This window comes from Dendropsophus ebraccatus, chromosome 4, assembly GCF_027789765.1.
Source record: "Dendropsophus ebraccatus isolate aDenEbr1 chromosome 4, aDenEbr1.pat, whole genome shotgun sequence".
Taxonomy (NCBI): Eukaryota; Metazoa; Chordata; class Amphibia; order Anura; family Hylidae; genus Dendropsophus; species Dendropsophus ebraccatus.
Window position 1 is genome coordinate 9,313,523 of NC_091457.1, and position 106,185 is coordinate 9,419,707.

Consider the following 106,185-nt stretch of genomic DNA (forward strand, 5'->3'; position numbering starts at 1 on the left):
CAGTAATGTCATGTATGTACACAGTGACCGCACCAGCAGAATAGTGATTACAGCTCTGGAGTATGCTTTGCCTTTAAGGTTCCTTAGCCTGCGTCTCCTCTCCTGGTGGTGGGCTGATGCTGGCACATTAGTCTTTTGTTTTGTGCTGTAGCGGTATAGGAATATAGGGCTTGCAGGTGCTGAACTTGGGCTTTCGGGTTGTGTGTGGGGCTGAGAAGCCCCACTATGGTTTGCTGTGTATATTTGTGTATATTATTAGTGTGTATATTATTAGTGTGTTTATTTGTGTATATAATTTGCATATTTTGTCTCCACCTGGGGTTGGGGTTTAGTGTTAGGTTGGGTGGTGGGTTATATGGGGGGAGGGGGTTTCTGGGGACTTTAGTATAAACAGAAAATCCTGGGCTGATTCATGGACGTCTGTTATCATGTACTGGGGGCATGGGATGCCGGACCAGCTCAGGGCCCCCAAAAAAAAAAAAAAATATTATAAAAATGTTTTGTTGTTTGGTGTAGGGATCTATGTATATATTCATTTATGTATTTATTTGTGCATTTATTTAATTTTGTGGAACGCAACCGGACCAGGGGGTTAGTGTATAGTTATGTTAGTTATTGTTAGTTAAGTTAAGTTTTATAGTGTTATTATTGTGGTGTTTGTGGGAAAGTCTAGTTTGCACGTGTGGGGGATAATACAGCGGTGCGTTTGGGGAGTGTGAGGCTGGACCAGCCAATACGCTTATGGACTTGTATATATTGTACAGTTATGTTATTTATATTATTGGTTTGTTGTTATGTTTTATATTTTTAAATAAAAGATCTACAGGATCAGTAATGTATGTACACAGTGACCCCACCAGCAGAATAGTGAGTGCAGCTCTGGGGTATAATACAGGATGTAACTCAGGATCAGTTATGTAATGTATGTACACAGTGACCCCACCAGCAGAATAGTGAGTGCAGCTCTGGAGTATAATACAGGATGTAACTCAGGATCAGTTATGTAATGTATGTACACAGTGACCCCACCAGCAGAATAGTGAGTGCAGCTCTGGAGTATAATACAGGATGTAACTCAGGATCAGTAATGTATGTACACAGTGACCCCACCAGCAGAATAGTAAGTGCAGCTCTGGGGTATAATACATGATGTAATTCAGGATCAGTAATGTATGTACACAGTGACCCCACCAGCAGAATAGTGAGTGCAGCTCTGGGGTATAATACAGGATGTAACTCAGGATCAGTAATGTAATGTAATGTATGTACACAGTGACCCCACCAGCAGAATAGTGAGTGCAGCTCTGGGGTATAATACAGGATGTAACTCAGGATCAGTAATGTAATGTATGTACACCGTGACCCCACTGGCAGAATAGTGAGTGCAGCTCTGGAGTAAGAGATATATATATATAGAGAGAGAGAGAGAGTAATAAATACTACTAGTGTTGACCACTGGATACATTGTGATCTTTCAGCTGTAAATTGGTTTTATTCATCATTCTTCCCTCTCTCGGCTGACTCCCCCTTGGCAGCTTTATTCCTCGGTTCGGGGTGAAGGTTACGCTCGCTGCGCACTGGCTTTCTAATTGGGATCCTGAGTGACAGCTTGTTCTGACCCCGGACAAGTCCCCGAGCCCCAGGTGCTAAAATATGAGTTGGCATTCATTTCACAGGGTGGATTCTGGGAAACTTTAATCCATATTATTTACAGCCGTCCAGACACCTGATTTATTCCACCAGGAGGAAACCCCCTCGCTGCGGCCGAAGCTTCACAAGGAAAATATCACAGCGTTTATTAATTTATGGCCAGAACTTGTCACGTCGCACGACGCGAGGAATATTGAGAAGTGCAAAAAATGTCAAATATTGAGAATTGTTCATTTTTTATTTTTTTTTTTGCTTTTTTAAGGTCAAAATGTAACAATGCTTAAAATGGTTAAAAAAAGGATAAAAAAAATTAGAAAAAAAAAAAATTCCCTTTTTGACCCAAAATATAATGTGCACGACCAATATCACTAAGATGTTCATTCTGAAATCACTGGTTTCGTAAAGTTATATAGATTCGTAATTATAGGGGTATTCCACTCCAACGTAACGTCTGATATGATGCCCCCCATGATGAGACTAACAATTCCTTCCATACTTGTTATTATCTATTCAGTCTCCTTCCCCCAGTTCTGAGCTGCTTCTTTCTGCTGAAGACACAAAAATCTGTGTGAGCTTTTCTCCCTGTCTCCTCCTCCTCCCCCTTCCTTCTGAGACAGTTGATGAAAACAAGTCCCTGGCATACTTTATCTGCAACTTTGTAGCTTCTTTGTAGTTCTTGGAGGGTTATTCTAAGTTGCTAATGAACTCACTGTGATTAACCCTCCCAGCATTACAAAGAGGCTACAATGTTGCAGATACAGCCAGTCAGGGACTTGTTTACATCATCCGTCTCAGAAGGGAGGGGGGAGGAGGAGGAGGAGAGAAAAGCTCACACACAGATTTTTGTGTCTTCAGCATTAAGCAGCAGCCGAGAACTGGGAGAAGGAGACTGAATAGATAATAACAGGTATGGAAGCAATTGTTAGTCTCACCATGGGCAGCATCATATCAAAATTTATGTTTGAGTGGAATATCCTTTTAATTTCTATTTAAAAATCTCCAGTATTCCAGTACTTACCAGCTGCTGTATGTTCTGCAGAAAGTGCTGTATTCTTTCCATTCTGACACAGTGCTCTTTGCTTCCAGATCTATCCAGAGCAAGAGATGTTTTCTATGGGGATTTGCTACTGCTCTGATCTTTTTCAATGGGAGGTTCCTCGTGGGCGTGGTGCAGAGCAGGTACCTGCCCCGCCCCCCATTTATGGCATCAATTAAAGCAAATGTAGTAAATTCATTGTTTCTTGTGTATCTAAAAAATAGGATCCATTGTATTATGACTACAATGATTTATAGTCAATAGAATCTACATTATGGATCTGTATTTTCTACATAGAAGCCAAAGATAATTCAGGATGTGGGATAGGCTGAGATCCCGCCCAGGAGGTTCTCACTGCAACCCCGTTCCAGACTTCATATACTTGTGGAATAATATGTATATATACTGCACTGGACAGAGTTAAATAACGTCGAGTTCCGCTCATTGTCAAAAATTGCAACACTTTTGATGTATATGGAAAAAATTTTCGCCTCTATAAAGTAAGGAAGAATCTCTGTGACCTTTATACAGATAACGTATTGATTTTTATCTTTGTCTCTCTATTGCATCGTAACCAAGATACCCAGCTGCGTATTCTCACTGGACTCATTGTGCGAGTATCTGAGTATACGTGTTCTGTTGCCATAGAAACTAACATTAAGAAGTCCAAGAAGATATATCGGGGTTAGACCTACAGGAGCCAATCAGGCCCACTGTTTATTTTGTTATATTCTAATATTGAAGGAATCACATCTATAGACTCGGCTGTCGTGGTGAGAAGATGAGTAAAGGTAACAGACTATATATATATATCTGTGTGTGTGTGTGTGGCCCATCATGTTATAACGGACCTCTGACAATCATTGGGATCAGCTAGGAGATCAATAAACATCCTCCATGTTGGCCCTGCTCTTTGGGGGTTTGCCCTGCTCTTTGGGGGTTGGCCCTCAGGAGCATCACTAGGGGGTGGGGCCAGATAAGCAAGTTTATATTCAAATCTATGGCAACAAACTGTATCTTCGTCTGGAGTAAAGGAAACGTATGGGTCAACCCTCTTAAAGGTGATATAAAACCTATTCGTAATGTTCAAGCATTTCTTTTAATGTCCTGTATGAGAGATATAGCCTCACTAATCCCCCATGTGTCTGGATTGTTGCCCTTGGTTACGACCTACTAAGGTGGTCACACATGCTCAGTTCAACTGCAATCTCCAGGAAGTACTGGCACTTGGTTTCTTTTAAGCCTGGAAGCAAGGGGGGATTGTGGGAAGGCATCTGTACTGTTGCATGGCAACAGTAGGCTTACAGTTCAGAGTGGAAAACCAGGAATGGATTAGATCCATGGGGGAGAAAAACAGTATAGGGATGTGACTATGATTATACCCATCCCCCATGTTCTACAGGCCTGCGTCACAGACTCAATGAGTTTTTTCCGGTTTGGGGTGTCATTATGACTTGGCGGGACGGGCCCGCTCAGCCCGTCAGTGACTCCAGAGGTGCCCCGCCCCAGTCACTGATTGGCTGAGTGGGCATTCCTGAGCCAGGAGCTTCAGGAGGCTGGCGGAGGACCATGAGCGGTGATAAAGTGCTGTGGGGACACAGGGACAAGTATAGATTATTATGTATAGATTATTATGTATCCCTCACCCCCCCCCCCTCCTTCCCCCGCCTGCATTGGATTTTTACATTTGGTCGGACCCTTGAACACAAAGAGTCATTGGGGTGTGTCCCTAATGACTTCTCCCCACCCACCTTCCTTGATTGATAGATCTTTCTGTATACTTAATCTATTATTTAGGGCTGGTGGGGCAAGTAGAAGCCACCAGGACCGACCCAATGACTTCTGGTTCAAGCAGCATTAAAGTAATTATAAGTGCTGGCACAGAATAGTGGTCATGGCCTATGTCCGTCCATGTTTTCTAGGACTCCCTAGTGCTGCATCCATCTTCTTCAGCCATACTATGAGATGATGGAAGTAGTAGTAGTGTCTATCTGTCCCACTGCACCAAGCAGGGAGGAAGGAGGTAGTTAGATGCACCGGCTCCTCTATCCCTCCCTGCTCGGTGCCCTCCATTTGGGGAGCAAGTGTCCTTGCTCCCCAAATTATTCCATAAACATAGTCCATCAATAAAGGGTAGTTTTTACATTACATCTTCCATATACTTAAATACAGTCCATAGACTTCTACATATACTGCGCCCCCTGCCGGACACTCCATAGGAATTACACCTGATTCGTGACGTCACGGTTTTTGAGAGAATCTGAAGTCTCCCTGATCTACTAAATTAAGGGAAAAAGCCCTATATGTGCATTTCCCATAATTAATGTACATTAGGAACTTGTCCAACTTTCCATAAGTAATAACATATTAAAAAATACTTTTGGCCGGAGTTGTCCTTTAAGTTTTAGGTGTCCTATCACTGATTACCCAGTAGATGAGCTTAGAGAAAGCTCCACCCACTGTAGGGAGAACGTGAAGTCTATGCTCTGTACTGAGGCATGATGGGAGTGATATTCACGACAGAAAATAAGCTAATTAATAAATTATTTTCTATAAAATATTTTTGACATTTAACATAGAGATGATGGCTGATCCCTCTGATAGTAATAGGGACTGTGAGCAGAATATCCCTTTAAGAATTTAAGGAAGCGCTCTGCATTACAATACAGGAGGCTGTATAGCAGAATAGATATCACATCTTAGAATGAAGGTTTTGTTTTTCCTCCGTTTTTTTCATTTCACGCTGGTTTCATCCCAAGAATAAATGTATTTACTTTACCGCCAGATCCCTAATTCCATAAATTGATGTGGAATCATGCACAGCTGCTTAGAGACCGGCCGGGGGAAGACTGGCATTTTAATTGATCTCTGGGTATCCTGCAGTCTTATTGCATTTTAACCTGCGACGGCGGCGGAGGAGACTGGTTGCCTAGCAGCCACCTGAACCCCGGCTAATGGAGGAACAATACCAGGCAGAGCTAAACAGAAATCCCTGGCTGCAGGGCTGGATGAAAACAATAATTATTGGTGGTGGATATAGGAGAGGGATCCCGCGTGCAGCCATCTCGGAGTCTGGAAAATCCGCAATTTGTAGGACTGTCATCTGCATATTAAGAGAGAAAAGAGAATCACAGTCTGAAGATCAGCGTCAAAGTGTCAGCAAATACCCACCGGGGCAGAGAGACCTTAAAGGGGTATTCCAGCACTACAGGAGGTCCAATCTCTGGGACCACAGGATAGAAGGGTCAGGGTGCACATCATTTAATCTCTATGGAGTCCATAGGAGTAGAAAGACCTTAAAGGGGTATTCCAGTAACTAACTTATCCCAAACCATACGACAAGTGTCTGATCTCACTTGTCCCATCTCTGGGACCCCAGGATAGAAGGGTCAACATGCACATCATTTCAACCCTATGGAGTCCCCAGAGGTATCTCCATAGGGGTAGAAAGACCTTAAAGGGGTATTCCAGCACTACAGGGGGTCCAATCTCTGGGACCACAGGATAGAAGGGTGGGTATGCACATCATTTCATCTCTATGGGGTCTCGGAGATATCTATATAGGGGTAGAAAGAACTTAAAGGGGAATTCCAGCACTACAGGGAGTCCAATCTCTAGGATGACATGATAGAAGGGTCGGTATGTACACCATTTAAACTCAATGGAGTCCACATAGATATCTCCATAGGGGTAGAAAGACTTTAAAGGGATATTCCAACAACTGAAATCCTATCCGCGATCCATAAGATAAGTGTCTGATCTCAGGGGTCCGCTGTCTGGCACCGCAGGATAGTAGGGTCACCAGGTATATAATTTTTTCTCTATGCAGTCCAGGAGATATCTCTGTAGAGGTAGAAAGACCTTAAAGGGGTATTCCAGCAACTAAAATCCTATCCCTGATCCGTAAGACAAGTTTCTGATCTCTGGGACCACAGAGTAAGGTCCCAGAGGTCGGACCACACATTATCATGAGAATGGCGACCTGACTCTCTCTGCTCAATGGAGCAAAGATTTGGCATGACATCTATTAAATGTCTATGGAGTCCATGACAGTATCTCCATAAGGTTATGCAGACCTTAAAGGGGTATTCCAGCGACTAAAAATGTATCCCCATGTAAAGGACAAGGGATGAGTGTCTGAACTCAGGGGTCCAATCTCTGGGACCACAGAATATTATCCTAAAAGTTGGATCCACCATCATCTCGAAAACAAGGAGTTGACTCTCCCGGGTCCACAGAGGTAAAAAATTCTTAACGGGGTTATTGCAGTGACTCTACACTTATCCCCCATCCATAGAATATAGGAAAAGTGTATCATTGCAGGGGATCCCATCTCTGGGACCACAGGGTAGGGTCTCCATCTTTTCTTGAGAACAGGGACCTGACTCAGATGAGTGGAGCGAAGGGTCGGAACATACACTGGAGATGTCTCCACAGTGGTATATAGACCTTAAAGGGATATTTCAGCAAAGTGTCTGACTGCAGGGGGTCCAATCTCTGGGACCTTGGATTATCTTGAGAACAAGGACCTGACTCCTCCGGCTCTGTTGGAATGAAGGGTCGGCACATGCACCAATCATTCTCTACTCATTCTCCATTCAATGGGAGCTCTACAAAATGTGGAGTGGGGGTTCTGACCTTTGGAACGTTATCCTGAGATAGAGGATACATTTTTAGTCACTGAAAACCCCTTTAGTCATTCTAGTCTCTGAGTTCTATAACAGTGTGGATGGACTATGTTCCTCAGAGGAGGAGTTATTCTATATACTCTCTACTAATAGATGCTCCAAATAGGCGACCTTCTCTACTGGCTTGATATACAAAATCTGTAAGAGGACCTCATCCACCATGTGGCGAACCTGTTGCGGCAAACCAATCTCTGACCGTATGGGTGAAACAAGTTCCTCAGAGGAGGAGCTACTCTTCTAACTCTCTACTCCAATGGGAATATCCCGAATAGGGGCTTACTATGTATCATCTCCAATGCAAAATCTGTAACCCGGTTCCACCTACCAGGAGTCAAACCAGTTGCGGCATTGGCGTTCCAGTCTCTGAGCTCTGTAACAGCATAGATGGCTCAAGTTCCTCGGAGGAGGAGCCACTCTACATACCCTCTTTACTAATATGGGGGACCCTCAGAAAGTCAGAGTCAGAAATTGCCCCCACAGAATTCTGAACTACAATCGATTCAAAGGAACAAACCAGAGCCAGACCCTCTTGTGTTTGGATGTGGTAGGAGTTTAGCTATAGATGGTGCCAAGAAAGTTGCACTCGGCCCTGATGTATTGAATCCCAGAAGTTTTGAGTTACACCTCTACCAATGTGTTTTTATGCTATATCCATCCCCTATATATACGTATAGCTCCCAGTCCCTTATATAGCAATGTTTTACTACTTCTAAACCCTGCAGACTATCTCACCTTCTCTTATACACCGAATTTCATTAAGACCTTGGCAGCCACCACCAGACTGAGACAGTTAAATATTTCGCACCTAATTCAGCTTTCTACTATAAATCCACCAGGTTTTAAAAATATCTGGGAACATTTCCAGATCCCTCCGAGATGAATTCAGTAATGCGATGCCTTTCGGCACAGGAATCGTACCTCACCGGTGCTGGGAATACGGTGAGTTTTACTCTATGTAGTGGGGGGGGGGGGGGCGCTCGGAGAAGGGTGCAGGGGGCGCATTAGACAGGTTTTCTAGACTCGCATTATCTATTTGCTTTCTAAACAGGACAACAATGATCTCGACCTGGAGGTGAAGAGAAACCGGAGCTCTACATCATGGACGTTCCAGGAGAGTTCCAGCTTTGTGTCATTGGAAATTATTAAATGGTTCCTGGACATGAATACTTTTCCGCTCGTAGTGGATATAAAAAGTTAATGTAATATGAAAATTTATGTAGGTCGTAGCTATTGTATTGGAGATCTGACGATAGTTAGGTCTAAAGATGAGCAGAAGTCATTACTCCCGAGTACTACAAGTCTACACTGTGCATTGCCAGCAGGTATGGCGTCAATGGTACCATAGCTCCTTCTATATCTGTATATCAGCTAGATATGCCATGAAAATAATGAACTGGAGGCCATTCCTAAACTTGGTGTCCATTACGTCCAAATGTGGGAGTTAAGCATGGGTCCTGGGTGGTTTTAGGGGCGCTCTTGGACAGTGTCAGGTTTGACTCTTATAATGGTGGTAACTTTGAACTGGAGATATTCTCAAATCTTTGCCCAAGTTTGAAAAAAAACGATATAAAATAATAGTAGAGTTGGCTTTAAGGGTCTTACACCATAACGTACCCAGAGAAGCACAATCCAACTGTATAGGTAAGTAATGTTGAGTGGACTTTCAAAACTGGTCAGATTCGGCAACGTTCTCCAAACCCAAACGCTATGCTTTTGACTCTTGGCAGCTGGAGAAGTTGGATGGTGCCCTAGAGAGTCCATCGATGTATGGATAAGCAGCATCCATCTTCTTCAGCTGCTGGGAGTCAAATGCTGAGTGTTCAGGTTCCAAGAACATTGCCAAGACTGGGTTTGTGATATGTCTACGGCATGCACCCTTGAGAGCATCTGTGGCAATCTAAGGGACATCAATGGTTTGGTATGGGGGCATGTGTATGGCAGGCACTCCAGGGAGGCACCTATGGTAGGCACTCTACCAGGCATCTTTGTGGCAATCCCTTTGGTAGGCATCGTGGACCTTTATGGGATATTTTTGTCTGCATGTGATATATGGCAATCTATAGGGCATCCATGGTACTGTATGGGGGCATCTCTATGGCAGGCACTCTACGGAGGCATCTATGGGGGCAGTCTTCTAGATATGTTTGTGGCAACTACTTTGGAAGACATATGTGGCTCTGTAGCCATGGTACAGTTTTGGGCCAATTTGTAATGGGGATTCCATGAATAGCGAATCCATGGTGTTGTATGGGGGCATCTCTATGGCAGGCATGTATGGTAGGTACTCTACAGGGCATCTTTGTGGTAATCACTCTTGAGACCATGTGTAGCCCTATATTGGGGCATCTCTCTGAAATCTCTAAAGGCACACTAGGGAGCATCTCCAGCAATCTTCGGGGCCTCATGGCACTGTATGGTGGTGGCTCTCACAATCTATGAGACCTACATCACTCTGTTTGGAGGCAGATCTATAGAATTGTATTTGTGTGGGAAACTCTGTAACAAATGTTTTGGGGCACATGAGGCTCCAAATTTCAAGGGTATCTGGAGTAGGCACTACGCGAGGCCATCTGTACTTATGTGGCCACTGGTAAACATTTCAATGGAATCCTTTCAAATACACACACTTCGGGCAACAGGAAAGACCACACCCAGTTGTCAATTTAGTCATACATTTCCAGAAGGGGTAACATAGGAACGACACAATGCATCATGAGAGATAGATAATAGACAGTGGGAGATCCACTTTAAGAGCTCAGTCTCTGGTATCCCTACTGATCCACTGAGCTTTTTCCGATGATTTTCCTCTTGGAAAGTAAGAGTCGTATTGATTGCATTACCATAACCCGCTAAAGGAAGCAACGCATTGAGCACTGGCTATCCAGGTAGAATGGGAATTCCAGACTTAGTAGCCGTCTTATAAATGAGCGAAAATATACGTTAAGCTGTCATTTCTGAAATCTCCTTTGCACATTGCGACCGTCTGGCAAATCTCAAGCACCGACAACATTTGCCAGCGTTCCTCTCGTCAGACTTTTATTGCAGGCCAATAGCTGTGTCTGCTAGCATAAACATTTAATATATGAAGACAGATGGCTGATCCAGACATGCAACAACGGCGCAAAAAGAGCTGACGGCGGCCGACGCGTCCCACATGGTATACGGCAAGAGATCATAATGGCTACAGTAACAGGACGCGGGCAGTGCCCCCATGTACCAAGCCCAGCAGCTGAAGGGTTAAAGTCATAGACGTCTCTAAAAATGTATTCATTTGGAGTGGAAAATTTTGGGAATTTAGTTTTTAAAAACTGGATGGAATCCAAAAATCCCATATCATTTATGCCATGGTCCCAAATGAATCAAATACTAGAAAATCTGATGTCATATGTCAGTTCACTAATGGTCAGTGACTTAATTTACATTTTTTTCCCCCCAGAAATTACTTACCATCTAATGTTCTGTAAAATGTTCTATATCAATTTTTAAATTAAGATTTTTTTTTTTGAAAAATACAATTTTGTTTTTCAAGGACATTAAAAAAAAAACTGACAAAGACAAAGCTACAGATATATAGTTTTCAGACATGAAGAAATATTATAGGGATATACAAATAATCCTTAGTAGTTCTGGGGATCATTGGTTCTCATTGTGGCGATTTACAAGCAATGCTCCATGGGGAAAATAATATGCAAATTAGATACCCTTGAATATTAAGGAAACTGTCTCTCTAGTTCCACCTACAGGTATCTACAGAGACAACAGAGAAAGGAAGAGGAAGAAGAAGAAGAAGAAAAGAGAGAAGAGAAGGAGGCAGCGGGGGAAAAAGGAGGAAAAGTAGGATTAGGAAGAGGTGGAGGAGGAACAAGAGGAAGATGAGAAGGAGGGAGAAGAGGACATGGAAAAAGAAAAGTAGGATTAGGAAAAGAATGAAGAGGAAGAAGAGGGGAATGAGGAGGATGAATAGGAGAAAGAAGAGTTAGATACAGTGAAGGAGGAGGAGGACATGGAAAAAGAGAAAGACTAGGATTGGGAGAAAGAGAAGCAAGAGCAGGAGAAGGAAGTGGGGGGGGGAGAAATGGGAGGAAGAAGAGGAGGAGAATAAGGAAAAGGAAAAAGAGGAAGATGAGAAGGAGGGAGAAGAGGACACAAAAAAATATAAGGACAAGGATCGGGAGGAAGAGAAGCAAGAGGAGGAGGAGAAGAAATAGGAGGAAGAAGAGGAGGAGGGAGAGATGGAAAAAAGAGAAAGAAGAAGGGTAAGGTTAGGAAAATAATGAAGAGGTTAAGAGGAAGAAGAGGGGAATGAGGAGGATGAATAGGAGGAAGAAAAGTAGGGAACAGTAAAGGAGGAGGAGAAGGAAAACGAGGAATAGAAATAGGAAAACGAAGAAGAGATTGAGAAAAAAGAAAGAGAAGAAAGAAGAAGGGAATGAGGAGGATGAATAGGAGGAAGAAGAGGACGAGGGAGAAAAGGAAAGGGATAGAGGAAGAAGAAGAGGAGGCGAAGATGAGAATAAGGAATTAGAGGAGATTGAGGAGAAGAAGGAGGAAAGGAAAAAAGAAGAGACGGAAGAGGAGGAGGTTAAGTCAACTGATGGGATTTATCGATTTTGTGCCATAACTAGAGATGAGTTGTCCGTTGAAGTGCGGCAGCGCAAAACAGGCTGTAACCATTACCTGCCTGGCATCTGCCCTTTGTATGTCCAGACTGTGTCTCTATATGTTTTGTTATGGAAGACAAAAAAAAGGAAAGCATCGGTTGCTGAGTGCTGCTCTCCTACTTTCTCTGCAGGTACTTTGTTCGGCATTTGATAACCAGTTGCTGAAGAAGTTGGATGCCGCCCTAGGGTGTCCTGGAAAACATGGATACAGCCTATGGCCTAAGGCTGTAGGCTTCTTCAGTTGCCGAATTATTGGACTCAAACATGCTCAAGTTGCGCTCATCTCTAGTCAAATTAGTTTTTACTGAGTGGGTCCTCAGAGTAACTTTGCTCTATCTAATAGTAGCTAGTATGATACACTATACTATATACTATTGTGGCACTCGACCGGTGGCTACAGCATTTGGGTAGAATCTGGGTAAAGACTGAAGCTACAACTCCTCCTACCAAGTAACTTCTTCCTACAGGGGTAGGTTATCTACCCTGTGAGTGGTGGAAAGGAGTGTGTGCAAGAGAAAGAAGAAAGATCATAGGTTAGGAAACAGCACCTCCTATAGGCTAGCACTGAACACATGGGGGGGGGGGAATTTATGAAGCATACGCCAGAGGCGTACACCAGGGAGAAGGTGCAGATTCGGCGGGCGGGCTGGCGGAGCTTGTGGGGGCTGATTAGGGCGGGGAGGAGGTGTAGCCTCCTCCCGCACCTCATTTATCATTATTTACGCCTGCTCACACGCATAAATCATGATCAAAATCTACACCTGCTGGATTTTGTATGCCGGGCGCCCAGCCGTCCGGATTCACTAAGAGGCGTGCGCCTCTTAATGTATCTTGCCAGGGAAAAGGGGGCGGTGCCTAATATAAGACCTTCGTAAACATTAATCGATTTCTAACTTCAGCTGTGCAATACATCAGATATACATATAAAAAAAACACTGACATCTAGTGGTGAAACTTTAAAGTGCACTTCATCACCACTTAACCTGAAGTAAGAAGCTTTTTTGAGAGGTGCCAAGGAGAGACACAAAACACCAGTGGTGGGACACCACACTATTATGCTGCTTATTGTAACTAATCTGTAGATTGAAAACCTATTGTGTATATAGTTATATTGTAATGCACCATCCCCGCCTATAGATGGAGCGGTGTGAAAAAAACCAGTAACACTGCAGACCAAAATTCTAATTGAAATGATCATGAAATTGGCGACAGTTTACTCAAATTAAGTAAATTACGCAGTTCAATTCCGCGGAATGTAATTTTGCAGGACGTATTAAGAATCAGGTGTTTAGTTGGCGTCCCTTCACGGCTTATATGCTCAGTTATTAGAGGGAAGGAGATGGAGAGCGCGTCAGGTGGAGCATTTCCATTTAACATCCTGTCCCTGATCAGCCCCGGTCCCCGGAGGTAAGCTGATATAATTACTAGGAAATAACACACACTTCATCACATACAAATTAGATTTTTCGCCATTGTCCGCTTTATTTTCAGGGTAATCTCATTACGGTGTCACGATTTTCTGCTTCCCCCTCTATTCTCATAAATTACAGACTATTCTGATGCGCTGATTCATCTCCTCCGTGCTCTGCAGCCTGGTAGCAATTGTGGGCGAGAAAGGGACATGATGGCAAATCCAGGTCCATAAGACGGACTATGCACGGACACTGTATTGTCTATTATATAAGTCCCAGGAGGAGGATTCAGGGGTGACACAGCATTGCCTGAACCAAAGGCAGAGCTTATACAACATTAGAGTCCTAGATGGATGACCTAGGACAGTCCACTTCCTATGCCGTGTAATATTCTGGTGGTCCGAGTGATGGTTACATGAACACAATGAGATGTATGTATGCAGCTGAGCTGGGATGAATAAGATGGCACTGTAGGAATAGAGGTGGTGAGTGTGATTTATATAGGGAAAGAAGGACAAGCCACAAAGACAATTTAGGCCATAGGTGTAATTATAGGGGTGCAAAGGTAACAGCCACATCAGTTGCTCCATGGGGGGGGGGGGGTATGCAAATTAGATCCCCTCCAATGTTAAGGAAGATGTATCTCTAGTTCATCTAGCTGCATGGAACCTATCTATGGGTGGGGATAGAGAGAAGAAGAGAAAGAGGAGGAGAAGGGAGAAGAGGAGAAGGAAAAAGAGGAGGAGGAGGAGGATTAGGAAGAGGAGGAGAAGGAAGAAGAGAAGGATGAGGAACTAAAGGAGGAAGAGGATGAAGATGAGAAGGGGGAGGAGGATATAGAAGAGGAGAAGGAGAAGCAAGAGGCGGAGAAGGAAGAGAAGTAGGATGGGAATGGAGAAAAAGACATTGAGAGGAGGCAGGGAAGGAAGAAGAGGAGAATGAAGATAATGGATAGAAGGAAACACCGGAGAAGGGGAAGAAGGAGAAAGAAGGAGTAAAATTAGGAAAAGGAGAAAAAGAAGAGAGAGGTAGGGGCAGAGGAAAAGGGGAATGAGGAGGAGGAGGAGCAGGATTAGTTAGAGGAGAAAGAAGGGCAAAAGGCGTAGGATTAGGAAGAGAAGGAAAAGAAAGATGAGGAGAAGGGAGAAGATGGCACAGAAAAGGAGAGGGACTAGAATTGGGAGGAGAAGGAAGAGGTGAATGCAATGCCCGGGCCCCTAGGGGCCACTCTGCTGAGAGGTGTTGTTGCGGGCAGGAACCGTGGCAGCTGCTAGCTAGAGGGTTGTCACGGTGAAGGCACGAGGGGTCACAGCTGGAAACCTGGCTTCTGACCGAGCGGAGACTAGGCATGTGATTCTTCGTTGTCCTTAGTCAGGGCCAGGGGTGATTCTAGCCTCTCTGCTGCTCGAGGCGAACTATAGGATGACGCCCCCCCCCCGTCAATCCGCCCACATTATAATCCACTACTGCCCCCCCCCCCCCCACTGCTGTCCCCAATAAACATAATGTTTGGTCCCTTGCTACACAGAGGATGTCAGGAGAGGAGGGTGCTGATCTTATAGGAGAGGTCACAGCAGCACAGAGGATGTCAGGAGAGGAGGGTGCTAATCCTATAGGAGAAGTCCCAGCAGCACAGAGGATGTCAGGAGAGGAGGGTGCTGATCTTTTAGGAGATGGTCCCCCTCTTCCCCCCTTATAGATGGTCCCCCTCTTCCCCCCCTTATAGATGGTCCCCCTCTTCCCCCCCTTATAGATGGTCCCCTCTCCCTTATAGATGGTCCCCCTCTCCCCCCCCCCTTATAGATGGTCCCCCTCTCCCCCCTCCCTTATAGATGGTCCCCCTCTTTCCCCTCCCTTATAGATGGTCCCCTCTTCCCCCCTTATAGATGGTACCCCTCTTCCCTCTCCCCCCCCTTATAGATGTTCCCCCTCTTCCCCCCCCTTATAGATGGTCCCCCTCTCCCCCCTCCCTTATAGATGGTCCCCCTCTCCCCCCTCCCTTATAGATGGTCCCCCTCCCCCCCTCCCTTATAGATGGTCCCCCTCTCGCCCCTCCCTTATAGATGGTCCCCCTCTTTCCCCTCCCTTATAGATGGTACCCCTCTTCCCTCTCCCCCCCCCTTATAGATGTTCCCCCTCTTCCCCCCCCTTATAGATGGTCCCCCTCTCCCCCCCTCCCTTATAGATGGTCCCCCTCTCCCCCTCCCTTATAGATGGTCCCCCTCTCGCCCCTCCCTTATAGATGGTCCCCCTCTCGCCCCTCCCTTATAGATGGTCCCCCTCTCGCCCCTCCCTTATAGATGGTCCCCCTCTTTTCCCTCCCTTATAGATGGTCCCCCCTCTTCCCCTCCCTTATAGATGGTCCCCCTCTCCCCCCTCCCTTATAGATGGTCCTCTCCCTTATAGATGGCCCCCTCTTCCCCCCCCCCCTCTCCCTTATAGATGGTCCCCCTCTCCCCCCTCCCTTATAGATGGTCCCCCTCTCCCCTCTCCCTTATATATGCCCCCCCCCCCCCCCCCCCCCCCGTGCACAGCAGATAAAACAAAAACAAAAAACATCACATAACTCACCTACCCTCCGTTCCCCCATCGAGCCTCTGGTCTGGTCCTGGCTGATGTGCGGCTGCCCAGGGTGTCCCGTCCTGTCCCCGGCAGCGCGCGCATCAGAGAGCTCCCCCGTGCGCCTGTGGCTGTGACTTCCGGCGCACGGGGAGCTCTCTGATGCGCACGCTGCCGGGGACAGGATGGGACACCCCCGGCAGCCGCGCATCAGCCGGGGGACTAAGGCTGCATTTCCACATGGAATGCCGGTACCGGAGACCCCCGCGCCCGGACAGCATCTGTAATTAGATGCTGGGAGCGGGGGAGACTGTATTCATAAGCGCCGCGCTGTAGTAACAGCACCGCACGGCTGATTCATTACAGCGCGGCGCTTATGAATACAGTCTCCCCCGCTCCCAGCATCTAATTACAGATGCTGTCCGGGCGCGGGGGGACTCCGGTACATGGTACAATCAGTGGCGGATTATAATGTGGGCGGCCGCCCGAACTGCCCATATTATAATCTGCCACTGAATATCGCCCCCCTGATGACAGCTGGTGGTCAGGGCACCAATTATCACACCAATGCCAAGGTTCAGAAACAACGGTAGTTGTATATTTATTGTAACGGTGGTAACTAGTAGTAACAGTCTCTCCGGATGCAACCGGGTATAAGGCAGACTTGAATAAAGCAGAGTAATGGGTGATGCTGCAATAGGCTGTAGGTGAGCGTGTCGGATGATGGGAGTAGTAGTGATACTGAGGATAAGATGCTGGGCGGAATGGAACTGAGAGGAATACTTGCTGTTGATGATTAGAGAAGATGATGAGAGGAATGACTGAAGAACGGCACCCAGATCTGGAGAATAGATGAGGATCTTGAGAATAGAACACAGCCAGGAACACTTCTGGTAATGCAGCAGCAGATACCGCAGGGTTGCGGCCTTGTTACACAGGAGCAGCAGCAACACACAACTTATCCCCCTGAAGGTGGACTTGAGACTTGAGGTAGAGAGGAAGTCACATGGTATTCCCCAGCCAAAGCTCGATGACCATTGGAGTTACCATGGAAGCAGAATAGAACTGGTTATAATAAAGGTGCAGAGACAAAGTGACAAATAACTACTCTGTTCTGGGACACTGCATGGAGAAGAAAGAAGAGGAGGAGAATGAAGGTTAATGAATAGACGGAAGAAGAGGAGGAGGATAATGAGGAAAATGAATAGACGGAAGAAGAGGAGGAGGATAATGAGGAAAATGAATAGAAGGAAGAAGAGGAGGAGGAGAATGAATAGAAGGAAGAAGAGGAGGAGAATGAATAGAAGGAAGAAGAAGAGGAGGAGGAGGAGGAGGAGAAGCAGGGAAAGAGAAAGAGGAGGAGTAGGATGAGGAAAAGAAAAAAGGGGTAGAAGAGGAAGAGGAGGTGAAGGAGGAGGAATATTGGGAAGAGGAGAAAAAAGGGGAGGAGAATGAATAGAAAGAGAAGTAGAATGAGGCTGTGGAGGAAGAGAAGGAAGAGACACAGAGAAAGAAGAGGGGGAAGGAGGAGAAGAAGAAGGAAAAAAGGGAATGAGGAGGAGTTGGGTTAGTAAAAGGAGAAAAAGAAAGAAGAGGTAAAGGAGGAAGAAAAAGGGGAGAGAGGAAGAGAAGAAAGAGGCACAGGGGGAAGAAGAGGGGAAGGAGGAAGAGAAGGAAGAGGCACAGGAGGAAGAAGAGGGGAAGGAAAAAGAGAAGGAAGAGGCACAGGAGGAAGAAGAGGGGAAAGGGAAACAGAAGGAAGAGGCACAGGAGGAAGAAGAGGGGAAGGAGGAAGAGAAGAAAGAGGCACAGGAGGAAGAAGAGGGGAAGGAAAAAGAGAAGGAAGAGGCACAGGAGGAAGAAGAGGGGAAAGGGAAACAGAAGGAAGAAGCACAGGAGGAAGAAGAGGGGAAGGAGGAAGAGAAGAAAGAGGCACAGGAGAAAGAGAAGGAAGAGGCACAGGAGGAAACAATGATAAGGAAATGGTGCAAAGGTAACAATCACATGAAGGAGCCCCAGAGGACCCTTGATGTTGAATGCTGAGGTGGTCCTGGCTCACTCCAGGAGCCATCTGTATTGCTCCATATTTGACTGAAGAAACCCTTCATCCCTCATTCCTGTCTCTATTGTTGCCCATTGTTGTTGACTGGAGCCACATGTTGTGTAATTGCGCTTTAAATATCACCCTCCCTTAACTCAGGAGTCACTTAACACATCCGCAGCCCCCGGCCAAACGCCCTCTTTCACTATTTACTGTTGATTAGGTGTTGATCTGGTTACGGAGCCAATGAAGCGGCAGATATTTGTGAGGACACATGGCGGTATGTGGTATCGAGTGAGTGATTCATACATGGGGCTCTGTCTGCACTCACAGAGCACGGCCGCACCGATCATTATCTACGCTCCATAATTGTGAGTGTTTGTGTTTACAACAATGTTATGTGTCTCGTCCCTAAATTACAAGCGTTCTACAACAAAGGATGAGTCACCGCGCTTAGTCGGATGAACGGCTTCAGCTTCGCTTTATCCATCGCCCCTAATTTGCTACTCAATTAAAGGGCGGCATCATCAAACCGCCATCCTCAAATACACCGCATGAAATGAAAGGTAATTGAACTTTGTGATTTGTCTCATTAAAATGAAATTTATCGTCTGATTATATTTATTGTTTTATCACTATAATGTTTATTAATGCACAAACAGATGGCAGGAGAAAATGACCCCACTAATCAATACTCTTATCCATAGTGAGCAGTATTATAGTAGTTATATTCCTGTATATAAGATCAGTATTATAGTAGTTATATTCCTGTATATAGTGAGCAGTATTATAGTAGTTATATTCCTGTATATAGGAGCAGTATTATAGTAGTTATATTCCTGTATATAGGAGCAGTATTATAGTAGTTATATTCTTGTATATAGGAGCAGTATTATAGTAGTTATATTCTTGTATATAGGAGCAGTATTATAGTAGTTATATTCCTGTATATAGGAGCAGTATTATAGTAGTTATATTCCTGTATATAGGAGCAGTATTATAGTAGTTATATCCCTGTATATAGGAGCAGTATTATAGTAGTTATATTCTTGTATATAGGAGCAGTATTATAGTAGTTATATTCCTGTATATAGGAGCAGTATTATAGTAGTTATATTCCTGTATATAGGAGCAGTATTATAGTAGTTATATTCTTGTATATAGGAGCAGTATTATAGTAGTTATATTCCTGTATATAGGAGCAGTATTATAGTAGTTATGGCGCCTGCGGGGTCTGGGGGGGCCCTTTAGGGTCTGGTCCTGTGACAATGGGGTTGCAGGGCCATTCCGTGGCCCCCCTTCTCTGCTTGCGCTTACTTTGCGGGAATTGTGGTCGCTGACCGGCACAGTGATGTTTTTTTGGTTAGGGACTCATGTGTATCAGAAGACCTGCACGTGGTACATAAGGCAATATGGTTTGGCCAAATTATATACTAACTTCTGATGTTGGTTTTAAATGTAGCTGAATAACCTTTCGTGTCAGCCATGGGTGCGATGTGCAGCCATTTCTGTCTTTTTGGCTTGTGCACATATTATAGTAGTTATATCCCTGTATATAGGAGCAGTACTATTGTAGTTTATGGTATTATAGGTTTTAAGTCAGCTGCAACCAGGGGATGTAACAGATTGTGCACTTCTAATACCTCTTTTCCACTCCTGAATTCTCATTATATTAGCCTCCAATTATAAGTGCATTGAGATATACTTTGCATAATACAGATAATCCTTTGAAACAAGTTTTTGTTATTGAAAATGAAGGAGTATATTTGCTGCTCCCTAGTGGCAGACTTTAGAATGCTCCACAATACTGCATTTTTAATTAGGGGTAAGTAAAAGAAAGAAAAAAATGTGTACAGAATTATTAATGCACGTACACAGTGCCAGCAGAATAGTGAGTGCAGCTCTGGAGTATAATACAGGATGTAACTCAGGATCAGTAATGTAATGTATGTACACAGTGACCCCACCAGCAGAATAGTGAGTGCAGCTCTGCAGTATAATACAGGATGTAACTCAGGATCAGTAATGTAATGTATGTACACAGTGACCTCACCAGCAGAATAGGGAGTGCAGCTCTGCAGTATAATACAGGATGTAACTCAGGATCAGTAATGTAATGTATGTACACAGTGACCCCACCGGCAGAATAGTGAGTGCAGCTCTGCAGTATAATACAGGATGTAACTCAGGATCAGTAATGTAATGTATGTACACAGTGACCCCACCAGCAGAATAGGGAGTGCTGCTCTGAAGTAAAGTACAAATTGTATGACAGAATCAGTACAGGATCAGTAATGTAACAAGTAACATAACTTTTTATGTAGATTTGTATAAATTTGTAACAATAATAGACCAGCATTTTTATTAAAATATCACGATATTTCGCTATATTAGTGACTGGTGAAGTAAATCGGGTATAGGATACACAATCCCATCCTAAGTGAGTGCAGAGCTCCAGCGCACAACACCACATAAAATCCGGAACTGCAATAATTTGGAAATAAAATGTAATTGATTTTCGCTTTTCAGCCTTTTTGAACGTTAAGACCTATTTTTTTCACAATTGCTTTTGGCAGCGGCTTCTTGTCCTTGAGAGAAGAAAAAAAAAAGTTTCATTAAGCCAGAAATGGTTTACAAATGTGCGGACTTGGCTCCAATCTCCGTTACCTTCCCGGGCCATAATAATAGCACCTGCAGCATCTTACAGGGACTCTCATTACCAGGACGCAGAACGCATTGTAGGGACTTGGCCTCTCCCCGAGCGACCATAACGCGTCCTCCAAAGCCGTGATGGCTACTAATATCTGTAATGTAATTACACTCCGTTATAACACGGTTACAGGGAACATTAAGATCTATGAGTGCCAGTCATGTACGGAAGGTGACTGAACGCCGACCAGCTCTTCTGCTTAGATACAAATACTTAGATACAAAGAAAACTCTAAGTAGTTGCATCCTAGGCCTGGTGTCCAAAAGCCATTCTAGCACGAGAAGTCACGTTAAGTGGGGACCTTTGTACTGAATTTGCATTCTGATTCTGTAGAGAGAAGTGTGTAGTAATATAGTTACAGCAGCACAGTCCCCTCTATCCCCTCCCTGCACTCATCATAAAGGAAACTGTGTGACCAAATAGTTACAGCTGCACAGTCCTCTCTATCCACCTTCCTCGCACTTATCTCTATGATCATAGAAAGAACTGTGTGGTCATACAGTTACAGCTACACAATCCTCTCTATCCCCTCCTTGCACTCATCTCTATGACCATAGAGGGAACTGTGTGGTCATAAAGTTACAGCTGCACAGTCGTCTCTATCGTCTCCCTGTACTCATCTCTATGATCATAAAGAGAACTGTGTGGTCATACAGTTACACTCCTCTCTATCCCCTCCCTGCACTTATTTCTGTGATGATAGTCACAGCTGCACAGTCCTCTCTATCCCCTCCCTGCACTCATCTCTATGATCATAGAGAGAACTGTGTTGTCATACAGATACAGTTGCACAGTCCTCTCTATTCCCTCCCTGCACTTTCCTCTATGATGATACAGTCACAGCTGCACAGTGCTCTCTATCCCTTCCCTGCACTTATCTCTATTATCTCTATACTCTGGTACTTTGGTCTGGTGTCTGAATATTTTTTTTTATATTTTATTTCATGTCTGAGATAAGGAGTCTGATATAGAGTCTAAATTGATTTGATATGTTACAAAGGTTGGAAATGGCCGTCGAAAAAAAGAAGATGAAGGTGCTTGGCGTTGATTCCTACAGACATCAGGAGAAGTCATCATAGCGTCTCAGCTGGACAGAGAAAAAGGAAAGAGAATCACGTGTAGTCACCGGATTACAGAGAGGCTGTCTCCTCTGACCAGTGTGATTTAGTGGTGTATATAGCTGTATACTATACACAGATATAATACACAAGAAATTCTCTGTGTAGAGAGAGTCTACCGCCACTGATCGGTGCACCTACTAAATGGGCCCCAGTTCAACCAGTTAGGAGGTAGTACTACACAATTGGGTGAAATACCCGTCCTTTACTGCGGGGGGCAGAATTTGTGCAGATAGTGGGGGAGATTTATCAAATATGGTGTAAAGTGAGACTGGCTCAGTTGCCCCCAGCAACCAATCAGATTCCACCTTTCATTTTACAAAGAGTCTGTGAGGAATGAAAGGTGGAATCTGATTGGTTGCTAGGGGCAACTGAGCCCGTTTCACTTTACACCATGTTTTCTAATTCTCCACTAATATGTCTATTCTTATTAAGTGCTATTTTTTGCAAGGGAATTAGCAAAAGCTACCATGGAGGCAGACCACACGACTGCTACAGGACCCGCGCAGCAGCCCCCCCCCACCCCTCCACTGGCAAAGTGTGGTCTGCCTGCATAATGGCAATGGTTCACAGGATTAGAAAGAGCACAGTTACTTTCTGGCAAAAAGAGTGCCACCCCTGTCCTCAGGTTGTGTGTGGTATTACAATTCAGCTTTATTCACTTTAATAAAATTGAGCTGTAAAATCCCCCCACACCCAAACTGAGAACAAGAGTGGTGCTGTTCTACATGAAACATATATATCTCGGATAACCTTTTTAATGTTACTGGACACCATGCAATGCTTCTTTTTCCCTGTGGTGGCGCTGTAGAGACACTTGCTGTCAGGTTCTTCCACAAATCACGGCTGGTTACTGTCAGCCTGGCAGCAGGGAACCTTCTCACTGGACACTTTCGATTGTGTGAGATGGACAGTCCCTTTAGGCACATCAGTTCATTGACGTTTATAAGACGTCAAAGTTCCTGCAGCAGATTCTCTTTAAAGGGGTACTCCGACTAAAACATTTCTCTTTTAAATCAACTGGTGTCAGAAAGTTATATAGATTAGTAATTTAATTCTGTTTAAAAATCTCTAGACTTCCAGTACTTATCAGCTGCTGTATATCCTGCAGGAAGTGGTGTATTCTCTCCAGTCTGACACAGTGCTCTGTGCTGCCACCTCTGTCCATGTCAGGAACTGTCCAGAGCAGGAGAGGTTTTCTATGGGGATACATGGTGTCTCTTCTATGAGGCAGATAGAGATATTATATAGAGGTTGTATAGAATAGGGAGGTTTGAGCCATTAGTCAGGAGAACAGATGGTATCACATTTCTAGCCACAGGCAAAATGCCAAATGACATGACTAAATAGAGACGGCGGTCCCGGCAGAATTGCCTCTTATTCCTCCGGAGCGCAGCAGCCGAGGGCCCGAGCCTTCCTTAATAACCTTTCTTTGACAAGCTCCGAGGTATTGTAATGCTGGAACCTGTCATAGACCCTGAGCTCAGCAGGGGCCCGGGCCTGCCCGCTGCCTCCCCCTGACACAGACACACAGGAGTGACATTCATCCAGATCCAGGAAGACTGCGACAACATACAAAGCTGAGGAGAAGACTGCAACGAAGACAGCAGCTCCATGGAGAACCTGCAGGACAACACAGGGTTAAAGCAAAGGCATCGATTACAAAGCATAATATAGAGCTATGTACCCTAATATCCATTACCCCGTACCCCAAGTGTCACTGTCCTGTACCCCAAGTGTCACTATCCTGTACCCCAAGTGTCACTGTCCTGTACCCCAAGTGTCACTATTCTGTACCCCAAGTGTCACTGTCCTGTACCCCAAGTGTCACTATCCTGTACCCCAAGTGTCACTATGCTGTACCCCAAGTGTCATTATCCTGTACCCCAAGTGTCATTATCCTGTACCCCAAGTGTCATTATCCTATACCCCAAGTGTCATTATCCTGTACCCCAAGTGTCACTATCCTGTACCCCAAGTGTCATTATCCTGTACCGCAAGTGTCACTATGCTGTACCCCAAGTGTCATTATCCTGTACCCCAAGTGTCATTATCCTGTACCCCAAGTGTCACTATCCTGTACCCCAAGTGTCAATATCCTGTACCCCAAGTGTCACTATCCTGTACCCTAAGTGTCAGCATGTCACTATCCTTTACCCCAAGTGTCATTAGCCTATACCCCAAGTGTCACTATCCTGTACCCCAAGTGTCACTATCCTGTACCCCAAGTGTCATTATCCTGTAACGCAAGTGTCACTATGCTGTACCCCAAGTGTCATTATCCTGTACCCCAAGTGTCATTATCCTGTACCCCAGGTGTCACTATCCTGTACCCCAAGTGTCAGCATGTCACTATCCTGTACCCCAAGTTTCACTATCCTGTACCCCAAGTGTCAATATCCTGTACCCCAAGTGTCACTATCCTGTACCCTAAGTGTCAGCATGTCACTCTCCTATACCCCAAGTGTCATTATCCTGTACCCCAAGTGTCACTATCCTGTACCCCAAGTGTCACTATCCTGTACCCCAAGTGTCATTATCCTGTACCCCAAGTGTCACTATCCTGTACCCCAAGTGTTACTATCCTGTACCCCAAGTGTCATTATCCTGTACCCCAAGTGTCACTATCCTGTACCCCAAGTGTTACTATGCTGTACCCCAAGTGTCATTATCTTGTACCTCAAGTGTCATTATCCTGTACCCCAAGTGTCAGCATGTCACTATCCTGTACCCCAAGTGTCACTATCCTGTACCCCAAGTGTCAATATCCTGTGCCCCAAGTGTCACTATCCTGTACCCCAAGTGTCATTATCCTGTACCCCAAGTGTCATTATCTTGTACCCCAAGTGTCATTATCCTATACCCCAAGTGTCAGCATGTAACTATCCTGTACCTCAAGTGTCATTAGCCTATACCCCAAGTGTGATTATCCTGTACCCCAAGTGTCATTATCCTGTACCCCAAGTGTAAGCGTGTCATTATCCTTTACCCCAAGTGTCATTATCCTGTACCCCAAGTGTCATTATCCTGTACCCCAAGTGTCACTATCCTGTACCCCAAGTGTCATTATCTTGTACCCCAAGTGTCATTATCCTATACCCCAAGTGTCAGCATGTCACTATCCTGTACCCCAAGTGTCACTATCCTGTACCCCAAGTGTCATTATCCTGTACCCCAAGTGTAAGCGTGTCATTATCCTATACCCCAAGTGTCATTATCCTGTACCCCAAGTGTCACTATCCTATACCCCAAGTGTCACTATCCTGTACCCCAAGTGTCATTATCCTGTACCCCAAGTGTCACTATCCTGTACCCCAAGTGTCATTATCTTGTACCCCAAGTGTCATTATCCTGTACCCCAAGTGTCAGCATGTCACTATCCTGTACCCCAAGTGTCACTATCCTGTACCCTAAATGTCAGCATGTCACTATCCTGTACCCCAAGTGTCATTAGCCTATGACCTAAGTGTCATTATCCTGTACCCCAAGTGTCACTATCCTGTACCCCAAGTGTCATTATCCCGTACCCCAAGTGTCACTATCCTGTACCCCAAGTGTCACTATCCTGTACCCCAAGTGTCATTATCCTGTACCCCAAGTGTAAGCGTGTCATTATCCTTTACCCCAAGTGTCATTATCCTGTACCCCAAGTGTCACTATCCTATACCCCAAGTGTCACTATCCTGTACCCCAAGTGTCATTATCCTGTACCCCAAGTGTCACTATCCTGTACCCCAAGTGTCATTATCTTGTACCCCAAGTGTCATTATCCTGTACCCCAAGTGTCAGCATGTCACTATCCTGTACCCCAAGTGTCACTATCCTGTACCCCAAGTGTCATTATCCTGTACCCCAAGTGTAAGCGTGTCATTATCCTTTACCCCAAGTGTCATTATCCTGTACCCCAAGTGTCACTATCCTATACCCCAAGTGTCACTATCCTGTACCCCAAGTGTCATTATCCTGTACCCCAAGTGTCATTATCCTGTACCCCAAGTGTCAGTTTTCCCTTTATATGGTGGAAGTGTGTGTAAAGCGCCCCCGGTGGTCACATGGAATACTAATGATTCATTTTGTATGATTTCGATGATGGACGCTGTATTTCATTTCATAGATCGGTCCTAGCTGTAGCTGGAGGGGGCACAGATGCAGTTATCCCTGGTGTCCTGCGTCTCGGGGCCCAAATAATTCCAAATAGCAATGAAGAAAAAGAGTCGAAATGCAATTACCTGTCATATTGATCACTGCATGATAAATAATACCGCCACATCTATGTCATTTCTGTATAATATACCGGCCCTACAATAAAGTGTCTGTATACAGCAACATGTGAACATTAGGCGGGGCCCCTGTTAGATGTCTTTCATGGGGCCCCTGAAGTTTGGATCTCTGCTTCCTCTATAACCCACCATGTCAGATACTTGGCCTCTCGTTACGTGTAATTATCTCTTCAGTATATTTTATGAGCGGACTTGTCACTTTCTGAACAAAGCCACCATTGACTATTAGGCGGCGGTCTCATGACACGGCCCGGCCTGGGTAAACATGTGAACTGGGGAAAAAAATTTCACGGTCAAAAAAGCTTAGAAATTACAGGATTTTGCGCTAATTTGACTACAATGGATTCAGGCTCGAAAAACTACCTCCAATGGGAAAAAATTAACGCCAATGGGGTTTCTATGGCAGCGGTAGGGAACCTTGGCTCTCCAGCTGTTGCAAAACTACAACTCCCATCATGCCTGGACAGCCGAAGGCTGTCCAGGCATGATGGGAGTTGTAGTTTTGTAACAGCTGGAGAGCCAAGGTTCCCTAACCCTGTTCTATAGGGACTCTCTGGGGTCTTTGTTGATATTTAGGAGGGACCCCTGCTTTGCCTGTAGGCCTCTGACTTTGCCTGAGGGAAGACTGACCAATTTCTTTAGTCTCCCATATAGCGGTGTAAAAAAATTATATTTTCAATTGAAACTCTGACTTCACAGCTGAAATAACTATTATCCCCAGATATGAGGAAGCTTAATCACATCATGGCCCCCTCCCTCCCCGCCGCTCATGTGATCTCAGCGCACACAGAGGTACAATACAGATGTAATATGGAGCCACATTCCAGCCAAATGAAATCCAGATGTCTCCTGTACGGCAGCGCCGGCCTGGACCCTCCCAGTAACGCCGTCTGATCGTGACTGGAAGGGGGGGGGGGTAATCCAGGACGCTGCCACAAGCCGGTCTATACAGTAAGGTTACGGCAGGGTAGATGGGGATATAAGTGCACGCTTCACAAATGGCAAAATGGTGGCTGCTAAACCGTCCCCCTCATCTACAGTGATTTGCGCAAAACCTGTCGCTGACCAATCACAGCTCAATCTCATTTTACCAGAGCGATATAAGAAAGTGAAACGAGGAGACGGTTAATATAAGACAGCGCCATAAATCTCCCCAGTCATTTTTGCGCACATCAAAGCAAAACTCATAGGCGATTTACCAAATCGGAGGAGCGCTTACCAATCAGATCCCAGCTTTCATTTTTTAAAAGGCCTCTTAAGAAATGAAAGGTGGAATGTGATTGGTTGCTATGGGCGACTGCTTCGCTGTTACCAAGCACAAGATTTGGACACTTTTCCACAGTGTGACCCTTTATGCACATTGGGGGAGATTTATCAAACATGGCGTATAGTGAAACTGGCTCTGTTGCCCCTAGCAACCAATCAGATTCCACCTTACATTTTCTAAAGAGTCTGTGAGGAATGAAAGGTGGAATCTGATTGGTTGCTAGGGGCAACTGAGCCAGTTTCACTATACGCCATGTTTTATAAATCTCCCCCATAGTTTTATGTGTTTTTATGCATTTTTGGGTAAATTTTTTTGATTATTGTCTAAAATCCCTGGGGGGGATCTATCTATCTATCTATCTATCTATCTATCTATCTATCTATCTATCTCCTATCTATCTATCTATCTATCTATCTATCTATCTATCTATCTATCTCCTATCTATCTATCTATCTATCTATCTATCATCTATCTATCTATCTATCTATCTATCTATCTATCTTTCATCTATCTATCTCCTATCTATCTCTCTATCTCCTATCTATCTCTCTATCTCCTATCTATCTATCTATCTATCTATCTATCTATCTATCTATCTCCTATCTATCTATCTCCTATCTATCTCTCTATCTCCTATCTATCTATCTATCTATCTATCTATCTATCTATCTATCTATCTATCTATTATCTATCTCCTATCTATCTAATATCTATCTATTATCTATCTATCTATCTATCTATCTATCTATCTATCTATCTATCTATCTATCTGCTATCTATCTACCATATATCTATCTCCTATCTATCTATCTATCTATCTATCTATCTATCTATCTATCTATCTCCTATCTATCTATCTCCTATCTATCTATCTATCTATCTATCTATCTATCTATCTATCTATCTACCATCTATCTATCTATCTATCTATCTATCTATCTATCTATCTATCTCCTATCTATCTCTCTATCTCCTATCTATCTATCTATCTATCTATCTATCTATCTATCTATTATCTATCTCCTATCTATCTAATATCTATCTATTATCTATCTATCTATCTATCTATCTATCTATCTATCTATCTATCTGCTATCTATCTACCATATATCTATCTCCTATCTATCTATCTATCTATCTATCTATCTATCTATCTATCTATCCATCTATCTATCTCCTATCTATCTATCTCCTATCTATCTATCTCCTATCTATCTATCTATCTATCTATCTATCTATTGGTGCGTTTACACAGAGAGATTTATCTGACAGATTTTTGAAGCCAAAGCCAGGAACAGACTATAAACAGGGTGCAGGTCATAAAGGAAAGACTGAGATTCCCTGTCTTTTCAAGTCCACTCCTGACTTTGGCTTCCAAAGTTGGTCAGATAAATCTGCCTGTGTAAACGCACCATATCTATCTCCTATCTATCTATCTCCTATCTATCTATCTATCTATCTACCATCTATCTATCTATCTATCTATCTATCTGGAGTGCTGGAGTGCCAAGCAACGGAGATTGGATAAAAATCTCCACTAAATAAATCCAAGAATTTTGCGGCACATCCGTATAGTGAAAAAAGTTGTGGTATTTATTGGTACATCAAAAAGCAAGTGCAACGTTTCAGTCTCATCTCGAGACCTTTTGGTGCGTTTACACAGACAGATTTATCTGACAGATCTTTGAAGCCAAAACCAGGCACAGACTATAAACAGGGATCAGGTCATAACGGAAAGACTGGGATTTCTCCTCTTTTCAAATCCGTTCCTGGCTTTGGCTTCCAAAATCTGTCAGATAAATCTTTCTGTGTAAATGCACCTTTCTCAAGCAAATACAAACAGTGACTCATATCCTCTTATAGTGTGTAGCAAATCATGATTAACAGGTGATTAGAAGTGATAAGGAGTGATACAAATCCGGTGCAAAAAATAGTGATAAATAAGGTTCTGTATACTGAACAAATTATTATGAGATGTGATTACATATGATACACTCAGTGTGTTATACATTCATATGTGTAAAAGTATGATATTTAAAATCCATCCATCCCTCATAGTCAGTAATGACAGTTTAGCTATATATCTGATGATCACAATCGTATATATTATAATTGTTCATCTTCTCATTAGTAATCTGATCCGTAATGGCGGGTCCCTAATTATAAGCGGTTACAGCGAGCGCGGCTAATTAGTATACGGCAGAGGCTGTTACATTGTTCCATGGGAAGAATCATTAGATTTAGTATTGATGGGGCCGAGTCACTTCTACCGCTGATCAATGTGAAATACATTCGATGTGGAGGAGGATTATTACGTAATTGGATGTAATTTCATAGAAAATATAATCCATATATGAGATATATGTGCTGGCCTCCTGTGTGATGTGTCTTAATCTCCTATTCCTTAGGTTCTTATATGGGTAACAGATCATAGGCAATCCCTTAAAGCATTTATCCAGGCTCTGGACAGTTCCTGACATGGACAGAGGTGGCAGCAGAGAGCACAGTGTCAAACTGGAAAGAATACACCACTTCCTGCAGGACATACAGCAGCTGATAAGTACTGGTAGACAAGATTATTATTTTTTTTTAAATAGAAGTAAATTACAAATCTTTGGCTCTTTCTTACTGATTTGAAAGAATTTTGTTTTGTAAACTACCCCTTTAAAGTGAAAGGAGCTGAACTGTAATACCGCACACAATTGGGGGCAGGGATGACGCTGTTTTTGCAAGAAAGTAGCTATTTCTAATTCTGGATATCCCCTTTAATGGTCATGATGTTTTCTCCACTCACATCCAAAGCTGCTTTTAAAAATTAACAGTTTGGCTCCGCCTTCATGTCAGTGTCATGTGACCTAACAGTTGGAACCGTGTCATGTGACCACCCAGTAACAGAGGAATTCAAACATTTGAATGGAGAAGAAATAAAAGTGATTTTATACGTTGAGAATTTACAGCATTTTATGTCGTTTTGTGGGAAAGCTGTAAATGTTTCAGTCAGAACGGAGTTTTCCTTTAATTACCGTCGACGATCTTTTCCTGCCAGAACCGCCCGTGAGATCACAAGTGTCAATATTACGTAAGCGCCGCTCCTAATACCCGGACGCCTCGGCAGCTCCCATAAAACCTTACATTAATACCTCGCACCTCATTAATCCCTAACACTTCTTATTCCTAACACAGAGCGAGGGACTCCCCGCACCTGCCCCCGCTATATGCCCAGCGCTCCCTTTAGCGCCCCCTTATTAGCACTTTGGGGAACACATTGGTGATTGTAATAGGCGCGGGGTTTACGGCAATATTATGCAGCGCGATTATTTCACTGTAGTTACAGTAGATCCCCATCTGTTATTGAGTGTTAATCCTGGTGTAATGACTCTATGGGGGGCGCAGAGGATCGCACTATACAAGCTGCTTCTTGTCTCCGAGTTTCACCATGGCTGGATGTTTGCAAGCGTGATATGACATTTATAGGAAGTCATATATATACATACAGCTTCATATACCCCATAGGAGTCCATAGGAGTCCATTAGATGCAATAACAAGCAATAGCATAGCCGTAAGAGGTGCAGACATTGTAGCTATACCCAGGTCCTGCTGCCTAGGGAGAGTTGTGCTGGTGACTACCCATTTTTTTTGGAGGGGCCTCATGCATCTCTTGACCCCTATCCTGTGGATAGGCGACAAGTTAATTTAGCTTGGAATACCTTTTAGTCAGGCCCTAGACCAAACACTTATATTTATTCAGACGCCAGACCAGATCTTTTAATTAATGAGTCAAACCACAGACTAGGCTCCCAAATTATCAGACCCCAGACCAGCCCCCTTATCTATCAGACCCCAGACCAGCCCCCTAAACTATCAGACCCCAGACCAAACCCCTAAATTATGAAACCCCAGACCAGACCCCTAAATTATGAAACCCCAGACCAGACCCCTAAATTATCTGACCCCAGACCAAACCCCTAAATTATCAGACCCCAGACCAGACCCCTAAACTATCAGACCCCAGACCAGATCCCTAAATTATCAGACCCCAGACCAGAACCCTAAATTATCAGACCCCTAGTTTATTAGACCCAAGATCATATTCCTAAAGGATTAGTCCCCAGACCAGACCCCTAAATTATTAGACCCTAGACCCCCTAAATTATGAAACCCCAGACCAAACCCCTAAATTATAAGATCCCAGACCAGACCCCTAAATTATCTGACCCCAGACCAAACCCCTAAATTATGAAACCCCAGACCAAACCCCTAAATTATCAGACCCCAGACCAGAACCCTAAATTATTTGACCCCAGACCACACCCCTAAACTATCAGACCTCAGACCAAACCCCTAAACTATCAGACCCCAGACCAAACCCCTAAATTATTAGACCTCAGACCAGACCCCTAAACTATCAGACCCCAGACCAAACACCTAAAATAATTATAGACCAATTTATTCAAAACCCAATTCAGACCCCAGATGAAACATTTAAATGTATTCAGACCCCATACTAGACCCCTATATTGAAGAGATCAGACCCCAGGACACCCAGTGTAAGAATACTGTATGTATGACAGCACGCTACATACCGCTGCTGGATGACACCTGGAGTAGAGGCGGCCTGGGAAGTGAGGAGCAGGGGGCCATACACACTGCTCCCTACACCCAGTAAGGATTCAATGGGAGACTACTGGTTCTACTATCTCTCTAGTACAGGGATGGGGAACCTTTGGCCCTCTAGCTGTTACAAAACTACAACTCCCATCATGTCTGGACAGCCTTTGGCATATGGTATATGGTAGGTAAGTGTCCTGATACACATTTTGCAGAGCCCCAACTGCAAACATAAAAGCATAAAAAGCATAAAACAAACCCAGAACTAAATTTATGTAAATCTTAAACAATTGAATAAAATTAAAAGAAAACAAAACTCTTCTGATCCTTTCGAGCCCATTATCAAATGAGGCGGAAAGAAACAAATAAAATGTTGGTGAATAGGAAGAGAAGAGAGTCCCCGGGGGCCAATTATCCGCAGAGCACTGACCCGCAACGCTGGGGGCCCCGCATCTAGGCCTTGTTTCCCCATACATCTCCTGCCCACTGGTGGGTGGCACGTCCTGTCTGCAGATCCCTCCTGTTAGTCACCTGCAATTCATGTCACTGTTCAGACCAACAAAACAAGTGACATCTCTCTGCACATTATTATAGAGGAGGAGGAGGAGACAGTATCGGATGTGTAATCGCTGGGAATAACCGAGGGAACAAAGGGACAGTGTGCAGGGGGGTATCCTCCCAGGGAATTCTCTCCGTATACCAGTATACTGGTATTAGGAGGAGATGCAGGAATAATTAGTAATAATGCTAGTGACCCGCTAGTAACCTGACGTGCTGCAGTGTATGGCTGATACTAGATATCATACTCTTATATTTCATCAAGGATAAGGAGTAGTATTTATTAGGTATAATGGCGGTAGTATATAGTTATAGTAGTAGTAATAATAATAGTAGTAATAGTCGTTGTAGTAGTGGTAGCAATAGTGGTGGTGGTAGTAGTTGTAGTAGTAATAGTAGCAAGAGTTGTAGTAGTAATAGTGGTGGCAGTAGTTGTAGTAATAAAAGTTGTAGTAATAGTGGTGGTAGTAATAGTGGTGGTAGTGGTAGTAATACTAGTAATAGTTGTAGTAGCTTTAGTAGTTATAGTGGTGGTAGTAGTTGTAGTATTACTAGTAGTAATAGTTGTTGTAGTAGTAGTAGTGGTAATATTAGTATTTATAACCACTGTTTTTAGCAGCTGTACTAGTAGTAGTAATAGGAGTAATAGTAAAAGTAGTAGTAGTAGTATTTATAATAATTATATTTCCAGAAGAAGCAGTAGCAGTAATAGTGGTGGTATACATGAGCAGTAGTAGAAGATGATACAGTTATATATCAATACGAGGGGTCCTGAGGGAATATAAAAGACATGGGTATATAAAATACCCATGGGTCCCAGGAGATATAAAGGGCAGATTGTATAAATCCCCCCACCAGCTGTCCTCCTGTCACTGCCTGCACTACAGCTACCCAGAAAACAGCACACCATGTGGACATGAATGGTACTGCAAGTGTAATAAGCTAAAATTATTATGTTAATTTGTTTTCCCTGAGACCCATTGGCATCACAACATATGGGGTAAATTCGCCCCTGCGAGCCCCTGGGACGAAGGAATATTTAATGAAAAAATAATTAAATTTTAATCCCCTCCTCCATGAGGTATAAATAGGCTCCACCTCCCCCTAGACCTCAGTCTAATTATAAAGAAACATAAAACACAGGGAGGGAGCCTTGTGATGCCAATGGGTCTCAGGGAAAACAAATTAACATAATAATTTTAACTTCCCTTACGTCCCATTGGCATCACAACATATGGGGAATTTGCAAGCATTATCCCCAATGGGCGGGTTATTTATTACATCCGCATTAAGAACAGATCTTGCAAAGGTTGTTCTTGACAAGAAAGAAGTATCCAGCCTGAAATATCTCACAAAAGTAGTCAAAGTAGACCAGGTAGCTGCCTGGCATATGTCCTCAAGTGGCACAGCGGCATGCTCTGCCCAAGTGGAGGCTACAGCTCTAGTAGAGTGAGCCGAAGTAAAAAAAAGACTGAGGTCTAGGGGAGGTGGAGCCTATTTATACCTCATGGAGGAGGGGATTAAAATTTAATTGTTATTTTTTCATTAAATATTCCTTCGTCGCAGGGGCGCATTTACCCCATATGTTGTGATGCCAATGGGACGTAAGGGAAACTTAGTTCCCATAATAAGGGAAGAAATATTATGATACAAGAAGCAGCCGGAGTGACAGGGTCCTTTATTATAAGGTTATAAGGAGAGCCCCCCTACTAAACTTATTACTTTAATGATAGGAAACTATTGTGGCCATTTCCATGTCTGGAGTCTGCGAGTCGTGTGGCTGCTTTCTGCCTCTGTGCACCCAGCACCCGCTATATAAAGAGTAATGAGTGTGAGGAGAGCAGAACGCACATTAATTGTCATCGGTGTAATGATCTGCACCTCTCTCCCCCGGGGCTCTCCATCTTTCCCCAACTGAAAGGCCAAACCAGCCTAGGATGACATTAACTATCTGATGAATGACCTCCCCGCCACGCGTCTGATCCGGTGATTGATCATGTCCAATTAATTCCTAGGAGAAATCAATGGTCTCTACCTCGCTCATTTACATTAATTACAAATACAAATCTCCAAATGAATTCCCTCTCCGTGTGTACAGGGGGCGAGACAAGGGCCCGGAAGATATTACATCTCCAGCACCCTCCATTCTCCATGAATTTCATTATTTGCTACATTGTTTTCCCTTCGTTTGCATTTGGATTAATGTTACTCATTACATATGTATCGGATATAATCTCTGTATAATAGTTATAATAGTAATACTGCCCCCTATGTACAAGAATATAACTACTATAATACTGCTCCTATATACAAGAATATAACTACTATAATACTGCCCCCTATGTACAAGAATATAACTACTATAATACTGCTCCTATATACAAGAATATAACTACTATAATACTGCTACTATATACAGGAATATAACTACTATAATACTGCTCCTATATACAGGGATATAACTACTATAATACTGCTCCTATATGCAGGAATATAACTACTCTAATACTGCTCCTATATACAGGAATATAACTACTATAATACTGCCCCTATATACAGGAATATAACTACTATAATACTGCCCCCTATGTACAAGAATATAACTACTATAATACTGCTCCTATATACAAGAATATAACTACTATAATACTGCTCCTATATACAGGAATATAACTACTATAATACTGCTCCTATATACAGGAATATAACTACTATAATTCTGCTCCTATATACAAGAATATAACTACTATAATACTGCTCCTATATACAGGGATATAACTACTATAATACTGCTCCCTATATACAAGAATATAAGTACTATAATACTGCTCCTATATACAGGAATATAACTACTATAATACTGCCCCTGTATACAGGAATATAACTACTATAATACCGCTCCTATATAAAGGAATATAACTACTATAATGCAGCGGTAGAATTTCACGCCCACTCCGCGCTTCTTCCTGCCGGGAAGGTCCTTCCCGGCAGGAAGAAGCGCCGAGTGGGCGTGAAACGGTGTTCCGGGGTATAGGCGCCCGCCATTCCATCTGTCCTCCCTCCACCACGGACCTTTGTCTGTCGAAATAAAGACATTAGCTTGGAAGTATCGATAAATGCCCCAGTCTCTACTCTCTCTCACTGTTGCATAACTACTATAATACTGCTCCTATATACAGGAATATAACTACTATAATACTGCCCCTATATACAGGAATATAACTACTATAATACTGCTCCTATATACAGGAATATAACTACTATAATACTGCTCCTATATACAAGAATATAAGTACTATAATACTGCTCCTATATACAGGAATATAACTACTATAATACTGCTCCTATATACAAGAATATAACTACTATAATACTGCCCCTATATACAAGAATATAACTACTATAATACTGCTCCTATATACAGGAATATAACTACTATAATACTGCTCCTATATACAAGAATATAACTACTATAATACTGCCCCTATATACAAGAATATAACTACTATAATACTGCTCCTATATACAGGAATATAACTACTATAATACTGCTCCTATATACAGGAATATAACTACTATATACTGCTCCTATATACAGGAATATAACTACTATAATACTGCTCCCTATATACAGGAATATAACTACTATAATACTGCTCCTATATACAGGGATATAACTACTATAATACTGCTCCTATATACAAGAATATAACTACTATAATACTGCTCCCTATATACAAGAATATAACTACTATAATACTGCTCCTATATACAAGAATATAACTACTATAATACTGCTCCTATATACAGGAATATAACTACTATAATACTGCTCCTATATACAGGAATATAACTACTATAATACTGCTCCTATATACAGGAATATAACTACTATAATACTGCTCCTATATACAGGAATATAACTACTATAATACTGCTCCTATATACAGGAATATAACTACTATAATACTGTCCCGTATGGATAAGTATATGTTACACATTGGGCGGTCTTACACGCTCTTAGTGTTTCCTTATTCCTATAATACTGTCTCTGTATAATTATAACTGGTTATTATGTGTTGTAGATTATCCTCTGTATTCCGGCTCTCCCTCCGCCTGCTCCTGGGCTGTAGCCGGAATATCTTTTGGCCTCGGTAATGTCCGGCTATCCCCCTTTCTCTCTGGCTGGCTCGGGGTGAGCGGTCTCTGCAGATAACAATCAGGAGCGTTTATGACATTACAAAGTGTCTGCTATCGGGGATCTGGTTGCAGTTCTAGCAGCGAGATAACCTGCGGCATGTGATCCACCAGGCGCGGCGCCATCTTCCTGTACGCTAGTAAATGGCGCATTGTGTCTGGCCAGACGCCTGTAAAAAAAATTACAGATATGAAATAGGATTTCAATAAATGGAGCATGGAGGAATATAATGGAGTCCCCTGCTGGACCCTGAGGTCAAGAAATCTCCCTTATCCCCCTCTTCACGGAGAGCCCCCTCCAGGTTGTGCCTGGGACTGCAGCTGAGCCCTAATCAGAGTTGTGACTGCAGTAGCGGGAACAACCACAACAATATGTATGGCGCTGGAGAGTCAGACTTCATCCACCTCATTCAGGTTGTGCCTGAGACTGCAGCTGAGCCCTAATCAGCACTGTGACTGCAGTACAGGGAACAACCACAACAATATGTCTGGCGCTGGAGACTTCATCCACCTCATTCTGGTTCTGCAGCTGAGCTGTAACTGCAGTACCAGAAACAGCCACAACAAGGTGTATGGCGCTGGAGAGTCAGACTACTTCCAATATTGATAGAAACACGCTGCCCTCCAAATTTTGCCAAACTACAATTCCCATCATGCCTGGACAGCCAAAGCTAAAGCTGATATTACAGCACAATGGCTTTTGGCTGCCAGGGCATGCTGGGAGTTGTAGTTTTACAGCAGATGGGGATCCCTCAGTTGTCAGGGCATTGTACTTTTGCATAAGCCTGTAGTACTTTATCTTTCAGGGCATGCTGGGAATTGTAGTTGTGCAATAGCTGGATAGATTTTAGCAGTCAGGGCATGCTGGGAATTGTAGTTGTGCAATAGCTGGATAGATTTTAGTAGTCAGGGCATGCTGGGAGTTGTAGTTGTGCAATAGCAGAATAGATTTTAGCAGTCCGGGCATGCTGGGAGTTGTAGTTGTACAATAGCTGAATAGATTTTAGCAGTCAGAACATGCTGGGAGTTGTAGTTGTGCAATAGCTGGACATATTTTAGCCGTCAGGGCATGCTGGGAGTTGTAGTTGTGCAATAGCTGGATAGATTTTAGCAGTCCGGGCATGCTGGGAGTTGTAGTTGTGCAATAGCTGGACATATTTTAGCAGTCCAGGCATGCTGGGAGCTGTAGTTGTGCAATAGCTGAATAGATTTAGCAGTCCGGGCATGATGGGAGTTATATTTGTGCAATAGCTGGATAGATTTTAGCAGTCAGGGCATGCTGGGAGTTGTAGTTGTGCAATAGCTGGACATATTTTAGCCGTCAGGGCATGCTGGGAGTTGTAGTTGTGCAATAGCTGGACATATTTTAGCAGTCCGGGCATGCTGGGAGTTGTAGTTGTGCAATAGCTGGACATATTTTAGCCGTCCGGGCAAGCTGGGAGCTGTAGTTGTGCAATAGCTGGATAGATTTAGCAGTCCGGGCATGATGGGAGTTATATTTGTGCAATAGCTGGACATATTTTAGCAGTCAGGGCATGCTGGGAGTTGTAGTTGTGCAATAGCTGGACATATTTTAGCCGTCAGGGCATGCTGGAAGTTGTAGTTGTGCAATAGCTGGATAGATTTTAGCAGTCCGGGCTTGCTGGGAGTTGTAGTTGTGCAATAGCTGAATAGATTTTAGCAGTCCGGGCATGCTGGGAGCTGTAGTTGTGCAATAGCTGAATAGATTTAGCAGTCCGGGCATGATGGGAGTTATATTTGTGCAATAGCTGGATAGATTTTAGCAGTCAGGGCATGCTGGGAGTTGTAGTTGTGCAATAGCTGGATAGATTTTAGCCGTCAGGGCATGCTGGGAGTTGTAGTTGTGCAATAGCTGGATAGATTTTAGCCGTCAGGGCATGCTGGGAGTTGTAGTTGTGCAATAGCTGGATAGATTTTAGCCGTCAGGGCATGCTGGGAGTTGTAGTTGTGCAATAGCTGGATAGATTTTAGCCGTCAGGGCACGCTGGGAGTTGTAGTTGTGCAATAGCTGGATAGATTTTAGCCGTCAGGGCATGCTGGGAGTTGTAGTTGTGCAATAGCTGGATAGATTTTAGCCGTCAGGGCATGCTGGGAGTTGTCATTTGCACATTGGATAGAGTTTGTCCCCAGCAGGCCGGCACAGGTAACAGCGCTCAGGTGTATTGTTCCTGATGTTTCTAAGCGACGCGGCTCACTGATACAACACATAGACAGCGGCTGTACACCGCCCTCCGGGGACTGAGCACCTGGAGCCACTCCATGGAAGCCACATAGTAAAGGACTGCAGGTCCTGAACATACTGCAGGCTGCCAGCAAAGATGCAGAGGGGGGTGTGAGTATAACTGCTCTGTGACTACAACTCCTATCAGGGACAACTACCTTCTGTGAAATCCAATCTCCAGCCATGAACCTCAGGGGTTAATGCCTCACCTAATAACCTACAGACCTGGGGGAGGGGAGAGGGGGGCTATACAGGGACTATACAGGAAATATACAGGGACTATGCAGGAAATATACAGGGACTATGCAGGAAATATACAAGGACTATACAGGAACTATACAGATACTTTACAGGCACTATACAGGGACTATTCAGGAAATATACAGGGAATATACAGGAACTATACAGAAACTAATGCAGGAAATATACAAGGACTATGCAGGGAATATACAGGAACTATACAGGGACTATGCAGAAACTATACAGGGACTATGCAGGGGATATACAGGAACTATACAGGGACTATGCAGAAACTATACAGGGACTATGCAGGAACTATACAGGGACAATGCAGGAAATATTAAGGGACTATGCAGGAAATATACAGGGACTATACGTGGACTTTACAGGAAATATACAGGGACTATACAGGGACTATGCAGGAACTATACAGGGACTATGCAGAAACTATACAGGGACAATGCAGGAAATATTAAGGGACTATGCAGGAAATATACAGGGACTATACGTGGACTTTACAGGAAATATACAGGGACTATACAGGGACTATGCAGGAACTCTACAGGGACTATGCAGTAACTCTACAGGGACTATGCAGGAACTATACAGGGACTATGCAGGAACTATACAGGGACTATGCAGGAACTATACAGGGACTATGCAGTAACTCTACAGGGACTATGCAGGAAATATACAGGGACTATGCAGGAACTATACAGGGACTATGCAGGAAATTTACAGGGACTATGCAGGAACTATACAGGGACTATGCAGGAACTATACAGGGACTGTGCAGGAACTATACAGGGACTATGCAGGAAATATACAGGGACTATGCAGGAAATATACAGGGACTATGCAGGAAATATACAGGGACTATGCAGGAAATATACAGGGACTATGCAGGAAATATACAGAAACTATTCAGGGACTATACAGGAACTATACAGCGACTATACAGGGAGTATACAGGGTCTATACTGGGAGTATACAGGGACCATGCAGGAACTATACAGGGACTCTACAAGGACTCTACAGGGACTATACAGGAACTAAAGCTTTGGCTGTCAGGCATGATGGAAATTGTAGTTTTGCAACAGCTGTAGGGCGGTAGGTTCCCCATCCCTGTTTTATAGGATCTCTGCTTGCTGTGAGCAAAGAGGAGCAATCTGGGATACATACAAGATAAGATATGGACTGTTCTGTCTCACAGCAGAGAGTCTGTTACAGTTGCATCCATGTTACAGTGGATCCTCCTGGAGTCCGGGCACTGTGGGAATCATTGGATAGAACTGTCCCAGAGATGAGAGAAGGGCAAAGCTTTCAAACTTTGCAAATGTTGCTCAAACATTTTATATAGTAAAAAAAAAATGGTTTAATGAATTTATAGTAAGTTGTAAAGTTTTGAAACCTGATTATACATTGTGTTACTTATAGAGGACGTCAGAGTTATTATCACCAACCACACAGACAGAGAGAGACAGACATCCTCAGCTCTGCTACATCTCTGTATTGGACCAGTCCTAGGAGACTATGTTCCTCCAAATTACAAACTCAGCTCAGCTACATCTCTCCTATATCTGTGTATACAACTGGCTATAGACTCTCTGTTTGTTCCAAATTGCACACTCAACTCTGCTACATCATTACTGTATCTGTGTACTGAACTGGCCTTAGGGCCCTATTCCACCGGACGATTATCGTTCAGATTATCGTTAAATCGTTCGAATCTAAACGATAATCGTTCGGTTGAAATGCAGTAACGATTAACGACCAAACGAGAAATCGTTGATCGCTTTATAAGACCTGGACCTATTTTTATTGTTGCTCGTTCGCAAAACGTTCGCAAATCGTTCGCATTGAATAAGACATCGTTCGGTCGTTCGCAATAGATACGAACGCAATAGTGAAGAAATACGGAAGAAGAAACGATCGCAATTACGATCATAAGTAACGATTATCGTTCCATGGAAATGAGTGAACGTTTTCAGGTCTTTCGCAATAGCAGTCGTTTGAGATTGTTAATCGTTAACGATTATGCTAACGATAATCGTCCGGTGGAATAGGGCCCTTAGACTTTCACAAACTCAGCTCAGCTACATCTGTACTGCCAGTAAAGACCACTCCCCTGCCCGGCCATTGATCCGGGGATACATTAGGAGCTCAGGCTGTCTATTACTTTGCACTTGTTGAGTAACGTAAAAAAAAAAATCCCCTTCTGGAAGTGAAAGCCAAAGCCAGTGTGTAATCCAATATCTCAGGGAGCAACTACTCCTGCCCCATTTGGGCTCTGCTCTGCAGGCCGCCCCATCCCTCCTCTGGCCTCCATCCCTGTGATAGTCCTGGAGGTTGTGACTATGAGGACTGGGAGCTGCCCTGAGACCAGGAACCAAGGGGGCCAGAGAGTAGCAGAGCTGGGTAAGTGATATTGGGGGGTGGGATGGGGGAGCTGAGAGCAGCCAGAGCCAGGCAGGAGGCTCCCAGTGTCTGCAGCCGCCGCCGCTTACTGGGGTCTGGAATGCTTCTCTTTACAGTTCATTGCTGGTCCACCAGTACAACCAGCAACCCCAAATACTTCAAGACAGACGGTTAACCTGTTGCAGTCACCTTAGACTCACAGAGTATTGTCTCATCCCTATGCAGTCACCATAGACTCACAGAGCATTGTCTCATCCCTATAAAGGCGCCATAGACTCACAGAGCATTCTCTCATCCCTATGCAGTCGCCTTAGACTCACAGAGTATTGTCTCATCCCTATGCAGTCACCATAGACTCACAGAGCATTGTCTCATCCCTATACAGTCAACATAGACTCACAGAGCATTGTCTCATCCCTATACAGTTACCATAGACTCACAGAGCATTGTCTCATCCCTATACAATTACCATAGACTCACAGAGCATTGTCTCATCCCTATAGAGTTACCATAGACTCACAGAGCATTGTCTCATCCCTATACAGTCACTATAGACTCCTAGAGCATTGTCTCATCCCTATACAGTCACCATAGACTCACATAGCATTGTGTCATCCCTATACAGTTACCATAGACTCACAGAGCATTGTCTCATCCCTATACAGTCACCATAGACTCACAGAGCATTGTCTCATCCCTATAGAGTTACCATAGACTCACAGAGCATTGTCTCATCCCTATACAGTCGCTATAGACCCACAAAGCATTGTCTCATCCCTATACAGTCACCATAGACTCACAGAGCATTGTCTCATCCCTATACAGTTACCATAGACTCACAGAGCATTGTCTCATCCCTATACAGTCACCATAGAATCACAGAGCATTGTCTCATCCCTATAAAAGTGCCATAGACTCACAGAGCATTGTCTCATCCCTATACAGTCACCATAGACTCCTAGAGCATTGTCTCATCCCTATACAGTCACCATAGACTCCTAGAGCATTGTCTCATCCCTATACAGCGCTTCCATGATTTTTAAAATTTTATTTCTTTTTATTTTATTTTTTTTGTGGATCTGTTTGTAGATCAGGAGCGGTGATGTCCAGCCTGCGGCCTGTAGTTCTGCACCAGCTGTAGGAGGGCGCCACAGGATGGACATCACCGCTGATCCAGAACTAACTACATGCAGCCCCTCAGTTACTATATACAGTTATTGGGGAGTCATGCAGGTTTTTTCCCCTATTTTTTTTATTATGGTCATTGTTGTTGTTGTTATTATTATTATTATTATTATTATTAGTATTATTATTATTATTATTATCCATCCCTCCTGCCCCCCCATACAGCTATCTCACCTGATCCCCCCTCATACAGCTATCTCACCTGATCCCCATACAGCTATCTCACCTGATCCCCATACAGCTATCTCACCTGATCCCCCATACAGCTATCTCACCTGATCCCCCATACAGCTATCTCTCCTGATCCCCCCATACAGCTATCTCTCCTGATCCCCCATACAGCTATCTCACCTGATCCCCGATACAGCTATCTCACCTGATCCCCCCCATACAGCTATCTCACCTGATCCCCCCATACAGCTATCTCACCTGATCCCCCCATACATCTATCTCACCTGATCCCCCATACAGCTATCTCACCTGATCCCCCCCATACAGCTATCTCACCTGATCCCCCATACAGCTATCTCACCTGATCCCCCATACATCTATCTCTCCTGATCCCCCCCATACAGCTATCTCACCTGATCCCCCCATACATCTATCTCACCTGATCCCCCATACAGCTATCTCACCTGATCCCCCCCATACAGCTATCTCACCTGATCCCCCATACAGCTATCTCACCTGATCCCCCCATACAGCTATCTCACCTGATCCCCCCCATACAGCTATCTCACCTGATCCCCCATACAGCTATCTCACCTGATCCCCCATACAGCTATCTCACCTGATCCCCCCCATACAGCTATCTCACCTGATCCCCCCATACAGCTATCTCACCTGATCCCCCATACAGCTATCTCTCCTGATCCCCATACAGCTATCTCTCCTGATCCCCCATACAGCTATCTCACCTGATCCCCCATACAGCTATCTCACCTGATCCCCCCCATACAGCTATCTCACCTGATCCCCCCATACAGCTATCTCACCTGATCCCCCATACAGCTATCTCTCCTGATCCCCATACAGCTATCTCTCCTGATCCCCCCATACATCTATCTCACCTGATCCCCCATACAGCTATCTCACCTGATCCCCCCATACAGCTATCTCACCTGATCCCCCATACAGCTATCTCACCTGATCCCCCCATACAGCTATCTCACCTGATCCCCCCATACAGCTATCTCACCTGATCCCCCATACAGCTATCTCACCTGATCCCCCCATACAGCTATCTCACCTGATCCCCCCATACAGCTATCTCACCTGATCCCCCCATACAGCTATCTCACCTGATCCCCCATACAGCTATCTCACCTGATCCCCCATACAGCTATCTCACCTGATCCCCCCATACAGCTATCTCACCTGATCCCCCATACAGCTATCTCACCTGATCCCCCCCCCATACAGCTATCTCACCTGATCCCCCCATACAGCTATCTCACCTGATCCCCCCATACAGCTATCTCACCTGATCCCCCATACATCTATCTCACCTGATCCCCCCATACAGCTATCTCACCTGATCCCCCCATACAGCTATCACACCTGATCCCCCATACATCTATCTCACCTGATCCCCCCATACAGCTATCTCACCTGATCCCCCATACAGCTATCTCACCTGATCCCCCCCATACAGCTATCTCACCTGATCCCCCATACAGCTATCTCACCTGATCCCCATACAGCTATCTCACCTGATCCCCCCATACAGCTATCTCACCTGACCCCCCCCCATACAGCTATCTCACCTGATCCCCATACAGCTATCTCACCTGATCCACCCATACAGCTATCTCACCTGATCCCCATACAGCTATCTCACCTGATCCCCCATACAGCTATCTCTCCTGATCCCCCATACAGCTATCTCACCTGATCCCCATACAGCTATCTCACCTGATCCCCCCATACAGCTATCTCACCTGATCCCCATACAGCTATCTCACCTGATCCCCCATACAGCTATCTCTCCTGATCCCCCCATACAGCTATCTCACCTGATCCCCATACAGCTATCTCACCTGATCCCCCCATACAGCTATCTCACCTGATCCCCCCATACAGCTATCTCACCTGATCCCCCATACAGCTATCTCACCTGATCCCCCCCATACAGCTATCTCACCTGATCCCCCATACATCTATCTCACCTGATCCCCCATACATCTATCTCACCTGATCCCCCATACAGCTATCTCACCTGAATCCCCCCATACAGCTATCTCACCTGATCCCCCCCATACAGCTATCTCTCCTGATCCCCCCATACAGCTATCTCACCTGATCCCCCATACAGCTATCTCACCTGAATCCCCCCATACAGCTATCTCTCCTGATCCCCCCATACAGCTATCTCACCTGATCCCCCATACAGCTATCTCACCTGATCCCCCCATACAGCTATCTCACCTGATCCCCTATACAGCTATCTCACCTGATCCCCCCCCATACAGCTATCTCACCTGATCCCCCCCATACAGCTATCTCTCCTGATCCCCCATACAGCTATCTCACCTGATCCCCCCCCCATACAGCTATCTCACCTGATCCCCCCCATACAGCTATCTCACCTGATCCCCATACAGCTATCTCACCTGATCCCCCATACAGTTATCTCTCACCTGATCCCCCCATACAGCTATCTCACCTTATCCCCCCATACAGCTATCTCACCTGATCCCCCCCCCATACAGATATCTCACCTGATCCCCCCCATACAGCTATCTCTCCTGATCCCCCATACAGCTATCTCACCTGATCCCCCCCCCATACAGCTATCTCACCTGATCCCACCCATACAGCTATCTCTCCTTATCCCCCCCATACAGCTATCTCTCCTGATCCCCCCATACATCTATCTCTCCTGATCCCCCCCATACATCTATCTCACCTGATCCCCCATACAGCTATCTCTCCTGATCCCCCCATACATCTATCTCACCTGATCCCCCATACAGCTATCTCTCCTGATCCCCCCATACAGCTATCTCTCCTGATCCCCCCCATACAGCTATCTCACCTGATCCCCCCCATACAGCTATCTCTCCTGATCCCCCCATACAGCTATCTCACCTGATCCCCCCATACAGCTATCTTACCTGATCCCCCCATACAGCTATCTCACCTGATCCCCCCATACAGCTATCTCTCCTGATCCCCCATACATCTATCTCTCCTGATCCCCCCATACAGTTATCTCACCTGATCCCCCCATACAGTTATCTCACCTGATCCCCCCCCCCATACAGCTATCTCACCTGATCCCCCCCATACAGCTATCTCACCTGATCCCCATACAGCTATCTCACCTGATCCCCCATACAGTTATCTCTCACCTGATCCCCCCATACAGCTATCTCACCTTATCCCCCCATACAGCTATCTCACCTGATCCCCCCCCCATACAGCTATCTCCCCTGATCCCCCCCATACAGCTATCTCTCCTGATCCCCCATACATCTATCTCACCTGATCCCCCCCATACAGCTATCTCACCTGACCCCCCCATACAGCTATCTCACCTGATCCCCCCATACAGCTATCTCTCCTGATCCCCCCATACAGCTATCTCTCCTTATCCCCCATACAGCTATCTCTCCTGATCCCCCATACATCTATCTCTCCTGATCCCCCATACAGCTATCTTACCTGATCCCCCCATACAGCTATCTCTCCTGATCCCCCATACAGCTATCTCTCCTGATCCCCCATACATCTATCTCACCTGATCCCCCATACAGCTATCTTACCTGATCCCCCCATACAGCTATCTCACCTGATCCCCCCATACAGCTATCTCTCCTGATCCCCCCATACAGCTATCTCACCTGATCCCCCATACAGCTATCTCACCTGATCCCCCCATACAGCTATCTCACCTGATCCCCCCCATACAGCTATCTCTCCTTATCCCCCCATACAGCTATCTCTCCTGATTCACCCATACAGCTATCTCTCTCCTGATCCCCTATACAGCTATCTCACCTGATCCCCCCCATACAGTTATCTCACCTGATCCCCCCATACAGCTATCTCACCTGATCCCCCCCATACAGCTATCTCACCTGATCCCCCCATACAGCTATCTCACCTGATCCCCCATACAGCTATCTCTCCTCATCCCCCCCCATACAGCTATCTCTCCTGATCCCCCCATACAGCTATCTCACCTGATCCCCCCATACAGCTATCTCACCTGATCCCCCCCATACAGCTATCTCACCTGATCCCCCATACATCTATCTCACCTGATCCCCCATACATCTATCTCACCTGATCCCCCATACAGCTATCTCACCTGAATCCCCCCATACAGCTATCTCACCTGATCCCCCCCATACAGCTATCTCTCCTGATCCCCCCATACAGCTATCTCACCTGATCCCCCATACAGCTATCTCACCTGAATCCCCCCATACAGCTATCTCTCCTGATCCCCCCATACAGCTATCTCACCTGATCCCCCATACAGCTATCTCACCTGATCCCCCCATACAGCTATCTCTCCTGATCCCCCCCCCCATACAGCTATCTCACCTGATCCCCCCATAGAGCTATCTCTCCTGATCCCCCCATACAGCTATCTCACCTGATCCCCCATACAGCTATCTCACCTGATCCCCCCCCCCATACAGCTATCTCTCCTGATCCACCCATACAGCTATCTCACCTGATCCCCCCCATACAGCTATCTCTCTCCTGATCCCCATCTATCTCTCCTGATCCCCCCATACAGCTATCTCACCTGATCCCCCCATACATCTATCTCTCCTGATCCCCCCATACAGCTATCTCACCTGATCCCCCCATACAGCTATCTCACCTGATCCCCCCATACAGCTATCTCACCTGATCCCCCCATACAGCTATGTCACCTGATCCCCCAATACAGCTATCTCTCCTGATCCCCCCATACATCTATCTCTCCTGATCCCCCCATACAGCTATCTCTCCTGATCCCCCCCATACAGCTATCTCACCTGATCCCCCCATACATCTATCTCACCTGATCCCCCCATACAGCTATCTCACCTGATCCCCCATACAGTTATCTCTCACCTGATCCCCCCTCATACAGCTATCTCTCCTTATCCCCCATACAGCTATCTCACCTGATCCCCCCATACATCTATCTCACCTGATCCCCCATACAGCTATCTCACCTGATCCCCCCATACAGCTATCTCACCTGATCCCCCATACAGCTATCTCACCTGATCCCCCCCATACAGCTATCTCACCTGATCCCCCCATACAGCTATCTCACCTGATCCCCCATACAGCTATCTCTCCTGATCCCCCCCATACAGCTATCTCTCCTGTTCCCCCATACAGCTATCTCACCTGATCCCCCCATACAGCTATCTCACCTGATCCCCCATACAGCTATCTCACCTGATCCCCCCATACAGCTATCTCTCCTGATCCCCCCATACAGCTATCTCACCTGATCCCCCATACAGCTATCTCACCTGATCCCCCCCCCATACAGCTATCTCTCCTGATCCCCCCATACAGCTATCTCTCCTGATCCCCCCATACAGCTATCTCACCTGATCCCCCCCATACAGCTATCTCACCTGATCCCCCCATACAGCTAGCTGTATAGGGGATCAGGAGAGATAGCTGTATGGGGGGATCAGGTGAGATAGCTGTATGGGGGGATCAGGAGAGATAGATGTATGGGGGGATCAGGAGAGATAGCTGTATGGGGGATAAGGAGAGATAGCTGTATGGGGGATAAGGAGAGATAGCTGTATAGGGGATCAGGAGAGATATCTCTCCTTATCCCCCATACAGCTATCTCTCCTTATCCCCCATACAGCTATCTCTCCTGATCCCCCCATACATCTATCTCTCCTGATCCCCCCATACAGCTATCTCTCCTGATCCCCCCATACAGCTATCTCACCTGATCCCCCCCATACAGCTATCTCACCTGATCCCTCATACATCTATCTCTCCTTATCCCCCCATACAGCTATCTCACCTGATCCCCCCATACAGCTATCTCTCCTGATCCCCCCATACAGCTATCTCACCTGATCCCCCCATACAGCTATCTCACCTGATCCCCCCCATACAGCTATCTCACCTGATCCCTCATACATCTATCTCTCCTTATCCCCCCATACAGCTATCTCACCTGATCCCCCCATACAGCTATCTCTCCTGATCCCCCCATACAGCTATCTCACCTGATCCCCCCCATACAGCTATCTTACCTGATCCCCCCCATACAGCTATCTCTCCTGATCCCCCCATACAGCTATCTCTCCTGATCCCCCCATACAGCTATCTCACCTGATCCCCCCCATACAGCTATCTTACCTGATCCCCCCCATACAGCTATCTCTCCTGATCCCCCCATACAGCTATCTCTCCTGATCCCCCATACAGCTATCTCACCTGATCCCCCCCCCATACAGCTATCTCTCCTTATCCCCCATACAGCTATCTCTCCTGATCCCCCATACAGCTATCTCACCTGATCCCCCCCATACAGCTATCTCACCTGATCCCCCCCATACAGCTATCTCTCCTGATCCCCTATAAAGCCTAATGCTGACATGGGGGCAAACATCACGACACTGCACCACAATGATGATACAAGGGACTGAGTAGAATTATACAAGGGGTGCGGCCTGAGGGTGGTTGGTCCACCTTTAGTCGGCCTTTGAGATTTTTTAGGTCTGTCCATTAGCCATGAAGAATCATGGAGAACAGACACTAATCTTATTATAGGGATCAATGCCACCTTGGAGTAGTTAGGGGTAGTAGTCACAGGGGTGAGCAGTGTGCAGCATGTGGGATGGGCTCTGTTGTGGGGGTCTTCTATCAGCCCAAGAGGGAGCCAAAGTGGGTAGGGGTAGAATCATACAGGGTTGGGGTGGGTGGGGGGGGTTGTGTGATACATTAGCCAACAGGACAGGGTTGCTGAACAGTGGAAACAGTGAGGTCAACGAGTTTTTTACAGAATTTTATACAATTTTTTTTTTTCATTATATTTTTAGTTTATTGAACTCTAAACCCCGTAGCCGTCTCTATAACCATTGATGTTGTAGGATTTTCAGGTGGTGGGGGGGGGTTCCTTTTTTTTTTTTTTTTTTTTTTTTTTTTTTATCATTATTGTTGTCCCACTTAATAATCAGCCGGCAATTTTTTACGCTTCTGCCGGAGAATTATGTTGTAATCAGCAAAGTCTTGCGGGAGATCAATGGAGCTGTAAGGCGATTGTTCTGGGGCTGTTTATAGACTGGAAAGCGGAGCATCTCGCAGCAGTAATGGCTGTAATTGAATGGAGCGCTTGCCGCTCTGATGAATGTCCTCATTGTTTTTAGTTATTTTGTTTTTGTCATTTTTTTTTTTTTTTGCTTTTTAAAGGGCTTGTACGCTTTCCAGACAGGCGATGTCTGGCGAGTAGCTCCAGCGTCCGTCATCCTGCGGAATGTGACGGTTTGCTCAGAAAACTGTTTTGGCTTCTCAGTAGGAGAGATGTCAGCGGACAGGTACATGGTAAAATAAATAGGGCAGACCTAACAAACATCCCTGGAGCCGAGGAGGGAGAGGCCGAGCACATCACAGGCAGGAGGCAGGGGGAGCGTGAGATTTAGCCTTCAAAGGGGGAAAAACATGCCAAAAAATTTCTTCAAAAAAAAAAAAATTACGGGTATAACTCATCTTGTTACATGTTGTGCACGGTCGCTCTGCCTGTGTAAGTGTCACTGAACCAGGGAGAACAGGATGAGCAGAACTCCATGCCCTGCCCTGGAAGGCAGCGGTAGGGAACCTTGGCTCTCTAGCTGTTGCAAAACTACAACTCCCATCATGCCTGGACAGGGAGAGATGATCAAATTGATTGGGAAAGGACTGAAAATATTTAGAATTTTCCCAAAATTTTGCAAACTATTTGGATTTTTTTATTTTTTTTTTTGGGGGGGGGGGGGGGGGGAATAAATCTGTTTTTAGATATGAGGAGTTAGGTTTAGAATAAACACCCTAATAAAATAATTAAAAAAAAAATCTTTCAAATCAGCTGATGTCAGAAAGTTATACAGATTTGTAAATGACTTCTATTTAAAAATCTCCAGTCTGCCAGTACTTATCAGCTACTGTATGTCCTGCAGGAAGTTGTGTATTCTCTCCAGTCTGACACAGTGCTCTCTGCTGCCACCTCTGTCTATGTCAGGAACTGTCCAGAGCAGCAACAAATCCCCATAGAAAACTTCTCCTGCTTTGGACTGTCCCTGAGCAGCAGAGAGCACTGTATCAGACTGGAAAGAATACACCACTTCCTGCCGGACATACAGCAGCTGATAAGTGTTTTTTTCATAGATGCAATTTAATTTAATTGGTTTGGAACCAATTTTTTCCTCCGAAATTCCCCTTTAAAACTAAAGGTTAAAGTCAAGGAGAGTAAGGTTAGGGAGCGGTGCCTTGACTCTATCTCTACTATGCCTAATCCAGGGTTAAGGCTAGAGTTACGCCTTAATAGTTCGGATACAGTTGGATACAGGAGTCCTGGGAGACCTCAGAGTATCATAGATGAGTTCTTAGGGCAAATAGGGGCATTTACAAATGCAAATTGAACCGGGCAGGGGGTATGAGGGTTATAGGGCCTGGTACAGATTGTGCCCACCTTCTCTCACAGACTAATACATTACCTGGTGCCATCAGCTTTGTACATATCAATCCCTATAGTCTTTGAGGCTAAGCCGCTGCCAGTCATCCCTGTCACCGCTGATCATGAGTGAAAGCAAAACAATCATTTGTAAGAATCAGACATGGCCGAACTAATTCCTCCCATCCGGCTCAGATCAGGAGCAGATCTCCTGTACACTACAGCACGGGGTCCTAACCTCCGGGATATATACAATTATACAGAAAACATCATCCCGTCACTCATTCCCATGGCTTCCCTCACTGCTTACTGCTAATGGGAGGTTAATGTGCTCACTGGGGCATTAAGTGCAAGTCAGCAACTTATTGTATTTACTGACGACTCCCGACCAATCATCATACAGCGATACACCCAGTCTCATCAATATGAACATCAGCCTTATGGACTGACTATATTATAGGAGGAACCCAACCAAAAAGAGAGTTATATAGTGAATACAGCGGGGAAAATAAGTATCTGATCCGCTGCCGATCACCTACAAAGAATGGAGAGGGGGGTCATATACCTGTGCATATACCAGGTGTATATATTCACCTGTGAGAGACAGAATCTATAGAACAGAATCTATAGATAATCTTATTGTAGGATTTGTAAATAATTTAAATTTTCTTCCATGAATTAAGGATTTGATCACCGACCGACCAGCAGGAATTCTGTCTCTCACAGAAGCTCCTCCTACTCTGCCCTCATTACCTGGATTACCTGCCCCTGGTGCATCTCATTACCTGTATAATAATCACCAGTCCAATCACACTTCAACCTCTCCACCATGGTCGGGACCAAAGAGCTGTCTAAGGACACCAGAAATAAAATTGGAGACCTGCACAAGGCTGGGATGGGCTACCGGACAATAAGCAAGATGCTTAATTTTTAAATATTTTATTGCATTTTAAAATATTTTTGCATTTTATTTCATGAAGTATTTGAAAGAAGAGAAAAACAGAAGTTAAAATTTGGCCCAGAAACCTTTGTTTGCAATTATAGAGGTCAGGAATTTCCAGTAGTTCTTGACCAGTAAGTCTTATCCAGATCATACAGGTTTGGGGCAACATTAAGTCTTAGCTCCCTCCAAACATTTTCTATTTGGTGCAGGTGGAGAGACTGCTCCAGGACCTTGAAATGTTTTTTACCAAGCTACTCATTAGTTGTCCTGGCTGTGAGTTTCCTCCTTAGTTGTCCCAGCTGTGAGTTTCCTCCTTAGTTGTCCCGGCTCTGTGTTTCCTCCTTAGTTGTCCCGGCTGTGTGTTTCCTCCTTAGTTGTCCCGGCTGTGTGTTTCCTCCTTAGTTGTCCGGCTCTGTGTTTCCTCCTTAGTTGTCCCGGCTGTGTGTTTCCTCCTTAGTTTTCCCGGCTGTGTGTTTCCTCGTTAGTTGTCCCGGCTGTGTGTTTCCTCCTTAGTTGTCCCGGCTGTGTGTTTCCTCCTTAGTTGTCCCGGCTGTGTGTCTCCTCCTTAGTTGTCCCGGCTGTGTGTCTCCTCCTTAGTTGTCCCGGCTGTGGGTCTCCTCCTTAGTTGTCCCGGCTGTGGGTTTCCTCCTTAGTTGTCCCGGCTGTGTGTTTCCTCCTTAGTTGTCCCGGCTGTGTGTTTCCTCCTTAGTTGTCCCGGCTGTGTGTTTCCTCCTTAGTTTTCCCGGCTGTGTGTTTCCTCATTAGTTGTCTCGGCGGTGGGTTTCCTCCTTAGTTGTCCCGGCTGTGTGTTTCCTCCTTAGTTGTCCCGGCTGTGTGCTTCCTCCTTAGTTGTCCCGGCTGTGTGTTTCCTCCTTAGTTGTCCCGGCTGTGTGTCTCCTCCTTAGTTGTCCCGGCTGTGTGTTTCCTCCTTAGTTGTCCCGGCTGTGGGTTTCCTCCTTAGTTGTCCCGGCTGTGTGTTTCCTCCTTAGTTGTCCGGCTCTGTGTTTCCTCCTTAGTTGTCCCGGCTGTGGGTTTCCTCCTTAGTTTTCCCGACTGTGTGTTTCCTCCTTAGTTGTCCCGGCTGTGTGTTTCCTCCTTAGTTTTCCCGGCTGTGTGTTTCCTCGTTAGTTGTCCCGGCTGTGTGTTTCCTCCTTAGTTGTCCCGGCTGTGTGTTTCCTCCTTAGTTGTCCCGGCTGTGTGTTTCCTCCTTAGTTGTCCCGGCTGTGTGTTTCCTCCTTAGTTGTCCCAGCTGTGTGTCTCCTCCTTAGTTGTCCCGGCTGTGGGTCTTCTCCTTAGTTGTCCCGGCTGTGTTTCCTCCTTAGTTGTCCCAGCTGTGTGTCTCCTCCTTAGTTGTCCCGGCTGTGGGTCTCCTCCTTAGTTGTCCCGGCTGTGTTTCCTCCTTAGTTGTCCCAGCTGTGGGTTTCCGGTGGAGAGACTGCTCCAGGACCTTGAATTGTTTTTTACCAAGCCACTCATTAGTTGTCCCGGCTATGAGTTTCCTCCTTAGTTGTCCCGGCTGTGTGTTTCCTCCTTAGTTGTCCTGTGTGTTTCCTCCTTAGTTGCCCCGGCTGTGTGTTTCCTCCTTAGTTGTCCCGGCTGTGTGTTTCCTCCTTAGTTGTCCCGGCTGTGTGTTTCCTCCTTAGTTGTCCTGGCTGTGTGTCTCCTCCTTAGTTGTCCTGTGTGTTTCCTCCTTAGTTGTCCCAGCTGGGGGGTTTCCTCCTTAGTTGTGCGGCTCTGGGTTTCCTCCTTAGTTGTCCCGGCTGTGGGTTTCCTCCTTAGTTGTCCCGGCTGTGGGTTTCCTCCTTAGTTGTCCCGGCTGTGGGATTCCTCCTTAGTTGTCCCGGCTGTGTGTTTCCTCCTTAGTTGTCCTGGCTGTGTGTCTCCTCCTTAGTTGTCCCGGCTGTGTGTTTCCTCCTTAGTTGTCCTGTGTGTTTCCTCCTTAGTTGTCCCAGCTGGGGGTTTTCCTCCTTAGTTGTCCGGCTCTGTGTTTCCTCCTTAGTTGTCCCGGCTGTGGGATTCCTCCTTAGTTATCCCGGCTGTGTGTTTCCTCCTTAGTTGTCCCGGCTGTGTGTTTCCTCCTTAGTTGTCCCGGCTGTGTGTTTCGTCCTTAGTTGTCCTGTGTGTTTCCTCCTGAGTTGTCCCGGCTGTGTGTTTCCTCCTTAGTTGTCCCGGCTGTGTGTTTCCTCCTTAGTTGTCCCGGCTGTGTGTCTCCTCCTTAGTTGTCCCGGCTGTGTGTTTCCTCCTTAGTTGTCCTGGCTCTGTGTTTCCTCCTTAGTTGTCCCGGCTGTGTGTTTCCTCTTTAGTTGTCCCGGCTGTGGGTCTCCTCCTTAGTTGTCCCGGCTGTGGGTCTCCTCCTTAGTTGTCCCATCTGTGGGTCTCCTCCTTAGTTGTCCCGGCTGTGTGTTTCCTCCTTAGTTGTCCCGGCTGTGGGTTTCCTCCTTAGTTGTCCCGGCTGGGGGTTTCCTCCTTAGTTGTCCCAGCTGTGGGTTTCCTCCTTAGTTGTCCCGGCTGTGGGTTTCCTCCTTAGTTGTCCCGGCTGTGTGTTCCCTCCTTAGTTGTCCCGGCTGGGGGTCTCCTTCTTAGTTGTCCCGGCTGTGTGTTTCCTCCTTAGTTGTCCCGGCTGTGTGTTTCCTCCTTAGTTGTCCCGGCTGTGTGTCTCCTCCTTAGTTGTCCCGGCTGTGTGTCTCCTCCTTAGTTGTCCCGGCTGTGTGTTTCCTCCTTAGTTGTCCCGGCTGTGTGTTTCCTCCTTAATTGTCCCGGCTGGGGGCCTCCTCCTTAGTTGTCCCGGCTGTGGGTTTCCTCCTTAGTTGTCCCGGCTGTGTGTTTCCTCCTTAGTTGTCCTGTGTGTTTCCTCCTGAGTTGTCCCGGCTGTGTGTTTCCTCCTTAGTTGTCCCGGCTGTGTGTTTCCTCCTTAGTTGTCCCGGCTGTGTGTCTCCTCCTTAGTTGTCCCGGCTGTGTGTTTCCTCCTTAGTTGTCCCGGCTGTGTGTCTCCTCCTTAGTTGTCCCGGCTGTGTGTCTCCTCCTTAGTTGTCCCGGCTGTGGGTTTCCTCCTTAGTTGTCCCAGCTGTGTGTCTCCTCCTTAGTTGTCCCGGCTGTGGGTTTCCTCCTTAGTTGTCCCGGCTGTTGGTTTCGGGTTTTCGTCATGCTGAAAGACCCGGCCACCACCCATCTTCACTGCTCTTACTGAGGGAAGGAGGTTGTTGGTCAAAATCTACCGATACATACCTCCATCCGTCCTCCTTTCAATACAGTGCAGTCATCCTGTCCCGTTTGCAGAAAAGCCCCCAAAGAATGATGCCACCCCCCATGCTTCACGGTTTGGACTGTGTCGTTGGGGTTGTTCTCATCCTTCTTCTTCCTCCAAACACGGTGAGTGGGGTTGATACTAAAAAATTGTATTATGGCCTTATCTGACCACATGACCTTCTCTAATGTCTCCTCTGACTCATCCCGATGAGGACTGGTGACGTCACACGGACCTGGACATGTGCTGGTGTGAGCAGGGGGACCTTGTGTGTCCTGCAGGATAATACTCCATGACGGTGTAGTGTGTTACTAACAGTAATCTATGAGACTGTTATCCAAGCTCTCTTCAGGTCAGTGATCACGTACCCCTATGTAGTACTGGGCTGAATCCTGATCTTTCTAAGAATCATCCTTACCCCATGAGGCAAGATCTGGCACATAGTTTGAGACTCAGGGAGCTGCTTGCCTATTGTCCTGTAGCCCATGCCAGCCTTGTGCAGGTCAACAATTATGTCATAGGTGTCCTTAGACAGCTCTTTGGTGTTTGCCATTATGGAGAAGTTGCAGTGTGATGAGTGTGTGGACAGGTGATTATTATACAGGTAACAGGTGCAGGTATTCCAGGTAATGAGGGCAGAGGAGGGGGAATGTTCCATATATAGTATTATAGTAGTTATATTCTTGTATATAGGAGCAGTATTATAGTAGTTATATTCCTGTATATAGGGGGCATTATTATAGTAGTTATATTCCTGTATATAGCAGTATTATAGTAGTTATATTCCTGTATATATGAGCAGTATTATAGCAGTTATATTCCTGTATATAGGGGGCAGTATAGTTATATTCCTGTATATAGGAGCAGTATTATAGTAGTTATATGCACAAGCAAATAGATGTGTTGGCACTATCAGTGACCCGTGATTTGTGTGGAGCTGTTTATGTTTTCAGATTAAGTGTCTTTGTGAGATGAGGAGCGTTGTAGTCTTTGTTGGCTGAGTAATCTCAGTGACATTCATGCATTGCAGTGGTGCTCAGCGTAAATGAGAAAGCAATTCATTTAATCAGCACAAGCCATTGAGGAAGTAAAGACCAGCGGCACTCACCGGGTTGAGGCACCTCTGGACCTGTCTCCCCCTGCCCTGAGCTTATCTGCAAGATGACATCGTATCAATAAATCATCACAACTGCATTAACCCGGTGAGTGCCGCTGGTCTTTACTTCCTCAATGGCTTGTGCTGATTATAGTAGTTATATGCTTGTATATAGGAGCAGTATTATTAGTAGTTATATTCCTGTATATAGGGGGCAGTATTATAGTAGTTATATTCCTGTATATAGGAGCAGTATTATAGTAGTTATATTCCTGTATATAGGGGCAGTATTATAGGAGTTATATTCCTGTATATAGGAGCAGTATTATAGTAGTTATATTCCTGTATATAGGAGCAGTATTATAGTAGTTATATTCCTGTATATAGGAGCAGTATTATAGTAGTTATATTCCTGTATATAGGAGCAGTATTATAGTAGTTATATTCTTGTATATAGGAGCAGTATTATAGTAGTTATATTCCTGTATATAGGAGCAGTATTATAGTAGTTATATTCCGGTATATAGGAGCAGTATTATAGTAGTTATATTCCTGTATATAGGGGCAGTATTATAGTAGTTATATTCCTGTATATAGGAGCAGTATTATAGTAGTTATATTCTTGTATATAGGAGCAGTATTATAGTAGTTATATCCCTGTATATAGGAGCAGTATTATAGTAGTTATATTCCTGTATATAGGAGCAGTATTATAGTAGTTATATTCCTGTATATAGGAGCAGTATTATAGTAGTTATATTCCTGTATATAGGGAGCAGTATTATAGTAGTTATATTCTTGTACATAGGAGCAGTATTATAGTAGTTATATTCCTGTATATAGGAGCAGTATTATAGTAGTTATATTCTTGTATATACTGGGCAGTATTATAGTAGTTATATTCTTGTATATACTGGGCAGTATTATAGTAGTTATATTCTTGTACCATATTAATATCAGAGGTGACCACTGAGTGACTGGGTAGCTATGGGGTACAGTATGGTGCTTCCTAATTTTCATGTTGTTGTCCCTATTTGCGGATGTGTTATAGAATTTGCAGTAAATATAGTTTTCATTGTCATAATATTTACATAAGTTATTATTAGTGTGTAATCAAAATGTTATAAATTGTGACCCCTCAGTGTTAGAGTTCAGTCCATGCACATAGTGACGCTTCTTTTACACCCTACTAGCGCTCTCTTTGCTGTATTACCTCTGGCACCCAATGTTTGGAGAAGGTCTAAAACCGAAGTGTCACTATTTATGATGTGTGGACGGCTACTGCACATAAATGACATCATATTAGGCAGCAGTGACAAGTGTTGGGTTTCCGTTTCTTTTGGAGCTTGGAGAGGAATCTTCTTGCTCTTCTTCATCGCTTTCAAGATCTCTGCCTCCTGTCTGTGAATGGTGAATGGTCCCAGCATGACCCCATTCACTGTTATTGTATTAGATTAAACCTTTGACCAAAGCCACCATGTAAAATTATGAAATAAACCAGTATGAATGTGTTATTATCAGATGTAGCAGAGCTGAGTGTGTCAGATGCATAATAAGCTAATGGGCAGCAGTGCTCATGACTAGTACAGATGCTACAGGGTTAATTAACAGGGTACTCTGCTGAAAATATATATTTTTAATTAACTAAATTACTTCTATTTAAAAAATTACAGTCTTCCATTACTTATCAGCTGCTGTATGTCCTGCAGGAAGTGGTGTATTCTCTCCAGTCTGACACAGTGCTCTCTGCTGCCACCTCTGTCCATGTCAGGAACTGTCCAGAGCAGCAGCAAATCCCCATAGAAAACCTCTCCTGCTCTGGACAGTTCCTGCCATGGACAGAGGTGGCAGCAGAGAGCACTGTGTCAGACTGGAAAGAATACACCACGTCATGCAGGACATACAGCAGCTGATAAGTACTGGAAGACTGGAGATGTTTAAATAGAAGGAATTTTCAAATCTGTTTAATTTTCTGACACCAGATAACAAATTATTTTAGCTGAAGAACCCCTATAGTAAAACATGCTGCAGAGCTGAGTTTGTAAGATATTGCAGAGCTGAGTTTGTTAGATTTTACAGAGCCGAGTTTGTTAAATGCTGCAGAGCCGAGTTAGTTATACATTATAAAGCTGAGTTTGTTAGATATTACAGAGCTGAGTTTGTTGTGTATTATACAGCTGAGTTTGTTAGATATTATAGAGCTGAGTTTGTTAGATGTTGCAGAGCTGAGTTTGTCAGACATTACAGAGCTGAGTTTGTTAGATGTTGCAGAGCTGAGTTTGCTTTATACTACAGAGCTGAGTTTGTTAGATATTACAGTGCTGAATTTGTTAGATGTTGCAGAGCTGAGTTTGCTTTATAGTACAGAGCTGAGTTTGTTACATATAACAGAGCTGAGTTTGCTTTATACTACAGAGCTGAGTTTGTTAGATATAACAGAGCTGAGTTTGCTTTATACTACAGAGCTGAGTTTGCTTTATAGTACAGAGCTGAGTTTGTTAGATATAACAGAGCTGAGTTTGCTTTATACTACAGAGCTGAGTTTGTTAGATATTACAGAGCTGAGTTTGCTTTATACTACAGAGCTGAGTTTGCCATTCGTGACAACACCTGGTGACATCTCAGAGTATTATCTCCACTATTTTAATGCACTGATATAAATAAATCTGTATATGCCAATGCTGCTCAAAATGACACATTCAGCTCTGCTACATCTGTGTTCATTGAGTATGAAACGTCCAGGCTTATTACCTGCCGGCCGATATAGAGTCTATTGGGGGCTATTATCTGTGAGGAGGGGCGAGTCACGTGGAGCCGGTGACCCAGATTTTCCCGTATTGTGCGCGGAGGATCGGGAATGGGCAGATAGTTTAGATCACTTTGCTGGCAAAACACAAGCGCCGTCCTGTGCCCGAAAAAAAGAGGGGTTGTCTCTGCCGTCACATAAGAAGCTCAGTGTTCGGAGCGGGGGACGGGGGGGACGGGGGGGCCCTGCAGTTTGTTGAAAGTGTTACATGCCATTAGGTCCAGTGTAAACCATCCCGGCTAAAATTCTTCTGCCTGACAATGACTCTCTCAGGGCGAGATGTGGTCTCACTTTAATGGGTGAAAAAGGAGAAAAAAAGGGAGCGGAGCAGAGAGCGGAGCGCAGATCCCTGCCAGGAGCGAGTGCGGTGCATGTGCTGCTGCTGCTGCTGCCGGGGGCGACCACAGGACCCTGAAGAAGGACGAGGTGAGGAGCCGCCGCCGCATGCTATGGACCCTCTCACCCCCCCAACTATATACTTACTCTCTAGCCATAATTGTATTACATTTTGTATTATATATATAGATGTAGCAGAGCTGACTTTGCACTCGCCAAACTATCAGACTATCATAGCGCTACTGATTTTAACTGTGTAGCTTTTAGAGCTGAGTTTGTCATCTGGCGCGCAAGGATTTTTTGGGTTGCGGCGTGAAATGATAAAAGTGTGCAGCATCTGTATATTATGTAGCAGAGCTGAATTTGTTAACTGTATCTGAAGTTTAACAGATGTGTGCGTGTGTGTTTGCAGAAGTAGTTGAGCTGAATTTGTCTCTTCTATATAGATCAGGTTTACCTGTAGACCTATAGAAAAGTTGTATGACAGTGAGAACCCGCTCAGCTCTGCTACCTCTACTATTATTATACTGTATTGTAGTAACTCGGCTAGTTAAGGTTCAAAGACAAATTCAGCTCGACTGAATAATAAATAAAAGGTCGTATAGCAGAGCTGAGCTTGTCTTTTGGCACAACGTAAGGGGTGACGTTTTAATGTGATATCTGTAAAGCTTTAGGGATACTTCTCATAGAGACAAATTCAGCTCTGCTACACGGATGAGGGGATTTATTAGTGATGTCTAAAGTTATACATTTTGCGCATGTTGTATTTACGCAATGCTTTGTAACTTTTAAAGGGATAGTTCACCAAAAATATATATATTTTTTTTAAATCAACTGGTGCCAGAAAGTGCTGGAGATTTTACTTCTATTAAAAAATCTCCAGTCTTCCAGTACTTATTAGCTGCTGTATGTCCTGCAGGAAGTGGTGTATTTTTTCCAGTCTGACACCTCTGTCCATGTCAGGAACTGTCCAGAGCAGCAGCAAATCCTCATAGAAAACCTCTCCTGCTCTGGACAGTTCCTGACATGGACAGAGGTGGCAGCAGAGAGCACTGTGTCAGATTGGAGAGAATATGCCACTTCCTGCAGGACATACAGCAGCTGATGAGTACTGAAAGACTGAAGATTTTTTAACAGTAAATTTCTGGCACCAGTTGTTTTGTGCACTAACCTTTTAAAAAGTCAAGAAAGTGGGAGGGTCCAAACAGGAAGGGGCGGGGCTTGCAAGTTTGGCGCAAACTATAACACCAATCTAAGTATATCAAGTCTATTGTGATCCCTATTGAAGGCTGGCTTGATAGTAAACCTCTTGTATAATATTTTGATACCAGTTCAGATGTAGCAGTAGTGAGTTTGTCACTTATGATCACATTACAGTTGTTACCGTGTTATCTGTCATTTTACATGGGACTGTAGGTGGTTCACCTGCAGTCCCATGTAAAATGACAGATAACACGGTAACAATTAGAGGTATATCCACGCACAGCAGATTACACTTGGCTGCCTGTATCCCTGACAAGCTCAGCTCTGCTACATCTACACACAAAGACGGTTTTCAATATACTAAACTGTTACACGTCTGTTCCGCGCCGTCGTAGTTTTATAACTTTATTGTACAATTATCGGGTTATAACGTTTCCCACAGATCTGGCGGGTGGAAGCTTCTAGCGTCGTCCTTATTGTCACTACGAGACTCGTGACCGACCCGACTAGGAGGGGAGAACAATATTTAAAGGAACCGATCACTAATAAACCGAAGGTTCTGCAATAAGTACATTAAAGTTACGTGAGAGGAGACTCCTGTATATAAGGGGGGGGAGGGGTATATAAAGGGGGGGGGGGAGGGGTATATAAAGGGGAGAAATTCCCCCTTACATATCGATTCCTGCAGGGGTCAGAAGAGGACAGCAGAGAGGACATCAAACTCCTCGCAGCTGCACAGCAGTATACAGGAGCTGCCCAGCAGTATACAGGAGCTGCCCAGCAGTATACAGGAGCTGCACAGCAGTATACAGGAGCTGCCCAGCAGTATACAGGAACTGCCAAACAGTATACAGGAGCTGCCCAGCAGTATACAGGAGCTGCCCAACAGTATACAGGAACTGCACAGCAGTATACAGGAGCTGCCCAGCAGTATACAGGAACTGCCAAACAGTATACAGGAGCTGCCCAGCAGTATACAGGAGCTGCCCAGCAGTATACAGGAGCTGCCCAGCAGTATACAGGAGCTGCCCAGCAGTATACAGGAGCTGCCCAGCAGTATACAGGAGCTGCCCAGCAGTATACAGGAGCTGCCCAGCAGCATACAGGAGCTGCCCAGCAGTATACAGGAGCTGCCCAGCAGTATATAGGAGCTGCCCAGCAGTATACAGGAGCTGCCCAGCAGTATACAGGAGCTGCCCAGCAGTATACAGGAGCTGCACAGCAGTATACAGGAACTGCACAGCAGTATACAGGAGCTGCCCAGCAGTATACAGGAGCTGCACAGCAGTATACAGGAGCTGCCCAGCAGTATACAGGAGCTGCACAGCAGTATACAGGAGCTGCACAGCAGTATACAGGAGCTGCACAGCAGTATACAGGAGCTGCACAGCAGTATACAGGAGCTGCACAGCAGTATACAGGAGCTGCCCAGCAGTATACAGGAGCTGCACAGCAGTATACAGGAGCTGCCCAACAGTATACAGGAACTGCACAGCAGTATACAGGAGCTGCCCAGCAGCATACAGGAGCTGCCCAACAGTATACAGGAGCTGCCCAACAGTATATAGGAGCTGCACAGCAGTATACAGGAGCTGCCCAGCAGCATACAGGAGCTGCCCAGCAGCATACAGGAGCTGCACAGCAGCATACAGGAGCTGCACAGCAGTATACAGGAGCTGCCCAGCAGTATATAGGAGCTGCCCAGCAGTATACAGGAGCTGCCCAGCAGTATACAGGAGCTGCGCTGCAGTATACAAGAGCTGCGCTGCAGTATACAGGAGCTGCACAGCAGTATACAGGAGCTGCCCAGCAGTATACAGGAGCTGCCCAGCAGTATACAGAAGCTGCCCAACAGTATACAGGAACTGCACAGCAGTATACAGGAGCTGCCCAGCAGTATACAGGAGCTGCCCAGCAGTATACAGGAGCTGCCCAGCAGTATACAGGAGCTGCCCAGCAGTATACAGGAGCTGCCCAGCAGTATATAGGAGCTGCCCAGCAGTATACAGGAGCTGCCCAACAGTATACAGGAGCTGCACTGCAGTATACAAGAGCTGCCCAGCAGTATACGGGAGCTGCCCAGCAGTATACGGGAGCTGCCCAGCAGTATACGGGAGCTGCCCAGCAGTATACGGGAGCTGCCCAACAGTATACGGGAGCTGCCCAGCAGTATACAGGAGCTGCCCAGCAGTATACAGGAGCTGCACAGCAGCATACAGGAGCTGCCCAGCAGTATACAGGAGCTGCCCAGCAGTATACAGGAGCTGCCCAGCAGTATACGGGAGCTGCCCAGCAGCATACGGGAGCTGCACAGCAGTATACAGGAGCTGGCCAACACTATACAGGAGCTGCCCAGCAGTATACAGGAGCTGCCCAGCAGTATACAGGAGCTGCCCAGCAGTATACAGGAGTTGCCCAGCAGTATACAGGAACTGCACAGCAGTATACAGGAGCTGCCCAGCAGTATACAGGAGCTGCCCAACAGTATACAGGAGCTGCCCAACAGTATATAGGAACTGCACAGCAGTATACAGGAGCTGCCCAGCAGTATACAGGAGCTGCCCTGCAGTATACAGGAGCTGCACAGCAGTATACAGGAGCTGCCCAGCAGTATACAGGAGCTGCACTGCAGTGTACGGGAGCTGCCCAGCAGCATACAGGAGCTGCCCAGCAGTATACAGGAACTGCACAGCAGCATACGGGAGCTGCACAGCAGTATACAGGAGCTGGCCAACACTATACAGGAGCTGCCCAACAGTATACAGGAGCTGCCCAGCAGTATACAGGAGCTGCCCAGCAGTATACAGGAGCTGCCCTGCAGTATACAGGAGCTGCACAGCAGCATACGGGAGCTGCACAGCAGTATACAGGAGCTGGCCAACACTATACAGGAGCTGCCCAACAGTATACAGGAGCTGCCCAGCAGTATACAGGAGCTGCCCAGCAGTATACAGGAGCTGGTCATAGTAGTCTGTAGCCTGTGAATGGAGAGAGACCCCAGAACCCTCTCAGCTCACTCTATTCACTCCCATCAAAAGTATTATACTGTTCTTAAGGTTCCTACACCCCCATAATATTCTGCATCCAAACTTATGTTCTGTATAGGGGGCGCCGTTATTATCATTATTTCACTATGTTTTCCTACCGCCACCACTAGGGGGAGCTCTTCTATATGGATTTTTAAAGGGGTAGTCTTGCTAAATTTTGTTTTCTTTCAAATAAACCTTTTTAAAGTTTTACCGATTTGTGTCTATATATCTCCAGTCTTCCAGTACTTATCAGCTGCTGTATGTCCTACATGAAGTGGTGTATTCTCTCCAGTCTGACACAGTGCTCTCTGCTGCCACATCTGTCCATGTAAGGAACTGTCCAGAACAGGAGAGGTTTTCTATGGGGATTTGCTGCTGCTTTGGACAGTTCCTGACACAGACAGAGGTGGCAGCAGACTGGAGAGAATATATAACTTCCTACAGGACATACAGCAGCTGATGAGTACTGGAAGACTGGATATTTTTAAATAGAAGTAAGCAATAAATCTGCATAACTTTCTGACACCGGTTGATTTGAAAGGAAAAAAAAAGAGTACCCTTTTAAAGCTAGCATTGAGTTCAATGGGAGTTGTATAAATCTGATATGATAGTGTTACAGCCCGGAACATGAATTAACAATCTCTAAAATCCTTTATATGTTAAGTTCTCACTATTTCTGGCTTCCTCTCACTGAATGGCAATACTCTTATATTGTACAGAGATACTGATACTGATATGAGGTTCCTTCTATTCCATTCTGACAGGCATCTTCTTCCGTAACAATGATGTGCCCAACGGTGAGCCCAGCAGCTCGGGGGCCGGGCCTCTCGGATATGCACCAATACAGCCAATGGCTGGCCATACGCCATGAGGCCAATCTGCTGCCGATGAAAGAAGACCTGGCTCTATGGCTGACAAACATGCTGGGTAAGAGACGCCGCACTCCATGATTACTACCGCCATATATATACAAGCTGTATTTAAAAAATTTATAATGATAAACAAGCAGCAGGAATTTTTCCACAGTTAAACATAAAGATACATAAACATCAGATCTTATATAATACTGCCCCTATATACAGGAATATAACTACTATAATACTGCCCCTATATACAGGAATACAACTACTATAATACTGCTCCTATATACAGGAATATAACTACTATAATACTGCTCCTATATACAGGAATATAACTACTATAATACTGCTCCTATATACAGGGATATAACTACTATAATACCGCCCCTATATACAGGGATATAACTACTATAATACCGCCCCTATATAAAGGAATATAACTACTATAATACTGCTCCCTATATACAGGAGTATAACTACTATAATACTGCTCCTATATACAGGAATATAACTACTATAATACTGCTCCCTATATACAAGAATATAACTACTATAATACTGCTCCCTATATACAAGAATATAACTACTATAATACTGCTCCCTATATACAGGAGTATAACTACTATAATACTGCTCCTATATACAGGAATATAACTACTATAATACTGCTCCCTATATACAAGAATATAACTACTATAATACTGCTCCCTATATACAAGAATATAACTACTATAATACTGCTCCCTATATACAAGAATATAACTACTATAATACTGCACATATATACACTATATTGAGTATTTCAGCATATCTGGTTGCCCACCATATAAATGTGCCGCCATATCCTGCCTGTGTCCTTGTATAGCGCCGTCTCTCTATCCTCCTAATGTATTTTCCATTCGGCACTCTCCTGCGGCTCGGCGCGGTCTCCTCATTTACACTAATATAGGTGACCTGTAGAATCTGTCAGGCCTCTGGTGTAGAATCTCGGTACAACCTTCTAGAGCCATAAAGAACGGTAAATTGAAAGCCGACACCTAATATATTTTTCATTGGTTACAGATGTTCAGTGTAAAAGTAATTTATTCTGTGAAAGCTCAGACAGGGGGAAGCCGAGCTAATGTAGAGAGCCTGTGCCAGCAAGGGTGCATCATTTCCTGTGCTGTAGGGGGCGCCAGAGAGAGCCTGGCACCATCCCTGTGTATATAATGTATGTACACAGTGACCCCACCAGCAGAATAGTGAGTGCAGCTCTGGGGTATAATACAGGATCAGTAATGTAATGTATGTACACAGTGACCCCCCACCAGCAGAATAGTGAGTGCAGCTCTGGAGTATAATACAGGATGTAACTCAGGATCAGTAATGTATGTACACAGTGACCCCCACCAGCAGAATAGTGAGTGCAGCTCTGAGGTATAATACAGGATGTAACTCAGGATCAGTAATGTAATGTATGTACACAGTGACCCCACCAGCAGAATAGTGAGTGCAGCTCTGGAGTATAATACAGGATGTAACTCAGGATCAGTAATGTAATGTATGTACACAGTGACCCCACCAGCAGAATAGTGAGTGCAGCTCTGGGGTATAATACAGGATGTAACTCAGGATCAGTAATGTTATGTATGTACACAGTGACCTCACCAGCAGAATAGTGAGTGCAGCTCTGGGGTATAATACAGGATGTAACTAAGGATCAGTAATGTAATGTATGTACACAGTGACCCCACCAGCAGAATAGTGAGTGCAGCTCTGGAGTATAATACAGGATGTAACTCAGGATCAGTAATGTAATGTATATACACAGTGACCCCACCAGCAGAATAGTGAGTGCAGCTCTGGACTATAATACTGGATGTAACTCAGGATCAGCACAGGATCAGTAATGTAATGTGTGGTGTACACCCCCGGTGTGGAGATGCAGCCGGTCACTTGCCAGATGGTCGGGAGTGACGCCAGTTCTATGTTGGGTGGCCGAGATACAGCCTGGCCCAGCAGATAATACAGCTTTGCATTGATACAATACTTTACACTTGATAAGTTACTTAAGGTGTAGTCCAGATCTGTACTGAGAGTAGAAGGAGTGGTACAGTCGTGCCGACTGGGTTGTGTGCTGAGAGGTAGAAGAGAAAATCTGAGAAGTAGAGAGGAGGATGTCGAGAGAGTCCCAACCCAAGTAGTACTGTGCTCTGCCGGAACTTCGGAGGTAGAAATAGAAGAATAGTTGAGAGTAGAGAGAATACTTGTACCTGTGTTTTGCCTCTTTGCACCACCTATTGCCCACCAGTGTTGAGTGACCCGTCCTAGAGGGTGACACAAGCCCCAGACCTTGTTACCTGGGACGAGCGGAATGCTGAGGGTTCCCTGCTTACACCCGCGCTGCGAGATGGAGTTAGAGTTCATAGGCTTCTAGCAACTTTGCTCTATCCGGATCAGTTTCTCTACTTTCTATGGATGCTGTCCTGCACTAAGTCTCTCCTTGTCCACGGCGTAGGTTAGGATGATCCCTGACTTGTCCTCTCTAGTAAAGGTTTAACACTGCATTGTGTTGAGTGGAGTTACTGGAGAAGAAACTGTAGGGAGCGTTCTGGCTTCTGTCCTACCTCTATGGAGTCTAAAGGCAAAAGACCCTACACTTCCTCTACCCATGTGACTTCCTTCCTACAGCGCATGTAAGGTGTGCTGTGAGTGGGCGAGGAGTAGGTATGTGAAAAGTAAAGAGAGAGATGATAGGTGAGAAGAAGAAAGAACTCTCATTGGCATATAGATCCATGTGACACACAAACGATAACCCTTTGAGTACTGCAGCTGTGCAATAACCAAGCATACACTCTTGCAATAACGACATCTTGTGGCTAAACTCTGGTACTACTACATCACCACTTACACTTAAAATGTACAGGCTTTTACGAAGGGTGTAACCAATAACAACACCTGTGGTGGGATACCACAAATGTACGTACACAGTGACCCCACCAGCAGAATAGTGAGTGCAGCTCAGGAGTAACATTATCAGTGAGATCCCAGCATAGACTGGTATAGAGCGCTCAGTGATTTGGGGCCATGAAGTTTGACCTCTTGGATTTCTTGGCAGGGAAGGAGGTAACGGCAGAGACGTTCATGGAGAAGCTGGATAATGGGGCCTTACTGTGCCAGCTGGCGGAGACCCTGCAGGGGAAATTCCGGGAGAAGCTCATGGAGAGCCGCAAGACGGACAAGGTGAGGGGGCTCGGGGGTTAGGGGCTCCTTATGAGGGGTAGACTCTGCTCCTGTATATAATATCCCCCATTAGGTAGGTGGTCCTAGTATATAATATCCCCTATTAGGTAGGTGGTCATTGTATATAATATCCCCATTAGGTTGGTGGTCCTTGTATATAATATCCCCCATTAGGTTGGTGGTCCTTGTATATAATATCCCCTATTAGGTTGGTGGTCCTTGTATATAATATCCCCCATTAGGTAGGTGGTCCTTGTATATAATATCCCCCATTAGGTAGGTGGTCCTAGTATATAATATCCCCTATTAGGTAGGTGGTCATTGTATATAATATCCCCATTAGGTTGGTGGTCCTTGTATATAATATCCCCCATTAGGTTGGTGGTCCTTGTGCATAATATCCCCTATTAGGTAGGTGGTCCTTGTATATAATATCCCCCATTAGGTTGGTGGTCCTTGTATATAATATCCCCCATTAGGTTGGTGGTCCTTGTATATAATATCCCCCATTAGGTTGGTGGTCCTTGTATATAATATCCCCCATTAGGTTGGTGGTCCTTGTGCATAATATCCCCTATTAGGTAGGTGGTCCCTGTAGATAATAGTCCCCATTAGGTAGTGATTCTCTATAGAGAGTCCTGGTTATAAGGGTTTATAGTTTATACTGTCAGTCCGGAGGCGGCAGAGTCTGATCCAAGCTGCAGAGAAGCTGAGAGCACGGCCGCTGTACCCTGTCCCTGCGAGCACGGCCGCTGTAACCTGTCCCTGCGAGCACGGCCGCTGTAACCTGTCCCTGTGAGCCACCATACTTCCTGCACCTTGTATACAGGGTCATGTGTCAGCTCTGCACTATAATGGATGCTGTATGGTTATTACTATGCCTAGACCAGGCACCTTGCTATACCGCCATATAGGGCAGATACTGGCCACAGCTGCCTTCTTCTGGATCCACAGCTCAGTGTATGAGACATTGGCTTCTCTGCAGCTACACAGTGATGATTAAGCATCAGGACGGCTCCTATGAAGTCCTGACATTGTTCTATCACAGAGAGGATGTTTGGGCGCTCCGCATCACATGCTCCATGTGGAACGTCCGGAATGTGAGTGCCGAGGAGCCATCCCATAGTCAGAGGGAGATATAGGTCAGCACCACGTCAGCTCCCATAGGGACGTCAGTGTATTATATGTATAATATTATTCCTACTATTATCTGCTATGTGGATTACTGTGCACAACATGGTCTCCTCTACCGAAACATTTATACAGCTCCAATACATATTACATCTCTGTACTGTATTACAGTATTATATTCCTGTATATAGGAGCAGTATTATAGTATTATATTCCTGTATATAGGAGCAGTATTATAGTAGTTATATTCCTGTATATAGGGGCAGTATTATAGTAGTTATATTCCTGTATATAGGAGCAGTATTATAGTAGTTATATTCTTGTATATAGGGGAAGTATTATAGTAGTTATATTCCTGTATATAGGAGCAGTATTATAGTACTTATATTCCTGTATATAGGAGCAGTATTATAGTAGTTATATTCATGTATATAGGGAACAGTATTATAGTAGTTATATTCTTGTATATAGGGGCAGTATTATAGTAGTTATATTCCTGTATATAGGGAGCAGTATTATAGTAGTTATATTCCTGTATATAGGAGCAGTATTATAGTAGTTATATCCCTGTATATAGGAGCAGTATTATAGTAGTTATATTCTTGTATATAGGGAACAGTATTATAGTAGTTATATTCCTGTATATAGGAGCAGTATTATAGTAGTTATATTCCAGTATATAGGAGCAGTATTATAGTAGTTATATTCCTGTATATAGGAGCAGTATTATAGTAGTTATATTCTTGTATATAGGAGCAGTATTATAGTAGTTATATTCCTGTATATAGAAGCAGTATTATAGTAGTTATATTCCTGTATATAGGGAGCAGTATTATAGTAGTTATATTCCTGTATATAGGAGCAGTATTACAGTATTATATTCCTGTATATAGGAGCAGTATTATAGTAGTTATATTCCTGTATATAGGAGCAGTATTATAGTAGTTATATCCCTGTATATAGGAGCAGTATTATAGTAGTTATATTCTTGTATATAGGGGCAGTATTATAGTAGTATATTCCTGTATATAGGGGGCAGTATTATAGTAGTTATATTCCTGTATATAGGGGGCAGTATTATAGTAGTTATATTCATGTATATAGGGAGCAGTATTATAGTAGTTATATTCTTGTATATACTGGGCAGTATTATAGTAGTTATATTCTTGTATATAGGAGCAGTATTATAGTAGTTATATTTCTGTATATAGGAGCAGTATTATAGTAGTTATATTCCTGTATATAGGAGCAGTATTATAGTAGTTATATTCTTGTATATGAGGGCAGTATTATAGTAGTTATATTCCTGTATATAGGAGCAGTATTATAGTAGTTATATCCCTGTATATAGGAGCAGTATTATAGTAGTTATATTCCTGTATATAGGAGCAGTATTATAGTAGTTATATTCCTGTATATAGGAGCAGTATTATAGTAGTTATATTCTTGTATATAGGAGCTGTATTATAGTAGTTATATTCCTGTATATAGGAGCAGTATTATAGTAGTTATATTCTTGTATATAGGAGCAGTATTATAGTAGTTATATCCCTGTATATAGGAGCAGTATTATAGTAGTTATATTCCTGTATATAGGAGTAGTATTATAGTAGTTATATCCCTGTATATAGGAGCAGTATTATAGTAGTTATACGGTTCAGGGAAGAAAAAGAGTGCTGCACCTCACACCTATGGCTGATACTAGTACCTCTCGGCTGCATAAAAAACATCAGAATTCTGTATGTGAATTGATCAAGCCACACTGCCCCATGTACCTCGGGCAGTATGGCTTGATCAATTCATACACAAAATTCTGATGTGTTTTTTATTTAGCCTAGCGGCACTAGTATCAGCCATAGGTGTGAGGTGCAGCACTCTGTTTCTTCCCTGAACCGCATTTTGTTTCTCTCTTTTCTCCGTGTTTTGCACTCCTCCTGGTGAGACCCACATGACCGCAATTAGCAGGAGACACCTGAGTGCACATGGTTTTAATCCCTCCTGTTTTTTCCCATTCTGTTTGCTGCAGCTATGGTGAGCGCAATACCTCATCCAGACTTGTGCTGCTTGGGGGCGACCTTCTCCGCCGGCGGTGCTGGCCGGGTTCTGGTGTGGTGTTTTTGGGTCTGGTCCTGTGGCATGGGGGTCGCAGGGCCGTCCCATGGCCCCCGTTCCCTGACTGTGCACGCCTGCGGGGTTGGTGGCCACTGACTGGCACGGTGTGGACTTAGTGTAGGGACCCATGTGTATCAGATACCGGCACGAGGTACATGGGGCAGTATGGCTTGATCAATTCATACACAAAATTCTGATGTGTTTTTTATTTAGCCAAGCGGCACTAGTATCAGCCATAGGTGTGAGGTGCAGCACTCTGTTTCTTCCCTGAACCGCATTATAGTAGTTATATTCCTGTATATAGGAGCAGTATTATAGTAGTTTTATTCTTGTATATGGGAGCAGTATTAAAGTAGTTATATTCTTGTATATAGGGAGCAGTATTATAGTAGTTATATTCCTGTATATAGGAGCAGTATTATAGTAGTTATATTCCTGTATATAGGAGCAGTATTATAGTAGTTATATTCCTGTATATAGGGGCATTATTATAGTAGTTATATCCCTGTATATAGGAGCAGTATTATAGTAGTTATATTCCTGTATATAGGAGCAGTATTATAGTAGTTATATTCCTGTATATAGGAGCAGTATTATAGTAGCTATATTCCGGTATATAGGAGCAGTATTATAGTAGTTATATTCTTGTATATAGGAGCAGTATTATAGTAGTTATATTCTTGTATGTAATGGTAGTATTATAGTACATCAGTAGCCCGTCTGCTCCCTAGGTTGATGTCCAGTCAGATAGAGCCGGGTCTCCACTATGACTGAATGAGGGGAGACTTTTATTAATCAGGACTGGCCGTTTTATTACTCTATTATTGGCGGCCAGTCTATTACGCTGCGAGCACAGCGTTAAATAGTTTCCATCTAATCCCATTCAGCCAATTCACTTGGAAAAAGTAAACTATAAAAGTCGTTCTTTCCCTGATTCCACGGCGGAGCAGGGATCCCCCAGAGCTTAAAAGAAGTGAACTTGACAGGATGGTTGCTGGATGACATCATGTGTTTTCCTCTCACTTTCACATCCTGCATTAAACCACATGCTCGGCCATCATGGAGACAAGAGTGTGCGGGAACGGCGGCAGGGGAGCCATTTGCCTGATATTTGAGAGCGGGGCTGTGGGCACCTCTGTTTCGTGATATTTTACACTATGTCAATATAATTCTCCTTCACCACATGGAAAGCTAATTATTCAGCAGGAATCGGCACTCGCAGACCCTCTTATCAGGTTTAGGTGAGGTTTTTAGCTTTTTTTTTTTATTGTTATTATTGATAAGGCTTCATTTGCTTAAAACCTAAAAACCTGTAAACAGCGCCACCCTTGTGTATGGATAGTGTCTGGTATTGCGGCTCTACTGAAGTGAGTACTGTATAGCTAAGCTGCAATACCATACACAACCAGCGGACAGGTGTGGCGCTGTTTCTATAAGAAAAAAAAAACCCTCATGGCTGAAGAACTGCGGGACACAAAGCTCTGTAATAAATGTCCTCCCTGAAGTGGCCAGCAGGGGTATAAAGAAGAAATTAAATCTGTGGCCCCAATGAAAATGTAAGAATCTTTGTATTGAATTGTTCCTAGTTCCATTACCAGGATCCTTTCCTGCTCCTCCCCCACAAACTTTCATTTAACTTGAAAAACAGTTTAATTTTATTTTGTCCTTACCAAACAAACAGTTCACTGAGGGATCAGTTACATGCTGCCCATACAAATCTATAGAGGGGCAAGGAAGGGGATGTGAGAGATTGTAGAAAGCCAAAATAAAACAGAAACACTTTAGAGAGTACACAAGAACTTCCTGAGAGCATTACATCTCACCCTAGGGCTTTATTTACAGCTTAGACTGCTAAGTGCTGCTCTATAATGTCCTCCTTGCTGCTGCTACTTCTAAGGGTGTGCTATAAGGATATAGGGGGCAGGGTCTTCTTTCTTGTATGCCTAGTGTTTGAAAGATATCTTAGTAGATATTCTACTACACCCACTATCTCATGTTTACAGCTGGAGCCTGCAGAGCGGAAATCTGATGGAAAATGTTATATATAGATGGTATATATTGTGCATCACTTTATAGCCATGCAGTGTTATTTATAAAACTACTTTGTCGTTCCTGCAGGATCTTCCATGTAAGAAGATACCATACCGTGCCAATGCCCCATCTGGGTCTTTTTTTGCAAGAGACAATACAGCCAACTTCTTGTCCTGGTGCAGGAGTATTGGTGTCGGAGAGACGTGTTTGTTTGAGTCGGAAGGACTAGGTAAGGAAAATCAGAATGTCAGTGATCGAGCTGTAGTAAGCTGCTGTGTATGTATGAAAGCGGTATTATTGGTAAGGGGTGCCCCAATGACTATACAGTTAAAAATCTTTTGGCCATGGAAAGAGCACGTCATGTCATGTTGTGGTTGTCTCTAGATCTGACCTGTGGACCTATGTTGTAGAGGTCTTTAGATGTGACATTTTGATCCATTATCTGGTGGTCTATAGAGATGACTAGTGGACCCATGTTCTGGTGGTCTATAGATCTGACCTGTAGATCCATATTCTAATGGTCTATAGATCTGACCTCTGTATCCAAATTTTGGTGCTCTATAGATCTGACCTGTAGACCCATGTTCTGGTGGTCGGTAGATCTGTCCTGTGGGCCCATGTTCTGGTGGTCTATATATCTTACCTGCAGACTCATATTCTGGTTGTCTATAGAGATTACTAGTGGACCCATGTTCTGGTGGTCTATAGATCTGACCTGTAGGGCTGTGTTCTGGTGGTCCTTAGATCTGACCCGAGAACCCATGTTTTGGTGGTCTGTAGATCTGACCTGTGGACTCATAATATAGTGGTCTATAGCTCTGACCTGGTTGTCTATAGAGATTACTAGTGGACCCATGCTCTGGTGGTCTGTAGATCTGACCTGTGGGCCCATGTTCTGTTTGTCTATAGATCTGACCTGTTGGTGGTCTACAGACTTGATCTGTGGATCCATGTTCTTGTGGTCATTATATCTATTTTGTAGACCCATGTTCTGGTTGTCTATAGCGCTGACCTAGGCACTTGTGTTCGGCTGGTCTATAGATCTGCTCTGTGAATCCATGTTCAGGTGGTCTATAGAGGTGACCTGTGGACCCATGTTCTGGTGGTCTAGATTTCTGACCTGTTGATCCATGTTCTTGTGGTGCATAGTTCTTACTTGTGGACCCATGTTCTGGTGGTCCACAGCGCTGACCTGGGGACCCATGTTTTAGTGGTCTATAGATCTGCCCTGTGGATCCATATTCTGGTGGTCTATAGATCTGACCTGTGCAACCATGTTATGGTGGTGTATAGAGGTGACCTGGGGACCCGTGTTCTGCTGGTCTATAGATCTGCTCTGTTGATTCATGTTCTGGTGGTCTTTAGAGGTGACCTGTAGATCCATGTTCTGGTTGTCTGTACATCTGACCTGTGGACCCATGTTCTGGTGGTCTATAGAGGTGAACTGTAGACCCCTGTTCTGCTGGTCTATATATCTGACCTGTGTATCCATGTTTTTGTGGTCTATAGATTTTACTTGTAGACCCATGTTCTGGTGGTCTATAGAGCTGCTGGCCTTGGGACCCATGTTCTAGTGGTCTATAGATCTGACCTATGCACATATGTTCTGGTGGTCTTTAGATCTGAGCTGTGCACCCATGTTCTAGTGGTCTATAGAGGTGACCTGCGGATCCATATTCCGGTTGTATCCATGTTTTTGTGGTCTATAGATTTTACTTGTAGACCCATGTTCTGGTGGTCTATAGAGCTGCTGGCCTTGGGACCCATGTTCTAGTGGTCTATAGATCTGACCTATGCACATATGTTCTAGTGGTCTATAGATCTGACCTGTGGATCCATATTCTGGTTATCTATAGATCTGACCCGGGGACTCATGTTCTGGTGGTCTATAGAGATGACAAGTGGACTCATGTTCTGGTGGTCTATAGAGATGACAAGTGGACACATGTTCTGGTGGTCTATAGAGATGACAAGTGGACTCATGTTCTGGTGGTCTATAGAGATGACTAGGGGACATGTTCTGGTGGTCTACAGATCTTCCCTGCTTTCTTGTACATCTCTTGGCCTGCTCAGTCCTCCCACAACTCCTTCCCCACAAAGGTTTCATTGATTTAAGCCTTATAAAAGATCCATTAGTCCAGAAAACCTGATAATCTGGCATCCCTCCAGTCCCGAGGCGGCCAGCTCGGAGATTTACCGTCCATCTATTTTAGGTATCATTTTCCTTCTCTATTCAATCGTCTTTATCGGGTCTCATCACGTTACGGAGCACATGACACCTCTCCGGCTGACACATAAAGAAGTGATATTTTCATCAGAAGTCAGATAAGAGGAGGCAGGATAAATGGGAGCAGTGTCTGCGGATGAAAAGGCTTCTATCCTTGCCTGGGCTGACACCAGATCCCTTCGCGCCGCGTCCTCTTTCCACCCTCTTTGTGAGAGTGACTCCGAGTATCGCCTGGATGATCGGCTCCATTGTCAGACGGACTGCGATAAAGCACCGAGGACTCTCCATGGAATAAGACTTCACTCTCTTCTCCGTATCTTGTCAGGCCTCAGGGACGTTGAATGGTGACAGCGCCACTTTCATCACATCACAGAGTACGGGATCCATTTACCGTCACTGTCACTAGTGACAAAGACTTTACAGGTCTTTTCCATGAAATAAACTTTTCTACTGGAATAAGACATACTGGCCCCCGCTTGCTTCCACCGGACCCCTCCCTGAGTCCTACTAATCCAATTTCCACCAACAACAACCATTGTCCATCTTCTTCTCTCGACTGTATCAGTATGAACCACCAGTCCATCCTGTATAGTCAATAGCACCAATAGATGGGGTCCACTTCACCATGATAACCACCAGTCCACCCTGTATAGTCAAGGACACCAATAGACGGGGTCCACTTTACCATGATAACTACCAGTCCATCCTGTATAGTCAAGGACACCAATAGACGGGGTCCACTTTACCATGATAACTACCAGTCCATCCTGTATAGTCAATGGCACCAATAGACGAGGTCCACTTCTCCATGATAACCACCAGTCCATCCTGTATAGTCAATGGCACCAATAGACGAGGTCCACTTTACCATGATAACTACCAGTCCATCCTGTATAGTCAATGGCACCAATAGACGAGGTCCACTTCACCATGATAACCACCAGTCCATCCTGTATAGTCAATAACACCAATAGACGGGGTCCACTTCTCCATGATAACCACCAGTCCATCCTGTATAGTCAATGGCACCAATAGACTGGGTCCACTTCACCATGATAACCACCATTCCCTCCTGTATAGTCAATGGCACCAATAGACGGGGTCCACTTCACCATGATAACCATCAGCAGGTTGGTTAAGGACAGTAGTGGGGAACCAGCGGCCCGCCAGCTGTTGCAAAACTACATTTCCCATCATGCCCGGAAGGTCAAAGCTTTGCAACTTTTTGCCGCTTTACGCTTGGGAACAGTGTGTACACAATTTCTTCCTGCAATCTTCTGTTGTTAAAAGGATTATTCAGGATTAGAAGACAGTAGCTTCTAAAGCAGCGCCGCCCCTGTCATCAGGTTGTGTGCAGTATTACAACATGACTCCATTCATTTCAGTAGTACCGAGCTGCAAAACCCACAAACAAACTGAGGACAAGAGTGTTTTTCTAATCCTTTAACTGGAAACAGTCATCGTGCAACTAATAACATGCTCATTTTATTATGTTCCCCTCTTTAGTACTGTGAGCACATGATGGTGTCCTGCATACAGTGACAATGAGATACCTGTTTTTATTGAGTTCCACTTTAAGTATAAAGTGCTGTCAGAGTTTGGGAACAAAAAACACTTATAAACTCCTAAAAAACATTATTCAGCCCCTTAGATGCCGTCAGACCTATGTCTCCACTCTATTCGAGACTCTGTCTTGGTTGCAAGAAAAAAATGATCTGAATGAATTGTTAACTGGATCGCTGGTGATAGATCTGTTTTATATATATATATATATATATATATATATATATATATATATATATATATATATATATATATACCTTTGAGTGTATTTGGCCCCTTAGATGCTTTCAGATCAAAGTCTTTACTGTATTCTAAACAGGTGCAACAAAAAGTTATCTGAACCAACTGCTGTTACTGGATACCATCAGCATATTACTTTTATTTTTATAAGAAAATCACCTTTGAGTATATTTGGGCCTCTTAGATGCTTTCAGATCTTATTCTCTACTGTATTTAAGACTCTGTCTAGAAAACATCTGCTACAAAAAAGTTATCTAAATCGATTGTTGTTGTCGGGTACCATTAGCATGCTGCTGCTGATGGATCTGTTTGTTTTAGATTATTTTTTATTAGAAAATCACCTTTGAACGTCTTTGGCCCCTTAGATGCTTTCAGACCTATGTCTCTACTGTATTTGAGACTATGTAGTAAACAGGTGCAGCAAATAGTTATCTGAATCAACTGATGTTGCTGGATACCATCAGCATGCTGCTGGTGATGGATCTTTTTTTATTAGAAAACAAGTGTATATTGGCCCCTTAGATGCTTTCAGACCTATGTCTCTACCGTATCTGAGACTATGCACTGAACAGGTGCAACAAAGTTATTTGAATCAACTAATGTTACTGAATACCATCATTATACTGGTTCTGATGGATGTTTTTTTTTTTTTTTTTTTTAATTATGTCTCTCTGTGTAGGTCTTACGCTACAATAACTAAACCTTTGAATGTATTTGCGCCCCTTAGATGCTGGGCCCCATAGTAACTGCTACTCCTGCTAACCTACAGTTACATTGACTGCATGGCCATATTCAAGGCTATGCCTACGGTAGTACAGGGCTGTATCAAAAATGGATCTAGATCTCCATGAGTAAGTGAAACCATCAACATGCTGCTGATGATGGATGAGTTTAGTTTTTTTAATAATATATAGCTATTTATCACTATGACATTGCAATCTTTTAACGTCTATAATTACATAATCACCACTATCTCTAGTGATCTCCTGATTGGTCGTTAGCACTGCCACTTGCAGCTAAGGGGAGGGGCCAGTTAAGGTACTGCCTCCTGGACTCTTGTGGTCATTGAATTTGCATATTCCATACACAAAGTATATGAACATTCCTATTCCCATTCTCTATATAGCACTGTCAGCAGTTTTGAAGGCCTAATCTTGCTGGCGGACTCCCATTAACTGTTTGTGCATTGCAGGATAGTCATCCATCCTCCACCAAAAATTATGTTGTGCACTGACAGCCGATTAAGTGTAAATTGTGTTCAATCACACAGACAACATAGATGACTCACTCATTCACCTCGGAGACGTCCTCTGGTAACATCCAGAGTAAAAAAAAAAAAATCTTAAAGGGGAAAGGTCACGATTTATTAATGGAGTAATCCATGCAGTGGGACCATTAATCATAGGTAGCTGAGTCTGTGAGTAGCTCGGCATGATGACAGCGCTCTAGACAGCCGCCTGGATCCTCCACAGAATACATTATAAAATATTATAGATTACAGATGCTCCACGTTCCACAGGAAATCACAATCCAAGATTTGGCCGGGGGCCCGAAACGCGTCAGGCGCTGAGCGTATCTTGTTCTCAAAGGATATTGTTACCGATCTGATGTAAGATTCTGATCAGCAAGTGAACATGACTGCAGGATCCTGTGACTTGGACCACCAAAGGCTGGAGAACCCACCATAGAAGCTCCCTGGACAGCCCCTTTAAGACCACTAAAATACTTTGCAAGGGCTCTGTACATTATCCAATGCCTTTTTATCTATATAAAAAGCTGATCACAAAGTGATCTACTGTTAGGACCCTAAAAGAGTCAGTGTTTCATTTCCATACAGCTCCCCCACAGGAAAAGTAAGGTATTACAAGTTGTCCATTGAAATGAATGGGTTGGTCATGCAATGCAGAGGTAGGAACCTGCGGCCCTCTAACTGTTGAGAAGCTATAATTCCCATCATGCTTTGGCTGTCCAGGCATGATGGGAATTGTAGTTTTGAAACAGTTAAAGGACCAGAGGTTCCCCATTCCCAATGCAATGAATGGATGTGTCGGGTCCTCCAGAGTGGAAGACGCTCTTTGATGCCAATGGGTGTCTCTGGTCGTTTTTGTACACTCTTTCGGTGCATGTGTGAAAGTGAATAGAGTTTCCCCATGTTGGGGGGCTACAGCTAGATGACCCCCTGAAGTGCCATAAAGTGAGTCCAGTTTGCAAACTAAGATCAAATGTGGAAAATTATTTAATGCATCAACATGGATGACGATTGTTGGTGATAAATCATAGGTGTTTTTCATACATCACAGGAGAAGACTTATGTTGGTATATGGTGTAAGTTATACTGCCCCTTAGCCTAATATGATAACATGCTATATCATATTGGTTTGGGGCCATATTGATTCTTCCTTGGCCCGGTTCAGGGTGTGGGCTAATACAGGGGACCAGAGCCGGCCATGATCATCACTATTTGTAATATTAAGATTGATGGTTTTCTGACCTCTATTATATTACAGTATATTAATATATGATTTACTGCTGATAAAAGGGGTTTTCTCATAACATAAAGTAATGGAAGGTCACTAGGATATCACATAACTTTATATTGGTATACTGGGGATGATGATTCCCTATACATAGCTGCCATCACAGGATTGTGGAGATCCCACGCGTCATAAGTTGCACATACTGGTGACGTGCCAAGCTGCACATAATGGTGACATACCAAGTTGCACATACTGGTGATATACCAAGTTGCACAGCCTGATGACATACCAAGTTGCACATACTGGTCATATACCAAGTTGCACATACTGGTCATATACCAAGTTGCACATACTGGTCATATACCAAGTTGCACAGCCTGATGACATACCAAGTTGCACATACTGGTGATATACCAAGTTGCACATACTGGTGATATACCAAGTTGCACATACTGGTGATATACCAAGTTGCACATACTGGTGACATACCAAGTTGCACATACTGGTGATATATCAAGTTGCACATACTGGTGATATATCAAGTTGCACATAATGGTGATATACCAAGTTGCACATACTGGTGATATACCAAGTTGCACATACTGGTGATATACCAAGTTGCACAAACTGGTGACATACCAAGTTGCACATACTGGTCATATACCAAGTTGCACATACTGGTCATATACCAAGTTGCACACTGGTCATATACCAAGTTGTACATACTGGTCATATACCAAGTTGCACATACTGGTCATATACCAAGTTGCACATACTGGTCATATACCAAGTTGCACATACTGGTCATATACCAAGTTGCACATACTGGTGATATATCAAGTTGCACATACTGGTGATATATCAAGTTGCACATAATGGTGATATACCAAGTTGCACATACTGGTGATATACCAAGTTGCACATACTGGTGATATACCAAGTTGCACAAACTGGTGACATACCAAGTTGCACATACTGGTCATATACCAAGTTGCACATACTGGTCATATACCAAGTTGCACACTGGTCATATACCAAGTTGTACATACTGGTCATATACCAAGTTGCACATACTGGTCATATACCAAGTTGCACATACTGGTCATATACCAAGTTGCACATACTGGTCATATACCAAGTTGCACATACTGGTCATATACCAAGTTGTACATACTGGTCATATACCAAGTTGCACATACTGGTGATATACCAAGTTGCACATACTGGTGATATACCAAGTTGCACATACTGGTGATATACCAAGTTGCACATACTGGTGATATACCAAGTTGCACATACTGGTGACATACCAAGTTGTACATACTGGTCATATACCAAGTTGTACATACTGGTCATATACCAAGTTGCACATACTGGTCATATACCAAGTTGCACATACTGGTCATATACCAAGTTGCACATACTGGTGATATACCAAGTTGTACATACTGGTCATATACCAAGATGCACATACTGGTGATATACCAAGTTGCACATACATGTGACGTACCAAGTTGCACATACTGGTCATATACCAAGTTGCACATCCTGGTGACATGCCAAGTTGCACATCCTGGTGACATACCATTACTTGTATGTTACAGGAATGCCCCTTTAACCATAATAATTCTATTATTGACTGTTTTATATTAACCTGTGCATCTTCTCCTCAGCTTACTGTATGGGCACAGACCCTCCGCTATGGTAGGAAATCATTGTGTACATGGACGTTCTAGCTGTCACCATACCACGTATCATCACCATTAACCTCACTGCAGCTGATACCGTACAATGAATTATATGGGCTTTCAATATCTCTACTTGTTGTCAGTGAATGGAAACAATCAGAGACTGAAAACCTGCACAGACCCAAGGATGTATTATGGATTTGTTGTGGAATCACACTGCAAATTCTGCACTGAAATAGACGGACATTTATGTACAAGTCCGTGCCCGGCTATGGCTCATGTGGTTGGGCAAGGTCAGGCTGCTGCCATACAGATGCATCCATATCATGTTGGTGTGAACCCAGCTTTCTGCATGATTTACACAAACTACGTCCTAAAACTCATGACATCATCACTGAATGTATCTGCCATCATTCACTGCACTCTAATCACTGCCATATTTATATATGTTCTTAATGAGCATTTCCCCTTTAAGGGGTTGACTCCAACAGTGATCTTCAATTGTTGTAAAACTACAACCCCCAACAGGCTCCTGTCAAGTTCATGCTTTAAGGAGTTGTCCAGGCTTAGAAAAAAACATGGCTGTTTTCTTTTAAAAACAGTGCCACCCTTGTCCTCAGGTTGGGTGCGTTATTGCAGCTTTGTTCCATTGAAGTGAATGGAGCAGAACTGTAATACCCCACACAGCCTGAAGACAAGTGTGGTGCTGTTTCTGCAAGAAAGTAGCTTTGTTTTTTCTAATCCTGGTTAACCCCTTGAAACAATCCCTTAAAGGGTTAAAGGGGATCTGCTCATAATGACATGTTGTGTATACCCCTTTAAGATAAAAAAAAGAGAGATCCTGGAAAAGCTGGGTGACAACCTAGTTACCATCACAGCTGCTCTGGTGGTTGCCATCAAACTTTCCTGGATAAATAGATTAAAGTTTGCCATTAAGGACTATACAAAAGCTGGGTGACAACCCCTGTGGAAGCCATATTGCAGGGAAAAAATTTTGTCTTAAAGGGAAACACCCCATAAATCTCGCTGTGTTTCTATGTATTGGCTCTGTTCATCAGGTGGTTTCCATCTCTTTCCCCTCTAGTTCTACACAAGCAGCCCCGAGAAGTGTGCCTCTGTTTACTAGAGCTGGGGAGGATCGCTGTACGGTAAGACCACACATTCCAATTTTTTTTATTTTTTTTTACATTTTTGACATTTTTATCTTTTCAAATTTTTTTTTCTTGTAATAATAATCTTGGTGAACCGCAGCGGCGATCGGCGTGAACCACAGTCCACATCTTGGAGGCAGATGTGAGGAGGGATAACTGAGATCCATTCATTCACTTCTATTACATTACGGGGTGTGGAGACTTTTGTAGTCGTGTTTTTGTTGTACAGTAAAAAAAAGTAAGGTGGGGGGGGGGGGGGTCAGTCTTGATGACAAATCCCTTACTGTTTTGTGTATACATCAACCATGCAGATACTGCAGTCATATGCTACTCCATACTCTTACAGACTGTACAAAATATGTGCAGGATCAGACTACACATGGACTTGTTTGTAGTCTGTAACCATGGAAACCCATTGATAGACATAGAAGCTATATGCTCAAATCAGTAGGAGGTTTTATGAATCAATTTTTTTTTTTTGCAGTTTCTATTTTTTTTATTCATAGTGGCACTGGAGCAAGGAAAAGAGAATTGGCTGTAAAAAGGTACACACCCTTTGACCCAGGGATGACTACAAGTCCCATCATGCCTGGAGAGCCAAAGCTGTTGCCCATCAGAGAAGCTATTTTCTGACCGGTCTGTTATCAGCCTTTCTCTTGCCACCTTTTCTCCATCAGAGAAGCAATGCTCTGAGTTACTTTTTTTCCCCCCTTTAAGATGTCTTTATTACTTTTACATTTTAACAGGGGGGGGGGGGGGGTGTACAGGTTCAAACTGGGGTATCTGGGGCCCACCAGAGGAAATTATCCTGGGGGCCCACTAATGATGAGCCATTGGGAAACAACATGTCAGACAGTGTTTGTGCAGGTTCTGAACCTGGGGGCCCACCGGAGTGGGCCAGTCCAGCACTGGGTGGGTACAAGTCCGATGACAAGCGAGATCTGAAGAAGATTGATAGCAGATCCGGCGGGTAGTGCAGTCAAATATCTAAAGATTAGTACTTATGAGCCTTTCTCCATCAGAGATGGTCCTCTGGTGGGCTAGTCCAACACTGGGAAACGACATGTCAGTCAATGTTATTGCAGGTCCTAAAGCTGGGGGCCCACCGGAGGATTCTCCGGTACTCCGGTGGGCCAGTCCGGCACTGCCCAGCAGAGTGTGGCTTCTCTGTTGGACCAAGACACTACAGGAGGATGTAGAACAGAAACTACATTATAAAAAATATATATATATATATTTACCCCATGATTGCCTCTTTATGTTGAGGGACCTGTCAGCACAGAAAGTAGACAATCCCTTGAAATGCTTGTTTCCATTAAGGTCTGGTGCGGACTGTGTCCTGACATGTGATTTCAGCCTGTAAGGTTTTGTAAGTAATGTAGCAATGGATGGAAAGTTCCCCATTTAGACTCATAATTGTGTGTTTTACAGGCAGCAGATTGGCGCGGGGTGAAGGTCTGGGGTGGGGGGGGGGGGGAGGCTATAATATCTGGTGATTTGAGCTGCAGACATAAGGGAGAGCTGTGTGTTCTGCAGCCGCTTCTCTTATTTTATGGCCCGGCCTGTGTGCAGGTGTAGGTTCTCCGTCCTCAGGGACCTCCGTGATTTACGGCCTACAGGACTGGCCAGACAGACAGGAAGTAGAAGGAATCTTTATAGCCATTCCTTCCCGGCTCGGGGAATGTTTCATCAAAGCCGACGGCGCGGACCGTTCCCTCCGCTCAATAGGTTTCCATTGTTCTTGGCGTCTATGGCGCGGCGCTCTTGTATGCTGGAAAAGCACAGATGGAAGTCGGAGTTATAAGTCACCGCTTGTGTCCAGTTTATCCCGGCTATAGACTGGGAGTCCAGCCACAGTGCCCATTAACCAAGCCAGCCAAAGTGCACCTATAACAGTACCAACTACAGTGCCCCTATAACAGTACCAACTACAGTGCCCCTATAACAGTACCAACTACAGTGCCCCTATAACAGTACCAACTAGAGTGCCCCTATAACAGTACCAACTACAGTGCCCCTATAACAGTACCAACTAGAGTGCCCCTATAACAGTACCATCCACAGTGCTCCTATAACAGTACCATCCACAGTGCCCCTATAACAGTACCAGCCACAGTGCCCCTATAACAGTACCATCCACAGTGCCCCTATAACAGTACCAGCCACAGTGCCCCTATAACAGTACCAGCCACAGTGCCCCCTATAATAGTACCAGCCACAGTGCCCCCATAACAGTACCAGCCACAGTGCCCCCATAACAGTACCAGCCACAGTGCCCCTATAACAGTACCAGCCACAGTGCCATTATAACAGTACCAGCCACAGTGCCCCTATAACAGTACCAGCCACAGTGCCCTTATAACAGTACCAGCCACAGTGCCCCTACAACAGTACCAACTACAGTGCCCCTATAACAGAAGCAGCCACAGTGCCCCTATAACAGTACCAGCCACAGTGCCCCTACAACAGTACCAACTACAGTGCCCCTATAACCGAGCCAGCCACAGTGCCCCTATAACACTACCAGCCACAATGCCCCATTAATCAAGCCAGCCACAGTGCCCCTATAACACTACCAGCCACAATGCCCCATTAATCAAGCCAGCCACAGTGCCCCTGTAACAGTACCAACTACTGTGTCTCTAACCGAGCCAGCTACAGTGACCCTATAACAGTGCGATGCCCGGACCCCCAGGAGCCACTCCGCTGTGAGGCTGTTGTTGCGGGCAGAAACCGGGGCAGCAGCTTGCTAGAGGGTTGTCACGGTTTAGGCACGAGGGGTCACAGCTGGAAACCGGGCTCCTGACCATGCGGGGATACTGGGCATGCGATTCTTCGCACCTTGGCACCAATTATCACACCAATGCCAAGGTTCAGAAACAACGGTAGTTGTATATTTATTGTAACGGTGGTAACTAATAGCAACAGTCTCTCCGGATGCAACCGGGAATAAGGCAGACTTGGATAAGGCAGAGTAATGGGTGATGCTGCAATAGGCTGTGCTGATAGCGTACTGAATGATGGGAGTAGTAGTGATACTGAGGATAAGATGCTGGGCGGAATGGAACTGAGAGGAATACTTGCTGTTGATGATTAGAGAAGATGATGAGAGGAATGACTGAAGAACGGCACCCAGATCTTGAGAATAGATGAGAATCTTGAGGTCTTGAGAATAGAACACAGCCAGGAACACTTCTGGTGGAACTGGAGCAGCAGAGCACACGTATCTCTCTCCTGACAGGGGAGAGAGGTCACACACACCACCTATCCCCCTGAAGGTGGAAGACAGGACTGAGATAACAGGAAGTCACATGGTATTCCCCAGTCAAAGCTCGATGGCCATTGGGGTTACCATGGAAGCAGGGACAGTCACGTGACACCAAGCCATTGCATCATCACACCATTAGGCATATAGGACTGAATATACATAAGAAGTACCATACTTGAACACTGGGGGGGCGACATAATACCACTGATAACTGAATATGCATACAAGAAATGAATGGAATAACAGACCTGAACACTGAGAGGGGTGACACAATACACACAGTTTGCAGTGGACCATAACTTTCCAGAACAGAACTGGTTATAATAAAGATGCAGAGATAAAGTGACAAATAAATACTCTGTTCTGGGATACTGCAACAGTACCAGCCACAGTGCCCCTATAACAGTACCAACTACAGTGCCTTATTACAGTACCAGCCACAGTGCCTTATTACAGTACCAGCCACAGTGCCCCTATAACAGTACCAGCCACAGTGCTCCTATACAAGTAAAAGCCACAGTGCCCCTATAACAGTACCAGCCACAGTGCCCCTATAACAGTACCAGCCACAGTGCCCCTATAACTGTACCAGCCACAGTGCCCCTATACCAGTAACAGCCACAGTGCTCCTATACCAGTAACAGCCACAGTGCTCCTATACCAGTAACAGCCACAGTGCTCCTATACCAGTAACAGCCACAGTGCCCCTATAACAGTACCAGCCACAGTGCCCCTATAACAGTACCAGCCACAGTGCCCCTATAACAGTACCAGCCACAGTGCCCCTATAACAGTACCAGCCACAGTGCCCCTATAACAGTACCAGCCACAGTGCCCCTATAACAGTACCAACTACAGTGCCTTATTACAGTACCAGCCACAGTGCCCCTATAACAGTACCAACTACAGTGCCTTATTACAGTAACAGCCACAGTGCCCCTATAACAGTACCAACTGCAGTGCCTTATTACAGTAACAGCCACAGTGCCCCTATAACAGTACCAGCCACAGTGCCCCTATAACAGTACCAGCCACAGTGCCCCTATAACAGTACCAACTACAGTGCCTTATTACAGTACCAGCCACAGTGCCCCTATAAAAAAGAGACTTTGACACAAAGAGAATGGAAACAAGTGTGAGATAAGTTATACAATTGAAGTAGCACAGAGTATTTCAGGAGAGGAGTATGAAGGCCTTCTTGGAGGTCACATGCTGCTGTTATTATCCTCATAATAATGATATAATAGTGCTGTACATTATAATATGACTCCCTCTCTCTGTATTCACAGGTTTGGGGTGGAGCCTCCTGGATTAATAAAACTGGAAAAAGAGATTGAACAGGAAGAAACCCTTTCAACCCCGACCCCGTCACCATCCCCCTCCCCCACAAAGACCTCATCCGGGAAGAAGAGCGCTGGGAAGTTATTAGATGATGCGGTAAGTTATATCTATGTATCTGAGCTCACTCCGTATACATCACCATAGCCGCCCCCAGCTGGTGACTGATCCTGCTCCTCTTATCAGATCAAAAAATCTAAGTAGATACCCCCGCACTAACTTAGGGGCATTAGGGCACATCTATGTATCCCTTCTCGATCACCCCGCCACGTCACGTGTAGAAAAAAAGAGTTCCAGGACTTTTGGGGCTCCTCCTACCCCTCGGTGGCACAGAGCCACGTGAGGACGGGGGAACCCTTTACTGAATCCCATTAGCCAAGAAGGGGAGAGGTGAAGCCAACCTGAGCTGTTGTTTCCTTTAGACCATGTTGCCCTCACAGGCTTTGAGGAAGCTGAGATATAAGGAGCTGTTTGAAAGGTCTCCACACTGTAGAGTTATTATAGCTGGGTAGATTGGACACATTGATGATTTTTACAGGCCAAACAGGAATTTGCAAACAGCTCCTCCTATCTCAGCTTCTTCTGTATGTATTTCTTTTCTTTGAGATCAACTGGTTTCAGAAAATTATATAGATTTGTAATTTAATTCTATTTAAAAATCTCCAGTCTTCCAGTACTTATCAGCTGCTGTATGTCCCGCAGGAAGTGGTGTATTCTCTCCAGTCTGACACAGTGCTCTCTGCTGCCACCTGTGTCCATGTCAGGAACTGTCCAGAGCAGGAGTGGTTTTCTATGGGGATTTGCTGCTGCTCTGGACAGTTCCTGACATGGACAGAGGTGGCAGCAGAGAGCACTGTGTCAGACTGGGAAGAATACACCACTTCCTGCAGGACGTATAGCAGCTGATAAGTACTGGAAGACTGGAGATTTTTAAATAGAAGTAATTTACAAATCAATATAAGTCCTGGATTCATCAGGCAAAGCCAAGACTAAATTTTATCTGTTCTTTAGGTTCAACGTATCTCTGAAGACCCTCCTTGTAAATGCCCCAGTAAGTTCTGCGTGGAGCGTCTTTCTCAAGGACGGTACAAGGTCGGAGAGAAAATCCTTTTTATCAGGGTAAGGTATTTTTATTGTATGATTTTATATGAAGTATATTGTATGTATGATCTATTTATCATCTTTGTCTGTCTATGTTCTGTTCTTTGCATGTGACGCCCCCTAGTGTCAGTATGCAGCTGGAAAGCAGCAGCATTTATATCATCCATCATAAGGTGCTTTATTAACTACAGGTGCCCCCTGTGTGGGAGGTTATACTGCTATATACTTCACTCTGTGTATATAATGCCATAATAAAGCAGTATATACACACACAGAGTGGAGTATATAGCAGTATATACACATGGGTAAGTATATAGCAGCTATATACCATGTGCATACTGCTATATACTCCTCCATGTGTGCATAGTTTTATATACTCCCTCATGTGTACAGGGGCGGTCTTGGCATTTCTGGGGCCCCAAGCGAAGTTATGTCTGGGCCCTCCCCCCCTCGACACGCGTTCCAAAACAATAGACCGCTGTGTGTTGCCCCCAGTAGTATATACCCCTTGTGCGCTACCGCCAGTAATATATACTCCTTGTGTGCTGCCCCCAATAGTATATACCCCTTGTGTCCTGCCCCCAATAGTATATACCCCTTGTGTCCTGCCCCCAGTAGTATATACCCCTTGTTTGCTTCCCCCAGTAGTATATAGACCCCTGTGTGTTCCCCCAGTTATATATAGCCCCCCCGTGTGCTCCCCCAGTTGTATATACCCCCTGTGTGCTCCCCCACTAGTATATAGGCCCCCTGTGTGCTCACCCACTTGGATATAGACCTCCTGTGTGCTCCCCCCACTTGGATATAGACCCCTGTGTGCTCCTCCAGTAGTATATAAACCCCTGTGTGGTTCCCCCAGTAGTATATAGACCCCCTGTGTGCCCCACCAATATTATATAGACCCCTTGTGTGCTGCCCCAGTAGTATACAGACCCCTGTGTGCTCCCCCAGTTATATATAGACCACCTGTGTGCCTCACAAGTAGTATATAGACCCCCTGTATGTTCCCCCAGTAGTATATAGACCCCCTGTGTGCCCCACCAGTAGTATATAGACCTCTGTGTGCTCCCCAGTAGTATATAGCCCCCCTGTTTGCTCCCCCACTTGGATATAGACCGCCTGTGTGCTCTCCAAGTTGTATATAGACCCCATTCTGCTGCCCCAAGTAGTATATAGACCCCCTGTGTGCTACCCCCAGTAGTATATAGACCCCTCTGTGAAGCCCCAGTAGTCAATAGCCCCCCTGTGTGCTCCCCCTGTTATATAGCCCCCCTGTGTGCTCCCCCCATTTATATAGACCCCCGATGTGCACTCCCCCAGTTAAACAGACCCCTGTGTGCTCCCCCTCCCATATAGTATATAACACAATAAAACAAACACTTATAATGACCGGGGTCCGGGCGTCTCCTCTTCTCTTCACTCTTGTGGCCACAGGAAGGGTTTTCCCTGTAATCACAAGAGGCCGCGCTCCCCTTGTTCTAGCGCTGATGCTCCAGTGATGTCACTGGAGCGCCGGCACCACAAGGACAAAGCTGCCACTTGTGACCGCAGGGAAAACCCTTCCTGCGGCCACAAGAGTGACTGACAGGAAGGGGGCCAATGTCTCCCGCCCTGTCAGTGCTGCTGCATGTAACTATGAGCGCTCATTACGAGTGCTCATAGTTACAATTCAAATGGCAGCAGCGAGCGGGGCAGCGTCCCTGTCCAGCGGTCTTGAGCACAAGAGCGGGGTGTGGGGGCCCCCCTGGATGTTGGGGCCCCAAGCGATCGCTTGGGGTGCTTGGTGCCAAAGACCGCCACTGCATGTGTATATACTACTATACATACGTCTGCATCCTGTTCCCCACATGATGTATACATGTGACGTAGTGGTGCTGTACTGAACATATATTAAGTCTGGCCCTCGAAAAACCATTCCAATTTCTCATGTTGCCTCATGGGAAAATGAAAGGGGTACTCTGGTGAAAATCGTTTTCTTTAAAATCAACTGGTGTCAGAAACTTATACAGATTTGTTATTTACTTCCATTAAAAAATGTCCAGTCTTCCAGTACTTATCAGCTGCTGTATGTCCTACAGGAAGTGGTGTATTCTCTCCAGTCTGACACAGTGCTCTCTGCTGCCACCTCTGTCCATGTCAGGAACTGTCCAGGATTCCTGACATGGACAGAGGTGGCAGCAGAGAGCACTGTGTCACACTGGAGAGGATGCACTAGGACATACAGCAGTTGATAAGTACTAGAAGACTGGAGATTTTTATATAGAAGTAAATTACAAATTTGTATAAGGAGTACCCCTTTAATTGCCCAGCGTCCATTGCCCGTCAATGGAGGAGGAAGTGGAGAAAGTTGCACCGCTGCTATTTACCACCATGTATCCGCCATGTGTCCTATCATCAGTAAACTCACTGCCGACTCCTTGGCGCTCATAAAACGCAGAGTTGTGTCGGTATAGATGGTAAATCCAGTCAGAGACGGTTATTAAGCAGTTCTGGACGTTCTCCAGCTGCTGTATAAATAAAGTTATTGTATGAGGGAGCGGAAGACTGTAAGAAATTTACTGCTGACCCGTCTCCATGCCACCCACACTCTGTGCTACCCTCCCGGGAGAGCCGGCCGCATCACAGGTGTTACAGGCCCTTAGGCCGCAGCCTCTCTGGGTATTGGATCTATGAGGTAACCACATATACAGCTGTTCTATAAAAAAAAGGGGGAGATTTATCAAACATGGTGTCTTAGTTGCCCCTGGCAACCAATCGATTCCACCTTTCATTTTCCAAAGAGTCTGTGAGGAATGAAAGGTGGATTCTGATTGGTTGCTAGGGGCAACTGAGACACCATGTTTGATAAATCTCCCCCAAAATGTCTACTATAAAAATTTAAAGGGGGTGGAGCATGACACTATCATTTTCTCTTGGTGTTGTCATGCCCCGCCCTCTTAAGCATCCATACTGTTTCAAAAGGAAAACAAGTTACTGTTGCCCATAGCAACCGATCACAGCACAGCTTTCAAAATGTAGACAGTAGAAGACAAAACAAAAACAGTGCTGTCATTGGTTGCTATGGGCAACAGTGGCAGTGTTTCTTTTGTCATAGATCACTGGTGTATTCTCTCCAGTCTGACACAGTGCTCTCTGCTGCCACCTCTGTCCATGTCAGGAACTGTCCAGAGCAGGAGAGGTTTTCTATGGGGATTTGCTGCTGCTCTGGACAGTTCCTGACATGGACAGAGGTGGCAGCAGAGAGCACTGTGTCAGACTGGAGACAATACAACACTTCCTGCAGGACATACAGCAGCTGATACGTATCGGAAGACTGGAGATTTTTTTAAATAGAAGTAAATTACAAATCTCTGGCACTTCCTGACTGCAGTTGGAGTACCCCTTTAAATATGGGGCCATGATAATACCTCAGGTTTTCCATGATGCTGATGGGAGCGTCCGGCCCTCGCTGGAGCATTAGTCAGATATTACACCGAAGCCGACGGAAAAAAAAAAATCCCTTTCATTGTGAGAACAAACGATTTTAAAGATGTTTTCCCTTTTAATTATTCAATACGAGGAGCGGCGGCGGCTTTGATGTGGACGCGGCCGGCTATACAATGTGGATGCTGAATATTGATCGCCGGGGCCGAGGCCGTTCCAGGAGATCGAGGACGTATTAAGGAGCGACTTTTAACTCTAACTCAACTTGAGGGATGGGGGGGGCTTCCTTCTGTTGCCGTGGTAACGCAGCCCGCAGATTTCTTTAGGGATTTGGAGGAAACAGGAGCATTAAGAATGAGCGATGTGCCGGGATGTATGGAGGCCAGACTCATATACTGTATATACCGAGGGATAGCACACCCCAGGGCGAGAAGGGATAGATAGATAGGAGATAGATAGATAGATAGATAGATAGATAGATAGATAGATAGATAGATAGATAGATAGATAGATAGGAGATAGATAGGAGATAGATAGGAGATAGATAGATAGATAGATAGATAGATAGATAGATAGATAGATAGATAGATAGATAGATAGATAGATAGATAGATAGGAGATAGATAGATAGATAGATAGATAGATAGATAGGAGATAGATAGGAGATAGATAGATAGGAGATAGATAGATAGGAGATAGATAGGAGATAGATAGATAGGAGATAGATAGGAGATAGATAGATAGATAGATAGATAGATAGATAGATAGATAGATAGGAGATAGATAGATAGATAGATAGATAGATAGATAGATAGATAGATAGATAGATAGGAGATAGATAGGAGATAGATAGATAGGAGATAGATAGATAGATAGATAGATAGATAGATAGGAGATAGATAGATAGATAGATAGATAGATAGATAGGAGATAGATAGGAGATAGATAGATAGATAGATAGATAGATAGATAGATAGATAGATAGATAGATAGATAGATAGATAGGAGATAGATAGGAGATAGATAGGAGATAGATAGATAGATAGGAGATAGATAGGAGATAGATGGATGGATAGATAGATAGATAGATAGATAGATAGATAGATAGATAGATAGATGATAGATAGAAAATAAGTAGATAGATAGATAGATAGATAGATAGATAGATAGATAGGAGATAGATAGGAGATAGATAGATAGATAGATAGATAGATAGATAGATAGATAGATAGATAGATAGATAGATAGATAGGAGATAGATAGATAGGAGATAGATAGATAGGAGATAGATAGATAGGAGATAGATAGATAGGAGATAGATAGATAGGAGATAGATAGATAGGAGATAGATAGGAGATAGATAATAGATAGTATACAGATAGAACAGCCTGTGAGTTGCTGCACACATTTTCCTCTGACCACATTGGGGAAATAGTTCCTGGTAATTACAGACATTATAATATCCGTTGTTCGCCATCCACCATATCTGTGCTGCTGTAATAATCGTTGCGTTTCCTCTCAGTCTGAACACTGCCATAACCCTGTAACATCTGATCGGTCCTGGAGGATCGGGGTGATTGAAAGGTTTGATGGGATTTCACACTATAGTGACCAGTGGTGTCCGGTGATAGACTGGGGGAGGGCGCTGTATTACGATTATAATGTGTCCGGCCTGTCGCTCGGGCTCAGTGACAGCCTCATCAGGGCTGAGTGTTCTCCGCCACGCCTGCAGCTTTTCCCCGATGTGACATTCGGTTATTAAGTGTCGCCGGGTTACAATTTGCAATATCGCTCTCTCATTCATCACAATTGCTTCAGGAAAGCGGATTCATGTCTGAGGCCTCTTCTAGATAAGTGATTACAGGACGCGGCTCCGCACCCAGGGGGGGGGGGGGGGGGGGGAATACAGGGCCGTCAATCTGAGGGAGACAAAGAAATCCGTCAGGTTATGAGGCGCTTATCGAGAGACGGACGCAACGTGACAGATGGCTGATAGAGACTGACATCAGAGATCACTGAGATGGCCGATCACACGCTCTGTATAACAGGCCTCATTCATATCAATGTTATAGACCTATAGATTTAAAGGGAAATTCCACTGATTTTTTTTTTCTCTCAAATCAACTGGTGTCAGAAAGTTATATAGATTTGTAATTTACTTCTATTAAAAAATCTTCAGTCTTCCAGTACTTACCAGCTGCTGTATGCCCTGCAGGAAGTGGTGTTATCTTTCCAGTCTGACACAGTGCTCTCTGCTGCCACCTCTGTCCATGTCAGGAACTGTCCAGAGCAGCCCTATAGAAAACCTCTCCTGCTCTGGATAGTTCCTGACATGGACAGAGGTGGCAGCAGAGAGCACTGTGTCAGACTGGAGAGAATACACCACTTCCTGCAGAGCATACAGCAGCTGATAAGTACTGAAAGATTGGAGATTTATTTATAGAAGTAAATGACAAATCTCTGGCACTTTCTGACACCTGTTGATTTGAAAGCAAAAAAAAATTGCCCCTTTAAGCTTAGGCTACAACAGTTAGGAAGTTGCATGCAGGTGACAACTGCAGGAGGCGCATTCAGGTCAATGTTGCATGCGACTCAAAACTTACAGTTGCACAAAATCCAGTGTTTTGGTTGCGAGTCACCTGCATTTGTCACCTGCCTGCAACTTGATTTGATATGGTTTGTCCACATTTGTATAGTTAGATTACAGCCCTAATAAGGTTGCATGACGGCGCACCTCAAATAAGCTGCGCAAATATTTTCATCATGTGATTTGTGCAGTGTCCCATCACGTGACTTATATTATCTTAGGAATTAAGCCTTAGGTATAAGGGAGCAGGAGGGTGCAACCTGGGCTGCGTCATCCTTCAACTTTCACATTCTAGCTCCATTGAAACACCTTCCTTTTTGGGGAAATTTATGCAAAAAAAAAACGGTCTTGTGGCAGCGTGAATGGGGCATCCTTGATATAGAGGAGATCACATGTCCTGTGTCTACAAAGGGAGGGGGGAAGAGGGAGGAAGGAGCGGTATGTTGTCAGAGAGGACACAGAGAAGATGATTTTAGACGTCTAGAATGGTAAGTATGAGAAAAAAACAGGGAAAGGGTGCAAGATAGGTTATACATGTATAGTAGACATAGGGTGGTAGTGGGGATGGGGATCAATTAAAATATTGTTTTTGTTACCTGGATAACCCCTTTAAACACCCCAATATTCCCCCAAACAAATGTATATTGGAAAGTCTAGCATAAGTTTTTCATGATCTCAGATGGTAATTGTGGACTATCTTCGGTGAATTTGTGGCCGGCTGTGGCTTCAAACAACAAAAGGTGTGAAGAGACTGAGAAAAGAAATGAAGACAAAACTTCCATTGTTTCTTTGTCTTCAGAACGGATTAGGGATTTCTTGGCGCAAACCTGACACCTACAGGTCAAATGTGGAAGTGCGCCTGTGAGTAATCTACCTGACACCTACAGGTGAAATGTGGAAATGCACCTGTGAGTAATCTACCTGACACCTACAGGTGAAATGTGGAAATGCACCTGTGAGTAATCTACCTGACACCTACAGGTGAAATGTGGAGATGCGACTGTGAGTAATCTACCTGACACCTACAGGTGAAATGTGGAAGTGCGCCTGTGAGTAATCTACCTGACACCTACAGGTAAAATGTGGAAATGCACCTGTGAGTAATGTACCTGACACCTACAGGTGAAATGTGGAGATGCGACTGTGAGTAATCTACCTGACACCTACAGGTGAAATGTGGAAGTGCGCCTGTGAGTAATCTACCTGACACCTACAGGTGAAATGTGGAAGTGCGCCTGTGAGTAATCTACCTGACACCTACAGGTGAAATGTGGAGATGCGACTGTGAGTAATCTACCTGACACCTACAGGTGAAATGTGGAAGTGCGCCTGTGAGTAATCTACCTGACACCTACAGGTGAAATGTGGAAGTGCGCCTGTGAGTAATCTACCTGACACCTACAGGTGAAATGTGGAAGTGCACCTGTGAGTAATCTACCTGACACCTACAGGTGAAATGTGGAAGTGCGCCTGTGAGTAATCTACCTGACACCTACAGGTGAAATGTGGAAGTGCGCCTGTGAGTAATCTACCTGACACCTACAGGTGAAATGTGGAAGTGCGCTTGTGAGTAATCTACCTGACACCTACAGGTCAAATGTGGAAGTGCGCCTGTGAGTAATCTACCTGACACCTACAGGTGAAATGTGGAAGTGCGCCTGTGAGTAATCTGCCCGATTCAGGGAGGACGCTGTTTTATCTTATTCTTCTCTCTGGAAGAGAAGGAAACAGTGCAGATTATCTGGGCTGTATATTCTGTGACTGTCCCAATGTGATACTTCAGAAACAATGAGGATAATTCACTCATTGCCAGCCTGCGGCTCTCCATCTGTTGTGGGACTACAACCCCCAGCATTTCCTGACAGCCTGCAGCAATGTTCTCCAACCAGCAGCTCTCCAGGCATTGCACTCTACAACTCCCAGCTTACCCTAACAACCTGCATCTATACAGTTGATGCAAACTACAACTCCCAGCATGCCCTGACAACTTGAGCCATATTCTTCAATCTGCAGCTCTTTAGCTGTTGCAAACTACAACTGCCAGCATGGCCTGAGCTCCTAAAAGTAATTGTTCCAAACCTGCAAATCTCTGGCTGCTAAAAGTACAACTCCCAGCATGCCCTGACAGTTGATCACACTTAATTTATAATTATCTTTAAAGAAGGTTACCTTTAGAGAGGCCTAGAGAAACGTGGCCACTTTCTACCAGAAACAGCGCCCCTCTTGTCCTCACGTGGTATTGCAGCTCAGTTCCATAGAAGTAAATAGAGCAGAGCTGTAATACCACACACAACCTGAGGACAGGGGTGGCTCTGTTTGTTTTTATTTTTCTCCAAGAAAGTAGCTGTGCTTTTTCTAATCCTGGATAACCCCTTTAAATCCGTCTATCATGTTGTTGTGCTCACACCATATTCTGTTCCCAACTCTTCATCATCATCCTATTGGTGAAGACATTAAACATTTACAGGGTCTGGTTACCCGGCTTTCCCCTCGGGCTGATTTCCCTTAGATGCTCAGTATCTTTTCTCAATTTCTCTTGGACGTCAGGTCCTTGAAGATTGGGTGAGGTCAGATACAGAGGCCAGCAGGGGGCGCACTATCATCTACATATGGCTGCAGTCTCCTATACACTCAGTTACTTTTATTCCTATTTTCTGAGCTGTACATTTTTATGGAGTCAAATGGTAAAAACACATTGTAATCCCCCAATGTCTACTAGTGCTGGGGGGGGGGGGGGCAGCTGGGATTAGATCAGCCATATTGGAATCATCAATGGATCTATATGACTATACCGTCCACCCACAGATAGATATGTCAATGGATGGAATAAACCTTTAATCCAAACCTCTCAGTCATATTCACAGGGGTCCGGGAAGCTGAGATACTGGCTGCTGTATAGAGTGTGTTCACATTGGACAATGAGACTAGAACATGCATACAGCAGCCTAAATCTCAGCTTCCTGGCTCTACTACATAATATAACCCCAACATTAGGTAAAAGGACAGTCTTTTAGCCTCTGGCAGGTCGGGGTAGTTTCCCTATACGCTGTACATTGTCACATTACCAGATGTGAACACTGCTAAAAGGCCCTATAGACTTATAATGGAGTAATCCAGAGAAGATGGATGGAGATCGGGAGTAAAGCACCTAAAAAGGGCACTTAAAGGGGAACTCTGGAGGAAAAGTTTTTTTTTTTTCAAATCAACTGGTGTCAGAATGTTATTAAGATTTGTCATTTACTTCTATGTATAAATCTTAAGAAGCGCTTGTTTAGCATGATCCCTGATACTGTGATATTCTACAGGCCTGTGTGTCTGATCTGGGGGATGAATATGTGTTCATTTCTAATCCGGGATCTACAGTCATTATAGGGAATCTCCAGGAAAAAAAAAAAAAAATTCAAATCAACTGGTGCAAAAAAGTTATACAGATTTGTAAATCTCCAGTCTTCCAGTACTTATCAGCTGCTGTATGCCCTGCAGGAAGTGGTGTATTCTTACCAGTCTGACACAGTGCTCTCTGCTGCCACCTCTGTCCATGTCAGGAACTGTCCATGTGGTGACCCCCGATGTGGAGATACCGCCAGTCACTTGTGTACTGTGGGTACTGTGTTGGTGCTTAGTGAAGAATCACAGAGTCTCTTTAGCATAAATATAATGATTACTCTAAATATACTTGAAGTAGGTGGCAGATAATACAGCTTTGCCTTGATACAATACTTTACACTTGATACGTTACTTAATACTTTAGGATCCAGATCTGCACTGAGAGTAGAAAGAGTGATCCTGTTGTGCCAACTGAGCTGCGTACTAAGAGGTAGAAGAGAAGATCAGAAGAGTAGAGAGGAGGATGTCGAGAGATTCCCAACCCAAGTAGTACTGTGCTCTGACAGGATTTCGGAGGTAGAATAAGACTCTTTGACTCTTTGGTCTTTGAACCACTTATTGCCCACCAGTGTCAAGTGACCCGTCCTAGAGGGTGACACAAGCCCCAGACCTTGTTACTTGGGATGGGAGGAATGCTGAGGGTTCCCTGCTAACAACTGCGCTGCGAGATAGAGTTCATAGGCTTCTAGCAACTTTGCTCTATCCGGACCAGTTCCTAACTTCTTTATGGATACTGTCCTGCACTGTGTTCCTCTGATCCATGGTGTGGGTTAGGATGATCCCTGACTTGTCCTCTCTAGTGGAAGCTTAACACTGCATAGTGTGGAGTGAGGTTACTTGAGAAGAAACTGTGTCTAGCTGCATGTGCTATCAATCTAGACCACAAGTTAGACTGGGGATCTGGCAGGAGCCAGGGCCCAACTGGACTGCTGTAGAGAGAGTCCTAGCTTGTGTCCTTCTACAGATTCCAAGGCAAAAGACCCTACACTTCCTCTGCCCATGTGACTTCCTTCCTACAGCACATGTAAGGTGTGCTGTGAGTGGGTAAGGAGTGCGTGTGTGAAAGTAAAGAGAGACATGATAGGTGAGAAGAGGAGAGAACTCTCATTGGTGTACAGACCAATGTAGTGTATAAACAAACAATAACCCTTTGGGTACTACAGTCGTGCAATATCTAGGTATACATACTTGCAATAGCGACATCTTGTGGCAAAACTCTTGTGCTACTACATCACCACTTACTCTTAAAATTACAGGCTTTTACGAAGGGTGTAACCAATAGCAACACCCGTGGTGGGCTACCACATCCAGAGCAGACAGTTCCTGACATGGACAGAGGTGGCAGCAGAGAGCACTGTATCAGACTGGAAAGAATACACCACGTCCTGCAGGACATACAGCAGCTGATGAGTAGTGGAAGACTGAAGATTTTTTTAAATAGAAGTAAATGACAAATCTGTATAACTTTGTGACACCAATTGATTAATCTTTTTTTTTCTTATACTCCGGAGTACCCCTTTTACCCATTTGCTTTGACAATTTTTTAGTCTCATTTCTTAATGAACAGAAAATGATGAAGAACCAAAACACAAAGTCAATTATAGTCTTGTAGTCTTTCTATGAGTCTAATACAGGCGGAATATTCCGGTAACTCCTCAGTTTTCGGATGGGGGGGGGGGTCATTTTGAGCGGTCCTTTCCTCCTCCCGGATGCGGCTGTGACATTGACGCTGATGCAGAGTCCATGCAGGATAATCAGATGTTCTATTAGGAGAGGTCAGCTCCAGGGTGATGGGATTTCTGGGAGGCTTCGCTCTCTATAATTGTTCTTAAGCTCCCGCCTGAATTCCAGCGCACCGCCGCAGGCTTTAATATACTGCTTATAAAATGGGAGAGTGTAATATAGATTTCCTTCTCTGTGACATCGGCGGGGGGAGAAGAGTATAATAATAGCAGCAACAATAATGGTAATAATGACCTTTATTATACTATAGGGGTCGTAGTAAATCCATCTATAATAAATGAGGGTGTATAGTGGTCAGGGGCCCCACACTCACCAGCGTCACCTAGTGGTCATGCCAGGACCTCATTACCCATATGGCCCCAATCAGACTATTGGGACTCAGACCTACTATATAAATTCACACTGTAGACCAGACTCCTTAAAGGGTTACTCCAAAAATATTTCTAATCAACTGGTGTCAGAAAGTTATAGAGATTTGTAAATTACTTCTATTTAAAAATCTCCAGTTGTCCAGTACTTATCATCTGCTGTATGTCCTGCCAGAAGTGGTGTATTCTCTCCAGCCTGACACAGTGCTCTCTGTCCATGTCAGGAACTGTCCAGAGCAGCAGCAAATCCCCATAGAAAACCTCTCCTGCTTTGGACAGTTCCTGACATGGACAGAGGTGGCAGCAGAGAGCACTTTTTGGTAATATTCAGACTTTACAGCATAGCTGAAAAAAGAGACTTGCCAGACAAGTGGTATCTGATGCGCCTCTAGTGGTCAATGTAAAAACTGCAATGTGAATTCTTTATAGTGATGTTATTTGGTCATGGTATGACTATAGTGTAGAGGTATGCTTGGTAAATAACACAGGACCAATTATTATGGGGTTGGTGCTGAACTTGGGAGATGACTATTCACCCAAATAATAGCCGCCATCATGGTGCCACCCAGATAGGAGGGCGACCCAGGTGGCTGCACTCTGTGAAGGGGCCTTAAAGGGCCCACTCCATGTATTGTACATATAAATTCTATGTAATACCCATCTACAACACTGCGCAGCCTGGAGAGAGCCGTCCCGGGTGCCCTCAGCTTCCACCGTCTTCCTCTAAGTCTTTGTATTCTCAGAATTCCTCCTTTTTTTCCCACTTTTTAATTAGAACTGCGGCAAACGGCGTCTACAGGCGGCGCAGAAAACACGCCATAGGATTAGAGATCGTTCTGCCTGCGTTTTATTCTCATAAATAATCCACAAGTCTTCGGTCGACCCTCGGTTGTCATGGAAACCACTTCATCCTCAAGGCTACGTGCGGCGAGGCTGAGCAGGCGCTGAGATTCCCTGCACTCCGATCAGCGGCGAGAGAGCCAACACCATCCCGGATCCCGTCACTCATATCCCGATATATATATACTGTATAGAGAGAGAGATAGAGAGAGGGAGGAGAGGGGAGAAAGGGCAGCTCCATAATATTCATCTATCTATCTATCTATCTATCTCCTATCTATCTCCTATCTATCTATCTATCTATCTATCTATCTATCTATCTCCTATCCATCTCCTATCTATCTATCTATCTATCTATCTATCTATCTATCTATCTCCTATCTATCTCCTATCTATCTATCTATCTATCTATCTATCTATCTATCTATCTATCTATCTATCTATCTATCTCCTATCTATCTATCTATCTATCTATCTCCTATCTATCTCCTATCTATCTCCTATCTATCTATCTATCTATCTATCTATCTATCTCCTATCTATTATCTATCTATCTATCTCCTATCTCTCTCCTATCTATCTATCTATCTATCTCCTATCTATCTATCTATCTATCTCCTATCTATCTATCTATCTATCTCCTATCTATTATCTATCTATCTCCTATCTCTCTCCTATCTATCTATCTATCTATCTATCCCCTAACTATCTATCACAGCAGTAAGGGTACTATTACACCAAGCAATTTTTTGATGACTAACGATTAACAATAAACTACCTTAAACGACTGCTAAGGCAAACGACCCGAAATCGTTTGCCCAATTACATGGAACGATGATCATTATTTATTATCGTTCTTGCGGTCGTTTAGTTGTCGGTATTGCGTACATTTCAGCAGCCAATTCTTATTCCACCGAACAATGTGCGAACGATGTGCGAACGATCAAACGATAAAAAATAGGTCCGGATCCTTTTAAACGATCAACGATTTCTCGTTGGTCGTTTAATCGTTGCCTGCTATTACATGAAGCGATTATCGTTCAAATCCGAACGATTTAACGATTTTTCGAACGATAATCGCTCCATGTAATACCAGCCTAAGAAGGATAGGGATGTTTCCTCCAGATGTCTGGCAGCAGTGCGTCCCCCCCTTAGGAATAACCCTGTTCCCTCACATAGATCTATAATGGGATAAATCATCTTCAATAAATAAAACGGACAATCGCTTTTGTATAAGCAAACACAGAGATGCAGCAGAGCCCGGCGGGCGCTCAGGTCTGTGTAGGTGTAATGTTATTTCCTCATTACGGCTATATTTGCTGTGTGCCTGTAATGCAGGGGGCGCCTCTCTTGGGCCATATAACAGAGCTTTGTCCTATACTAATTATATAGAATAGTTTCTATACATAGGTGTTGAGCTGCAATACCAGACATGGACAGAGGTGGCGCTGTTTTTGTGCCATGTGTTGGTGACTGATTCTCTCTTATAATAAACATTGCTGCAGCTGTCTGTAACCCGTCTCTGTCTCTTTCCAGATGCTCCACAACAAACACGTGATGGTCCGTGTCGGCGGGGGATGGGAGACGTTCGCCGGATATCTTCTCAAACACGACCCCTGCAGAATGCTGCAAATATCCCGCGTGGACGGCAAAACCTCTCCGATCCAGAACAAGTCTCCAACCATCAAAGATATGAGCCCTGACACCTACCTGGTGGTCTCCGCCCATTACAAATCCAAAAAGGAGATTAAGTGAGGCCATAGTGTGCAGCGCCCCCCCGCAGGTCCCCCTGAAGAAGCCGTCACTGCACCATGAAACACGCTGAACTTGGTTAAATCACTGCGATCCATACGATTACTCATTGCGATTCCTTGGAGTAGCCGTTACCGTACATTTACTTCTCCGCAACCTTTATCTTATTCACTGATAAGGTGGAGAGTAAACGCAGAAGTTTTTTTTTCTGTAAATTATATGATTTTTTGTGTGCGGGTCTTTATATCTTACCCCTCAGTAATATTGTTCATATCAAAGGGCCGGGCAGTAGGGCAGTGCCCGATGCCCCGTCTGCTGTAGGGGGCCTCAGGCTTCCTTTCCGTCATCATTTATAGCTGTCACTTGTCTGACCTGCTCAGATGCTGGCAGGGTGATATCACCCTAAAACATAAAATTCCTAAAGGGTGTGTCCAACTTTGACAACTAATGCTTTTGTTGGTCCAGGGCATTCAAATATAAAAAAAAAAGTTACAATTTGGATCAAAAATCCCCTACAGATGTGTGTATGCAGCTCCTTTGCAGAGCCATGCGTGTCCATGATTACATGCTAATTTTGTAGACTATGGTAGACTGGTTCCCATACATCCTTAAAGGGATTTTGCTCTGCGAATCAACTCTATATCATGATTAAATACCAATACCTTTTTATTGGCTGGTGGCTGTTTGCAAACTTATAAATTCATGTTTTCCTTCCAAGCTCAGGTGTTAAAGAGGCCGGGCTGAGCAGCAACATGCATACCTTCTTTCCCCTCCACCGCTCTCTGCCCTGCATGATTGATTTACAGGGCCTCAGTTACAAGTCAAACCCTGTACCTCAATCATGTAGGCCAGAAGAAGGGTGGGAGGGAAGGAGGAGGAATGCATGCTGTCGCTCAGTATCTTTGACATTTGAGCTTAGAAGGAAAACATGATTTTATAACTTTGCAAAGAGTCATCAACAAAAAAAAGAGTTATCTGGTCATGATATAGTGTTGACTCATGGAGTAAATTCCCTTTAAGGATATATGGGAACTGCCAGATTAGACTACAAAGACACTAAGGGGGAGATTTATCAAACTGGTGTAAAATAGAACTGGCTCAGTTGCCCCTAGCAACCAATCAGATTCCACTTTTCATTCCTCATAGAACTGGCTCAGTTGCCCCTAGCAACCAATCAGATTCCACTTTTCATTCCTCACAGACTCTGTGGAAAATAAAAGGTGGAATCTGATTGGTTGCTAGGGGCAACTAAGGCAATTCTACTTTACACAAGTTTGATAAATCTCCCTCTAAGACTCTAAGACACTCAAGCTTGGAAGGAAAATATGATTTTATACCTGAGCAGGATATATAGCTGACAGATTCTCTTTAAAGGAAAAATATTTTTAACATTTCAAAAACAGGTACTTATCTTCTCTGATCCTCACCATTGCCAGTCCTACCAGTCATCACTTTCTAGTCTCCGATTCAGCAAATTACTCCGCCCAGCGCCCCACCCCAGCGGTGGTCATACACATGGTACACTCCATTCTTAAAATCACTGGGAGGTCCCAGTGCTTAGATGCCAGATCAATCACACAATTATATATCCTGCTAATAAGTGACAACTAGAGAGCCTGTAAATCTTACTAATTTACTAAAAGTTGGTGAGAATATGCAGGATCAGACTACACAGGGTTGTTTGTAGTCTGTTACCATGGAGACACATAGGTCTGCATAGAATCTATAGACAAGAATGGTGGAAATTTTTAAATCAAGATTAAGTCGCTTTATTTCTAATCTTTACATCTGCGAACGAATTCAGCCAGAGTCGGACTCTCCTGTTTAAGCGATCAGTGGGGTTTTTGATCTAAAAAATGTTTTGCGCTGGAAAAAGTTAAAAGAAGATGACAAGAAATTTACCGGCTGAAAGTTCCTGCCAAAAATACAATTTCCCTTTCTGAGCTGAATTTGAAATTATTTAGATTTTTTTTTTTTAACTTGATGCATAAAAATCATCCTGCAAACTCTGAATGGCGTCTGAGAAGATGAAACGTCCTGATGTTTGGTGTTTTTATATATATATTTTTATCAACATTTTGTCCTTTTTGGGTTTATTAATGTGCAGGATTGCTTTGGGCAGTATTATAGTGTATTCTTTAATGTGTGGCTAATTTTGATAAAGTTTGATTTTTTTTTTTGACTGAAAAGTTCCTTGCGTCTGATTGGTTTCTTGTCCAATCAAAAAGACAACAAAAAACAAACAAAAAAAAAATTCCTAAAAAAAGCGTTATTTATCGCTCATGATGAAAAAATAACCAAAGACAGAACTGTTACTCCTTAGGTCACCCAACCTTCAAAAAATATGGGATAAAAAGGGATCAGAAAGTCCCATCTACCTCAAAGCTGGTACCAAAAACTATAAACGCAAGCTAAAAAAAATAATAAAAACTAGAGCCCCCCCATCACCATCAGTATTCAGAGTGGTTACTCTGTATTAGGTGAAACCACTTTGGCAGCGATTCCAGTGTTTAGTCTTTTTGGCTATGAGGCCATGGGGGGGGGGCTATAAGGATGGGGATCAGTGGTGGATGCCATTGTCACTTCTATTGGGTTCAGGGCTCTGGCCGGGCCACTCCGGGATATTCAGTCGTCCCTAATCCACTCCTAATCCACTTTCCTCCTCCACACAATCCTGTCTCTGAGCTCTACAGGCAGCTCTTTCCTCAACATAGTCCTGTCTCTGAGCTCTACAGGCAGCTCTTTCCTCCTCCACACAATCCTGCCTCTGAGCTCTACAGGCAGCTCTTTCCTCCTCCACACAATCCTGCCTCTGAGCCCTACAGGCAGCTCTTTCCTCCTCCACACAATCCTGCCTCTGAGCCCTACAGGCAGCTCTTTCCTCCTCCTCACATTTCTGTCTATGAGCTCTACAGGCAGCTCTTTCCTCCTCACATTTCTGTCTCTGAGCTCTACAGGCAGCTCTTTCCTCCTCCTCACATTTCTGTCTGAGCTCTATAGGCAACTCTTTTCTCCTCCACTCAATCCTGTCTCTGAGCTTTACAGGCAGTTCTTTCCTCCTCAACATTGTCCTGTCTCTGAGCTCTACAGGCACCTCTTTCCTCCTCCAAACAATCATGTCTCTGAGCCCTACAGGCAGCTCTTTCCTCCTCCTCTACACAAGCCTGTCTCTGATCTCTACAGGCAGCTTTTCCTCCTTAAAAGGGTGCTCCAGTGTGGGGGCACTTTTTTGGGGGGGACCAGGGAGGAGATGGCTGAAATAAAAGACGTCCACTCACCTCCCCGGTTCCAGCGGTGGGTCACTCATTGCGGCACTTCGGTCCTCGGTTCCCCGCTGCTTCCTGGTGTCTGACGCCGCCCGAGACGCTACGTCTCAGGACCGCTCAGCCACTCAGTGAAGAAGGCGGGATCCGTTTGAAGTCCGCTCGGATCCCGCCTCCTTTACTGAGTGGCTGACGTAGCGTCTCGGCCGGCGTCAGACACCAGGAAGCGGCCGGGGACCGGGGAGGT

General features: G+C 44.5%; 1 protein-coding gene across 3 annotated transcripts; it reads left to right on the forward strand.

Moving 5' to 3' along the window:
* The first annotated feature begins 29,836 nt into the window (after positions 1–29,836).
* Positions 29,837–103,356, forward strand: GAS2 (growth arrest specific 2). Of its 3 annotated transcripts, none has more exons than XM_069968057.1 (9): positions 29,837–29,988; positions 59,872–60,024; positions 64,931–65,093; positions 68,124–68,248; positions 73,610–73,751; positions 82,802–82,865; positions 87,426–87,573; positions 88,486–88,593; positions 102,460–103,356. In XM_069968057.1, the coding sequence occupies exons 3-9, from the start codon at positions 64,949–64,951 to the stop codon at positions 102,676–102,678; spliced, it is 951 nt and encodes a 316-aa protein (XP_069824158.1). In that variant the 5' UTR covers positions 29,837–29,988; positions 59,872–60,024; positions 64,931–64,948; the 3' UTR covers positions 102,679–103,356. The 3 variants fall into 3 exon arrangements, with proteins under 3 accessions (XP_069824158.1, XP_069824160.1, XP_069824161.1); XM_069968059.1 differs by lacking the exon at positions 29,837–29,988 and adding an exon at positions 39,092–39,139; XM_069968060.1 differs by lacking the exon at positions 29,837–29,988 and adding an exon at positions 41,711–41,779.
* Positions 103,357–106,185: the final 2,829 nt, after the last annotated feature.

What these genes read in the sequence shown, in the direction of transcription:
- GAS2 (XM_069968057.1), top strand. Translation starts at nt 64,949, where the DNA reads ATGATGTGCCCAACGGTGAGCCCAGCAGCTCGGGGGCCGGGCCTCTCG. An exon ending in GTTTGAGTCGGAAGGACTAG is followed by an intron (nt 73,752 to 82,801) that starts GTAAGGAAAATC and finishes TTTCCCCTCTAG; the next exon opens with TTCTACACAAGCAGCCCCGA. An exon ending in AGAAAATCCTTTTTATCAGG is followed by an intron (nt 88,594 to 102,459) that starts GTAAGGTATTTT and finishes GTCTCTTTCCAG; the next exon opens with ATGCTCCACAACAAACACGT.